The sequence below is a fragment of the Chelonoidis abingdonii genome, chromosome 5 (assembly GCF_003597395.2).
Source record: "Chelonoidis abingdonii isolate Lonesome George chromosome 5, CheloAbing_2.0, whole genome shotgun sequence".
NCBI lineage: Eukaryota > Metazoa > Chordata > Testudines > Testudinidae > Chelonoidis > Chelonoidis abingdonii.
The window spans coordinates 76,248,802-76,392,980 of record NC_133773.1 but is presented as its reverse complement, the minus strand read 5'-3'; positions in this window follow the sequence as shown (position 1 = coordinate 76,392,980).

The following is a 144,179-nucleotide window of genomic DNA, read 5'->3' as shown; positions in this document are numbered from 1 at the left end:
AAAGCTTGAGAAACCTCAATTCTCAGTATTAAACAATCAACCTCTGCTCCATAAAGTGAGACTTGGAGCTTGGTTTTGGCTTTTAAAAACCAAATTCTAGATATAATTTTGTTAAATTTATATTTTATTGATTGCCCCCCCTCCAAAAAAAATAAAAAATAAGGGAACAACAAAAAGGGTGTGTGTGTGAAGGAATGGAAAGGGAGGGAATAGGAGAGCAATGTCCCAGTTTCAATTTGCTAGAATTAACCAGATTTCTAAGTTAGATCAAATCTTTTCAGATTTGTCTGAGGTCCCCCTTCTCTGAATTGTTACATGCTTTTTAGCTGCCAGGACATTCAAGTCACTGTGCCACAACAGAAATATTTTACATTAATGTCCGCATCAGTGTTGGAGAAGATCAAGGCAATAGGTAAGAGCTTACAGTAGAGACAAAGTGCATGCTTAAAAAAAAAAAAAAAATGAATAGGGCTTGCTGGATAGAGAATAAATCTAAGAGGAAGTATAGTACTAGAATACAGAGCAGACATGTTATTCCAATAGCCTGCATACAAATCACTTGCATATTATGGAGTTATATAGTTAATTACATTAGCATTTGCTAGCAGCACTCGAAGCAGTGGCAGCTACAGGGATAAATTACTTCTTAATCCAACTAAGGTAAAATCTAATCAGCTATCTACATGATTGCATGTCATTGCTGAGGTTATGTTAAGGTTAGCTTTATATGTTTTCCAAAGTGTTGGTAGGCAAAATACCAGCTGAAAGGTCAGGATGAGGAATGACATAATAATGTCTTTAAATATTCACGAAAGAACCAAATCCACTACCAGTTCTCACAATGATTTTAATAGCATCCATGCATTCCACATCTGTTACTCTTGTGTTCAGAGAAATTTGGAGGCTGCTTTTTCATCGACTCATGACTGCACTTAAGAAAGGCTCCCCAGCCTTCCATCTATTTTACCGTTGATTAGAATTCTGTCAAGACATCCCTCCATCCATCAGAACTCCTCAGCTCACCACTTCAGATTTAGTATATCACTCCCATACTGGCTTGGTATGGCTGAATAGGACTAGGCATATAAAACAAATGCCCCTGCTGGGATCATTGACAGAGTAATTGCTTCAGATTATGTACTGGATAAGGAGAAACTCTCCTTTGCCCTGAAACATGAACTGCATGCAATAATTTCTTGTAGTGAGCTGAGAAGAACCAAAAGGTAACAATTACTCATTAATAGCAAATGGAGGCTGATTTAGGTAATACTCATTTTTTTGGCCTTACATTTGTTGCTCTGTTAGTATAGACTAGAATTCACACTAAAGAAAACAGAATTTCAGCTTTATTTTTTTTCCAATATCATCTTTAAATGTCATCTTAGCATTTTGTTAATGTATTACTAGAAATTAAAGCATATGCCTGCAACTTAAAATACACATAGTATTTCCTAGTGGTGAGTCCAGAAAAATATATGGGCTATTATCAGGCCCTTATAGACTCATAGACTTTAAGGTCAGAAGGGACAATTATGATCTTCCTGTCTGACCTCCTGCACAATGAAGGCCACAGAATCTCACCCACCGACTCCTGTAAGAAACCCTTGACCTATGTCTGAGCTATTGAAGTCCTCAACTTGTGGTTTAAAGTCTTCAAGGTGCAGAGAATCCTCCAGCAAGTGACCCATGCCCCATACTGCAGAGGAAGGCGAAAACCCCGCAGGGCCTCTGCCAATCTGCCCTGGAGGAAAATTCCTTCCCGACCCCAAATATGGTGATCAGCTAAACCCTGAGTATGTGGGCAAGACTCACCAGCCAGACACCCAGAAAAAATTCTCTGTAGTAACTCAGATCCCACCGTATCTAGTGTCCAATCAGAGACCATTGGGCATATTTACCACTAATAGTCAAAGATCAATTAATTGCCAAAATTAGGCTATCCCATCATACCATCCCTTCCATAAACTTATCAAGCTTAGACTTAAAGCCAGATATGTCTTCTGCCTCCACTGTTTTCCTTGGAAGGCTATTCCAGAACTTCACTCTTCTGATGGTTAGAAACCTTCGTCTTATTTATCCTTACAAAAGAGAAGATGCTAATCCACTGGTAACATGCTCATTTGCCATGAGCAACATGAGGTGAATTCTCAGGACAGGCAGGCTAAGAGTACGTCTACACTTGCTGGTAAATTGGTACTGCTGCAATCGATTTGTGTACTCCACCTCCCCGAGAAGCATAAGGGAAGTTGATGGAAGATGCTCTCTCATCGACCCAGTGCAGTGTGGCCACCATAGTAAGTGGATCCAACAATGTCAAGTTGCATAAGTTAGGTTGATTTACTGCAGTAGTGTAGACCAGCCTTAAGAAAGTCAGTAGTTTCAAACTTGCTTCTCCCCCTCCCCCATCCGCTTGGGTTGTGCCTAACATTCAGCCTCACTGTGATACCTGATGCCCGCTGTATTGGAATACCAAACGTGAGCTGGTTATGTCACAGCGGCCAACTCCCATTGGATCTAAGAACCACCACAAAACTCACCATTTTCCAATCCAAGTGCACTTCTTTAACTTTGCTTTAATTAATAACATACTGTAAGCATACATTACAAAATAAATAGTAATAATCCATACATACACAATTTTCCTCCTGGGGAGGGGAAGAAGTCTAATGTGACAGATTCTCATGATGCTTATTGCACTGTTGGAAGGCACTCAGATATCACAGTGATGGCCAATATATGAGAACCTGAACAGAGCAGAATTCCATGGAACCCTGCACTTGTCTATGTGGGATAGATGGTAAACCAGGGGTCGGCAACCCACGGCACGCATGTCAAACATGGCATGCATGCCGATTTTGAGTGGCTCGCTGCTGCCTGCCATGGTTCCAGCTCCCAGCCCCACTCAGCCCTCTCACCCATCAGTCTCCCTTGCAGGGGCAGGAGGCAGAAGCTTGGTCCTCCAGCAGCCAGGCTTCCCCCCTCCCCTGCTTCTTCCCCCAGCATGCTGTTTTCCTCCTCTCCTTCCCTGCACCGATCAGCTGATGGCCCTTGTGAGGGGGAGGGGGAAGAGTGGTAGCATGCTTGCTGCTCCGTAGAGGAGGCAGAGAAAAGGTAGTGATGGGGACTTGGGGAAGGGGGTGGAACAAGGCATATCCCTTCCAGTCCCCTGCCATGAGCTGCTCAGGGCAGGGGGCTGGCAGCACCCCCCATGAGCTGAGCACCCCAGCCCTCTGCCCTGACCCCTGAACCTCCCCCAAACACCCAGGCTTCTGCCCTGCACCCCCACACACCCTCTGCCCTGAACCCCCTCACACACCCAGCCTTCTGCCCTACCCTCCTCCAGCCCTCTGCCCTGACCCTTGAACCCTCTCATACCCAGCCGTCTGCCCTGCACCCCCACACCCCTCAGCCCTGACCCCTGAACCCCGCCACACCCAGCCTTCTGCCCTGCACCTCCACAGCCCTCTGCCCTGACCCTTGAGCCCCCCCCCCACACCCAGCCTTCTGCCCTGAACCCCCCTCAGACTGTCAGCCCTCTGCCCTGACCCCTGAACCCCGCTAGGTCTGGGGTCCCAGCTGCCAGCCCCTTGCCAGCCGGTGTCCTGGCTGGAGGCCCCGCTCAGCCCACCGTCGGCCTAGGTGAACAGAATTCCAGGCTGGCAGTGAGCTGAGCAGGCTGGTGGCATAAGATCAGCATTTTAATTTAATTTTAAATGAAGCTTCTTAAACATTTTGAAAACCATGTTTACTTTACATACAACAATAGTTTAGTTATATAATATAGACTTATAGAAAAAGACCTAAAAACGTGAAAATGCATTACTGGCATGCAAAACTTTAAATTACAGTGAATAAATGAAGACTTGGCACACCACACCTGAAAGGTTGCCAACCCCTGTGGTAAACTATTAAGAGCTGACTTCATCTTTATGCATAGTATAGCATATTATCTGTGCTAAACAATAGCTTACAAGGTTGGTAACATTTTTAAACTGTATCAGACAAATGCATTAGATCATATCTGAAAGGATTCATTATCTTAAAAAACTTTGCAAAATTATACAATGCACTCGGGTGCTAAAACAACTTTTAGAGTGGGGATTTTGAAGGACATTGAACAAAACTGTAAACTCTGTATATGTTGAAAGCCAGGCTTTTAGTTGCTATTAGTACTTCACTCCAGGGAGTGCTGCTGCACCCCAAAAACCATAGGTCCAGTGCTCCTGAATATATTGTAAAGAAAGTCTCCTAACTGACACCTCCACAGATACACATGCTTCAGTTGGCTTTTGAGATTTATATGACTTAACCAATTAATATGTGCTGTGACATCATACCTCAAAACAAGAGCCAGTGATCTAAGTGGACGTCCGATAGTATGGTGATAATCACCATCACCTGTACAAATCCCTAGGGCCTTGATAATGAAAAACTTGCTAATGTGCTTGATTTTAACTTTTGTGATTACAGGGCATAAAGTTAGGCACACAAGTAAGTCTTTGAAGGATCAAGTCCCAAGGGTTTGTCTACATGAAGAAAAAGTCTGGGATAGCTCATTCAGAATGGTTATTGAGCTTTTGGAAGTGGATTAACCTAAAACTACAAAAAGCTACTCATCACATAGAGTAAGAATGTCCTTATGGGGAGTTAATGTAGAATAGCTATTGAGCTTTAAATTGACAGCCTAGCTATTCTGCACTAATGTTCCTCATGAATTCTTTCTGTAGAGAAGGTGATCAGGAAAGGGAAAAATACATCACCAAATTTTTGTTTTTCTTTTTTATTGAAATGTTTTGACTAGCTCTATGTGGAGGAGCTCCCATCCTTCAGGTTGGCTCTTGTATATATTGATGAAATTTTTATGAATTACACGAACAAACTAAAATAGCTAATCACTACTAACAAATTAAATAGCAACATGAAAACCTACAAATTAAATATCAGCAAGCCATCAAGACCCAGTGGCATTCATCTAAGATTTGTGAAGGAATCGAAGAATGAAGTGACTAGAATGTCAACAAAAATATAACCCCATTAAAATCAGTTACTATAGTAGAAGGCAGCAAATGTCTAACCTATCTCTGTTTTTTATAAAGGCTTGCTAATGGGGGGCTCGGAGATGAGGGGTTTGGAGTGCAGGAGGAGGTTCTGAGCTGGGATGGTGGTTGGGGCACAGGAGGGGTGCAGGCTCAGGAAGGGAGTATGGGTGTAGGAGGGGGCTCTGCATACTGCCTTCACCCACAGGTGTTGTTCCCGCATCTCCCATTGGCCATGGTTCCTGTCCAATGGGAGCTACGCAGCTGGTGCTCAGGGCGGAGGCAGCCCATGGTCCCATGCCATTTCTCCACCTAGGAGCCAAAGGACATGTTGCTGCTTCCAGGGAGCCGCACAGAGCCAGGTAGGGAGCCTGCCAGCCCTACACCAACCAGATTTTTAATGGCCCAATCACTGGTGCTGACCGGAGCCACCAGGATCCCTTTTCAGCCAGGCATTCTGGTTGAAAACTGGACACCTGGCAACCCTAAGCAATACAGAGGCACAACTGCAGTGTTGCAGCTACATAATTGCTACAGCTGTGGAAGGGTTTTTTTCTATCTGAAGTAAATCTATGCCCTGAAGAGGTGATTGCTAGGTTGTTGGAAGAATTCTTCCACTGACCTAGCAGTGTCTATACTAGGGCTTAGGTCAGCTTAACCATGTCTGTCAAGGGTGTGACTTTTTCATGTTCCTGAGTGACTTAGTTAGTTTGACCTATGTTGTAGAGAGAGGCTTAAGTAATCACAATGTGAAAGGTAAAGCAGTGCTATGGTTTCTCTACTGCCCTCACTTTTGGTCAACGCAACCCAGTTGAGCCTTTCCCCTTTTAGAGTAACAGACTTTTAAAAATGTTGAGCCTAAATAGGCTCAGCTGTACCCAATTAGCTTCCAGCTGGGCATACTTCCCTGAACTTCCTCTGAAATTAACCCTGAAATTTTAGGCCATGACCTGACTCAGTGAAGCTTTTTCCTAAGGGAACAACTAGAGTAGGGAGGGGTGCAGTAGGACTTTGGGGTTCCCGTCCAAAGGGTGCAGAAAGACCTGAATGCCCATCATATACATTATCTCCTGCCACTTACAGTTGTGCCCCACTTTTATCATGGGCAATCTGCATTCAGGTGCTGCTTCCCTTAGACAATATAGCTTAGAATATTGCTTCGCAATAAAGACGTGAAAGTTTTGGGACTGCATGGCTCCTGGACCAAGGCTGGACTGGTCTGAAATGTGGAGGTTTAGATATTTAGGCATACTCAAGGTTACATGTTTTACTAAAGCAGCAATTTGAAGGAGACAGAACCCCTATCTTCTTCTGAACAAAACAATAAATGGATATTAAGGCACACAAAGTTGTGTATTGCTATATAATCCTGGTTCTTTTACATTAAAATTTCATTTCTCTTTGTTCATCCTATGTTAGTGATTGATAAGAGCTAATAAACAAATTCACGTTTCTCTGGCCTTCCCAAAAACTCCAAGCTATTGGACTTACTATGTTAGACCTGGGACTTGGGTAAATGAAAACAGCAGAGGAGTTTAATTTTTTTAAATTGTGTGCCACAGAACTCTGGTAAAAACCCTTAGATACCAAAAATGTTCCTTACTGGCCCATTTTTTCCACCATATGGTCTAGACAAACAAATGAGATAACTTCAAGTGACCTCGTTTACGCTCCTAAAATTCAATTTGGATTGAGCTAGGCTTAGACTGTATAGGAACTTCTTCCTTGAGATTGTCTGTCCTCACAGCTCTTTTTAAAGTGCATTGTAAGTTTTTTGTGTTGGGCTAATTTTATCCATGATCCTTTAATTATCCATTTCCGTGTAGCCTTCTGTACCGATGTATGCTTGGGGGTGTGCAGCTGAGCCACTGAGCCTGGTTCATGATTTTTAATTACTGAATTATTTTATCTACAGCCCAAAGGTGCCTTTTTGGAAATGGGGGCTGGGGCTCAGTAAAGTAGGAGACCAAATGAAAGCCATTCGAGCAGAATTGTGAAGATTTGAATGTTCTTTTCTAGTGTATACTTCATTAAATGATGAGAAAGATCAGAACTGACATTTAGATTGTCACAAATGGAACTGGACAGCATAGGAACAGGATATTCCTCTGCTTAGAGCTGCCAGATTGTGATGCTATTTGCAATGGGAAGCGAAAGGGCTACTTCTTCTCTGCTATTCTCCTCTGTGAGGAAATGGCATGGGAGGAGTGTGGGGAGAGACTTGGCTATTTCCTTCCTACTTGCCTGCCAGAGAAGCTATCTGTATGAGTGTACAGGGTGGTGCAAAAAAGGAGTGAAGTAACTTAGCGTATGTCTACACTGGAACAAAAGACCTGCAGCCAGGGCCGGTGCAACCATTTAGGCGAACTAGGAGGTTGCCTAGGGCGCCAAGATTTGGGAGCGCCAAAAAGTGGCGCCCCCAAAATTTTTTTTAAATGGTTGCAGCCACTGCTGCTGAAGGGGCTGAGCTGCTGGCAGCAGCAGCTGCCTGCCGCCGGCAGCCCAAGGTGTCCCCCGAGTCAGGGCGCCGCTGGTCAGCACGCCCCTGAGGTCAGTGCACCGCCGCCGCAGCCCGGCAGCCCAGGGCACCCCCCCCGGGGTCAGGGAGCCGTGAGACCCGCGTGCGGGGCGGCAAAATGTCCCGGCGCCTAGGGCGCCAGAAACCCTAGCACTGATCCTGTCTGCAGCATGGCCATAGTGCGCCCAGGTCAGTTGGCTCAGGCAGCGAGGGCAAAAATTGCTCTGTAGACATTCAGACCTGGGACACTCCCTGCTTGCAGAGTCCCAGAGTTTGAGCTAATGCCTGGGCTAGAACATCTACACAGCAATTTTACAGGCTTGCAGCAGGAGTGCTGGAACAGTGTGTATAGTGAGGTTGCTGCAAGTCATTGAACAAAACTGTAAAACCTGTATATGATGGAAACCACTTCAAGCCATAGGGTGTGGCAGCACCCCAAGTTCCAGCACCTATGCTCTACATCCTGAGCCCCACAAGCACAAGTCAGCTGACCCAGGCCAGCCTCTACAATTGCTGTGTAAAGAAACCCCTATTCCCCACTACAGGAAATAATTTGAAGTACATTTCCAAGGCAATTTGAAAATAACTAGTTCTACTTTTTCTTATTTACACCACTTTATTTTGGTCATTAAATTAATTCCTACCACAATAACTCCCCTAAAACAGATACACTCAGTCTGCCTCCCTTGCAACTGGAAATGCTAACAAACTTCTCTCAGGTATCAAAAAAAGGAGTATGTACTGAAGAAGATGAGAAAGTCTTGCATCTGCAATATTCCAAGTTTCAGGTGATCTAAAGAACCTTGGACAGGCACCTGAATCTTCCAGCACATTCATTCAGCCATTAGTAAAATATGCCAAGACAAAGTGTTCTTGGACAATGGTAGAGGAAGTGGTGTTGATGCTGCTATTGCATGTATCCCAGAGCACTTATTTACGTATTTGGTATTTTACTATATCATTGGTTGCTTTTTCTCCAGATTGGTGTCAGTTTCTGCTTTTCCTCCTAATGACTGAAATATTTCCAGCAGCTGTAATCTGCCCTTCCTCTTATACCTTTACTAAAATAAGAATGAGAAAGGACCAACAGCAATGAATGGGACCTGTTTAAAGTGTTAATCTGTAACTATTTGATTGTGTGGTCAAGCCTTCAGTGTGACATTTGCTGGAAAACTAGGCTATAATAGTTTGAGAAGGAAGAGCTCCAGCACCTGCTTGAAAATGTGATTTTCTTGAAATTAGCATCTTCACAGCCAAGCTCTTTTCACACAGTCAGTCACATCTATGTCATTACTGTGCATTAAAAACACAACAATCCCCCCTCCGCATATATTGAGCCTTATGACTACATCAAAGACATTGATGGGTAATATGGAATTGTAGTAATGTAGGTAGACAATATTATGAATCCATGGTGTGACAATTTGTTGAAGCTATGCACATCTTATGAAATTGTGTTTTGGTGGGGGAGGGAAGAGCTCTTTCTAGGCATCTGTCAGACTGCAGCCTCATGTTGAATATTGTGTTTGCTTGCCTTGTCTGTTGTCCTTTTACCTCCATGTTGGACTGGAATTCCAAGGGGTAGCAGCATAGGGCTAATGATAAAGTGTTGTTAACTTACCTGCTCTCCCACTAATGAAACCATGCTGTACGATAGGCTGGCTCCTACCTAGAAGCAGTAGTCTGTTTATCTGGGCTGGTAACTAAGCAACAGATCACCAGGTAGATGATTTTGATCACCTGATGAGGCTGACCAGGTGGTCACCTGATAAAGGAGGCTGAAGGTTATAAAAGAGCCATCTCTCAGCAGCCATTTTAGAGAGGGAAAGAAAAAACAATTCTATGTTTTGGCTAAGAAGCCATGTGCAGGAGGGCAAGAGGAGAGGAAGGATCCTGGATTTCTCAGATGACTCTGATCTAAGCCTGAGAACTCAAGAGTGGTGAGGAAACTCAGGCAGGGAAAATGTGTATAGGTGTGTTTATTTTGTGTAGATCTGTGTATCACAAGCTAAGTTAAGAGCAATGGGGATTAGAATCCTGTATTGGCTGTCTGTGTGTTTGTTGGTTTTCATTGTCTTGTGCCAGTGAAAAGGTAAAATCTTTGGTGGGATTTTGAAGAATGTGCAAAAGCTGCTGGGGAGGCTTGGGGATGGCCATACTAGTTTCAGGCTCTAGGCAATTGGACCATGTGGGGTCCTTACTGCTGGGAGGTGCCTCAGACCTGAGGTCTACACCTGAAAGGCATGCCTAAAAACCCAAAGCTAGGGGCACTGCATAAACTGCCCAGCCTCAGCAAGGTGAGAGCACATTGGAATCAGCATTTGGATTCTGGGGTGTTCAACAATTACTCCATACTTGAAAGAGTTTCTCTATTCTGTGTCCATTTCTAGCTGTCTGGGCATAAGAGCTTCATAATGCCTTATCCAGACTCTCCATCTGGGAAGCTCAGACTTTAAAGGCACAGTCCCCAATACCACATCTTCCCTTCCAAGCCAAAGCTTAATAAAAACACACCTAAAAAGCTAACGTTAATATGCCACCCAATTACAAAAACTTATAACCAGTCTGACTAAACTTACTATGTTTTTTTAGTCCCTGCAGTGCATTGTGACTTGGAACTGTGTACTCCCTTGGAACCTCAGATCTATTGCTGTGAGGAGATGGTAAGTCCATTTGTTCTGGTTGTTCCAGGTCCTGGGGCTTCATTGTCCGAAGCCTTCTTAAACAGAATAAGAGACTTATCTTCTTCCCCTCTGGGATCTGGAGAAGGTGTTGCCTATTTTTTAGACTGTGTCTCTGGGGTGACTACCTCAAATGATAGGGGCTGCTACTTGTGACTCCGCCACTGTTTGCGACCATGGTTTCACATTCCATAGAGCCACACAGCATCATTTTCATGAAATGGTAGAAGCTCTCGTGGCCCCATATCATACTGAGTCTTTTGTTTTACTATATCTGTTTCTTTAAATAGCTGCAAGTTCTCAGTGACTAACAAATGAGGTGTTCTTGTTTTCTGGTGTGATTGTTTCTCTTGTGATATGAGTTAGAGGCAGACATGAGTAACTCTGGCTGTAGCTTTAGTTTGTTCAGGCTCTCTGAACTAAACCGGAAAGGGCTGCCCTGAGTATTATGGACTAAGAATAAATTTAAATGTGTTTAATAAATCCAGTTACATCTTATCAATAACATATCAATGTAAGGGGCACAGTAACACCATTAAAGCAGCAAATCACCATAGGGGGTGCATTAATGAGCTGTTGGTAACAGAATGCATTCGTTGTAGTGAACAATTGCCATTATAGTACAGCTTCATTATTTATGGGGTCGTTTTTTTTTTAAAACAACAAATACTGCTCTTTTATGACATCAAAAAATTTTGTATGAAAACCATTTTTGCTTACAATTTCCATGCAATCTAAAAGTAATGTTCAGTTAAAGTTTTTATGGAAAATTGTCCACTGGTTCTATATGTAATCTTTTCATTATGAAAAATGCCCCAATGATTTGAGAAAATAGGAGAAAAAAAATTAAATACAGTTTCTCTTTTGTGTTTAGAATTGCTGGAGCGTGGGAGTTCCGAGCTAATTTTTTCATTCTCCTGCTCCACTCCCCTGACATACTCCTTGAACTCCTGGTACCTCTTCTATATGTACCCACCTCCCCATCAGATGGAGCTTTGAGGGTAGGATTGTCTCAGAGAAATTTGGCTAATGCATTTACTATTTTTATTCAAGATAAGTAGCAGCTATGTACATATCAGCTGTGATTGGAAGCCTATTCAAGTTAATGTGAATTTTTTCATTAATGTGGAATGGGCTTTGCATCAGGCCTGTTGTGAGTTAAATGAGGTAAGAACTAGATAAGAACATACCAAGTCTTTTCAGAATTCATGTCTCTATTAGGAATGAACTGTTGTATTAATTTAGATGGAATAAATGGGTCTAGAGGCAAAGGTGTTAACATGATCCTGAACCGGTCCAACATTAAACAGTTTTAAACAAGGTTTGTTATAAAGACCTCAACCTGCTTTGCATCATGGAAAAAACATTAAATCTTTTAACCTTTTATTAAAGATACAGAAAAGAAAAAGCAAAACAGCTAAAGCATTTGATATGTAAAGTATTAAATAAAATAAAAACCTTAACTTTCCTTGTTCCCTTTCTCTTTAGCTGGAGAGAGCTTTTAAGAGGAAACAGCCCCTATTTGACAATCTTTTAGTGGATAGTAAAGATGGTTAACTGTCCTTTTGGGAAAAAGATAAAAAGTTAGTTGAACTGGGCTAGAACTGTTGTTGTTTCTGTTGTTAAAGTGTGATCCCATTTCTGACAAGACAAAATAAAATGAGATGGGAATAAACTCCACCGATAGAAATTTCAGCCTCTCTGGTTTTGACTTTTACTTGCAGTCTCACTAATGGAAAAACACAGGCACAACACGTCTTATATTAGCCACTCTGAGATATGGCAAACTTGTACCAGTATTTAGCTATTAAGGGCATTGCTATTTCCTGCCTCTCTGGTAACAGGCTTACAGCAGTGTTGCAAAATACATAGTCTTGGCTGGCTAAGCCAAACTCCTATTAGACAGAAAGAAAAAAAGAGAAATGGGGAATAAAGGAATGTGTGTGTGGTGGTTGGGACACTTTTGGATTAGAGCAATAACAGCTCAGCAGTATTACAGTGGATCCCAGGAGACCATCGGAATGGCACCTAGGATGGCAAAGTTTGCTTCTTCCCTTTCTTTTAGTCAGTAATTGTTGTGTTCAAGTCCTCTGCCAATTTTTCTCTGTTTTTCTTTTATGGACCCCAAAAGTGAGTGATAGGTGAAATAGTCCATCTCATTATTTTGTTCACCAGTTTTGGTCCATTAATTTCTAGTTCCACACATGTGTCTTGTTTACCAGGCATAATTTTAACACAGTCCTTGACTTACATCAGTAGGCTTGTTTGGACTAATTCAGTTTTTTGTCTCCCTTTTGCACCTTTTCCCATCAATGTTTATTGTCATAGGTGGTTATAACATTTCAGAAACTTCTATCCACTTTCCCACAGTTAGTGGGGTAGGCTTACCTAGCTCCAAATAGCACTACAGAAATCATAGAATTTCAAAGTCTGCTGTGACCATTTCAAGCTGGGACAATACCAACTTGTTAACAAAATGTAGGATTCAGTTCCATGTTGTTGTTAACTTTCACTTAAGTGCAAGCACAAAATATTTTCAGTGTAAAACTCGACCATAATCCTGATCAGAAAATCCCCTCCTCACATCTGTAAAGTAAAAAGAAAATGGATTTTGTTTGATGTTGTAGTGCTATTTCCCCTTTTTTAAAAGTAAGACGCTAGAAAATCTCCTGAGAGTTAATGTTTATTATGAAAGGATGAATCCCATCTAAGATCATGACTCTACATCTGGAAAATAGGCTCCAGGAGCAACATATTGAGTCAATGGCATTGCAAAGAAACGACTGATAGTAGCACATCTGTCATTCACTGAGCATTTAATAGCAGGACTGACTCAGGAGCCATAAGAGTATATTGATCACCATAAAATGCCATCGGCTTTGATTATGCTGGAGGCTCAATGGCTGTATTTATATTTCCATCAGCTGAGACTGAAAGTCTGAGGGGATGTCTCCTAACAATTGACATTTGCCTCAGTATTTTGTCTACTGACTTTTTTCTTTTATATTCTTGCTACTAGTCCTGGGCAAATAACTGATTTGTCACCTGGCTGTAAGTTCCACAAAAATCAGAACAAAAAATTCAGTTTGGGTCAACCTGAAAATTACTTTTTTCTGAATCAAAAAAAGTTTGGGAAAAATTGTTTTAGATTAAACAAAATATTTTCTTCAATCTAAAATGAAATGTCAAAATGCCCAGCAAGTAAACATTTGACAAATCATATGGAAAAATCATTTGTTTTTGCATATTTTCTTCAGCTGCAGTAATTTACATATGTATTATGTGGCATTTGATCAGCTAAATAAAGCAATAAATGCCTTCTTTCCCCTCTGATTTACCTTAATTAGAAGATATGAATTCAAGAATCAGTGATTAGCAAGTAGAGCTGGGTGAAGATTTTTGGATGAACAGTTTATTCCCTCAAAATAGGTTTGGGTTGGGCTTTGTCTTCTTTCTTTAGTAGATAAGGACTATCAATGTTGGATCAAGCTTTGACATGCTTTAGGTTTCTTGAAGAAAGACAGGAATGAGGAATACATGGATGTTGAACCTTGCTGGTTTTGGAGAAGACCAAAATTTTACTACAGCATTGTGTGTAGCCAAAATAAGTGTCAGTATAAAGGAAACAGTTTCATATGAGTGAGATTAAAAACAATCACTGCAACATTTTATATACATAAAGTGTGGAATCATAATGAGGAGCACAAGTTTTTTCTGTAGTGCCAAATTTAGTGCCAAAAATCAATTTCATGATAAAGTAAATGATGCAGAAGGACCAGAACTCCAGATCTGAACCCAGATATCTGGACTTGGGTACATTCCATTCCAGATCCAAACTCTGTATCTGAGGCTTATCTTTGCAGTAGATTGAACCCAGATCTGAACCCCTTGAATGTGGTGACTTGGAGTTCAGTCCATTATTTACTAGAGAAGGCAAAAATATCCTAGGGTCCTCACAGCAATAAATATTGACACAATCCTTGTTCTGAAAGCTCACAAGCAATCAAAACATGGGTAGGTGCTGGGATTGAAGGGTCATAATAAGAATATAGTCAGGAGCAGCCCTACATGTTTTGTAGGCCAGGATGGAAAATGTTTGGTGCTCTGCCCCAACTCCTCCAAACAGCTGAACCCCCTGTGCCACAAAAGAGACCAGCCCAATGGGTAGCAGAGCACACAAAAAATGTGAAGTGGCAAAGCTGTTTGACTCCCCCTGGAAATTGGCACCACTCTCCTCACCCACAGTTAGAACTAGCCCTGAAGATAGTATGGTACTCATGAGTAAAACTATTGTTCATTTTGATTAAAGTATTTTTAAAAATGCAGTCATGCTCATTTGTAGTAAACTTGGGGGCAAGCATAGGTGTGGCTAAATAATGCAGCGAAAAGCACACCATGTCACACCACACAGAACTTAAGCCATCTTGAGAGTCGGCTCTGACAGTCAGTGATTCAGCTAGAAACTATAGGATTATACATTGGGGGAAAATCTCAAGTAGAAGAAGCCAACAAGGCAAGAAGTGCCAACGGGAATGTCCTTGCAAAATGCTAGCTACATGTTAGATCACAGTAATTTTTTGTTCAACTGGCAAGTAACATTTTGGTATCAGTCATGATTAAGGACAAGCACGTAGATTTTCTACCTAGTTTGGTATGTTTGACAATTTTGCAAGTTATAGAATCAAGTGTGGGACGCTTTAAGTGAAGGAGAGGAGAAAACGAATTGAAGGGCAGGGGGAAGGGAATTTGTCAGTTGGGTGGCAGTCTTCAGTCATATCAATCTATCCTCATTGCTGGAACTCCAGAGCCTGCTTGGGGCTCTCATTTTCATTTTGACTTCTGTAACCTGTGCCAGAGTGGGGAGCAGCCAGAGTGAAAATGGGGACCACAAGCTACCACTGGATGCCAAGAATGAGGAAAAAATAGCTGTGATTGAAAGCTGCATATGGCACTAGTCATATAACATGTTTACAAGGAGGGGCTTTTCCTTGGTTCTCTGATCATCCAGTGTCCTCTATAATTTCTCCTCTTCACTGAAGTATGGTACAAATGCCAAATGATGACTCTCAAAGTTTGGCTTTCTTGACTATTCAGCATGATAATTTTTATTAACAAGTTACATTCTACCTATTTGTAAAGTGCTTCATCATCAGGAGATTAAGTTAATCATGACATCTTCCAGGGAATCCATCTAATCCAGTTATAGAAATGCCTGACAAACAAATTATCACCTTTTAAACCTGGATGCTAGCGGGTTATTTAACGGTACTTAGGTCTTCAGCATGTCAGTCTTGGAGCTTGGCTACACTTACAAGTTAGAGTGCATTAAAGCAGCCCACTGTGATCTAACTCACAATGTGTCCACATTGGTAAAGCATGTAGAGAGCCTGTGTTGGCACTCACCAGCTGTAACAATTCCTATAAATAATGGTTTGGTAATTACTGATCAGGGAAAACATTTGTTTTTTCCAGGCCTTAATATTATGACAGGATACCTTAAATTTTAAACAAAGTTCAGAAACATTAATCTTGTCACTGACAGAGCACCTGCATAAAAACAGTGTATATAGACACGATGGCTTCATCCACAATACACAGTGGTGAAAACAGTCTTCCAGCATGGGTAGGAGAAAAAACATGTGCCTACAGTATAAATATTTTTGGGAATCTCATCTTCATGTCTTTCTAGTCATCACATACATAATGTTTTGGTATATTTGGGAGTAGTGCATTTGATCTCCATAATTATTGGAAAAAATAAACAAAATTCAGATATTTATATTTCAACAGCTACACCAAGCAAAACCCCAAGAGCCCATCAGACTATGAAATCATTTCAATCTGTGCATTTTATGAGAATATAGAAAAAGCACTTTGACTGAAAACTGCTTTGGGATCTATGGATGAATGATGCTATATGAATATCAGATACAATAATAATTTTACAACTCATGATCTGGAGCTCCACAATTTAATGAGGCTGGGAGTACACAGGTGTAGAGTTAAATTTGGGTAAGTGCAGGACTAGGGCCTTAAATTACAAGGTTTTGGGGGCAGAGGTTCTGTTTAGTGTGTGTGTCAGGGCTGCCCAGAGGATTCAGGGGGCCTGGGGCAAAGCAATTTTGGGGGCCCCCTTCCATAAAAAAAAATTGCAATACTATATAATACTATATTCTCATGGGGGGGCCCTGCGGGGCCTGGTGCAAATTGCCCCGCTTGCTCTCCCCCCCTGCGGCCCCACGGGCGGCCCTGGGAAAAATAAACCTTCCGCATCTCGGCACAAAGCCTGTTTTGAGAGAACTTCTTTACAAAGTATCACTGGTTCTCAGCATCAGCTAGTGCTAAAAGGCATTAAAGCTCATTAAAAAAGTTGGACAAATATTTTCCATCAAAACTTTTTTGGATCGAAAACTAGGGAAAAAAGTCACGGACAAGGTCTGCTTTCCTTCAAAATTTGTTTTTTTTTTTTTTTTTTTAAATTGAAAAGCTGAAATTAGTCTGCTAAAACCTGAATATGGTTTGGGGTTTCAGAAGTGTGTGGCCAAATATTTGCTGCTTGCTGTGTTTGATTGTTTAAAGAAACAAAAAAAAATTCTGCTTAAAAAAAAATCCAAAACTTTTGAACCAACTCACTTTGTGACCAAACTCCTGAGCCCATCCAGTCAGAGATTTTTTCAGGTTTCTGATACTCTGTTGGCTTCCTTGATTCTTATCTGTCTCCATAACTTTGGTTTCATTTACGTTAGAACATAAGAACAGCCATACTGGGTCAAACCAGAGGTCCATCCAGGCCAGTATCCTGTCTACTGACAATGGCCAATGCCAAGTGCCCCAGAGGGAGTAAACCTAACAGGTAATGACCAAATGATCTCTCTCCTGCCATCCATCTCCACCCTCTGACAAACAGAGGCTAGGGACACAAAATAAAAAAATACAACTCGACTCACACACCAGCCATCTACAGTACTTAACTCCATGCATTTTCTGTTTCTAGAGACTGGCCCATGGGTACCTCACAAACTGGGACGAGTTACTGTGCAGGTTGTCTTTGTTATAGACTATGTACATACTCCATGAACTGAGTTTGAGCTGGTCCCAGAATCTGGGATGAGCCTATTGTTGTGGAAACTGAAATGCTCAAAACAACACATCATGTGGAATGGACCACGGGTGCTAAAATCAAATTAACCACAGTGTTCTCAAATGGGGGGTAGGACCCCTTAAGGGTCACAAGATTACTTACTGGGAGTCATCGACTGTCAGCCTCCACCTCAAACCACTGCTTTGCCTCGCAGCATTTATATAATAAGTGTAAAATATCATTAAGAAGTGTTTAATTTATAAGGCGGGGAGTCACACTAAGCAGGTTTGGTGAACGGAGTCACGAGTAAAAGTTTGAGAAACCACTGAATTAAGCCCTCTGACAGCCTCAGGGAATGCAGGGGTAAGGTGGGGGGTCTCTTTGGTAGATTGGGAACCGGATATGCTCTTCTCATGGTGATCCCTGCCAGTGGCTAATTATTAATTAACTAACCCTCCGCCTATGGCAGCTAAATTTAAATATATGATCAATTTGGTCATTTGAGAAGTGAAAGGGATGGTAGCTCTAATGGAAAGCTAGACAGCTTGGCTCTACTGCACAGCCTCAAACTGCTGAATGAGCTTTAGGGAGGGAAGGTGTGCCTCCAAAGCAGCCTGAACCTTCCCCCTGATCGACCCCCACCACTTCCTCGTCGCTGACGCCCGCTTCCCTCATGAATCCCCAATCATCCTGCTCCTGTCCCGCTCACCATCCCCAGGACCCCCACTCTCCACCACGCACTTCTGCGGACTCCACCCCTGCTCCCTGTCTCCCTGACTGCCCTGATCCTCTGTCACGCCTCCTTGCTGAGTCGCTGACGACCCCCCCGGGAATGCCCACCAATCACCCCCCCCCCCGTTCTCTGTCTCCTGACCATCCCCCAACCTCTGCCCCCTGGACTCCCTGCCTCTTATCCAACCTCCCCAGCCCCGGCACCTTACTCCCAGCTCCCCCCGCACCCGGAGCCTCAGCGCATCCAGGAGCGTCCCTGGATAGCTGCAGCGTGGCTCTGGCAGGGCCTGAGCTTCTCCCTGCTCAGAGCCGTGTGGTATGGGAGCGGGGCTGTGAGCTCCAGTGAGGCCTGAGCTCCCTCTGCTCAGCTTGGAGCTCACAGCCCTGCCCCCTTACCACACAGCTCTGAGCCAGAAGGAGCTCAGGCCCCGCCAGAGCTATGCTGCTGCTGTCCAGGGATGCTCCTGGATGTGCTGAGGCTCCAGGAAAGGGGCGAAGGCGCAGGGTCAAGTCGGGCTGGGGCCGGGGAGGGAGCCTCAGCCATTCTGGTAGGGGCCCCTGCAGAGCCCAGGGCCTGGGACAAATTGCCCCATTTGCCCTCCACTATGGGTGGCCCAGGTGTGTGTAGTGCCTGTCACAAATCTCTAATTTAGATGTTAAGCAGAAGCCACACAGACCTCTTGATGATGTTACTAACGTGAAACTCAGCTCAGTTTTGTCAAAAGGGTTTAAAATGAAAGACTATGAATTTTTAATCACATGTAGTTTGACTTCTGGTATGGCATGGAACCTATGAGAATGTCTTAATGCAAGACCAGGTGAAATTTAGCATACTCCTTTAAAAGATTCTCCAAAAGATCCAAGAAACTGACAATCCTGGTCATTGTTGCCAATTTACTTTTTTTTAAGCAGTAAATTTTCTTAAATAGAAAAATATAATTAAAGCTCTCTAAAATAGAATTACAATGTCACCAGTGCAGAAGGTAAGGTTGGTCTGAAATAAAGCACACTTGCCCATTCAATGAACAAACGCTCATCTCTTCTGTCACTTCAGAAATATGGACCTCTTAATGGGAAATTAAATTTGATTCTTGATTCTTTAGTTGAAACAATATAATGTGCAGAAAATGGGTTATATTTAACACAACAATGCTGTCCACTTTAAAGACTCATTCACTTCAGATTATTCTACTAGGTAAAAGGTTGAAATGAATAACTTCATGGTAAAATGAAATTAATATCATAATTGCTCTGACTTTTTCAAAGTAGAATGTCATTTCTTTTAAAAAATGATTTGGCTTTTAAAGTTTGTTTTCCTTCCTTTGACTTTTCTTTTGAGCACTGTGCTGAATATTAATAATGTCAGACTGAATGCTACACAAAATGGTTACTACAAGGCTGAAGTTAATATATTAATAAAAATATTTTGTGCTCCATGCCAAAGAGAGGTAAGACTTCTTTGACTGATATTATTTTCTTCTTGAAAATTCTTTAATTCCCATGCCGTCCCCCCCCAATCAAGTATTAATCATTCAAAATTGATTTCAAATAACCTTATCATTAAATTGAATAAATATCTTTGCTTCCGTGTTCTTATATCTTGACACAAAATCTCATCTTAAGGTGGCAACTGCAATTAATACAAGTCAATACATTATTACTACATGTTTAATTGGTGTTCTACAAATTTAAGCTGGCCTGAATAACTGAAAGTGCTTTCCTGAAACACACAATCAGATTTTATCCTGTATTGGTAAAGATAAGAAAATAATATTCAGAAATCTTATCTTTCTTTGGTATGTCAACACTGAGGCTTTGAAAGGACTTTTTTGAGGGATGGGGTGGAAATAAGTACATACATACATTCCGCCAAGTAGATCATAGTGGGCACTTCAAGCAAATTTAACAAGTAGAGTAAATATGGTTTCATATCATGAATGTTGTATGAGACTGTGGGGCCTTACATCTTTACTCATAAATGTTTGCAATTTTCCACTCCAGTAATTTAAAAAGAAAAATATTTTACCTTTATGGAAATTTGTTTGAATGCACAAATTCATTCATTGTCTGAATGGAGAAATGTTGTTTGAGACAAGAAATAGTAGGGTTTACTATGTAAAATTCTTCCTGTTCTTACACAATATGCTCCTACTTTAAACACTTTTGAAAATACCACCCTTTGTGCAAGTTGACCACAAAACATTATGGTACTGATCCTGAAAATGCTTTAACTTTAAGAATGTGAATAATCACATCAATATCATGTGTTTAAGATCTTGGCTTTCATTGGCAAGCTACTTTAAATGGGACAGAACTGGCATTTTCCAAAAAGTTTCATTCCACTTCTACATCAAAGTATTGATCCTGCAAACAGTTTGCAATGAGACTGCATAAAGTTAATCATGTGCTTAATTCTTTACAAGACTGGGGCCCAAGGTGCTGGGGGAGGGAGGGTGTACAAATGATGAAGTTGGACGTACCAGGCAGAAGTCTCACTAAGCCTATCTTGCAGAGCTCAATCAGATAAAAAGTAGCTGATAGGAGATGGTAAATTAAAATATCATCCACTCGACCACTTTAGCCATACTCACACCATAGCAGACAACATCGAAGTGGCCAATAGCATATACAGGAGCCACCTAATGTCAAATGGAACTCTGAACTTCTGTTTGTGGGCACAATATAGAAATGATATGAATCAGACCTATATTTTGACAAAAATAGCTGTTTCATACATCTTTTCCTTTTCTTGATAATATCTAATACAAGTATAATACATTAGTATAAATTTTACATTTATTTGTTTATGGGAAATAGATTATACTACAAAATGTTTCAAAAGAAATTACATGCCTCTGATATCTAATACATGTAAGTCTCTTGATGCCATAGTTTCAAGTGGCTCTGAATGTAATATAGAATCTTGATTGCAGTGTAAATAGTTTTTTTTTTCTTTTTACAGTAAATCCATTCTAGAGCCCCCATTTTGCAGATACTATACAGTCGTTTTTTCTGTTTAGATTAAAGCCTCAGGTCAAGCTTGTTACCAATGAAGTCAGAATTGAATAGAAAAAAGTGTCCATTAATTTCAGTAGAAAAGAAAGATCAGACCTCTAGAAATTACTGTCATGGAACAGGTTGTCCAAAAAAATCCACTGGTTTTATTGATGGCTTAAGACATATTGCAAAAGACTGTAGCTCCTTTTGCATGAGAAACAAAAAGCTAAATCATTAGTGCTGCACTTGTACTCTCTCGAGTGTACATGTAATGATCTGAAATGTGAATTTCTTCAGCTTTTCATCATGACGACACAAACAATGGCTTGCTTTCTCTCAGAAGACCAGCATTTGTGTGAAACACATGGAAAATGGTTAGTTTACAGCATAATTAAAATAAAAAGTGAAAGGTGTAGAAAAGAGGGCTGTACGTACACTGCAACAGAATTGAATAAACTTGTCGTCAGGTTAAGGACTGAGAGCTGTACTTGGATGTCTACAATACAAAATAACCAGGTCTTTTTATACATGAAACTGGCTAGGAGGTTCAGAAGCACAGTCCAACAGGTGCATGCTGTTCTAAACTCTACCAGAACCAATCTTAAGATTTTTCCCTTGGTGAATAAGGATATTGCAAATCTTGAAGAAAGTATGCTTGCTTCCCTGTGGAGAAGTCTGGAGTTTCATTGCAGGCCTGTAGATCCAATTTCTTAAAATAAGTTGGGGAAGGGATCAATAGTGAAAATGCACATTTTCTGTAACCATGTTGAGGTGAATATCCACCAGATAAGCATGAAGTTGACACTAGCAAAAGGAGACGTATTTTTCCCCTAAACATCTCCAACAATGGGATTTACACTCTGCAAGTCTCTCAAAGTCATAGATAAGAAAAACTGCCTAAGTTTGTGTCCTTTAGAACAATGAAATATTATACAATACAGGTCCAGTGCTAAATCAAAGGTGTGTCCTAGACTTAGCTGTTTGCTTTAAATATTTTAATTTTGGGATGTTCAGAATAAATGTGGATTATGTTTTGTTGGAATAAAATTGAAAAACCAATACAATGTACTGTAGGTAGCAGACTACCAAGGTTACAACTTGTTAATGAAACACAACACCTCTCCCTCCCTCCTCCCATAGCTGTATTGTCACAAGCTGGCATTTTACCAAAACATTTTCTAAGCACACACTGCAGGAGATCAGTTGTCAGAGAAATACTAACTTAAGGAATCTTTATTTTAATTTCTACTTTTCCCTTGCAATATTGCAAACTGAGAAATGTGGTGATTTTTTTTTGAAAGCCCCAAACTCCTGTCATTCTGGATATTTATCATCTGAAATCTTTTTTTTGCAAGACATGAAATTCCTTAGTAAGTTTTTAAGAAAGATGTCCAAATACTCTTGTAAAAAAAAAAAATCAGTCTTTGCAAAGCATTGGTTTTGTGTGTGTCACATCAAGTTCAAAATGCCCCAGGTTTAATGACCTAGCAGAATAAACTGTTCATGCTGCCAAATATGCACTTAGGATAATCAACCTCACATACCTGTGGTTGCATGCAGAAATAGACCCCAAGAAAGCAGCAGCCAGCCATTTTGTCAGTGATAGGTAAATGCCTGAATAGACTACCAGTGCAACTACTTTTACTTTGAATAAGCTGAAAGTTTGTAAAAAAGATGCAGAAAAGATATGACAAGACAACAAAACCACTAGTTAATGGATAATGTTCTCTATATTTTTCTGGGGGTGATGTAAGAAGGCCTTAGATTACTTACCTATGAGAAAGCTGTGCTGATTTTAGTTAAATTGGTGTATCCCAGAGGTAGGCAACCTATGGCATGTGGTGCTGAAGGCAGCACACGAGCTGATTTTCAGGGGCACTCACACTGCCCGGGTACTGGCCACTGGTCTGAGGGGCTCTGCATTTTAATTTAATTTTAAATGAAGTTTCTTAAATATTTTAAAAACCTTATTTACTTTACATAAAACAATAGTTTAGTTATATATTATAGACTTATAGAAAGAGACCTTCTAAAAAGGTTAAAATGTATTACCGGCACGTGAAACCTTAAATTAAAGTGAATAAATGAAGAGTCGGCACACCATTTCTGAAAGGTTGCCGATGCCTGGTATAAAGGAAACAGTTTCATATTACTGAGATTAAGAACCATCACTGCAACATTTTTATATATATAAAAAGTGTGGAATCATAATTAGGAGCACACATTATTTCTGTAGTGCTAACCGCTGGTGTATCCCTTTTTACAAACACTTTGTTTATGAAGTTAACTTAGCTTAAATAGTTTAAGCTCTTTCCCATTGTTTCCTTAGGTAAATCACTCCCTCAACTGCTAATGTTATTGGTTGTATAACTCACAGACAGTGTAATTTGATTCCCCTCCGCCCCAACATTTAGCATACATATCTCCTTGACAAAACTGGCCTGCAAGGAGGCTCCAAAGACAGCTTTTCCTGCAAAATATGGGGAGCAGTTCCTTCTTTCATCAAAACAGGACGTATGTGATGGGTGGGGAGGGGCAGCTCTTCCTCTACTAAAAGAATATTCCCTATTATGGCAGTTTAGAATGGAGCAGGGCCGTCCAGAGGATTCAGGGGGCCTGGGACAAAGTAGGGGAGCTGCGGCGCTTTTACTCACCCAGCAGCAGTCTGGGTCTTCGGTGGCATTTCAGTGGTGGGGGGTCCTTCAGTCGCTCCGGGTCTTCGGCAGGACTGAAAGCTCCCCACCCCCAAAATGCCGCCAAAGACTCAAACGACTGAAGGGCCCTCTGCCACCAAAATGTTGGACAAAGACCCGGACTGCCGCTGGGCCAGGGCTCGCGGGGCCCCTACAGGGCTGGGGCAAATTGCCCCACTTGCCCCCCCTCTCTCAGCAGCCCTGGGATAGAGACACAGCGTGCTTTATCTAGCTATTTAACACTGGCTGATCAGAGTTACCTGCATTGACAGGAATGGTGTGCATTCAATCAGTGTGGTCATCCTAACCTTCCTGTCTAGTCTGGATACCTAGTGATGCCCCTTAAGCTTGAAACTCCATTTCTGAACTGATCCATAAGGTCATTCCCCTCTTTCTTCAAATCTCTCTTCAGGACTTACCCTTGCTGCAATGTTTATAAAAAGGCTAGTTTAAAAACCCAGGATAAGGATAGTTGGCACATTATTTTTAATATGCTTTGATTTTGCAAGTGTATATAGGAACTATGCATGTTTGATAGTAACTTTCCTTGTGCCCTTCATGCTAACTCATTGGGGCTAGAATCATAGTTTCATATATGTATGTACAGCACTTACAACAATGGGCCCACAATCCTGAATTGGGCTTCTGCCTGCTATTGTAATGGAAATATAAAAGCTACATGCTGCCATCTAAGAATCAATTAATTCTTCATAAACTGAATGTTGCAAAAGGGATTCAGTAACAGCCTGATCTTTTAGTATTACTGGGGTAAATATCAGCCTAAGGAAAGTCATCACACAGGCCATAGTAAAAGTATTTCCAAAAATTTTAGACACACCCAAGCAACAACATGTTATCAAGATACTGTAACTTGTCTGCCAGTTTTGCATTGTTGAGGTACAGTGAAATTTCACTCCACCTGTATCATGCAGTAAAAATATTCACAAATATGCAACTTTCCTAATAATGCTGTTTATAAAATTGAAGATTAAGATAAGGCATCACTACTGAACAAAGACAGCTGTGATTAAAACAACAAAATAACATTAACAAGAGTTTGCACAAAGTAAATGAATGTGCAACATGCACTTGCAACGATAGCCACATTTGCTCAAAGGGTGAACTGCTACCAGCTTTAAATACTAAGACGTTGCACTTAATTGTGTAAAAGATCAAGGCACTTCAAAAAAGAGTAAGAAACTTAAGTTGTCTAGATTTGCACCCATAAAATTCCACCTGCAAATTATAGGCCCCCTTTCTTCTGAAGAAACACACACATTTTATCCTGGGATTAGCAGAAAAGACAGTTCTTATTCTTTAGCAGAAGCTTTCAGAGAGTCCACCTCTTTCAGTAGCTGGTTGTCCTGTACTTAAATACTTGTCAGTGAATCTGACTATCTGTTTGAAGGCACATATTAATCCTATATTGACTACTACTGCAGTCAGTCAATCAACCAATAAAATTGATAGAATAGCAGCTCATCAGAATCTTCATTGGTAATTGCCAAATACTGACCTACCTTTGAATTTTCTTTAGCACTGATCATGCTCCCAATGAAGTCAATGACAAAATAATTAATTTCTATGGGTGCAGAATTGGGCCTTTAAATAAAAATGGGAGTTTGCAGCACACTGAAAATTTAACCCTACTAGATATGTTTAAATACTCCTTTACAACTTACTTTATCATAATAGCTGGAATATTTAGTTTAGCACTTTGAGCACAATTTCAAGGGAAAGAGATAGATAATAAAACAGAATAATGCCTCTATATAAATCCATGGTACTCCCACACCTTGAATACTGTAGCAGTGCTGGTTGCCTTATCTAAAAAGAGAGCAGAAATTGGAAAAAGTGCAGAGAAGGGCAGCGAAAATCATTATAGGTATAGAAGAGCTTCCATATGAAAAGAAATTAAAGAGACACACTAGTCATCTTAAAATAGAAAGAATTAAGGGAGAGAATATAATAGAAGTCTATAAAATCATGAATGGTATGGCAAAAGGGAGTAAGGAAGTAAGTGTTGTTTACCCTTTCATACAACACAAGAGCTAAGGAGAATCCTATTAAATTAATAGGCAGCAGATTTAAAAACAAACAATGTTCTACACACACAGTCAACCTGTGGAGCTCATTGTAGTGGGATATTATGAAAGCCAAACATATGATTGCTTTAAAAAAGAATTAGATAAGTTCATGGAGGATGGGTTCATCAATGGCTATTAGCCAAAAGGGTCAGGGACATAAACCTATGCACCAGGTATCCCTAAGCTTCCAACTGCCAGAAGCTAAGACTGAATGACAGGGGATGGCTCACTAGAAATTGCCCTGTTCATTCCCTCTGATGTTTATGGCATTGGCCACTGTCAGACATAAGATACTAGACTAGATGGATGAGATGAGCCAGTATGGCCGTTCTTATGTTCTGGGAAAAAGTTCCTACAAAAATAATATTTCTTCCCTTTAGTGGGCCTTAGATACCCTATTCTCTAAAAACATAATGCCAATGAATGTGGTATGAAGTGCCAAGTAATCACAATAGTTAGTGTAAGTATGTTTACTGAGGAAAATACAATCTAGTTTTACCTTTGCAGCTGACCTAGATAATTGATAATGGAGGGCTTCATCATAAACAGATTACAGCATCCCTGAAGCATTAAATTTATTTCAGAACTATCTTCCAGGATCCACAGAGAGGTAATTTGTGATTATAAAAAGTTAACTCTGCTGTTTAGTTATTAATGAATACTGAAAAAAAATTATGGTGTATTTCATGTGATTGGTGATTTGATGTGTCACAATATTGACCTTAGATATTTTAAAAGTCAATGGCATGAGCTGTGGGGCATTCTTGCTGAGTTTGAAAGGTAAATTAAGCATCATATTTGCACAGTATTATATCTGTGTTGGTTTCAAAGGTCAAACAACAATGATATTAAAAAAATGTAAAGTAGAGAATATTGTTAGACTTCATTAGACTTCTGTATCCATGGGCTACTTCCTACCTTATCTTCTCTTGCCTTGAGAATGATTGCTGTTTTTCCTCACTCCAGCCACTTTCTGCTCTCAGCTGATGGGCTTTATACAGGTCCCTCCTGTTCCTGTCCAGCTGATCCTCATCTCTAATTAGTCCTTGCTCACTGGCTGCTCCTCCAGGTGCAGTCTAGGCAGTTAATAGGTACCCCTAGCCACCTTAACTCCTCCAGGCCTTGTGTGGAACAGATACCCCATTGTGTGTGTGCGTATGAGAGAGAGAGATCATTATTGCTCTCTCTATTACTACGATCATAAGTGCATGCTAAAGTGCTACAATTTAACTCATGTACTACTAGATGAAATAGTATAGCCAAAATTCTTAAAAAATATTAATTTGATTTAGACATTAAAAGATTTTCAATTATGGCACCAGAGCTGAAAAGTGAGCAGAAGTTAATATTACCAAATGGTATTCCTTGCACATATTTGCTTCTTCATTCATTTAAAAATGTTAAAGAAAGGTGGAAGATGCTACTGGGCCCAGTTAAAATTTAACTATATTTAATATAGCTTGTGACATTAAGGGATCATACTATTAAGCATTCAGAATACAGAAAATGTAACAGTTAAAGTTGCATATAAAACTTACTTTTGTCTTCTTGTGCCCTATGTATTAAAATATACTTTTCAATTATACTATCACTTATTGCTCAAATAATTCAGTATAATGTTTACAAATTTAGTGCAAACCTTATTCACACATCAGTCTTTTATAGAAAAACGCATTGTTACAATAGTACAATGTATTTTTAAAGGTTTAGACACTTTATGTAACATCTCTACTCTCTAAGCCACATACTATACATTTTATTTTTCACTAAACAGCAGGGCATTCCTTTAGACGGAATTTAGGGTTGGGGACAATTAATGACAAAGCTAATTTAGTGGGCCATGATCCTGAAAACCCTTAAAAAGGTGCTTAGTTTTAAACATGTGCATAGCCCCAATGAAATTAAATGGAACTACTCATGTGCCTAAAGACAAGGGTTTGCAGGACCAGGGCCTTATTGTGTAGTGTTGCACAAATGTATACTTTCCATATAAATTACTTTCCTGGACTGTTTGGTGCATAGTGCAGTACACAGTAGTATTGAGATTGAAGGGGAAAACGTATGTAATTTTCACAGAGCTATAGTTGTATTTTCCCTTACGTATCTCACTCAAGACAGTCCCTTCAGCAACACAATGCCTTTTGTTTCCACTCGGAGGCACTGCAACAGTGAAGACTCAGAGAACATTGATACCTGCTTATGATTCACCAGCTTTGGTGGTGTTTAGAGATCTTCCTCTACAGTTATTTGATACAGCCAGGGCCGGCTTTAGGCCGATTCCCCCAATTCCCTGGAATTGGGCCCCCCGCCGAAGAGGGCAACAATCCAGGGCCCTGCGCCTCAGGTGCTTTTTTAATTTTTTTTATTGTTTTTACTCATCCAGCGGCAGTCCACTCTGGGGGTCTTCAGCAGCATTTCGGCAGTGGGCGATCCACTCCAGGGGTCTTCGGTGGCATTTTGGTGGGGGGGGTGCCTTCGGTGCCACGGAAGACTCGGAGCGGATCCCCCACTGCCGAAGTGCCGCCGAAGCCCTGGCCCACCACCAGGTATTCGAATTGGGCTCCACAGTTCATAAAGCTGGCCCTGGATACAGCCTGGTCCTTGGTTTTTACATGAAATTTGACAATAATGTAGCATTTTGTTCATATTGCAGGAAAACACCAGAATAGCTTTCCCAGTCAATAGGTTTGGAACCTGTGACATTAGGCCTCTAGAGAGGATCCCACTTCTTTGGTTCCAAAATTGTTCTCGGGTGATCCTTGAAACTATTAAGGCTTTTTGAGTCAATGCATCAAAAAGTCATTTTATGTTCTCCCCCCCAGTTGAACTCTCCTACATCTCACTGAAATCCCCCAAATGAACTGAAGCTTTGTTTTTCTGTTCAAATAAAATTTAAAGACTATCCCAGAACTGTCAGGCTACAAAGCCATAAAATGCCTTATCTCCACTGGAAATCAATTTGATCAAATGAAGCCTTTATGCCATTTGACAGTTTTGTACAGTAGTTACTGTTCCCTCATAAGTCTTGTTGCTAATTTCACTCTCTCAAGTGCCAAACAGTAGTGATCTCTTGTCCACAGAGCAGCTCACAATTCAGTATAAGGGGATGGATGCAGCCCGTGATTCTGTCACACTTACATGTTAAATAAAAAGATGAGCCACATCAACTACAGGCATAAATTTCAGTGGCGCCAGCACCCACAACTTCCAATGAATTCAACAGAAGCATCCATCTTTTCTGAAAACCAGACCTTGTGGTACCATGATCTGAGGCAGATGGCTGGGAGATGAATATTTTTCCATGAGGGATTGACAAATGTAGCAAGTGGGCTGTCCTGTGCTTATTATTCATAGATGACAAGTGTGTAACAGTTATTACATTTTTTTCTTACAACAGACGTTTCAGATTAACAGCTGTAAACATTTATAAAATCCACTTACCTGACCCAAAAGCTATTTAAGTCAATGAGAGTCCCTCTAGTGAATACAGCAGGCTTTGGCTCCAGCCACTTATGCAAACTATCCTGTCATAAAGAGTAAAGGTATGACAATACCAATTAACTAAATGTAGGCAGTGGTTTTTCTTCTGGAATTGGTGTGATAAGGTGATAGGAGAATGTTACTTTTGGGGGGGGGGGGTTGGATTTTTTATGGACATTTGCTGAGCTTGAATTTTTGTTTTTAATTGTTTTAATGATAGTTTTATTAATGAATGTGATTGAACACAGCCTCTGACATTTAACATATTCAGCAGTACTCTGTGGCCATTCTCTTCTATCAACAAAGCAATGCTCTAATACAGTTTAAAGGAAGAGTTAATGGGAATGAAAATAATTCTAACCAAGTAATTAACATTTAGATCTGTTCATACTGTAACATTTTCTGGGTCACACAGTGACCAGCATTCCCTAGGGGCTATCAGATTTCTTGCTAATGGACCAGAGAACAAAGTTAATTAATCACTTATAGAATTAAGCCAACTCTGGGACTAATGATGGCTTTTCCATATAAATAAATAAATGAATAAATACATTGCCATTAAGCAAACAAATGCAGCATTTTAGAACTTGTTTTACTTCACCCAACCAGAATTACATTCTTCCCAAAGATGACAAACCTCACTTTCTAATTCTTCAAGCCAAATCTTAACATCTCAATTAACAGGCCAGACTGTGTCTTGCAAAAAAACAAACAAACCAAAGAAACCCCCAACCAAACAAACTAAAAAAAACCACACCCTGTCAGGATGGAGAACTTTGTGAGGATCACTAACAGGATGCCCTTCCCCATGCTCTACAGAACAGAACAAGTTCAGACTTCAAATTCAGTGCATCTCTCAGTACTGCTGAAGACAGAGGTGTCTGCATTGAAATCATGCTGGTAACATCTCCAACCTATGGCTGTCCCTGGAACCACACATTTAGGGGGTTCTTATAGCATAGAACTCCAGTGGAAGAGAAACCTTGCAAAGCAAAACCAATGAGGTTTGAATAGTTCCAAGTACATATAAAAGCCATGATTTTTGTCTCAGTTACACCAGTTACATATCAGGACTAAGTCTACAGAAGTCAAGTGGAGAAAAACCAGTGTAAAACTAATGGGAGTGAAAAAATAATCAGGCCCATTGATTCATTCGTAGTTAGAAAAATATAGCTCAGCTTGGGTCACCAATTTTCAAAGTTTAGATCTACAATAACAGTTGTCTCTGGGATGAGATTTAGGTTGAGAAATTATATACCAAGATTTTGTTTTAAATACAGGAAAACATTGAACAAAGGCTTTGGAGAGCACTCGTCGCTATTTCAGGTAAAAAAAAAAGCTGACTTTTAAAACATTAAGTAATTTAAGTAATTGAGAGTCAGGCTAACATGGGACTGCTCTGATTTTATAAAAAAACCCACAAATTAATTATTTGGTCTTAATGAATGACTATTACTATTATTTGTTGTATTGAGGTATTACCTCGTGCACAAATTGAGGGCTGAGGTGCCACTGTGCTAGGCACTGTACAAATACAGTCTTTGCTGCAAAAACCTCATCTAGAGCTAAAAATCTGGAGAGGATTTAAACTTGAACCTACCTGATTGTGCTCAGAAATCAGGCACACATTTGAAGCCAATCATTAATCCCCAAATTCACTGTGTCCTGAATTTTATACCCACAGATAATTGTTAGCTCTTTGGCTAACTTCCACCATAGTTCACTTCTGCTCTTCCTGAAACTGATCTAGCAGCTCTCCTCTGCTCCCTGTCTTCTTCCCCTCACCAGGTCATAGATCCCTTTGCCTCCCTGCTTTTCGCCTCCCCTCATATGGTCACAGGGCTCAACATGCAACAAATGTTTGGGGACAGTCTTTAGACATATGTTAATTCCCTCAAATTAACTGGTAATAAATGAATTTCAGTAAAAACTCTAGTGTAAACAATCCCCATGGCCTTGTCTTCACAAGGATAAAAAGTGCATTTTAAATATGTTTTGAGCAAACCTGTGAAAACTAGCTCATGTTCAAGTCCTACTAAAGATGAGGCTGCTGTAGTTTTAACCCATGTTAGCTATTTGAGGTAAATGCTAGGGGAGAACATGAGCGGTGTCTCATTTTCAGAGCTCATATAGTCAAAGGTTATTTTATGAGTAGAGTTTGGGAGAGTTGCACCACCTTTGCCCCCAGGTCCCCTGTCCCATCTGATAATTGCTTAGAAGGTAGGAAAATGACCTTTGCTTAAAAAACCCACTAGTTTTAATAGCCTTTTCAACCAGTCTTTCAAATCATGTGAAAAATTAAACAGATCTGTTGACACAGGAGGGAACAAAGTCTTCCTCAGTACTGAAGTCCCTCTGGAGAGTTCTGTAGGAGATACACCGGCTACATCAGAAAGATAACTAGCTGGAAGTTCAAACTAACCTTGATGCCTCTGGCTGCCATTGTCTAAGTTCCTGTGGTGGGATGAAAATGTTCTCCCTTCAGCTGAAAGAGAAGGGAGAGAATGAAAAGAATGTCTGAGCTGTAGAATGCTCCCCAAATTCTGCATTACATGCAGGTCTTGCATGGCGTGCAATAAATAAGGCCTGGGAGCCACCCTTTCAAGTCTACTCAGTTTCTATCCGTGCTATGTGAAACATGAGGATAAAAAGTAATATTGAACAGGTGCCTCATTTACTGACCACCCTCCATCCTGTGCACTGATTGAGGCAGGGTACTGTGGAGGAAAACTGTTATCAAGATTATTTGGGACCCTCCTGTATCTCTGACATACTTCATCACAGGGGATGACACAATAAGGCTATGATGTCAGTAGCTTACGTCCAGTTGCTGCTTGGCAGTCCTATAACATTCTCATCTCCAAGAGCAGCATAGGCATGTAAAGCTGTTGAAATTTCATTCAAGAACTGGATCAGGGTCATCAGACAAAGCAAAGTTATGGAAAAAGGAAAGGGACTCAGATGAACAGCAGGGAAAGAAGCATCAAGGGAGAAAAAAAAAGGTAATTGCCACAGAGAATCATGTAGGGGAAAGAGGAACCATGCAGAAGGAACCATGAGAAATTGTGAACTGGAGGATATGAGGGGGACCTGAGGGAATGGGTGCCAGAGCATGAAGATGAGGGACACTGAGGGATCGTGCGCCAGAGCTGGAGGAAGAGGAACTTGGATGAATAGCACGAGAAAGGAGGAGGAAGACAAGACACCAACAGATCGCATGCCAGATCAAGAGGAGTAGGGATCATGATGGATCACATGCTTGTGGAGGATGGAGAGGAGGGACAGTGTGGGATCATGCACCAGAAGGAGAGGGATTCGCACATTAAAGGAGGAGAGTCTGCAAGGGATCATGTGCCAGAAGAGACAGGACCATGAGGAATCACATGCCTGAGGAGGATGTACTGAGCAGGACTGCAAGAGATTGTACACTGAAGAAGGAGGAGGGAACATGAGGGATCGTACGTCAGGACAGGAGGACAAGGAATGACTGTGTAGGATCATGTGCCGCAGGAGGAGGACAGATCATGCACCATAGAGGGAGGACAGATTTCACATCAGGAGGAGGGTCAGCAAAGGACTGTGCTCTAGTGGAGGAAGGACAAATTTCCAGTGCTCTAAAGATGGGGCAGGGAGAGGGAATGAGGTGCTAGTGAAAATTGGATCTTATAATGGGAAGTCTTAGGGAAACTTAGCTACAGGTGTCAATAACAGCTCTGCTTATAGTATATGGAATTAAGAACAGCTGAGATACTAAATGCCACATGTGCCTCAACCTGTGATCAGTCACAGGATCTTAGGGAGTCCTTTCTGGCCAAGAGAGGCTAAAGGATCTCTGAAGAGGAGGAGCATATTGATGGTTGTTCCTCTGTTTTAAAACATTAGCATCTCATGCTTTGGCTTGAAGCAAACTGAAGACTCTATGGATGAGATTTTTTTTTAAAGGAATTCTATTACGATTTAAGTAGAACACTGAGGTTTGGCACTCTTCTAGCCAATCAAATTGGAGGACATACAAGAGGCAATTTTCAATTGAGACACCAGTAATACATCTCCTTCTGGGTTAGCCACAGAGGGTTCCTTTTTTGGGGGGAGGGAGGCATGGCATCATGTAGATTGAGATTCAACTGTGGTTGTGTGCAGCATTTGCACACTGTCACTTGGTTGTTCGCTCTTACATCTGGCTATGAGTGAGCAGACAGAATACAAGATAATCTAATACATTTAGTTTAATTGCCATTTCGTTTACTTCATGTGAAGATAAATATATTGACTGGGGAAAGTATTTGATTGCCACTAAACAAATCTAGAGATGTAATGAAATGATGTAAGATAATCACTCAGGAATTGAGGACACTCAGGTTTTCTTTTAGTCCTAGAGCCCTCTGAGGTACAATTAGTTCATAAAAGCTTTATCCCTGATTACTTAATTAATTCATCCACTCCGCTGTTATTGACCTGAGAGACTGCTGCTTATGCCTTCCCAGAAGGACAGAATGAATTTGCATGGGGAAGATAACCAAACCCTGTTAGTGGATTATTGGTTTTTACACTTGTTGTTAGTAATAGCCTTTTAAAAGAATTTGAAATTAGAAGCAAACATATTTTAAATAGTTTAATTATGCAACTTTTAGTGTATAGAATTTTAGTGGTCTTAATTATTTTTATAAGGCTTCTAAATATGTTTGACATAATATTATAATAGCTATAGTTTTTAACTACTAATACATTAATACTTAAAGAAATTCCATTTCATCAGGAGAAAATACTGAGGCTAAGTTAGCAAGGCTTGAGAATTAACTAGTATGATGCAATACTTCTCTGTATATTTCATACTTGTTTAACTTGAAAAAATAGACTTGGATATGGAGTTATTAAAAACGTGTTTCCATTGAGAACTTTGCTATTGACTTCAGTTGGAGCTGGATCAGGCTCTAGTCTATGAACACATGGTAACTGTTTTATTAACTCAAGATTAAAGGCAAGATTCTGCACTGTAAAGTGGAGAGGCCACACTGTGGCTGAATTCCCTCCCAACTTCTTGGAAGGAATTCAGGTAGTGTCACTCAAAAAACCTTTTGGGGGCTTCCAGATACCTGATGTTTAGGAAGTACAGAATCAAGGCCCTGTTCTCAGCACAACCCTTTTCAGACAGGTAACAACCTTGGGAAGGGTGGAGATGGAGCAGATATTGAGGAATGCAATGTCATTCTACACAGCTTCTTCAAGAGAGCTGTTGGGTGGGAGAAAAGTTCCTTTTGCCCTACTCTTTCTGCCCCCATGCAGTGTCTTCCCAGAATATGGTCCTAAAAGCATATTTTCAGAACAAAGTACCTGCACCATTTGTTTACAGTCTTCAGTAGTTGGTGCAGCATAAAGTGACATTTCACAAGCTTCTTGTTTAACCCAATTGTATTAGATTACTGCACAGACTTCCTGGAGTATTTAACTGTAGTAAGTCCATGTGACAGTTCACATATACATATTAATATATGCATATTATTCATGTACTTTGTGGACACCTTTCAAGCTCCTATTAAAGTGAACAGGAATGTTGTCTGAATAAGAATTGTGTAGTGGGGCCCTGCATTTAAACATAACTTCACCTCAGTGGGCACTTACAAAGCACTCTATCCTTCTTAAGGGTGGTGTGGAAAGATCATTGCTGTGGGTGAGGACCTCTTTGAAGGCAGGAGGCCATAATGATACAGTCCTGTGGCATGGCTGAGGCCACAAAAAGGTTGGGGACCATTGCTAGGTGCTTAGGTGCCTGCACAAAGGTGCTCTAGTCAGCTTTTTGTGGTGGAAGTGAAGGTGAATTTTATCCAACGTATTCAAGCAGTATCTACTACCATTATTTCTCATGAAAATAAATCTTGGTAAGTGGTTACAATATCTGTTGGAGCTAGAGTAAAATTAATTGACCTTTGAAGTTAAAATTAGTTGAAGGAACAAGTGTCTTAAGCAAACTATCATTTTGAAATATAGCACAAGTTTTTTTGATATGAAAATGGCTAGTCCTGTCACTTTCTTTTCATTATGCATGTTGTTCCCTCCCAAAGAAGTGTATTGGAATGTCTGCCAAATATCCTTTCACCAGTTTCTGTATCTTTAGGAAACAAAATGCATCTGTTAAATAATACAGTTCCAAATATTGTAGACTGTGTCTAATTCTGTAATTTTCCCACATGGAGACCTGTTGGTGGGTTTTGAATTAGTCAATGGCTATGAAACATATTGGGAACTATGCTATTGGCCAGATCCTGCCATCCTTACTCATGATGAGTAATGCCTTACTTCACCAGTAATCCCATTGATTTAAATGAGGTACTCATGGAGTAAGGCAATAGGCATCATGAGTAGGCATGGCAGAATCCAGCCTAAAGTAAGGACTTCACTTAAAATAAATTAGGTGGCATATAAGTAATTAAAATCTTTTAAAATTCTCCATTAGCTGATATCAAACATAAGTAGGGGAAGTGACAACTCTTGCTCAAATATGTGGTAGGCCAGTCTTCCCCTTTTTACTTTAGCTACATGCATATATTAGGGCCTCTTTTAAAAAGTCTCACTCCAGCCACCCTAATATCTTGTGTTTTCTGATCTCTTTCCTAAAGTGCAGGGACCTCTCAAAAATTCTGCTAGTATAGGTCCTCCTAAAGGAAAGTGCACTAAAAGCATGGTGCATTAGAGCAGCTACTCTATCTAGGAATTTATATTTCACTCAAAAACATGGTATCTGAATGTTCTGCCTGTATATTTCATATGGAAGATTGATTGCCATGCTAACTGGGTGACAGTGATGAGGTATAGCCTCCCTCAGAGATAGACCAGGAGGGATGGCCATGCATGTCTACAGCATGAAAGCACATTTATTCTAACTTTGATTTCATTTTTTTGAATGAGACCATACTCCAGCACTGTCAGTTGGTGTGCATGTATGTGCTCTCTGTGTGCTGTCCCAGCTCTGCACAGTGAGCTGGCTCAGCAGACTTCGATAGAACTGCCTAGGAAGACCAGACTTAGTTCAGTGGTGAAGGCACTTGGCTGAGTTTATTGGCAACAAAGCATGGTACTAGTGTCCCATAGATTCTGCAGGTATACTAACACATGTACGCCTATTACAATAGACCAGTCAGTCAGCAATGGGATTCTCCACTGCCCCCTAGGCTGGAGAAAGGGTTAAGACAAGGTACTTCAACATTTATAGCAGTGGTCCCCAATCTTTTTGTGACCAGTAGCACATTCATGTTTTCAGAAGAGTGTGGCGGGCGCCAACAATTTTTCCAGGCTTATTTTGTATTTGTATATTAAATAATACAAAAAACATCATATTTAATATAATATATGAATCCACAGAGAAGAGAGAAGCTGGAGAGAAGCTGCGAGGACAGAGAACACCGGCACCTGCAGCCCCAGCGTTCTCTGTCCTCGGCTGGCGCGGGGCTGCAGCTTCTCTCTGGCTTACACCATGGCCCCACACCTGCCAGGGACTGAGAACACCGGCATCCACTGCCTGCAGCCCCGGAGTTCTCTGTCCCTGGCAGGCGCAGCTTGTCTCCTCCCCTGCTGGGCACTAGGCGGGCCCTGCGCCTGCTGGGAACAGAGAACACCATGTTCGCAGCCTGAGTTCTCTGTCCCCATCAGGCGCTGGACCTTGGCTTCTCTCCCCTGCTGGGCACTAGGTGGGCGCACATAAATGCCCCGCGGGGCGCCATGGCGCCCATGGGCACCACATTGGGGACCACTGATTTATAGATTGAGATAAACAACTTACGTACCATCTAATGTGGTTCAGTTATTACATCTGCTTGTTACCTCCCCTTGTACCTTGCTCCCGATCTCTTAGGCAAAACATCCCTATTTATCACTCCTTTCAACCCCTCTTATCTGGTGTTATGTCAGGATGTACCTGGGCTAATCTTCTGGAATGTGTACACACATACCCAATAGCAGTTTCATCTTATGAGTGCCTGTGTTTTAGCAACACTAGCAGTACCTTTGCCAAAGTCATATGTTGGACAGTGAACTTGCAAGCATCTACTCTAATACACGGCCTTCAGGCCTCACATCAGTCTTTGTGCTCCAGGCTCTCTCTCTCTACTATATCCAAGTCCTCCAGTGATAGAGCAACCACCGTCAAACACAGCAACTGAACAAGAAATGTAGGAAATATCCACTCAAAAAGAAGCTGCCAGCCAGATGTGCTTTGGGAGGGGGAGGTGGAAAGAGAGAATCTGAAGTGTAATATGGCATGCAGTTTATGTGCTGCTGTACAACCAGATTTAAGGTTGCCATAGTTACTGGACTGCTGTTACAGCAGCTGCTATGATTCACTAGATTTAATATTGTCACAACTACATTGGGATATGGCAGGCAGGATTTTCTAAGCTACTGTGCCCAGTAACAGCATTTTTTTAGTACAACAAACAAAAGCAGTTCTATGTTAACTCATAGTCTTAGTAGCCAAGCAATCCTATTTCCATAGTACAGGCAAAGACAGATTCATCCATTTTGTTGCCCTCAGCAGAAACTAAAACCATTACCCTTGGCTTTGTATACCTACAAGCAGGCAGCTAGCAGTTCTCCCCTCCCATCTACCCACTCACTTGATTCTGTTGGCTGCTTCTGGTTCTGGCATGAAATTAAACTTAAACTGGAGAAATAGCAATGATCAGAGACATTTGGAACATAACTGATTCCACAAATGAGTCAATTCATTTTGAAAATATAAATATATTTCCTCCACCCCTCACTTACTTTTATTGCATGGCTAGAGCCTGTAGCAGCCGTGAGATACATACAGTTAATCATAGGAGAATTCATTCATTCATTCAAGAGACTCACATTCTTATATTTCATGACTTCACTACGTACATAAATCCAAGTCCTCTGGTATAAAGAGCAAACTACACAGTCGAGTTCACTTTGAGCACTGATGTTTGGGTTTTCCCCACTGACCATTGCTTGCATCACACATCTTACTCTTGGTCAATGATTTCACTGAGTATCCTATCCTTATGCTATCCATTGCTCATGTGAAGCGGGGGAGGGGGCGGAGGGGTTGTTTCAGACAGCCATAGCCCTTCTAAGCAGGAACCAAACCACCTCTTCAGCAGGTCAGCATTGTCTTTCTGCTCCACTGATCCATTGCTTATGAAGTATTCCTTTTAAGCAGTTACCAGAGATCTTTCCAGACTCATTTGTCATCTTGTTCTACAGGTTTTAGGGGTTTAGTGAAAGTTACAATAAAAGTCCAGCTTCGCAAATGGATTTCATAAGGAATTGTGCAAGCGTCAGCTATGAGTGGCTGCCATAGAAGAGCAGGTTATATAAGCAACACATGCTGGATACTGACTTTTGCCCTTGAGATTTCAGATAATGTTTATATTTCCCAACAGTGAGTAATGGTTCTGCAGTGCTGCTTGAATCTGTATTTTTTTTTTTTTTGCAGTCTTTGGCCCCACTATATACAGCATACAGTGTGCAAGCACAGAGTCACAGATGAGTATCAAGTTTGGTAATTTGTAGAGTGTTCATACTTTTTGACTTGACCTATTCATTACTTTTTGAATGTATATTCAATTTACCTTGGTATAGTAATCAGAACTGGAAATCAAAAGAATAGGTTTATTGTTCACATTTCATTGTATGCTATGCCATGATTCTAGCCAGGTCAGAAATGCCAAGAATTGTAGTTCTTTTGCCTCTGGCACTGGCTGAAAGTGTGCAGTGCAGAGAACATTTAAAAAAACAAACAGAAAAGCAAATAAAATAACCACAAAAAATCTTTTCCAAACTAGTTCAAACCAGCCATGGTCAGGTTTCTCTTTTATTTTATCCCAACTCTTCTGCACATTCCTAATCATAATATCAACAATTTTCTAAGCGTAGATTTTACTCCAAAGGGGCTAAATCCTCTCAAGAATATAAGAAAGGCAATAATGGGTGTCATGGGATTTACTCACCACTAGGGGCACCTCCTCCTAGCTGCTCTAGGGATTAGGTCCTTCCGGATCTGGGGATGCCATCTACCACTCATTACCATCCCTGCTGCCACTCTCCTCTCTGTGACTCCAGATGCTCTTTATTCATGACTTAGCCCTGTAGCCAGGTCACTATATGTGTTTTCCAGTTCTGGGGTATCAAAGTCTTTCTTTACTAGCAATCTCTGGCAGTATTCCCATTCACTGCTCCATAGTGCCATTTCCTCAGCAAGTGGCAAGGGAACTTTGGCCCATCCTCTACTCTGGGTTCCAACTCAGGATCCTTCTAATCATCAGCCAAAGATTGTTTCCTCCTGGACCTTACCGCCTATCCATGAGCCCTTTCCTTGTCTTCTGGCTCTCCCACTCTTTGAGTTGGCCAGCCTCAGAACTCCCTCCTCCCTAGTGAGTAACTGTGGGCTATTTGTTTCTGTAGCCCCAAACACTGCTTTCCTACAGCCCTCTCTGCTATGAGCTTACTACCTCTATAAATCCAGCCCAGATCGTTCCCCCTCAGCTGGGCTCCCTCATTCAGTCAGGGGATACCCTAAGCCACCTGATTCCCCTCCGATATGGCCTATCAGATTAATTTGCCCCCTTCTTAGCCTAATTAACCCTTTCAGGATTAGTGTGGGATGAAAACACCCCATCGCATTGCGTCAGACCAATGGTCCATCTAGCCCAGTATCCTGTCTTCTCTCAATAACAGATACTTCAAAGGGAATGAACATTTACCCTCTGTTGTCCAGTCCCAGTATCTGGCAGTCAGGTTTAGGAATACCCAGAGAATGTGGTTGCTTCCTTGACCAACTTGGGTAATAGCCACTGATGGACCTGTCCTCCATATCCTATCCTCTTCATTGGGTAATAAGCTCTTCATAAATGCCTTTCCCAGGAGGGTTAGAAAAAGATTTGTACATGCTAATTAAACCTCATACAGTAAGAATATAATAGTTATGTAAACAAATTGCACTAATAGAATTGCAACTTTGAACTCAATGAGAGTCATCCTGCTAATTGAAGGAACACTTTTCAATTTCCCTTTGCAATTGGCATGGCTAAAGTAATTTCCTATTGTGCTTTATGCTGAATGTTTTATAGCTCAGTTAAACTCTCTCCCAGAAAAATGAACAGCTGAGATATGAATCCAATTGCCAAAGTGGTCTCAAATCATAATAATTTCAATGGGAAAGGTAAAACAAAAACCATTTACAGAAAAATTTCACTATGGCATGTCCACTAAGGTAAGTAACTGCACTCTTGGGAAACATTCTCAATATTACAGTATTATTGTTTGCTATTTTGCAAACCTTGTTTTTAACATAAACAATAGCAAGAGTAAAAAGTGAGGCTGGTGTATATACATTTGATCCTCTTAATTCCTCATAGTAACCCCTTTAAATTGTGTTCATACTGAAAAGTTACTATGAAAATGGCACCTGAGGGCTCCATGTTTTTTGTTTCTGTATGGTTCTCATATCATATTTGCTTAGTTTATGAGTATAACGATAGCTTTCCTAACTATCAACCCTGAAAACTCAGCCTGGGATCTGAAAGTCAACCTACATTTGTTTCTGGCTCCCACATTACCACAAGTAACATTTTTTGCAACTGGAACTTAGTTAAAAATTCCTGGTCAAAACCTTTGTTAAGGTGACACCTAGGTTAAGAGTACATACTGTAACAACAACAAAAATCTAAAGTTCCTTACAAGAAAGCTGTACTGAGTAGTAGTAACAGCCATTAAAAAGCTAAAAAAATTAGTTAGTTTAAGCTGAAATAAACCAAATCATTAGAAAGTATGGACATTCACAGTTAATCCAAATTACCTTAAATTTTCTCCTAGCCCCCATCTTCTTTGTGAGTGACCTATCAAAAACATACCTATGAGAGCATTGGTTACATTCATACTAAGGCTGATGCTTTTCTCACTACTCTAAGCTTTGCTCTTGTCTCATAAAACAGTTATAATTTCATGATCTGGGCTTAGAACATTTGTATGTGGCAGACAAACTACCTCAATGTCTAATTACATGTGGATAACTAGCTGGCCTTTGGAATCTTAGTCCCTGATCCTGAAAGTCACTGAGCTTCTCCAGCATTTCACAAGACTGGGCTATTAGGCTTCTGTCCTGCAAGAAGCTTTTTATGGAGCTGCCATCTTGAGGGCTGCAGGAAGGGTGTATATCCCCTAAGAATCACAGAGAGGGGGCCTCAAGAAGCACAGGAAATGAAATTCCTGTCTGGAGGCAACTTATAAAAATTTCAGAGGGATCATGGGGGTGTGCAGCACATCTTGAGCCTTCCCTCTGCTCCCTTCTGGTGGATCTCCTGAGATTCAAATGAGGAAACCTACTTCCCCAGTTGTCTGGAGATGCACAGAAGCGGGCCTCCCATCAGGGTAACTTAAGTCTCTCAAAGAATAATTGTGGCCATTGGTGGCACCTCCAACTCCCATGGTCATTAGGAGACTGGTTAGTTCTGACATAGCACTCATGCCTTGCAAGCTTTCAAGGTTGGAGGGTCCAATACTCATCCACCAGTGAACCTTAAGATAATCTTCAGGGCCCAACTGAAACACACCACTTCTTTCCCCCTGCAGACCATAGAAAATGTATTTATTATCCACAGCAGGCTAAAACTGGATCATTGGTCACTTAACAAACCTAAACAGGAACATCAGTCTCCTAGTCAGGATCTGCTAAGTGTAGAAAAGCTTCCAGTGAGTGGGGTGATTATAAGGAACTCCAATGAGGCTGTTGGTTTTGTGGACAGTGGGGGTCCTATGGAGCCTAGTGCGGGTTTTCTCAAACAGGGGGCCCGCCAGGGGCTTTCCCTACACAAGCGGTGATCCCTGTTTGAGAAACCCTGGCATAGTGAGGCTTGCATGGGGTAAAGGCAACAAGCATCCAAAGGCTTGTAGTGGAGTATACAATGTTGGGTGACCAGTGAGCCTCTTAAGGTTTGCAGGAGGGGTCGAATGCACCATTTTCCCCCTGACCCCCATATTTCCCTTCTTCAATGCTCCCCATTTTGCTTCCTCTTCTGCAAACTGCAACCCCTCTTTGCCCCAGCTATGGTGGCATCTCCCAAGAGCACTTGCTGCTACCATGCCAAACTCTGTGTTCTTCCCAGTCCAGCTACACCACACCTCCTAACACTCACAACTAGTGAGTTCCACAAGACAGAGGGGTTAAGAGCCTACCAAGTGACTTCAGGGATTAGGACCACATAAATCCTTCTCTTCACCCATCCTCATAGAATATATGAACCTAATAAATATAACTGTGATTGTGTCCCCACTATACTCTTAATTCTCAAGCTAGTGTCTGGCAAAAAAGTTGTAGACAAAAATTGCATTACTGGTGGTCACTTTTTAGACATTTTCAATATAATAATGGTTTATGTGCTTAACTTCAATTTTGGTGGGAAAATCTCCTTTCTCCACTGAGAAGTCTCTCTAGCTATGAGTTGATACTAAGAAGTCTCCCTGTTTGGAAAAGGGCTACAGATTTACAGTTTTTAATGAAAGTTTATGCTTCCATCAACTTTTGGCACTGTGGTGAACTCCTCTTTTTCTATGTAGTTGTAATTCAGGGATCCCTTTGATAAGCCACTTTAGACCTGTAGAAAAATTTGAGTTTGACCCTTGATTTAGAGTATGTCTACACTGCAATTAGACACCTGCAGTTAGCCTGTGCCAGCTGGCTTGGTTTTGTGGGACTCGGGCTAAGGGGCTGTTAAATTATGGTGTAACCATTTGGGCTCAGGCTGCAGCCTCTGTTCTGGGACCCTCTGACCTTGCAGGATGTCTACGCTGCAATTAAACAGCCCCTTAGGCCAAGCCCAACGAGCATGGGGCTGTGATGGATTTTTAATTTCAGTATATACATATTCTTAATGCCAATATTCCTTTATGTAAGACTTTTAGAAAGGGAACCAAAATCAGGCTCAAAATGGAAACTCAGTTGCACCCTTAACAAGGTAGATTCTGATGGTGATACATAAGTGAGAAAAGAACATGGATCCCTCACCATACCTGGTTGGGCTCTGAACTGATGGGTGTAAAAGGTTGTTAAAGCTTATTTTTAAGTAATCAGATATGACTGAGACTATATACAGAGATCATAACTATTGCATGAGAGGATGTTATTTTTACATGGCCATAAACCACACATTAGATAGTTCAAGAAGCTATGACAATACAGGATTGATTGCTTCATTACAAAATTTAAGATGAAAATATCTAGAAACATTTCTAGTCAAATTCTTCTCTTACTGTCTTTGTAGTGTATGGAAGCATCAAAATATATTAAATATTAATGTGTGCATCCAAAGTATTAAATAAAACAAATTACCTGCTTTATTCAATAAAAATCTTTAGCCAGGAGTATTTTATAAAACATGGAATTCACTAATAACACAATAGCACTAAATACAATAATTTTCAAAAGGGATAGATTCATCAAGGAACTTCAGTGTGAGGATGCTGACACTCAGCGCCTGCTTGCTGGATTGGGTGCTGCTAGTGAGTTAGGTGGAGGAATGTCTATCTTCTCCCTGTCTGTGCATCGCTTAGATATCCAGACACTTGAAGTGAGGCTGCAGTGCACATGAGCAAACACAGAAACATAGACACTGAGGGACCTTTTACAGTGAAAATGTAGGCCCTGAGCAAGTTTAGGAGCCTATCGGGTTCAGCAGCAGCTGATCTGGGATTTTGTGAATCCTAGGGGGCTGATTATGGAATTTAGGTGCCAAAAGCGGCAGTTAGTTGCTTAAGTCCTTTTGTGAGTCTAGCCCTTAGTCTTCTGGAAATACACAGGAAAGTTCTCAAGAATCTCCAATGATAAACAGGGTCCTCCAATCATCCTTTGGATCCATGGTATGGTGGTTTTCACAGGTGTCACACAGCTATTGAAGGGAGTTTACCAGATACGACCCTCTTTTGGTGAGCAGGTCTCCCATATAGCAACCACAGATAGGAAGAGAGATGGTTACACAGTAGAAGGAAACGTGATGTGTAGCAACCAATCTGCTCTGCACAACTCCCTCATCCCAGTATCTCCTCTGTGGCACAAGGGCTGTTCTTCTTTCCATGTTATGCAAGTGCATGGAACATATGATTCACACTGTTTCAGACGCCTGTATTTAGTCTGGTTGAAGTGTTAACTTTATTTCAAATATGGTCTTTTTTCTAAGCCAAAAAAACAATTTTAATTTTCCATTTCTGAGATGAAACCAGAAAATGAAAAATTGCGTGTGTCTTCAGTTGTTAGTTTCCTGCTCCCCCTTTCTCACTGGCAAAGTAGAAAAAGGGGGACTAAAGAAAAAAAAGAGGTAAAAAGGGGAAAAGTGTGGGGGGGGGCGGAACATGTAAAAATGAAGACTTTAAACAAAAATTTTCAAATAAAATTTGGAGGGCTGTGAAATGGTTTCTTTTCAGAACCTGTAGAAGGGCATAAAGGAAATTTTCATGATTTCTCCCCAATCCCCCTCCTTTTTTTGACCAGCTCTAGTCATATTACTAACTAAAAATGTTATTGTAGAATAAAATTTCATATTGCAGGAATAGTGTGACTTTTCAAAGCTGAAAATATTGTTCAGGCATATATTTCGAAAAGGATAATTATAACTTCACTGGTTTAGATGATGATGATGTACTTTTATAATAATAGATATTGTAACATTTTAGAAGAAGCATTGTGAAATGAAATGCATGCATGCCATATAATGCAGTCTTGATCAGCATGTATCTTAATGTTCCTCAAAAAATGAGGATTTAAAAGTCAAAATGAAATACCTAAAATTAAATATAGCTAGAGCTTTAAAGAAATTGACTGTGATTTTCAAAAATGAGTTCCTGCAAGGGGATCTTATGGCTATAGTTAGGCATTTAAATAAATAGCCTTATTTTCAAAAGTTCTGGACACTGGACAGTTCCTATTCACTACTGTGAACTGCCAGGGGCTCAGCACTTTTGAAAGTCTGGCCACTTAATTATTAGCCTAAATAAGAATTTAGGAACTGAAGTTTATGCAAACATTTTTGAAAATCTTGGCTATCAACTGAAGGATGTCCAAGTAGCTACAAGATCTTTACATATTTTAATAACTTTAAGCCAGCATGAATATCACAATAGCTCCATGCCACAGACTGACATAAAGGCTCTTTTTAGAGATGTTATTGTGTCAGACTTTCTTGTGGTAGGTCCTTCTAAAAGTATACATTAAACTGATAAAAGTATATTTAAGGAACATTAATATTATGACAAAAGTAAAAAGGTATCATTTTTTTTAAACTGGGATTTGCAACATTAGGGCCAGTCTGTTAAATGTATTTACGTGTCTAACAATGAATATAGGCATCTAATGGGATCTTCAAAAGCACTTAGGCTCCTTTGTAAATCATAGCCTTACTTCTCAAACTGAGCCTCCTCTTCCAAGGAAGTGAGAAGTGTAGATTTGCCCATGCAAAGGTATCTGGTAAGTGCTTAGATGCTACAGTGATGGGCACCACAAAAAGTTGTTAACTAAACAGACAGATTTCCTTACAGGGATTTATGAAAAGATTTCCAGACTTGCAAATAATAAACATGCCGATAAAAGAAATGATTATGCTAGCTGACTCAAACATAATCCATTATGTACTATTCTGAGAGCTACTGTTATAGCCTAAGGTGAAACATACCTGTAGACATTCTTTTTACATGGTTTAGAAAAACTGCCTCTAGCAAGGAATAGAGAAAACAATGGATCAAATTCATCCCTGTTCCAACTCCATTGATGTCAATAGAGTTTGTATAGGAATGAATTTGGCTCAATGTCACAAGTAATTTTAAATTGTTTTGCCTTGCTTTATTCTATTAGTAGTTAAATGTTGTCATACTTATTCCTGTTTGCTCTGTGTATTGTCTGTGAGGAATATGCTTCTTGTAAAATGAGCAGGGATTATTTGCAAATACATATTTCTGAAAATATCTTGGAAATGAATGCTTACAGAAGCACATTTGTAGGAAATTGTAGCTCCAAGTGGACAGGATTATGATCTAAAGGGTGAAAGAAGGAATATTCTCTATCCATCTCAGATGTCATGGTGATTGAAGTTCCCCATGAGAACCAGGGCCTGTGATCTGAAAACTTCTGTTAGTTGTCCGAAGAATGCCTCATCTACCTCATCCTCCTGGTCTGGTAGTCTATAGCAGACGCCCACCATGACCTCACCCTTGTTGCTCTCACCTCTAAACGTAACCCAAAGATTCTCAATAAGCTTTTCTCCAGTTTCATACTGGAGGTCTGAGCAGTCATATTGCTCTCTTACATACAGTGCAACTCCTCCATCTTTTCTTCCCTGCCTGGGCTTGCTGAACAGTTTATACTCATCCATGACAGTGCTCCAGTCATGTGAGTTACCCCACCAAGTCTTTGTTATTTCAATCACATCATAGTTTCTTGACTGTGCCAGGACTTCAAATTCTTCCTGCTTGTTTCCCAGGCTTTTTGCATTCATGTACAGGCACCTAAGATAACTAGCCGATTGCCCTACTTTCTCAGTATGATTCAAGAGACCTCCCATGTTGAACCCTCCTCCTTGTGTTTCCTCCCAGTATCCCACTTCCCTCAGGGCTTAGGTCTCCATCCCCCAGCGAACCTAGTTTAAAGCCCTCCTCACTAGGTTAGAAAGCCTGCCTGAGAAGATGCTTTTCCCTCTCTCTGTTAGGTAGATCCCATCTCTTCGTAGCAATCCTTCTTCCTGGAATAACATCCCATGGTTGAAGAATCTAAAGCTCTCTCTCTGACACCACCTTCACAACCATGCATTTACTTCCACAATGCAATGGTCCTTACCTGGGCCTTTTCCTTCAACAGGGAGGATGGATGAGAGCACGACTTGTGCCTTTTGTATTCTTGGATGGAGATTATCTGGACCTCTCAATTTAGTCCCATTAAGCTGTTTGAGTTTGACTTCCACCTGAGATGTGGTAATTTCTACTTCCATATTGTCATTGTCATACAGTGCCACTACCTTTAAGCTCTTCAGTAGCCATATTAAAAATGGAGGCAAAGTATTTATTTAGATGTTGGGCCATGTCTAGATAATCTTTAATCTCTACCTCATCCTCAGTGGTTAGTTGTCCAACTTCTTGTTTCCTTGTTTTCTTCTTATTTATATGGCTATATAACCTTTTAAGATTGATTTTAATTTACTTTGCAAGGTCCAGCTCTCTTTGGCTTTTGGCAGTTCTCACTTTATCCCTACACTTTCTGATCTCCAAGAAGTAGTTGCTGAACCAACAAGAGGGGATGCCATTTTAGATTTGGTTTTGGTGAGTAGTGAAGACCTCATAGAAGAAATGGTTGTAGGGGACAACCTTGACTCAAGTGATCATGAGCTAATTCAGTTTAAACTAAATGGAAGGATAAACAAAAATAGATCTGTGACTAGGCTTTTTGATTTCAAAAAGGCTAACTTTAAAAAATTAAGGAAATTTAGTTAGGGAAGTGGATTGGACTGAAGAATTTGTGGATGTAAAGGTGGAGGAGGTCTGGCATTACTTCAAGTCAAAGTTGCAGAAACTATCAGAAGCTGCATCCCAAGAAAAGGGAAAAAATTCATAGGCAGGAGTTGTAGACCAAGCTGGATGAGAAAGCATCTCACAGAATGTCAGGGTTGGAAGGGACTTCAGAAGGTCATCTAGTCCAACCCCGCTACTCAAATCAAGACCAATCCCCAGACACATTTCTTCCCCAGATCCCTAAATGGCTCCCTCCAGCATTGAACTTACAACCCTGGGTTTAGCAGGTTAATGCTCAAACCACTGAGCTATCCCTCCCCCAGTGATTAAGAAAAAGCAGAAAGCCTACAAGAAGTGGAAGATGGGGGGGCTCAGCCAGGGCTCAGCTCTGACCTCTATAAGCTACCTTATAGAGGTCAGAACAAGTATGGATAAAGTGAGAAAGGCAAAAAGCCAGGTAGAGTTGGACCTTGCAAAGGGACTTAAAGCAATAGTAAAAGGTTCTATAGCCATATAAATAAGAAAACAAAGAAATAAGTGGGACCGCTAAACACTGAGGATGGAGTGGAGGTTAAGGATAATCTAGGTGCGGCCCAATATCTAAACAAATATGTTGCCTCACTCTTTAATGAGACTAATGAGGAGCTTAGGGATAATAGCAGGATGGCAAATGGGAATGAGAATATGGAGGTAGATATTACCACATTCGAGATAGAAGCCAAACTCAAACAGCTTAATGGGACTAAATAGGAGGGCCCAGATAATCTTCATCCAAGAATATTAAAGGAACTGGTACACAAAATTGCAAGCCCGTTAGCAAGAATTTTGAATGAATCTGTAAACTCAGAGGTTGTACTGTGTGGCTGGAGAATTGCTAAAATAGTTTCTATCTTTAAGAAAGGAAAAAAAGGTGATCCGGGTAAGTACAGGCCTGTTAGTTTGACATCTGTAGTACGCAAGGTCTTAGAAAAATTTTTGAAGGAGAAAGTAGTTAAGGATATTGAGGTCAATGGTAATTGGGACAAAATACAACATGGTTTTACAAAAGGTAGATCATGCCAAACCAACTTGATCTCCTTTTTTGAGAAGGTAACAGATTTTTTAGACAAAGGAAATGTAATGGATCTAATTTACTTCGATTTCAGTAAGGCATTTGATACAGTTCCACGTGGGCAATTATTAGTTAAATTGGAAAAGATGGAGATCAATATGAAAACTGAAAGGTGGATAAGAAACTGGTTAAAGGAGATACTACAGTGGGTCATACTGAAAGGTGAACTGCCAGAGTGGAGGCAGGTTACTAGTGGAGTTTTCCTCAGGGATTAGTTTTGGGACCAAAAACTTATTTAATTGTTTTATTACTGACCTTGGCACAAAAAGTCAGAGTGTGCTAATTAAGTTTGTGGATGATATGAAGGTGGGAGGTATTGCCAATACAGAGAAGGACTGGGATATCCTACAGGAAGATCTGGATGACCTTATAATCTGGAGTAATAGTAATAGGATGAAATTTAGTAGTGAAAAGTGCAAGGTCATGCATTTAGGGATTAATAACAAGAATTTTTGTTACAACTGGGGATGCATCAGTTGGAAGTAACAGAGGAGAAGAAGGACCTCAGAGTATTGGTTGATCACAGGATGACTATGAGCTGTCAATGTGATATGGCTGTGAAAAAAGCTAATGCGGTCTTGGGGATGCATCAGACGAGGTATTTCCAGTAAAGATAAGGAGGTGTTAGTACCATTATATAAGGCACTGGTGAGACCTCATCTGGAATACTCTGTGCAGTTCTGGTCGCCTATGTTTAAGAAGGATGAACTCAAACTGGAATAGGTTCAGAGAAGGGCTACCAGGATGATCTGAGGAATGGAAAGACCCAAAATATATGGTGGGTTATTATTGCACTGTGAATGACCCCATTTTGGGTGATTCCAAAATGATACCGCATCTGCCAAGAGTGAAGGGTAGCCTCTTATGAATGCCAATGTTAGGGCTGAAATATGTTGTTGTTTGAGGACAGATGGGGGTTATTCAGACAAGTAGTGCTGAGTTCCTCTCTTTGTCATAAGGTTTCATTCAGTTTAAACTACTTATGATTTTTTAGATAGAAGTTGAAGGACACTTTTTGCAGAGGGATAAGTTTTTTTCCTTAATATGGAGTGCATTTTCTCCACTAGCAGCAGACAATAATGCTATTCTTTCTATTTAAATGACCACTTTAGGCATGATTAATTGATGTTATGCACCATCTAAAGATTTTCTAAAGAATTATACTACTGACATTTATGCACAATGACAAAGACAGATTTATGTGCAGGCCCTGTGCTGTTCTATAAAACAAGAATGACTCATAAATAAAATCCAGCTAAAAGCAGATCAAGAGTTTAGAAAATTAAATCTATTTAAAATGGTACTATGATAGACCCAGGCCAGTTGGGAACAGCAAAGTAGTAGAAGGGAGATATACTGGCCACTGGATAAGTAGTTTTCTGTTTCCTGAGTGACCAGAGCAGGGGCTGCTCCAGACTAATGAGAACACCTGACTCCAATTAACCTGCTAAGAATCAGGTGAGGCTGTTAAGCATCTGACTCTAATTAAGGCCCCTCTGATGCTATAAAAGGGCTCACTCCAGTCAGGCCAAAAGGAGCCAGGGGAGAGGAAGTGCATGCCAGGAACTGGGAGCAAGAAACGTACAAGAAGCTGAGAGTGAGTAGGCATAGTGCTGGAGGACTGAGAAGTACAAGCATTTCAGACATCATGAGGAAGGTCCCATGGTGAGGACAAAGAAGGTATTAGGAGGAGGCCATGGGGAGGTAGCCCAGGGAGTTGTAGCTGTTGCAGAACTGTACCAGGAGGCACCCTAGACAGCTGCAGTCCACAGGGCCCTGGGCTGAAACCTCGAGGAGAGGGTGTGCCGGGATTCTCCCCAAACCTCCCAACTCCTGATCAAACACAGGAGGAATTGACTTGGACTGTGGCTTCTACCAGAGGAGAAGGTCTCTGGACTGTTTCCTGACCCACAGGGTGAATCTTTGAGGTGAGTAAATCCACCAATAAGGCCAGGACCCACCAAGGTAGAGGAGGAATTTTGTCCCAGTACTTAGAATTATGAAGCCAATTCCCAGGAAGGCACTGAAAAGGCTCAGCATTTTAAATACCTGCAAAACACCCAATGCCCATGCATATGCCAGATTTGCCCATCTGCAAAAAGTATAGTCGTGTTCTGATTGCTAAATATTTTAACCCAAATTCAGATCTTAGAGTTGCTTTTTTCAAATAAACAAAAAAACAGAACATAGTTAAAATCTGTTTGGAAAAGCTGTGGAAACTAAATACATTTAGAATCTAATCTTTACATCACTAGAGACAAATAATTAAATGGACACCATTTTACACAACTTACATACAGTGTCTTCCCTACCCCATTATCAATGGCTTTCCAGCTTCTTTTGCTGGTTCTCAAAAGAAAGAAGTTTAGCTGTGTGAATAAGGCTGGGTACAGGCTGATACTCTTGAATAAAAATAGCCATCTTCTTTTGAGTTCTATACAAAACACAAACAAAAATGAAAATCACTTATCAAATGGAGAGTGTCAAAAATCAATAGGGGAGAGAATATTTTCTAGCCCCTTATAAAAATCAAATGAAGAAAAATGGAGTAATCTGTCAGAACATGTTTGGAGAAGGATGAAACACAAGTCACAAAGATGCAACCACAGTCTTTTTGCAGGTACTTAGAAGTGACACAATAAAAACAGATGTTGATTTTTATATCTAAAAGAGCTTAATGTAAACTATGATGCTAGAAAGTCATTTTATCTGGAGGCTTTAATGAGCTAAAATTCTTTTGGCTCAAGCCTACTCCCATTATCCACAATTTCTCATTGGCAAACAAATAATTTTAGCACAGTGTTATACTGTACTTTAAGTACAGGAGGATCATGGAATTGCTATGGTGTTGGCATATGTCTAATTAAAATCATAACAGTTCTGCTTTTGTGTTGTGCTGTACTAATGAAAGGTTAGTAACCTCTTTATAGTAAGAGTGCAATTATAAATAGTTAATGGTAATTACCAACCGATTAACTGATTTACCATTTATTAAGACATCTATAATTACAGATTGTTATAGTGTTCAGCAGGTAAATATGTAGCTTATTGCCATGTTTTATAACCATTTATCACATGTTTTATGGATGTGCATAACAGTGGGTGAGTGCTATCCTTGAGAAGTGCCAGAAGACAGCATTCTGGCCCCTAAAAAAGGTGCCAGAAAGGCATCCTGGAGTATTGCAGTGGAAATCAAGCACCGGTGCTCATAACCATTTATCTCACATACTACTCACATCTTTATAACATCCATTAATCATTAACCCTTAATAAGCCATTTGCAAATATACTCAATGTAGAATATGAAGAGGAAATAGTTCCTTCAGGGAATAGTTGAATATGGTGGAATTCAATATAGCATATATTACATCTTTCTGAATTATTCATACTATTCTGTCAGAATGACCTTTATTTTAGATACAGAGAACAAGAAAAGTAAATGCTCCAAGACAGTAACTTCTGACAGCACTAAATTGAATTAAAAATAGTTGCCTCTCTCTACAATCATGAGAATCCTTAGAGATTTAAAAAAGCGGTGTGGAGAAAACAAAGGCATAGCAGTTACACAGCTAAATATATCCTTTTGGATGTTGCCTACTGAAAGATATGTGTGGTATAAGACCCTCTCCCCTAGCTCTGGAGTACCCTTTATCCCAGCAGATCTACAATAAGAATTTTTAATTTTCTCAGGAGAAGGTAAGCAAATAGGCTTTAATCATGGGCAAATAATATGTATGTTCTAGGCATTGTTGGTTCACCCTTGTCATCTGGGAAATGTTAGGAAAAAATCATTTAGTCTGGAGCATTACAGCTGGATAAATGTGCTCAGCTGATGGAGCTTTTGAAACCCGAAAACAGCAAAAAACAGTACTACTCATTGATTATTATTGATTTGTATTGGGATAATACCTAGGATCTCCAGTCACAACCTATGATCCCATTGTACTAGGCACTGTGCAGACATAGAACAAAAGAGACAATCCTATCATCCAGATCAAAAGAATAATGATGCCTAAATATTTCAGTTAAATGTGATCATATTTAAGAACTTCTAAAGTAATTTAATAAATACATTTGTATCTGCCTATAACACTGAAATGTTTCTTTCTTTCCTATTTATCTGGGATTATTTTAACTTTATCTATTTATACAAAATGGCAGTGCATGACAGTAGTTGGAGATGTGAAGGATTCTACTCTATATTACAATAAAATTAAAGAGAAAATCAAAATACTTTTAGAAGCTATTGTTAAATTTCAAAAATAAATGTGATACATTTGTAAGTACAAAAAAAATCATGCAAGACACTGAAGTAAAAATTCACCATAATCTATTCCCTTTATTTTCTGTAGTTTTTATAGATATTTGTTTGATCCTGCAAACACACATGAATGTGAGTAACTTATTTCACTTGTATAGTCCCGCTGAACACAGTGGAACTACTAGCATGAGTGAGTTATTTAATACAATTTTCACTGGGATTTTGCATGTGTTTCAGAGATGAGGTCCCTGCTGCCTGCTACTAGGAACTGGTTCACGGCTGTAATCTGTAAACTGTAATCAGCAAGGGCAAAGCCCAACCAACCAACCAGAATATGGCTTTGAGCAAATCAGAAATTAACCAGATCTTAAAATATCTTTTCCATCTTTATCTTACTAGAACGGTGGGTTTGTTACATCATATTCTTGAGTAGTTTGGCCAATCTAATTTTAAATGCTGCAGTATTTAGAAGTAGTTAAATTTCTCACCTTGATTAGTCAATCTCTAGTGTTTGGCATGATGCCAAATTTAACATTGTTAGGTCGCTCTCTCATTTTTTGTTTTAACATGGAAACATTTTAGAAGTTATAGGGATCAGTGTAGCAGCTGGCAATTGTTATGCTTTTAAAATCATGAACATAATTTATTTGGTGACCTGCCTGTGATGGAAGCAATAGTGTTGCAAAACACCATCTGCAGGGCTTCTACTGGAAGGCAAGAATGTTGGAATTTCCACCAACAGCAGCATGTAGCATCTCACACAATGGGATTTTTGACTGTAGACCAAAGCACCCTAAACTGATGATATGGAAAGTATTTGAGAACAGTTAGTTACATTTTAAAATTATGAATTTGTTTGGAATTTTTGTAATTTTCAGTAAAAAAAAAAAATCCATGTAGTGTTGTGATTATGTCTAGTTATGTTGCAAATGTGGTGTAACCATGGTAACAGTATTTTGTTCAAAAACCCTGTAAAGTAGCTAAATAAAAGAAACTTACTCAAATCAGCTGCTGAAGAATAGACATTCATTTCTGAACAAAAAAAATGTACAAAAAGACAACAGCTGATCAAAAAGAATACTGTAGTTTACAAATTTTAAATGATAAAAATATAAACCATAGATGCTTATATGAGGAACACTGTAACCCATTCAAAATAATGAATAGCTTCCTCATTTACTGCACACCTGTCCAAAATTGCACCCTGAACGAAGCAGAAATTATAAACAAAAAATGTCATAATGTAATCAAAGATTGTATTACAATGTATATGTACAGAGGACAGAGTGAAGGTAACCTTAACTTTAGCATTTCCAGACTTTTTAGTATTTCATTGAACAAATTTGGCAATCTAACATCACTTTGTATGAAATATCTTCTGTTTTATTATTTTCTCTGTATAGCCCTGATTCAGCAAGTTTCCTAGCATACGTCTAACTAATCATGAGTAGTTCCCTTGACCTCCACAAGATTACTCATGGGCCTAATGCAAAGCCCATTTAATTTAATGGAATCTTTCAACTCATTCAGCTGGCTTTGGATGAGGCCATTAAATACCGTACTTTGCTATTTCTGTAAAATTGCCAGTAAAATTTTCTTTTGATTAAGACTACCTGAACTGGAAACAGTCAGCTTCAGCCGTTACTGATGGGACAGCTGAGACAGAGAGAACAACTTCTGACATGAAGAGATGCAGAGTTAGAAATAGATAATAGATTGAGTACAAGGACTCAGATGTAGATTGCTTTGGTCTTCTTCATTTTGTTCTATTACATCTGAAAAGGGCTATTCTGGCCCTGAGAAGAGTCATATCTTCTAAAAGGTACAAGCAGGGCTTATATTCTACTGGTACATGGAGGTATGGTGTAACAGCACCTCTTTCACACCAGCTTCTTGTTCTCTAGAAAATAAGCTTTCGTTAAAATGGTAACTCCCTAGTAGTTATAGTTGCTGAGAGAGCCTTGAAGACAAGAACTGAATGTAACTATTATAGTAATGCCTGCTGGAATTTGCAGAATCTTAAACAATAGTTCTGAAAGGTCTGAGAAGACCCATTTAGTTCAGTGAAGGCTAATTCGGATACTCTATGCTAATATTTCAAATGACAAAATTATTAACAATTTCATTGCCCTTGAAAGTACAGCTGAAAGGAGAGAGAAGATCAAATTATAAAGATCTGCACAATCTACTGTGAACAAAAGCTCATTTTGACACGAATGATGGGATTTAGGAGAGTACTGTCACTTTATCCTCCCCAATCAAGGAGCCGACCACCAGGAATTTAGGAGAGCTGAGTGGGGAATTTGAGCCCTTCTGCACCAAGGAGGAGCTAAGTTCAAGAAGCCCAGCGGGGCATGCAAGCCTCATTAGGTGAAACCAAGCACACAGAACCCAGCACAGCCTGAGAGTGTATTTGGATTCTATTGAATTGGAGCTGAAACTGTGGAGGCTAGAGAGCATGTGTGATCCTATTATGAAATATCTGCAGAAACTATGGAAAGTGGCATCTCATATGAGCAGTGTGACCCAAGAATCTCTTACTGCCGACTGGCAAAGGGGTTACAGGAATATTCTGATTCTGATGAGTACATTCTAGCTTGCCAAAGAATGTTATGTAAGGTGTCTAATGAAAGCCAGTGCCACACTGGTCCTTAATAACATTGTGAAATGTGTGTACAGGTATTGGTAAAGAATTTGGTAGTTATACATAAAGTATATTTTTTAAAGTCTGTATCAAGGCAGAGGTAAATGGGCTTTCCTCCAGACAGGATGTAAGAAATGTCTCTCTCTCTGGCAGAATGTAAATTAAGCATTGTAAGCTAACATGATAGAATCTCATTTACCTACAAAGTCAAATGTTAATGAAGAGATGTGAAGTCAACAGGGAAATGGCACACAGGAAAAACAATCCATTTGTGGTTACCCTGTCTGAGTATGACAAATTTGGGAGGTATATGTAGCAGCAAAGATGCCTTAATTGTTCATCTGTGATGTAAATGGACAGCATGTTTATACTCACGAAAATGGGATCTCAGTAAGCGTTGGTTGAAAATCCTGAAAACAATTTTGGGTGAGATAAACTTCAAACAGGAGTTTAGCCTGACAGTTAAGTTTAGTCTCTAGAAAGTGTGTTATGATTTTGTTTGATATGTTTGTTTCCAGTTATAAAAGGTTCAAGTGACCGTGAATATAAGAATACAATTATTCTTGTTTTCTCTGTAAATATAGCTCAGTGCTGTAGTTTGAAGCAAAGTGCTGTCCCTGAGTTGAATCTTACACTGTTCCTTTGGGGACAGCAGACCTGGTATTTCTATGAGTAGCCAGTTTCAGGGGCTGGATGTCACTGAGCAACACTTCAATGGGACTCAGGGACTGGGGTGCAGCTATTGTCAACCTGCACGGCAAAGATAGAGCTAGCATAGCCCAGAGAAGAGTGCCTGAGATAGCTGAGAGTCTGGGGGTGCTAGGGAGTTGACACTAAGCTTAAGCACAAGTAAGACTCCCTCACGCTGGTGGTGAGGGTAACAAGGTGACTCTCAGCTCCAGATACACAAAGAACCATTAGAGGCAGAACTTATATTTTTGGATGGAAGTAGAAAAAATATCACTACTCCCTATCCCCCCCAAATACACATACCTATCTAACCCCTGGGTACATGGAATGGTTTCAAAAGCCTCAAGTTTTGTGTACCACTCCATTTATTTCTGTGATATAGCCATCCCTGTTTCAAATGATGGGCATTACCAGGAACCGAACAAATAATTTCCAATGAGCGGTTCATTTAATAAATGTCACTTTTGTTTGTTTCATTTCCAGAGTGAAGGCAGAGATTGTAAACTTTCAAATGCCTTCCCTGTTCAAAGATATTCATTAATTTCTTCAAGTACTTCTTGCCCTGTAAATCGTTGGAATTATCAAAAGTAAATGTATAATTTGCATTTAACGATGTAACTTGCGTTAGCCACCTAGACAACTTAGGTTACAAATATTAGTCAGGTACGCAATTTGCAGTGCATTTGTTTTAAATTTAAATTGGTATTCAAGGATTTTTCCCACTGTTATTCACTCAGCTCTAAGTGTTTTCTTAATCCTGTCAATGAGTCAATTGAAGAGAAATCTTTTGTGTCCAGTACAGTTCTTCCTGTGAATTGAGGTCTTATGGGATGACAGACAGAAGTTAACCTACACCAGGACCCTCTTGTGAGTCCCAATCCTGGAAAGATATCATGAGAGTGTCTCTTTGTTAGACTCATGAGGCTCTTAGGAAGGGCTACAGAGCACCAATGAGAAGTTTTCAATAGACAATCAAGACTATGGCATGTGTATTAGTGATGCCAAGTTACAGAAAACAATTAGCAGGTAAAGAAATTAGTTTTATTTGTTCTACTTTGGATTATAATGAAAGTCAAGAATTTTTAGGTCTGTGGGGAGCACAAGCTTAGTAGCACAGTCTCTTCTGGCCTTAATATCTAGGAATCTGAAGGTAGAAGGTGCTGCAGTTGTTATTTAAGTTTAGGAGACTTTTGTGGCTAACAATGGCTGACCTGTCAATTTCTTGCCTCATGTTAGCATAGACCTGAACCTTGATTACTCCCTTTTATCAGCCCATTTTACAAAATCATATATATGGCATGGATAGTGTCACTGTATTAAAAATGGTGATGTTTCTCTTAGGGTTTGGCAAACAATTTCCTTGTCATCATTCCTATATGTTGGAAGTCTATCGCAAAGTATTCCAAGGAAGAGAGAAGCTTTTAGAATAGAGTAGTCTTCATGGCTGCACAGAGTAACTTTTTGCTAAGCAGATCCCTAGGTCTAAAAGACAGGTTTCTTCTTTCCCACATAAATCATCATTTAGAAAATTACTTTTGACTGAAAGTTTTCTTTAGCATAACTAGACCTTAGAGTTAAAAAAAAAATTGCTAATGTTCCTACTCTAAGCAAAAAATTGCTAATGTTCCTACTGTAAGCAAAACACAGTCATTATGGTAGCACCCAGGGACAGATTGAGAATGGCATTCTATAAATACGGAGTATTCATAATCATAGAATTGTAAAAATATACTACTGGAAGGGACCTTGGAAGGTCATATAGGCCATTCCCCAGACACTGAGGCATAACTAAGTAAATGTAAACAATCCCTGACTGGTGTTTATCTAATCTGTTCTTAGAAACCTCCAATGACAGGGATTCCACAACCTCCTTTGGTAATCTCTTCCAGTATTTAACTATCCTTACAGTTAGAAAATGTTTCCTAATATCTAATTTAATCTCCTTTCCTGCAGATTAAGCCAATTACTAAAGTTCTACCTTCCCTGGACATAGACAACAATTGATCACTGTCCTCTTTATAATAGCCCTTAGCATATTTGCATGCAGTTATCAGGCCACTCCCCCCCCTCAATCTTTTTTTCCTTGGGACAAAACTTGTCCAGCTTTTTTTAAGCTTTCCTCATAGGTCAGGTTTTCTATACCTTTTATCATTTTTGTTGCTCTTCCCTAAAAACTCTTTAGTATGTCAACATCTTTCTTGAAGTGTGGTGTCCAAAACTGGACCATTGTGCATTTGATTTTTTCTTCTTCCTCAGTGAAATATTTTGCACTCGTGTTTATTGAATTTCATCTTGTTGATTTCAAAGAAATTCCCCAGTTTATCAGGATATTTTGAATTCTAATCATGTCCTCCAAAGTGCTTGCAACCCCTCCCACCTCAGTGTCATCTGCAAATTTTATAAGCATACTCTTCACTCCATTAGCCAAGTCATTAATAAAAATACTGAATAGTACGGGATCTAAGACTGAACCTTGTGGGACCCTATGAGATGCACCCTCCTAGTTTGAGAGCAAACTACTAACATATTACTACCATTATGATTATTTGTATTGACACAGTGACTAGGAGCCCTAGTAATGGACACCATTGTGCTAAGCTCTGTACAGACGCTGGAACAAAGAAAGTCTCTGCCCTAAACAGTTTACAATTTAAACAGATGAGACAGACACAGGGTAGGTGAAAGGCCTATAACAATGACAAAGAGAACAGAATGATAGTTTGAAAATGTCATAAGTGCCATGATACTTTTCTTTAGAAAAATAGCTGAATGGGGTTTTGTTAGGAGAAAAGGGGAATGGGGAACAGAAGTGAGATGGGGAGAGGTTGTATGTTTACTTTTTTGTCATGCTACATTAAAATTCACTGTAGACACAAAGCAAAACATGAAGAGCGGTATATTCCTCATCCCCTGCCACTCCCTTGTACTTTGTCTAAAATAGGAAAATATTCATTGCTTTGTTCTTTCTATCACCAAAGTCTCATGCTGGTAACATTCTATACCTGTGTGTGATCTCTCAGGAAATCCAACTGATCATCAATTCAAGATTACAAAAAGCTGCTTGTTTTTAGCAATTATTCCATCACTATTTCTTTTGTAAGGTGTGTGTATATATATCTGGTGCATATACCTGTTAGCTGTCTGCTTAAGCTGCCTCTGGGTAGCTCAGCACATTTTATCTGGCAGTGATTCTTGAAGAACCACAAAATCATTTCATACCTTGTCTACTGCATGATATCATTCTCTCTCTCATCTCAAAATAGAATGATCAAATATACCCTCTGTGATCTATGCTATATGATATGTCACACATTTTCTTTGCTCCCAGTTTTAGATTGTTAAATGACTCTGGCACCAAAGCAATCCTTTACTGAGGAGGAAAAAAAATCCCTTTTTGACACTTTTTGAACTTCATTTTTCTAGCTTGTCCAATGTGAAGTTTAAATAATATGCCCGTCCTTAAGAGCCTTTGTTCATTATCAAAAGCATATAACACTTCCCTGAATTCTCCGCACTTTCAATGGGGAAACTATATTCTTCTCTTTCTGGCCTAAACAACTGTGTAGCATTTAATAATGAGCAAACTATGTGTAGCAAAACATTTATTCCATGAACTCAGCCCCTTTTTTTGAATGTGAATTAGCTGTGAACAATCATCAGTTTTTACAAGTATGTAATTCTAATTTATCTGATACATGTGCGCAAATTATCAGACTATAGGTTGCTCACACACTATTAGTTGTGACTACTGATTCGATTAGTCTCCATTTGTAATTTTTTCAATTGTTCGCCTAAATTACATAGCATTGTTTCTGTCCCCTGACTGGCTGACTCCCAAGTTGACAAAGATTTCAGGATAGCCACACGATCACTTCTGCAAATAAACATTCACATGAGTATCCATGTGGAAATATTTACACAAATATTGTTTCTTCCCAGAAATATTTTTGCAAACAATTTTCATGGAAAGCAAATGTGTTTTATATCTGAAGGCATACCTGAATATTGAAATATTCACCTAGCTCTAGTAGAACTTTGCTAATTTTCACTAGTTCAATCAACACAAGACATTTCTCCTCCCCGTGTATTTTTAATAGTATAAATATATCAAATTGCAAATTATCCATACATAGAATCACCAGAAAAGCTCAGCTTTGAAAGGCATTTCTATGTGAACAGAACTGTAGTTTGATAGGTAACTTAGTCCTTTTATTAAAACCAGTTATGAATTCTGAATATTTAGAAAGATATATTTGGCTATGGTGTACAGTACATTTCTAGAATTTAGGGAAGGTGATGATTCATAGTCAACTTTATTCATAGTTACTTAATTGTAAATTAAAGAACCATCTTGCTCTATTCAAAACAAATATGGTATTAGAGTCTTTCCATCAGACAGCAAGTAACATTTTAGAGCAACAATTAAATATAAACACTCTTTCAGGAATTAATGGGAAAAAGGAAAAACTTGTGATGTAATTTAGTTTTTAAGATGAAAACTATATATATATATATATAAAATCACACATACACACTGTATCTGTATTTGAAATGATATCGTGCCACATAGAATTTACCTTTGTGAAATCAAGCACTTTACTAAGTTAGATCTTGATCCAATCATACATAACTATCAATTAATTTGCCACTGTTGCTCCTTATTGTATTTTAGCAATAGGCCAGGGGTTCTCAAACTGAGGGTCGGGACCCCTCAAGGGGTCGCGAGGTTATTACATGGGAGGTCGTGAGCTGTCAACCTCCACCCTAAACCCCACTTTGTCTCCAGCTTTATAATGGTGTTAAATATATGTGTTTTTAATTTATAAGAGGGGGTCACACTCAGAGGCTTGCTATGCGAAAGGGGTCACCAGTACAGAAGTTTGAGAACCACTGCAATAGGTGGACATTAATATGCACATTATCCATGTAGCCACAAACCTGCTGCGCTTTGATTTAATTGCTTGGGTTATAGTCTGCAGGAAGTGGTATCTCTAGCTATAACACCACACTATTTCCTCTTCAGTTAGCACTCCAGTACGCATTCTGGAAGAGGATAGTCTAAGAACAGCTTAAAGCAGATGGAGTGAGACTTTATGAATAAAATTGTTGTGAGCTGGTATCCAAATATCTGAAACACGAGTGCTCTTCATGCCTTTGTGTAAGTATCTGTGGCATCTTTCCTTTCTGGTTTTATCCCACATTAAATATATTCCCCCAGTAGTGGTTTGGCTGTTTATATTTTTTATGTCCATTCTAGTCCTTAGAGATTACTGACATTTTAAAGACTGCCAGCCAAATGAATGCTTAGAAGGATATGTATTGGGGGGGAGGACGGATGGGTGACTTCTGTTTCTGAAAATCTGCATCCACACAGATTAAATTCAAGATCAAGTTAATGGGGCCATGCTTCTATGTTTAAGGTTAATAAATCATTCATTAGCATCTTAGATTCTCTAAGATATGTGCATGTGTATAAAAGGGGCATGTATTACTGAATTCATTTATCTTGGAAATATTTCTCTGTCATTACTGGAAACCTTGCAAATATTCTTACTGAAGTTTTATGTTAACATGTCCCAAGCAAAGTGTGGCTAATTTTCTTATAATCTCTAATCCTGTTTATCTGCTACCTCTCTATAAACTTATCAATAGCTACATCTGAACTGGTAAAAATCAGATCCATAAGTTCTCCACTGCAGAAAGATGTAATATCATGTTATCTAACTCTACTCTATGTAGAATTAATCAACAATACTGGCAAAAGTACCTGATCACTGACTACCCTTGTGTTTTCAGGTTGTTCCTGCCAGTACTGAATGAGGTCTAGTTTTTCCTAGAATAGACAAGGCCTCTTCAGTCCAAAACCACAAAGAAACTTGTTGAGTATTGTGATGCCTAACTTTTAGGTGCCTAGGAAATCAATGAAATGACACTGGGATCCTCAAAACCCAAATTAGTCACCTGGGCTCCATATACAAATAATGGGGAGAGACAGGCACCTAAGAATGGAGTCCACAAAAGCTAGCACACTAGGCGGGGAGCTGCCCAGTCTAGCCAATAGGAAACAGTGATGAGAGGTGTCTTTTTCAACCCCCATTCCTCTCACAGAGTTAAGTGCCAAGTCTGGGCTGGATAGGGAGAAGCCTATCTCTACTTGCAATCCACAGTAGAGAACGCCTCTCCCAGAGTTGGAAAGCTTAGGCATCTAAGTTATTTTTTATGAGGTATGTGGTTAGAGCACTACCTGGCATGGGGGAGACAAAGGTTCAATTCCCCCCCTCTGTCTGTGGATAAATAAAGGAGATTGGGTCAGAGTGAGAATGACTCCATATCCTGTTGCTCAATACTCTCCCCTCTGTACTAGTCAATAATCCTGACTATGTTATTTATCAATTTATAAAACCCAAACTATCCTCTGATATTACAGATTACATTCAATTTACTAAAGTACACAGATTAAAATCCTATATGCTCAGGGTGCCATTCACTTCAAAATGAATATATTCTTCTGTCCCCATCTCTTGCTTTCCACAGTTAAACAGGAAGATCCTTTTCTCTTAACTTGCATACACGGTATGTCATTTCATTAACATGCATTTGTGCATAAAGCCATTAGAGTACATGGTGCTTTACAGCCATTCATGAAGGCAGTTAATGCATTTGTTGCCACTCTTCTATGCATTTCTGATCCTGTCACAAGTTGGGAAAGAAATTCAAACTACTGACATAGGACTGCAATTGAATTGCTTTTGACAGACTTAATCCTCGCCCTCTTTCAAAGCAGAATCAGTTTTCTGATCACATGCTTATTATGAGCTATTTTCACTTGTAGTGTTATTTATTCCAGGTGGCAACTTTACGCAGAGGATCCTAGTAGATACATTTCTTAGCATGTGCTTCTTTTGCTAGTGTACTGTGCTGCTGGGCTTTCACTATGTGTTAACCTCCCCCCTCTCTCACTCTCTAACTTGTATGACATGCAGAATATAGCTTAACATACCTGGAGAGGTTAAAAAAACCCTGCTGCAGTAGACTACCATGGCAGATTTCAGTCTCGTTGTACACAGTGACCAGAATGGTCGACTGGATTTTCCTGTTTCCTATTTATCTGTATGTGATTCCATCCACTTATTTGCTGGTTTGTTTCTTCTCTTGGTTTCTGTATCTGATCATTTTCTCAAAGCCAGAGACAATACTACAATGTATAGGCTGTAACTAGAAATTTCCCACCTCCATTCCAAGCCCCCAAATCCCTTTAATTTATCTGAGGCACTCTGTAAACATACATGCTTTTACAGAGAACTCCAGGGATGCTCAAATTCTTAAATAAAATCAGAGTTGGTAAAATGGATAGAATGAACAATAAGCTGGAAAGACAGTAGTATAATTATGAATTAGCTTATTTAAAGAGGAAATTGTGAAATTAATATAATTAAATTAATTCAAATACATTTTATTAAAGAGTAATACATTAATGTAATCAAAATCTAATTGCTAATATTATACAATTAAGACATGACATTCAGGGCACTATTTGTTTCTTAGCTACCTTTAGGGGGAAAAAAAAGCTTCACAAAACCTGTCATTTACTTTCTAGCATTGGGCAACATTTCTTAAAACCATTAACTTCTCAATCTGCTAGTCATTGCTACAAGCTTCTCTTAGTCTTCATTATTCGTAATGTTTCCAAGACCACACACTGTCTCTCAGGACTGCTGCTCAAACCTCATTGTTAATCCTATCTTTATAACCTAGATAGGTCCATCATGCAGGATGTGATCATTGGTCAAATGAGTCAAATATACTACCCTCAGTATTGGCTATTGCCAAATGTTACAGAAGAAGGTGCAAGAAACTGCATAAATAATTATTTACCCAAACCTATTTGTATGTAGGATCTAGCTACCTTTTCACACTTCTACCTTTTTATGTAATCTAGCACTGAAATTAAGGCCTGTGTATGTATATGTGTGTGTGTGTATACACATGTATATAAAGCCAGCTTTTGTCAACAAAATAATGGAGGTGGACACATTGCTGCTCCTCCACCGATTTAACTGTCCTGCTATGCAAACATAATAAAAGCACCTGGACAAGAGGCATGGAGTTTTTTGCGAAATCGGGGATAGGCTGTGGGTTGAAGAAACTCCCAGGCTATAGAAGACCTTTACTGGCTGCTATAAAAAAAATCAAATAAACTTACTGAAAAATAAATATTATCCAATAACATTCCCACCAGAGAACACTACACCCACATTGCCAGTGACACACAGCCGAAGGCAGCTCAGTGGTACGCTATTACTAACAACAACATATTAGAGCTCACAGTGCTAATATTGCACATGCACATTTGTTAAGATTCCTAAGGAGAAATAATACCAGTCTCAAAATCATGAACAATGGGAAATTAAAAATTAATCCCACAGAAACACTGGCATCAAAACAGTGGTTGGAGGTAAGATTGTCAGAGCAATGACTGTGGTTGAATAGGGCCGGTTTACTAGGGGAATGGATGGTGTGCATTTTTTGAGAGTATCAGTTGTGCTTGCATGAGAAAGTGATGATGTAGGTATATGGCTTTATTCTGCTGTTTCCGGTTTAAATATGGCATGATTTTCCATTAGCAACTGCTTTTTACATTGTTGTTTTATACTTGTATACAGGCCTACCGACTGCAACTGCAGGCCCCAGGGCAGAATAGTCAATGTGCCCCCATGCACGCACAATCCGCCCCTGCGCAGACACGGTCCGCCTGACATTTGGGCGGTGGTGGACCTGCACTGGCTGGTGCTCAGCGAGCTGCCGGCTGCGCTGCTGGGTGCACTCTTGTGACATGGCCAGGGCTTCCACATACCTACCTGGCAGGGTTGCCAACTAACTGGGCAAACCCAAAGACTCTTACCCTGTCCCTTCCCTGAGGCAATGCCCCATCCCGCCCCTTCTCCAAGGCCCCGTCCCCTGCTCACTTCATCCCCCTTCCCTCTGTCACTTGCTCTCCCCCACCCTCACTCACTTTCGCCAGATGGGGGCAGGGGGTTGGGGTGCATGAGAGAGAGCAGGGGTGTAGGCTCTGGGAGGGAGTTTGGGAGCGGGAGGGGTTGCCGGCTCTGGGACGGAGTTTGGGTGCAGGTGCGGGCTCTAGCTAGAGCAGGGGGTTGTGGTGCAGGGAGGGAGCCAGGGGGTCAATACTTATCTTGGACGGCTCCTGAAAGCGACTAGCACACCCTTCTGGCAGTGGCAGGGGACCCAAGGGGGGGGTCTCTGTGTGTCGCTGCCTGCAGGCACCACCCTCCACAACTCCCATTGGCCTCAGTTCCCGGCCAATAGGAGCTGTGGAATTGGTGCTCAGGACAGGGCAGTGTCCAGAGACCCCTGTCTTGTCCTCTCCAGGGGCCGTAGGGCCATTCTGACTGCTTCTGGGAGTGGTGCAGAGTGAGGGCGGCCAGGAAGCAATTGCCCAGGGGCCCCAGGCCCTTTTAAATCATTCAGGCCACTGGGCAATTGCCCCTCACCCCATCAGCAGGCCTGCTTGTATATACACCTCTACCCTGATATAACGCCACCTGATATAACACAAATTCGGATATAACGTGGTAAAGCAGCGTTCTGAGGGGGGCGGGGCTGCGCACTCCGGTGGAACAAATGAAGTTCGATATAACGCGGTTGCACCTATAATGCAGTTTTTGGCTCCCGAGGACAGCGTTATATTGAGGTAGAGATGTATTTATCATCTACAAAAGATATATACTTATGAAGCTATACACCCTACACACTTAAAGCACATCTTTCTACAGATTAAGAAAGAACCTGACAGGCTGTAAAAGATGGGTTCATTTTTCAAAAGTTAACTGTGTTAAACAGAATATCACAGTATATTTTCCCACCAACATCTTGCAATACATCAAGAAAGAAATTAAACAGAAGACTCACACACATAATTCTCCACAATAGCCCACTTGAGAGTACAGTTACTTCACAGAGGACCATGCATTCTGACCAAGATAATATTATCAGCATATCACCATAGGGTAACAGAAAAGAAACATGAAGAAGGAAAGGAAAAAAAACAAAAAACACTGAATGGCCAACTTTTCTAAGTATATTGAAGTTTCCTTTGAAATATGTTACCAAGTGAAGACCTACAGTAGCCCTCATGCTTTTTATCAAGGTATTTGGTTTGCAGAAGACATTCTTGATGAGGCACCCAATTACTGGCAACAGTTTTGCTGTGCAGACCTCAAGTTCTTTCTTGATGTTACCCAGGTTATCAACAACAGAGTGAAGGTAAGTGAAATCAATGACAGTCTTGACTGGATGGGTGCCCAGTAAGATGCTAGAGCCTGCAGCATGTACTAAGTCACCAACTGGGAGAATTTTGTTGTACCCCAACTAGTCTTCAGGCTCACTTTTGCCTCTGAGATTTTCAGGGTTTCAAATGCTACAACTGGCTTGTCCATTGATTCAACAGCTAATTCTAGGTCATCAGCAGACATTGGTGACATTATCCTCAATGTATATGCCTAAAATGCATTTACTTAATGTCTGGTGAAGCACTAGGTTTATGTTCGCATTGAAAAATTCTGGAGTGGCAACACAACCTTATCAAACCCCAACTGAATTCAGACGATGACTCTCCCTCCCCCTCCCAATTTACAAGAATACAGCTTGAGGAGTCATCACATGGAAGACTTTGTCATGGAGCTTGTCAGGGAGATCTGTGAGTTTTAAGATCAGCCAAAGTGATTGCCTGTCAAGAGAGTCAAACGCAGCCTTGATATTAACAAATGGAATGATAACAGGCCTTCTGAATTTTTGCGCCTTCTTGATAAGCTCAATGACTGGAAGCTTGACGCTAGATCAATTCAGACTGAAAATAAAGTGCAAATTTTTAAGTGAGGGTATTATGGCACTACTCTATCAGTCCACGGGAAAGTTTTTGGTTGTGTTTTGTTAGTCCCAGCTGCTGCTATCTTAACCTAGCTTGTTGTGGCTTCTCTTGCTCCTTAACTTCTGGCAGTTCCATGACAGAGAAGATCTTCAGAGTGTGAGAGCTTAATCGAACAACAAAAGGTGGGGTAAGAAGAGGGAAAATATGAGCATTCAATGAGCTCAATCAAGATGTTGAGACCAAAATTAATCAAGGAACGAAGGGATGTGAAGAGAAAAGCTTTAAATCGCCTTTGCACCAATGCTAGGAGCCTGGGTAACACACACAAAGTATTTGAATTGCTCATTTATTAGCATTATTTTGATCTGGTTGCTATTACTGAAATGCAGTGGGATAACTTATGTATTTGGAATGTTTAACCAATGGTTATAACTTATTTAGGAACGATAATAGGAAAAATCCATTTTATTATCCTATCTTAATATTTATGCTATTTAACCTTTTTATTAATGACCTGGAAAAAAAACAAAATCATCATTGACAAAGTTTGCAGATGACACACAAGATTGAGGCACTCATAAATAACAGAGGATAGGTCATACAGAATGGATTGCTTGGTAAGGTGAGCTCAAATAAACAGTAGGGATTTAATATGTCTAAATGTGAATGTGTACATTTAAGAACAAAGAACGTAGGCCAGACTTACATGATGGGGAATTGTATTCTGGGATACAGTGAAAGAGATTTGGGGGTCATGGTGGATAATCAGCTGAACATGAGCTTTCAGTGCAATGCTGTGGAAAAAATGGTTATGCAATCCTTGGCTGCCTAAACAGGGAAATTTTGAATAGGAGTTAAGAGGTTATTATACTTCTGTATTTGGCACTGGTGTGACTGCTGCTGGAATATAATGTCCAGTCAAGTCTGGTGTCCACAATTTAAGAAGGATTTTGATTACATTGGAGAGAGTTCAGAGAAGTACCAAGAAAATTGTTAAATGATTAGAAAACATGCCTTAAAATGATAAACTGAGCTCCTTGAGTCCATTTAGTTTAACAATAAGAATGTTAAGGGTAACTTTATTACAGTCTATGGGTACCTGCATAGAGAAATAATATTTAATAACCGACTCTTTAATCTACCAGAAAAAGATATAACACAATCTGATGGCTGGAAGTTGAATCTAGACAAATTCAGACTAGAAATAAGGTGTAAATTTTTTAACAGTGAGTATAATTAGCTATTGGAACAACTTGCCAATGGTCATGGTGCATTCTCTGTCACTGACCATTTTGAAATCAAGATTGGACTTTTTTCTAAGAGACGTTCTAGGAATTATTTTGGGCAAATTCTGTGGCCTGTGTTAGACAGGTCAAATCAGATGATCTCAACGGTTCCTTCTGACCTTGTCATCTATAACTCTGATTCTATGAATATATTAATTAAAATGTCTGAGCTCAGAACTGGTGAAGCATAAGCACTCTCTCCATTAAAATAAATCGGTGCTGATTTATGTAGCTCATTCCAAATGGGATAGAGGATTTGAAACTGATGTTGCATCTTAGTGCAGTTTTCAGAAAAGATTCTACTTTTCTTTATCATATAAGGTTTGACAATGAACTGCCAAAAGAGTGACCGTACTGTACCTTAAGCAGGAGGCGCATTGTCCGGGCTTGCTGGAGGAAGGTAGCAGTGATTTATGGGTAGGTGGAAGGAGGAGGTCAGAAGCTGCTGCAAAAAGGTGGGAGAGGTTAGTGTGGCAGTGGTGTCATCCCCTAAAAACATAGGTGCAGAAGGCTTTAAAAGGGGCATGCCTGGGTGTTAGAAGCCCTTTCTTCATGCAGCAGGCAAAGCAGCACCCATCATTCCTCCTCTTGAGGTGTTGAATACTAGGTTTGGTTAGGACTTGCTGTGGGCATTTTGCTAGTCACTCCTTTCTAGGGGGGCTGGGAAGGAATATTTCCCTCACCACCACATTGGCTTAGGAAGTGAAATGGGATTTTTTCACCTTCCCCACAGCGGGTTTCAGAGAGGACTTATTAGTGTGTGGAGGAAAGGGGTTAGTCTATAGGTCGCAACTTATTTTGTAAGTGTGGAGGCAGATATCCAGTGCAGGTACTCCATAGGGAAGGGCTACAGTGACTGTGTAAATGGCTTGGTAAAGGACTTAAAAGGAGATGCTGGTTAAAGGAACAGAACGGGAGTGAGAGTGGGGGCTCCTATGATTGGTACAGCAGGGAGCGCCCTTTCTTATAGCACACCTTAATCCTTCTACAAGTGTGGGTGGATGCTAAGGTTACAACCATGGGTTGGTCGGGGGACCTGGATGGAAAATGAAGGGGACTGGAGGAAGCACTCTCACAGTTTTTGAATGAACATGGAGTTGCCTACACTGTATACTTTTATCTGCCAGTCAGTCCTAGACATCTAATAATAAAGTTGCGGCCTGATAAAATCAATATCAGGTGTCTCCTGTCCTTCTTTTAGTATAGCCAGACTACTAGCAATCTGTCGCCCACACAAGGGTTACTAGCCTTTGTCTTTTCTTTTCAATTTTTGTTTTATATCAGAAAAAATATTCTAAAATTACATACTTTGACCAACAGAGAAGTCTTAAGGAACCCATGTGTAGGATGACATAAGCAGCATACGGTGGGAACATTCATTACATGAGATTAATGTTTTAAAAGAAAGATATTGTTGCAAAGAAAAGGGAACTTTGTCAATATAAGAAAAAAATTGATGGATTTTCATGAACGTTACAAAAATTCATGAAAATTCAATATAAACATTGTCTCCTTTTTCTTTTCTCTTTTTTTTATTTTATTTTTTTTTACTACTGATGGTCTATAGCACATTGTTCATGACAATTCAGTTGACTAATTGACACGCACTTTGGGTGGGAAAATTACGGTCTATGCCCTCCACCATTTCCATCATCAGACGTCAATAACAGAAGATCTAATTATACTTTATTATAATTTTTGCTAAGGCAATTTTGACATGCCTTATCTTGTAAGTCATAAATAATTACTCAGCTAGCAAGAGAAATTACTTGTCCAGATAATAGTGCTGGCACTTGAAAGCCTAAGCATTTATCATGACTATCCTAAAGAATTCCCAGAAAACTTTGCAAAAAGCAACATTAAAAGGATGATATAGAATTACTAGCAAATAAGAGCTAAACTGCTTATTAGGTGTTTAAGTGTTAAAGAGCACTTAACATTATACGTTAAAGAGGACAACCTTTTGTAATAGCTTCATAAGATGGTTTTTAATTGCATATGTGATTGCTAGGTAAAATATGATTGGCTAAGCAACTTAAAGTCAGCGTTTAAAGCCAGAAAGAATCACCTAGTCTGACCTTCTCTATATACATGTGCCACCAACACTATCCATCTCCCACACGCTATGCCAAACAATTAAATTAGATGAAGTATTATAGCCCTCAGGAGAGTAAATTATGCACCAAACACAGAAAATAGGAGGGACCAGGTCCACCCTTGCCCAAGGCTCCTGCAAAGGCAGGGAAACGATCAAGTGAGATATACTCAGATCACCCACATGCTGCAGAGCAAGATGAAAATCCCCCCCCAATCTGATCTGAGGGAAATTTCTTCTCGACTCTATACATGGTGATGAGATAGACCCTGAGAATGTGAGAAAGAATCAGCCAAACACCTGAAAATTATTGGTGCCACCTCAGAGCCCCGATTATAGATTGTAATGGAAACCACAAGAAAGGATAAGTAGATAAAAACCATTATAAAAAGGAAAACAACAATGAAAAAGGCAGTTTGTAGAATATAACATACATTAAAGCAGGTCAAAACTGTTGACCTTTTTTATGCTGGAAATTTAGAGTGTATTATGGCATAATGAAAATGTAACTGCCTACATACGAACATAAGAATGGTCCTACTGGATCAGACCAAAGGTCCACCTAGCCCAGTATCCTGTCTTCCAGCAGTGCCCAGTGCCAGGTGCCCCAGAGGGTGTGAACAAGACAGGTAATCATCAAGTTGATCCATCCCCTGTTGCTCTTTTCAGGCTTCTGGCAAACAGGCTAGGGACACCATTGCCTGCCCATCCTGAGTAATAGCCATTGGTGGAACTTAGTCTCCCATAATTTAGCTAGTTCTTTTTTGAACCATGTTAATGGTCTTGACCTGTCACAAGATCCTCTGGCAGGGAAGTTTGCTACAGGTTGGCTGTGCATTTCTGTGAAGAAATACTTCACTTTATTTGTTTAAAAACTGGTGCCTATTAATTCATTTGGTGACCCCTAGTTTCCTGTTTTAGGAGAAGGTGTAAAAAACCACCTTCCTTTCCTACTTTCTCTACATCAGTCATGATTATAGACCTCAATCATACTGCCCTTAGTCATCCTTTTTGAGCTAAAAGCCCCAGTCTTACTAATCTTTCTCATACGGAAGCTGCTCCATACCACCTAATATTTTTGGTTGCCGCCTTTTCTGAACCTTTTCCAATTCCAGTAATATTTGAGATGTGGCGACCACATTGCACACAGTATCAAGATGTGACATACCTTGGATGTTACAGCAGGCAACATGATAGTTTCTCCCTATTAGCTACCCTTCTTAATTATTCCCAGCATTCCTGTTGCTTTTTGACTGTCACCCGCACATTGATGGAATGTTTCAGAGACTATACAAATGGCTGCATGAATCTCTTTCTTGAGGTGGTAAGCAGCTATTTGGAACCATCATTTAAATACGTATAAGTTGGGATGAGGTTTCCAATGTGCAATTACTTTGCATTTACAACATTAAATGTCACTGCCATTTTGTTGCCCAGTCACTCAGTTTTGAGAGATCCTTTTGGACGCTCTTCACAAAGGTGTCTGGGCTTAACTATCTTAGTAATTTGTATCATCTGCAAATATATTCCATCACACTGTTTATCCCTTTTTTCCAAGACATTATGAATATGTTGAAATAGGACTGGTTCCGAAAAAGACCCTGGGGGACACACACTATTTACTTCTCTCCATTCTGAAAACTGTCCATTATACCTACTCTTGTGGCCTATCTTTTAAACCAGTTACCAATCCATGAGAGAACACTTCCCTCTTATTCTATGGTAAGCTTACTTGCCTAAGAGCCTTTGGTGAGGTCCTTGTCAAAGGCCTTCTGAAAATCTAAGTACACTATAGTCATAGATCCATTGATGACATGCGTGTGACCCCTCAAAGAATTCCTAGTAGATGGTGAGGCATGAAATTTCCCTTTACTAAAACCATGTAGACTTTTTCGTTCACAAATTATGTTCATCTATATATTCTGACAACATTGTCCTTTATTATAGTTTCAAACCAGTTTGCCCGGTACTGGAAATCAGGTTACGGCCGTAATTGCCAGAAATACCTCTGAGCCCTTTTTAAAATGGCATTCAAATTAGCTATCCTCCAGTCCATCGGTACAGAAGCTATTTAAATGATAGGTTACAGACTACAGTTGAGTAGTTCTGCAATTTCACCATTTGAGTTCCCCACAACTCTTGGGTGAATTACCATCTGGTCCTGGTGACGTATTGCTGTTTAGTTTATCAGTTTGTTCCAAAACCTTCTCTAATGACACCTCAATCTGGGACAGTTCCTCAGATCTGTCATCTAAAAAGAATGGCTCATGTTTGGGAATCTCCCTCACATCCTCAGCTGTGAAGACCGATGCAAAGAATTCATTTAGTTTCTCTTCAATGGCCTTATCGTCCTTGAGTGCTCCTTTAGCACCTTGATCGTCCAGTGGCCCCACTGGTTGTTTAGCACGCTTTCTCCTTCTGATATACTTAGCTAAAATTGCTATTACTTTTTAACTGTTCCTCAGATTCTTTTTTGCCCTTCCTGATTGTAGTTTGCAGCTAATTGTCTAGGCATTGAGCTGCAAGGTAGATATGTTATGGTGATTGGACTAACTGAAAAATTGGAATATAGGTTTGAGACAGAGCTTGGCTACCCAGGACTGAGAGTTACATTGCCATGCCACCAGTGAGAGGTAGATTTGCTTCTGCTCATCTGAGCTAGCATATTTCAATATATTAGTAGGCAGCATGCATAACAGTGACAGTGGTACTGGCAAGCCACTCTGAGTACATACCTATGGGATTCAAGAAGGGGTGCTGGAACAATTTTTATAATGGGGACTGAGAGCCATTGAACTGAACTCTAAAGCCTCTATATAATGGGAATGACTTCAAGTCAGGGGTGCGGCATTACTCCCCAAATCCTTAGTTCCAGCAACTATGAGGTCAGGCAGGTTTGTACTTAGGGTTGCTATCCTGTGCTGCCTGTGCCTGTGCTGCTTCAGTTACACTACTATTTTTATTGTGTGAATTCACATGAGGGCTAGTATGAATATGTGCACGTGAGCTGGGAATCCCACTCATAGCTCAAAGTGTAGACATAGCCAAAGGCTCAAACATTAACATCCTTGAAAGAGCAGAAACAACTGTCATTGGCAGAGTATATTGCAGAGAGATTATACATTAATTTTTCTTTAGTAATAGAACGACTCTAGTGTAGTGTTTGGGAGGTAATGAGGAAATATTTTTTTTGCCCCTGAAACAGGAGAAACTGAGGGAACACACACACGTATGTTTGTTCCTAATGTGTTCATCAGGAAACACTATCATCCATACTGATAAGGAGGAAAAGGAAAAAAAGAAACAAGAAAGATCTTTTCAATTTGACGGCTTTGAGCCATCCAGCAAAGGATTTAAAAATGTGCATAACCTTAAGCATGACTGGTCCTATTACTCCATGGGGACTAGTCATATGCTTAAAAGTTAAGCACACAAAGTTAAGTGCTTTTTTGCATCAGGACCATGATTATGGATTCCATGACTTTCAGAGATCTGTGACATTTTCAGCTTCAGCCAAGTTCCCTGCAGCTGTTAGCCAGTCCGGGCAGCAGGTGCTGGAGGCCCCCATCTCTCACAGTGGAGTTCTGGCTCTCATCCCCCTGCCAACTCCCCACCCCCATTATTTTTAGTGAAAGTCACAGACAGGTTGTGGCTTCCGTGAAGTCTTGTTCATTGCCTGTGACATATCCATGACTTTTACTAAAAATAACTATGACAAATTCTTAACCTCAGCCATAACGAATGAGATAAGCAAGAATGATGCCATAGTTGTCCCAAAGCCTAAGACTGTAGCATACACTTGTAGATGTGAACAAATTATCCCATGATTCTACAATCTGATACTTACAAGATTTCCAGGAGTGATTGGTATCTCAGTTTTGGGGTGCCCAATTTAAGACATGTTATAGAGGCATTATTTACAGAAAAGGATGAACAAAGCAGCTTTAATGGCACTGATGGTTGATCTCCTTTTGCCATGGAACGGGAGGTGAAGAGGACATTTATTCTTATTCTCCTGGATTTCTCTGCAGCACTTGACATTGTCAACCATGAGATACTGCTGTCCCACTTGAGAAAATGGTGGAAGTTCAGGGGCATACAATAAAATGTTTTAAGTCCCTCTTGGAGGCACATACCCAGAATAGTGACAGGAGAGTGCACCTATGTCACTAGGTCCCTCACTGTGGAGTCCCACAAAGATCAATTATCTGTCCAGTCCTATTCAACACCTATGTGATAGCAGTGTGTGATCTGGTAAAACAACATAAACTTAAGTGGTAGCTCTAAGATGATGACACACACCTCTACTTATCTTTCATCACATATGACCACACTACTAACATCAGGATATCCCAGTGTTTGGACAAGATCAGCTTATGGTTGAAGCACAGCTGACTGAAGTTGAACCAGACAGAGATTATACTAGTAGGCAAAAAAGAGTTTGCAGCTAAGTAGTCTCCTTTGGTTGAAGGTACACACCCACAATTGATCAGTTCAATCCATAGTTTAGCAGTGTTTCTGGACAGGGCTGGCCTTATGGGTGGGTGACGTGGGTGATCACCCTGGGTGCCATGGTCAGGGAGATACTGTGTTCAAGAGGCAAGGAGAAGCCTGGAGTGCAAGGCTGAGGAAAGGAGCTCGGGGCAATGAGGGGAGACAACGGCCAGGGGATCAAAATACAAGTTTGTCAAGGGTGCCATTTTCCTTAAGGCCAGCCCTCTTTCTGGATTCCTCACTGATGCTACTATGTAAGCTTTTACATAGTAGCATCCACATCCTACCATTTCCACCTGGCTAGGAGACTTCCTGCTAGGAGACTCCATCCCATCTTGGCAGATGATGACCTGGCCTCAGTTATACATGCCTTTGTTGCCTCTTATGTGGGCTACAGCAGTGCAATATACCTCAGCATGAAGCCATCAGGCCTTAAGAGACTCCAACTAGTACAGAATGCTGCAGCATATCTTCCCATAACATGGGCCATCACAAGCTCATCATACCTGGTCTACCCTTTCTATATCTGGTTCCTATAGACTATTGAGTCAAGTTCAAAATCTCAGTCCTTAACTTCAAGATAGTCAATGGCCTGGATCCAGGATATCTAAAAGATTTCCTAAAACTCTGGGATGAAGACTGTGGTCAATAACTCTGCTCTTCATGTGCAATGATACTTTCTACTATAAGAATAAAACTTGGCTGTGCAGGAGATAGAGCTTCCTCAAGGATCAGTCAAAGACTATGGAACAAAATCCCAGAGGAACCAAGGACCATCACAAACTTCACCACTTTCTGCTCCAAGATGCATTTCTTCAACCTTGCCTTTTCAAATATAAACAGAGAGCAGTGTATACATTTAACTCTCCCCTTTTCCCCCCAAACACCCTACACTGGACTTCTGGGAAGAGGATGAGAGAAACAACAAACTTCTCATGACATATTTTGTCACTACCGGAAGGCACTCAGCTACTACAGTGTTGATGGCAGTACAAGAACCTCACTAGACCCTGTCTTGGAAAATGAGCTGCCCCCGCCCCACTTCACATCTCAAGTGGGACACCCAAAATCAGTCATTTCAGAGAATCTTGGCTATGACGATTACGTTACATTACATTGCTCCAGTGGGCTCACAATTCAAAGATGGACAGATAGAGGTTAGGGAAAGGGAGAACCCGGCAGTTTATATACAGGTCTGTTCAATAGTAAAAGCAAACTAGTTTTGCTTTGTCCTGTACTGATACAACATTAAGATTTTTTTTTGGTTGTATTTACAACACTGTTGATTTTTTGTTTTATTTGTTTAATTCAGTCATGGCTAGACATTATGTTTCATTGCTGAGAGAACAAAAAGTGACATTAGTAATATTAGCTAAAGACTTATGTAATGGCTGACAGGTTTTGTGCAAGCTTCCTCATGTTGATTTGCCAACATTGTTTAATCTTTGCATGTATTTATCCAATGCTTTTGAATTCCTCAAAAGATGGGAGTCATCTAACATGTGGTCTACTATGTGGGTATGCTCAAACTTTTTAACTCATAAGTGATGGAAAAAGAGCTTGCCACAGAGAGCCTGGAAATAGATCCCAAAACATGAGATTAGAGAACAGAATGTGAAGAGCAGAGATTAGTTCAAACAGAACTTCAGATCTGAATGCCCACTGAACTGAGGGAAAAGTTCAGAAAGGACTTTGTGTCTCTGGTCCACCATTAGTAAAGAATCAGTCTCAGGGGATACAAATAAAGGGAAGCATAAGAAGCTCTGCTAAAGCCCCTCCCCTATCTCTCCCTCACTTAGGGGATGGGGTTGGCCTTCTACTTGGCTGATGAGATGAGGAGGCACCAGACAAGATAATTTTATGTGAGAAAGGCCAAGGAGCTGGTGCTTGTTTCTAGAATTCCCAGCTTCCCTGTTAGTAGATGGAACAGCAGCACCAACTGAGAGGAAGAGTGCACTAGCTGGGAGCCCCCTACCCATCTTCTCTCCTCAAAATTAAGGTCTGGCTCCCCATTCCCCCTTGCTCATTGGAGAAGGAAGAGACATGCTGCTGGGGCATGGGGGAAAGGAGGAAATAGAATGAATATACAAAATAGATGAAATATACTGGCAGATAGATTTTACATAATCTCTTTTTGAAACATCTTATTTCATTTCTTTTCAGGATTGAGCCTCAATGAGTCTCTCATTGGTGTATGTTTTACATGTGACATCACTTTTTTGTCAAGACCTGCATTAATTGTCATCAAATTGGCAAGCTGACCCTTCTCTTCTGAAATGCACCTCTACTCCAATATAATGTGTCCCGATATAACATGGGTTCGCATATAACACGGTAAAGCTCTGACACGCTGCTCTGATAAGGGGCAGAGGGTCTGGGGGCACAGGAGCTGTGGGAGGGCACTTTTGGGGACCCCACAGTCCCAGAGTGGCCTGGGGGATTACTGGGGGGCCAGGAGCAGTCCGCTCTGCTTCCCTCGCCCCAGTCCCAGCTGTGTTGCTCAGGGGAGCAGGCTTGGGGAAAGGGATCCCCCGACACTCACCAGCAGCAGTGGAAGCAGAGCAGCTCGGCCCCAGCCTGCTCCACTCCACCAGCTCCCAGCCGCAGCGCCCCACTTCCCACCACAGGTGAGTACTGAGGTGCATCCTTTCCCCAATCTACCTGCACTCACCGGCAGCGGGAAGCTGAGCGCTGCAGCTGGCAGAGTGTAGCAGGCTGGGGCCGCCTTGCTCCGCTTCCCACCGCTGGTGAGTGTGGGGGAGGGGAGGCATCCTTTCCCCAACTTCCCCGCCGTCACTGACAGCGGGAAGTGGAGCGCCACGGCTGGGAGCTGGCAGAATGGAGTGGACTGGGGCCGGGCTGCTCTGCTTCCCGCCATTGCCGGTGAGTGCCTGTCAGGGGCAGTGGATAGCGGTCAGAGGCGTCTGGGTAGGGGGTGACTAGGGATGGGGGTTTCTGGAGGGGGCAGTTAGGGAACAAGGAACAGGGTGGAGGAAAGCAAGTTTGATATAACGTGGTCTCACCTATAACCCAATGAGATTTTTTGTCTCCCAAGGACCGTGTTATATTGGGGTAGAGGTGTACTTTCAGTGCTACGTGTGCTGTATATTGGAAAGGAACTCCAGTAACAGTGTACACTGGGATAAATGAGATACAAAACATTGTAAAGGTTCATTGGGCTGTTTCCGTTATTTAGAAGGCAAATGATTTGTGCTGTTTTCATGAAATGCAGCCCAAAGTTAAACAAAAAAACAAACAAAAAAAACCACTGGGACTTACGAAGTGGTAAGGTTTGCTCTTGAATTTAAGAGGGTGGACCTACGTTAGACAGTGTAAGCAAACAGAAGCTATCTTTTGGATAATAAATACAACCAGGTGGAAAGAAAATCCTGTATATAATTCCTGCATTCTCATACATACACAGGAGATATCTTACTTCTTTCAAAGTTGGCTTCACTGTTTCTAAAAGACTCCACAGAGGGGCAATAGAAAACTTCATAGTCCATGTCTCTCTCTACTCCTCTACCTGCTGCTTGTTTGGCTAGAACTGGCTTCCTCTCCTTCCCTTCAGTCTTAGCCCAATTCGTGAAGAGGTCTTATATCCAGCTGCTTTTGACATCTGGAAAAGCCTCTCTCTTTCTATTTTCCTACTGAGCTCTGCCTATACTTTCATATCTCAGTAGGAAGTAGAGAGGCTCTTTTCTGCCTTGCCTACGCTAGGACAGGGCTTAACACTAAAAATACCAGCGAGCATGAGCAATTAACACTGTAAATGTATAATTTAGTTCTAGAATATTTTGGGAAATTGTATGAAAAATGTTATCCAAAATAAAAAGTTTTGCTGGGGAACAGTTTGGATGCTTGTCCAAGGTGATTCTTTGATTCATCTCTTGATTGATGATCTGATTCTAGTACAATTCAGCCTTCTTCCTCCCATAAACATATCAGCATGGCCCCTTGGTTCTCCCTCTGCAACACAAGGTATTGCACCCTCAATATAATTTCTTCCTTTAAGAATCAGAAGAACTCAGTGTGCTAACAGCTTCACTTTCAAACTTCATTATGTTCTAGTACAATGTGTGAGCCTCTCCCCACCACCACGCCCCCTATGACAGAGCCTGCGGAGAGGGAATGAGGGAGACAGCTATAGGAGCCAGCTAATCTGGCTCTGACAGTTGGGACTCCTTTACATCCAGGAAATCCTTCTCCTTTGCACCATCCAAGTGGGACAAACATTCTGTGGGGAGAGTACCTGGCTCTGAATCCTTTAAGAAAGTAGCAGTATGTTTCTGTGAGATAGTCAAGTCTATCGAGAATATTCTCGGTTGCTCCTTAATCTATAAAAGTTTTTAAAAACCTAATTCTACTAGGTTGCTTTATTAACCCATACTACTGTAGAAACATATATACTGCTTATGCTGGCAACAGTTTATTCTACAATATCAATGCTAATGACTGTTACATCAGGATGCACATATTGCAAAGGAGCATTTCCTGAGTAACTTTGACTTTTAAGCATATGAACTAGAGGCCAAATGACCAAACAGGTACAGAGTTGTAACCCAATAACATAGAGGAAAGGGTTTGTGGGAAGCCAAAACTCAAGGATCAGATTTTGAAAGAGCCATGGAGATAGATGCACAATAGTTCTTATACAGAAATGTAATACTAGAAAGGGATGTTGATATGGATTGTTCATTAAAAAGAAGGCATGCATACTGAGGCAAGCACAAACACTGGTTTAAAAGGGATGCACATGAGTTATTACACACCATTTTTGTGTGAGACAATTTTGAGATCTGCCTCGGTTAAAACAAAAACAAACTGTGCATGTACTCTGCACACTCACGCTTGCAGCAGCATCTCTCTAGCCCATCAAACACTGCAGTAGGATTAGGGAAAGAAGTCAAGTTTGACTACACTATAAAACTGACTGCTGAGATGCCAGCTTGTCCCATGGGAGAAAAAACTATTTCCATCAAGATGACCAAATAGATGTAGATATATAGTTCCTCAGAATTAAAATGACTAAAATAATACTTTTAGTTAGTAAAGTTTGGAGATGAGACTCCAAATACACACATGGAGCTGTTTCTTTGATTGACAAGGTGTCACTTACACATGGTCATTTTTCTGGACAATAGCCACTGTTTAAAAACATAGATAAAAGCGCAGCATTCAACTTAAACATACCCAGAAAAGTTTGAATAACTGAGCACCTGTTTGTGCTGTCATTATGCAACTGTGTACAATTCCAGAACTTAGCCTGAAGCTTAGTGTTTATATACACACACGCACACAGCATAGTTCCAACCATCACAAATACAGTACGTAAAGATTATTGCATAACATGAAAGTGCCTAAAATGCCTGAACAATAGTATTTTAATAGTGGTCCATCCAGTCATGATCCAAAAACAATGTGGAGGTACACCTGTTAAACTGTAGGAGGACTGTATCTAATCTAGAATTGGATGCCTCCAGGTTTGCCCAATCATTATTATTTTTGTTTATTACATATCACTGCCCTTGTTGATGTTTCTTCAAGGTGACAAGGTTCAGTGTTACTTCAGGTCATTATAGATTGGATTTTGCAAAACTGAGTCTCAACCAAGCCAAAAACTTTGATGTGTTCATCCCTAATGAAAATCAAAGCTGAGCTGACCTGCTATGGACTGACTCTAAATGTAGCAGAAGTATAAAGTTTGGAGCCAGATATGATTTGTCAGACCTTTATCAACCAATCCCACTTGTAATCCTAGTCTTACATTATTTTTATTGCAAAAATAATATTTTAGTTGAAAATTACAGCAATGTTAATAATGTGGTGAACACAATAGCAAGAAATTAAATATTGGGCTTTATAAATTGATGAAGTGTGATTAAAAAACCTTCAAGCGTGAGTGAAATTGACAGCTATTTTAAAACATGCATTAAAGTCACATGTATTCCAAAGAATCTCTTTATAAACATTAACTTAAACAAATAGCCTTCCTAATTTAAAAATGAGACTGTCACGGTATAGAAGATATTGATCCTGTTCTCATTTTCCAGCAACTAATCTGAATGTGTAATCCTTTAACATAGGCAGTAAGAATAAAGAAGGTGCCTGCTGTAACCTTGGGGAAAAGAAATCCACGTATGAATGCCAACAAGATGCTAAAAAGCCTTTTAGTTAGTATTACACATTCAATAATTCATTGTATTTCTATACTTGTGTTTGTGTCTAGACGTGGAATACTTTTACCAAAAGGGGGTAGGGGTGTGTGTGTGTGTGTGTATATATATATAGAGAGAGAGAGAGAGAGAGAGAGATACGAATGAAGATTGTGATGCAAGATTTATTTGAATGAATTATAATATAGTTTAATAGATTATAAATTCCCAAGTCAAACTGTCCCAGGTCATTTGTAAGTACCTTGTTTATATAATCTTCAGATTTTGTATATCTTTTTTCATAAGAAATGTCCATCCAAAATTTTCAAGATTGAGTCTCAATCCCTGAAGTCAGTCCGCTAAATGAAACTGGCATACACACAGAAAGTCAGATAAAAACAAACTCTTTGCTGAAAGGTTTGCAACATAAACCTACATTATTTCTGAGAATTCAAACAACAACACATAAGAACACAAACACAGAGACAAAACAAGCAGGCTGGTCCCTCACCCAACCTTGCTGTAGGCAGGCTGTCTGCCAACTACTGCAGTGCTAGGCCAAGATTGCACACTTACCTACAGATCCTCCTAGACTTCAAGAAGGAACAGGAAAATCCTCTGAAATTTAATGTGACAACCTACAATTTTAACAGAGTTTTTAATACAACACAGAGACCTGCCTTTGAATCACTAAAAGTTAGAACCAGAGATGTTCATGTGAAACATTTCAGGTTCTCTGAAAGGGCATTTAAAATGTCTGACTAGCTCTATTGTACAGTTGGTGGTGAGACAGCTAGCTTGAAGGCCTGTGTGGTGGAACCCAGTTGGACTCTGTTCTTTGAAAGGTGCTCTATGGAGTTGTAACATACTGACTCCTGGGTATACCCCATCTTACTGTGAGCCAGCAGAGAAAGGGTACTGTGGCAGTGACAGTATGTTCTGTGTTCTAAAGTTTTAAATACCTAAGGTCTCTGCACACAGGCAGAGGTATCAGTCTTAACATAGGAGATGCACACAGTGCACCCTCTTGCAGAGACTTTGCTTTTGTTCTTTGTCTTCCTTAATCCAAAATAAAAATCGTCCGGATACAGCCATCATGTTTTCAGTATGTATGGAGAATGACCTAGAGTTGTGATGGGAATGAAACTATGACATCAATTTCTTCAAGGAACTGCTTCTTTCAGCTAATGGCACTTCTGCCTTGAGATCTGACTGAAAACTGAAAAGAAAAGGAATCTTTCCTCTATAGATGTATTTTAACCATTTTAATTGGTGGCCTAACATCTACTAAAATGACTACAACATGAACTTAAGCATCTTCCCCTTATTTATTTAATTGTCGGGAGGGACTTAAGCAAGTTTTTCTGGCTACCTATACTTGTCCCATTTAGCAGCTGACGCTGCCATTGAACACTACTTATTGAACTTGATCTCCAGTTATGTAAAGCTCAGGATGATGTACAACTGTAATTTAGCGATTATCAGAATAATATGTATTATAGGCATCCAAGACCTCAGGGATATTATTTTTGGTTGTGAGATGCAGGTTGGACTTGCACAGATTTTCGGTCTGTGCCTTATTCCATATAACATAATGCCATATAATTCCTTACAATGAGCACACACCACTCAGTCATCAATCCTTTTTATGAGCTCAAATATAATATTGTCAGGAAAGTATAGTTCCTAATCTGAGTGTCTCATAGCTTCCGCTTATGGTTACATAAATGATATGTTTATACTGATGCATATGTTTGCCTCAGTCCTGGGAAAATCAAGATAGCTTTTGATGCCTTGGCTCAGAACATCTCGTTATAGTATGTTTAGTAAATCTCTTGTTTAGTTTAATAATATATTTTCCTTTTATTTATTCTACCTGAAGCTATGACTGTTTCTGAGGTTTTGCATAAGAGACCACAACCTGCTTTAGTACTATGGCAAACACCATTAGAAATCTTTCTAACCTGTTATTAAAGATATAAAGGAAAAACAGTAAAGCCATTTGAAATGTAAGGCTTTCATTTTACCAACATTTCTTGTTCCCTTTAGCTGAAGACCATTTTTAGAAGGAAAACACACTTGCTTGGCAATCTTAGAGGGTATCGAAGATGGGTATAACCATCCTTTTGGGTAAAAAAAGAAGATGTTAGTTGAAATTGGCTGGAGCTGCTGCTGCTGCACTCCAATTCCCATTTTATCACAGCTGGATAGGGGTGGTGATGTCGTCCAGAGAGAGGGATCCGGATGAGTCTGGTCATGAAATCTCAGGATCAGGATGACAAAGACTCAGGGTCCCAAGGGGTGGTAGCCATGCTGGTGAAACTTGTTTCAGCAGCCTTTGTCTGTTTTTCCTTATTTTCCCCAAAGTCTCTTTTTTTTTTTTTTTTTTTTTTAAGGACCCAAAAAGGTCCCCTCATTATTTTGTCCCTCTAATTAGGCCTAAAATCAGACATCAATTTTGTTATTAATGTCTGGTTACACATATTCTGTTCCCCCGGGGCATAATTTCAATATAGTCCTTAAATCATATTGAAGTGGCCTTTTTTGTTTGTACTAATTTAGTCTGTCTGGTTTTCTTGCACCCTTTTATATCATTCATTACTGAAAATGCCTTACTGTCTATTGACAATTGACAAAGTTTTGTAACATCATATGAACTTTCATATACTTTTTACAATTCAGCTCACAAATAGAGTAAATTTGTAGGCCCAGTTATCACAACAGTTCTGGAGGGGTAATGCCTAACAGATTTAGTGCATCTGAGGATTGGGAGCAATGGTTGGTTCACAAACAAAAAGCTAAAATTACACACACACCTTGGCCTGCACTACAGCCCATTTATGCTTTTACCACCACCTGCAGAGGTTAATTAAGTAAAGAAATATTCCATTTCAAAAGTCAATCGATGGAACATTTTGCTAACATGAGAGAGAGGGACAGAGCGAGAGCAAGCTTGAGTGTGTCACAGGACACACCACTCACCTCTGGACTGGCACTCCTTCCTGGTTCTCTGGGGACTAGCTCAAGCCTGACACCCTCCCTGTGGGCAATTTGCACACCATCACTCTGTCTCTACTCTCCACGCACAGTCCCAGGAACCACTGTGGCCTCTTTGTGGCTCAGCACACCATCCGTGTCGCTGCCCATGTTCCCCCCTTCTGGGGGAGGTTTAGCTCTTCAATAGTCCTACTCAGTTTTCCTGTTCACTGTCTCTGTGCCACTCACCTAGTGAGTGTTAGGAAAACCTGGGCCCACCCTTATCTCCAGATTCTAGCACAGGCTCCCTTAGCTCGGAAATTTGGGCCTTCTCTCTCTGGCCTCAGTGCTCTATCCCTGGGCTGTTTCCTACTACTGATTCCCCTTTTCTTCCTAGGCCTACAAGTTTTCAAAAGCCTTCTCCCTCCTCCCAGAGAGAGGTTATAGTCTCCATTCATGCTTCTCTCTTTCCTGGGAGTATCTGCCTTTCCCCAGCAGCCTCTTCTGCTTTCAGTTCCTGGGCTTTATAGGCCTTGCCTATTCCTGCCCAGCTGAGCCTTCTTAATCAGCTACCTAATGGGTTAATTGGCCCATCTGTCCTGCATTAAACATTGCAGGGTGAGTGTGGGGTAGTCACCCAAGCAGAGTGTGTAATCCATAGTGTTTAGGAATATAAGAATTGCTGTATTGCAGCAAAAGAGGTGTTCCATATAGTTCAGAATCGTGTCCCTGATGAAGTCTAGTACAAGGTGCTGGAAGGTGTAAGAAACTCTGTAGTAGACTGCTGTCAATTAACCAACTTTTAGGGGAAATTTCAGCCAGATGGTCTGTATAGAATACCTGCTCTCAAAGAGCATTCCAAAGAAAGCCATTTTCTCCAAATATGAAGAGTAAATGAAATGATAACTATATAGGACATATGGAGACAGATGTTAATTTTTGCAAAGTTCACTTCTGACATGGAAATAAAAAAAACGAATGACTATATAGTAATAACCTTTGCTTATTTCACCTTCTTTCAAAGACTGCCTATATGAATTATTATTGATTTCACCAAAATTGAATGAGATTCTTTACAATTTTTATAAAGACATATTTATTGCATAGGTTTCAAAAAGTAAAGCAATACTAGAGTTCATTTATCACTCAATGTAGCCCTCACTTTGTTTTTGTAATATTTCTATTCTGAGAAATTTTTTTTCATAGTTTGATATTCCCCAAGCTATCTAGCTAAAAGAATTTGTATTTTTTTTAATAAAAAGTATTTATTGTTTTTCAGCTTTTAATTACCAACTCATAAATAAGGAGTTTACTTTATTCAGAACTGGATCCATGTGCAAAATAAATGCCGTTGTTTAAAGAGCTTTCGCTCCAGGAGATAAGTATATATATATTTTAGCTGATTGGTCTTTCTTTCTTTCTGTTAAAACTAAAAAAGGGAAGCCTCAAGCCAGCAAAAAAGACATTTAAATATATGCTGAAAGTTAAATATTGCATTGACTGTTGAACTTAATGGAAGGGCCCCACTGAATCAAGTCCTTTCACTGCAGTCAGCCTACACAGATGCTTAAAGTTAAATCATAACCTGGGTAATGCTTTCTGGGTTAGGGCCCAAGCCTGCATTGTTTTCTTGGAGTCTCTGATCACAATAACCCAACCTTTAACTATAAAGATTTAGGGTCATGTGATAGAAGTCAGCATAGTTCCTTGTAGCTCTTCAGTTCAAATGTTCCCCTCATTTGTGAGGCTCCATGAATGTGGTATGCTATGGAGAAATGAAGGCCAAAAAAAAAAAAAAAAAAAAGGAAAAGAACAGTAGAACCAGGGAAGAGACTATTCCCTATGCAAACGATCTCCTGAACAGAGCTGGTTAGAAATTTTTTGACAAAACATTTTTTTGTCGGAAAATGCCAATTTGTTAAAAACAAAGCTTTCTGCAGGAATGTGTCAGTTTTCACTAAACTTTTGTTGGCAAAGGTTCAGGATGGACTTTTGGACAGAGGGGCCAGAGAGAGAGAGAGAGTCAGTTCAGTGATTAAAGTACTTATCTGGGATGTGACAGACCCAGCTTCAAGACCCTGCTTTGTCCGAATCAAAGAATAAGGTAAATATCTTAACAATGAAGATATTGGCTATTCTGGAGCAGGTCTCTCTCAATCTCTCTTGTTGGAGCCATTCTATTTGGTATAAATAATTAAATATACATTAGGGCAGAGAGAGAATGACTCTATAGCTTGGTTGTTTGGGTACTCACCTGGGATGGAGGAGACCCAGATTTGACACTCTGTGCTGAATCAGGCAGAGCTGGCTTCAGTGCGTATCTTACACATCCCAGGTGAATATCCTATGGTGGGGGACAGCTATCTCATTTTTGTGAAAAATTGCAAAAGATCTCCAGGTTGGCCAAATAAGAAATATTATGAAATCTTAAGTTTTCACAGCATGGGAAAACTGGTTCCCACTCAGCTCAATCCCTGAAATCTTGGTAGGTTCTGAGACAGAAATCCAGATGGGAATGCTGAAATGAACAACACTAATTAACTCCCCCTACAATAGCATTGTTCCCTCTCAGAGAAGAGTGCATAGTCAAAGGGCAGGGGAACCAAAAGCAACATCTTAATCCCTGCCTTTGATCTCATAACATAATATATTCAGATTAATTCTTACATTTTCCCACAGACACATAAAAGAAACAGCTCTTGAGCATAATGTGCAAGTTTTTTGCAAGTTTGTACCTCAATCCTTCAGAAAAAACATCGTTGTTATTCTCCATTTCATAACAATGAGTCACGTCTTTCTGCTTTTCAAAGCCTTCATTTTCAGCTTTCTAGCTCTCTCAACAATGAGTTCTCTAGTGTATTTCAGAAGGCTATTAAACACAGCTTCTGCTTTCTTAAAGTGCTATATTACACTTGGGGGTATCGGTATCTTGATAGTCTTGCATCATTAGACATGCCTAATGGATTTTTTCCTACCAAAATAATTGCTATGTATAAAACTTTCCAGCAAAACACACTGTGACCAGAGTTGTGAAAAGGGAATGTTTTATTTTGTTAAGGGGTTGCTATTAAATTATGTGAAAAAGTTTGTCTTGAGATTTAACAGAAAAACAGCTATAAAACATTTTAATGTCACAAATAGGCAACTCAAGATATGTTTAGATAGCCGCTAAAAACTTTCAGCTCTCTTTAACTGCACGTGTAATTCTCACAGCTCAAGCTATGCATGTATAAAAACATACATATTCAGCTGTTCTGTCTATGTAACTCACATGTTTGCACTGCAGAATTTGGTGGTGTAAATAAAGGAAAGCAACAGAGAGGAGCATACAAAGTTTCTTTTCTTTGGTTGGAGACTCTGTACCTATATGTTTTCCAGAGCCAGATGGGGTGACTTTGCTGGATGGACCTGCCAGGAACTGGGCATGGGAAGTACTAGGCATACTCATTAGTTGTTCAAAACTACTTGTATCTGCAGACATGCAGCCTGGCATGACACATCCAGGGCCACTCTCTGAGAGTGGAACCAATAGGGTCTTCTGTAAGGATTGGTTTCAGGGACTTCACCATTTTTTGCTGGATTATAGACTATAGGCTCTCTCATCCCAGTGGGAAGACGACGACGACTATAATTTGCTGCAGGCTGTTGTTGCAAAGAGTCAAGTGGAGTTTGAAGGAGACTGTGGAACTTGTTTCTCAGCTTTAAGGAGCTGGCATGCCCTACAGAGAGTTTGAACACCATTCCACAGAGACTAAGAAGAGACCCAGAGAAGAACCATAGGAGAGTGTATGTGAGCATGTGTTTAACCCATGCCTACTGGGTGTGGTGCTCTGTCCCCCTTCTAGATCTAGACCATCTAGAGATGAATGAGTCTGCCACTGCCTTAGCTAAGAGCTGCATGACTTTTAGATCACACACTAACATATGAAGAGTCTAATACACACACATATTAGAAAGAATGCATCAGTTTTCAGATCTGATCCAATAACGTTTATTTGAACAAAATTGCTCAAAATTTTGCTTGAGTAGGAACTATATCACCGACCCCTGTTTTCAGACTATAGGAGCTTGTGCCTAGCGAATCTGTCATAACTGAAGATACATTGGAGCCATAATCTCAGAGCTTTAGAGTTGAAACAGTGACGTAGCAGAGGAAAACTTTCTTCTAGTATTTCATCTGCAGATCATAAGGAATACTGTGCAATTTATAACAGCGTCAGAACAAACTGAATAAGGCACAAATGAACATTTTCTGAGACACATCTTCCAAAATGGAACTATTTGTTCTGATGGAAGCTCTGTAATGAGCGGCAGTCTGCATGAATGGGACTCTTTTCAATGGCAGTGTATCACAAACTGAGATATTTTATGGAGAGATTTGTCCCTGCGGCTAAACAGAAAGAAACATTCCTAAAGATAATAGATTATAGAGATGGAAGAAAAAGAGCTTAGAAGAGCAATGAAATACATAGGAACATATTTTCTGAACTAGTTCACATCATTGTTCTATGAAGATGTTTATCCCGCTTTCTCAGTGGTCTACAAATATTGCTTCAGAAGAAGTTGGAAAAACCCATAATGCACTTAGCCGATTGTATAGTGCTCTACCTCATGTAATAAATGTGGCTGTATTACAGACTGCCAGGGATGGATTTTCTATTCCTCAATGCTGCATTACTCAGTCTAAGTGAAGTGGCCACTGTCAAAGATACCCCAGAAAGATGAGAAAAGTGCCATCGTGGAGAACTCCTGCATAGTTTGCTTTTGCCTTTGTCTGTTTCTGGGGGGAAAAGACATAGCAGCTGGCTTGTCTTTTAAATGGTGCATTACATCTTTATTGGAAAGAGTTGAAGTAACTGAACATTCTTGACCTATTTTAAATTTGGATTTCAGATTACACTGATGAGAACTAGATTTTTAATTTCTTTATTACAAAGCAGAGTTAATCATCTGTGCAAGAAATACTCCTGGGAGAGCTCTGGCACTGAGCTTCCCTCTCTGCAGTACTTTAAAACAGCAGACACTGTAGAATGTAGGGAATTATTTTCTGAAATTCCTAGGGATGCAATATTATGTTAAGTGTTAAAACATTAACATAGTACTATAACACGTTGTAATTCCAAGCTGACCCTTCCTTCTCTGTTTGATCACTAGAAAAAAGCAAGAAAGTATTGTCTTGCAACAATTTTTCCTTTACAATGCATCCTTGAGAGCTACAATATTTATTGATGCAGTGCACAGTTCTGTTTCATTTTCAATAATACATTTGTCCCTTTGCCTTTTGGAATCCTGGTGTTTTTTTGTACAAGAATACACAGGGACTCAATTTTTGTAATCATATACAGTGATATTTAGCATTTACACAGTGCTTTTCATTCATATATCTCTAAGTGAAGTAAATATCACTATTCCTACTTCACAAAGGGAGAAAGTAAGGCAGAGAGGTGAACTGATTGGCCCAAGGTCAAAGAGCTAGTAAACAACAGATGTGGAAATAGAATCCTGCAGCCAGGGGGTGGAGATGGCAGAGGTTATGATATAGACTTTTCCCCCTGGACTCCAACAACAAAAGAGAAGGAATGGATGTGTAGGTATGTTCTAACTGAGTAGGTTTCTTGCCATCAAGCATAAAGAGTATGGACATATTTGGAATACAGATGAGATCTATAGTATATATACACTAATGCATATTAAAAGCTGTTCTTGCTGTTGAATTGTGGGCACTGATTATGCTGAAGACCTCCAACACCACACAAATCAGAAATTGTAGGTGTGATATTCACATTAATATGAATCCCAGTGAGGAGTCAGAATGTTATCCTTAGGAACTATGTTTCAACCTTTCCATCTCTCACTGTTTCATTTGGAAAGACTTTTAATGATCTAATTAAGCATACACTCTGCAGGTTGGAACAGCTTTGGTACATGGAGTTTTAGATTTGAAGACAACCAATGTTATTTGCAATAAGACAACTGCCATTAAAAATAGAGTCGTCAAAACTAAATGGCATCTCTTTCCACAGAAAAATATGTAGTAGTATAATACAATAAAATAAACAAGAAGGGATAGAAGTGGAGCTATATCAAGTAAAATGGTAATAATTTGTGTGCATGTAACAGTGATTGTTAGCTATTTACAGGAAAGGCAGAGGCTGCCTTGTCGTTATATACTATCCTCTTGGCTTCCCTTTTGGTTTTTAACACAAGACTTTTTTTAAAGACATGAAGTGAGTTTAATTGCTCATTTTATAAGCTATTTGTTGAGTGTTGGGGAAAGGAGGAAAATGTTTCTGAACAGCTGAGCTATGTTAGATTTGTTTTAGTTGTCATATTTATATTTCCTAATTTGTTTTATTTTCTTAAAATATATCTAGTGTACTAGACACATGTAAAATTTTATTATTGTTATTGTGAAGTTTTAAAAATTAGGAACAACTGCCAACTCCTCTACCCCACTACTCATCCCCTTTTTTCCAGGAGCAACTTTGGAGAATAGATAGGTCTTGCAGCATAACCTGAAAGTCAACAAAGTCAAGCTCTGATGAACCCATTTCAGCGTCTAAGATGTCTTCACTGAAAATGTCCTTGCCTCCAGACCCCTCTGATTAAATTAGAGGTATTAGCTCAAGTGCCATAGCTGATCTGAAATACTGTAATATCACACAAGAAAACAGGATATCTGCAGTAACCATGGTATGTGCCTAGGTCCAGGAACTCCTGTGTTTTATTTCTGACCCAAATGCTTATATGACCTTGAGCAAGTCACTTAATGTTTTTTTCCAGTTTTGACATCTGTAAAAAGAAATCTCATATCAATTCTAGTTGAGCATTATATTCATTAATATAATGAATATAATATAAATTATATTCAGTAAAGCATTGCTCATTCCTCTTCTTTAAAGTTCTCCCTTGCTTGTAGGAAGGGATTATCTTTTGTAAAAACTCAATATAATTAATTCAGTAAATTTCATCCTACCAGGAAGGCAGAATTTTGAAACAAGAACTGTCTGAGAGAGCACTCTTCTCTCCTGTTGTATCTTTGCTTTTACACACTACACCTCTCAAGTCTTCAGGCACCACCATCTCTCCGTTTTTCCTCATTATGTGCTCTAGAAACACTTAGGCCTCACCACAAAGTATTAAATCAAATCCTTACAGGGGGGAATGTAATTGATTCAGCGTAAAATTAAGGAAACAGTTCACTTGGCTCACCCATTTCACAATCCATTCCCGCCTTAGTTAACAGGGTTTCATAAATCAGTCCACCTGCCCTTTTATCAGAGTCCCATTTATTGGAAGAACAGCTAACAGCACAGGCAGGGGCCACATGGGCTTCCTCACATAATCCAGTCTGTGTTCCTCAACATTAGAGCTGAACGAATAATTGATTTTTTGGATCAAGGCCAAACTGGAAAAAAATATTAATTTCAAACCCACAAGGGAGTCTTACCCTGGTGGGCCGCACGTCAAAGGTTGCTGATCCCCGATCTAATACTTTGTAGTTTGTTTACCTGGAGTGTCTACAGGCATGGAGCCCCTCAGCTCCCTGTGGCCATGGTTTGCCGTTCCCAGCCAGTGGAAACCATGGGAAGTGGCGCGCCACTTCCTGCAGCTCCCATTGGCTGGGAACGGTGAACCACAGCCACAGGGAGCTAAGGGGCTCCATGCCTACAGATGCTCTAAGTAAACAAAAAGTCCCGAACTGTCAGTGGCTTCCTCTGACAAGGCAAAAGCCAAAGTTTTCCAACCCCTGAAATATAGAGTCGGCTTATGAAAGGGTCATACAGTTTTTGCTATTTTTACCTATCCATTTTGGAGGGTCAGCTTATAAATGAACGGGCTAATGAACGAGTATATATGGTATATTGCCTGTGGCCTCTAGAGCTCCTCTAATACAAATAATAAATAATCCATCTGTACTATGGTGCTAAGTGTCACTGGGATGTACACAAAATTAAAAAGAAGCAACACTGAGCCCCATTCAGTTCTTGGTAAATCAGAAATCCATAGAGGTTTTTAGTTTTATTGTGCTCTATTGAAAAGGGAATTAAGGGGAAGATTAGTAAGTGAGATTTCTGATGATGAAATCTTTAGAAATGTTACTTAGAATAGACTGTGAAATGGCTTTCACATTGCAACATTCTAATCTTCAGGAGAGGAAGCTTCCCTTGAAACAGTAGGGTTAGTGTATACAAATATTTGAATATATCACAATGTACTGTCCTCTTCTATGCATTCTCATAAAATGCACTAATGTAGACCTAGTGGATCTGGCTGGACAGAGACAATAACACAGTATACGCAGTCTGTTAGTGGCAAAGTGTGTTTAGATGTTCACATAACTGCTTTATCACCTCTCTGTGCTGCATGAAAAAAATCCTTTGTATTGCATTGCCATTATTAAACACTAACGCCCACACCGAAATAAGAATTCTGTGAGACTCAATACCTACCGGTGCCCTGTAAAATGTAGCTACAACTGTGTTTAATTGCATTTCAAATATATTGTGGGTTCCAGACAATCTAATAAAAAGTTAACCTTCCTTTAGCATCTGCTCTAGTTCAGGTATCCACAAAAATAAGTATAATAATTTTTTTGATTTCAAACCAACATCAGTACTTTCTTGCTTACAGCTGCAAGAAAGCTGACAAATTTCCATTTATTTTTTAGGTTCTCAAGGTTAATTATTGCCATATTTATACTATACAATGGGCTTGACTCTATGGCTCTTATGGTCCTTGTCTTGGCTTTTTTGTTCTGTGCAGTGCAGAGCTAGCTGGAGCTCTGTGCCCTGACATGACCCCGCTCCAGTCCCTTGGAGATGAAGTCGGGAAGGCTTTCTCCACTCACAGTGACCTTCTGGTTCCATGAAGAGAGGAGGGAGTCTCCACAGCTCATCAACAGTAGGATACAATGGAGTCTCATGTTCATGCTGACATATGAGGATTCAGCAAACACTATAAATAAACATATATATGCGAGATCAGACTAATGCAAGTATTGCAAACACAGTTATATATGGGACACAAAGTTGTCCATGAACAATGCAGGCTGCTGTGTCCTTGCTTTGCACTATTCATGTTTTTCACATAAGGTGCTGTTCCTTGCTTCAGAGTGGTTGAGGACAACATAACAAATCTGCCAACACCTTGCTCCGTCATGGGCTGTTGCTTCCCAGTTGCTGGGGTCAACTGACATGCTTTCAAGTTTGACTTCAGTGTGTCTTTATACCAATGGTCCTCAAACTTTTTACCTCATGACCCCTCTTACCCTTGTCTCTACCCCGCACCCCCGGAGCTGGGGCTGGAAGTGGAGCCATGACTCCAGGGAAGGTGCATTGACAGGGGTATGGGGCTGAGGCTGGGGGCACAACGGGGAGTGAGCAGGGGGCAGACAGAGGAATGCAGGTTCGGCAGCTGGGACCCATGGCTGGGAGTGGGGCCCCGGGCATGGGGCCTGCAGGGTGGTGGCCTTTCTCGCCCTCCTTGTCACACGGGGACTGGCCAGGTCCCCAGCCGCACACCCCAAATGTTCCTTTGCATGCCCCCACAGGAGTGCGCCCCACAGTTTGGGATCCTCTGCTGTATTCTGTTTGTACTGGCAAACATGCAAACAGGTGCCTTGTGTATTCTTGATTAAGCCATGTGAATGAGATGCCCAGACAAATGACCTGAGCTTTTAGGAGCATGCTTTGAATACCAGACATCTGACAAACATTGAGGATTTTGATACTGACAATTTTGTACCATGATTTAATAGACTGAAGACAACATTTAGGGAACTGATCAAGTTTCCAAATGGGGCAGTGATATGTTGTTCATATCTCACAACCATACAGAAGCATTATGAACAGAAAGGGAAAAAAAGTGATCCGGGTAACTATAGGCCTGTTAGCTTGACGTCTGTAGTATGTAAGGTCTTGGAAAAAATTTTAAGGGAGAAAGTAGTTAAGGACATTGAGGTCAATGGTAATTGGGACGAATTGCAACATGGATTTTCACTAAAGTGATCATGCCACCAACCTGATCTTCCTTTTGAGAAGGTGACGGATTACTTAGACAAAGGAAATGCGGTAGATCTAATTTACCTCGATTTCAGTAAGTGGTTGACACGGTTCCGCATGGGGAATGTTTAGTTTAAGTTGGAAAAGATGGGTTGAATATGAAAGTTGTAAGGTGGGATAAGGAACTGGTTAAAGGAGAGACTCCAGCGGGTCGTTGAAGGGTGAACTGTCAGGCTGGAAGGAGGTTACTAGTGGAGTCCCTCAAGGATCGTTTTGGGACCGATCTTATTAACCTTTTATACTGACCTTGGCCACAAAAGAGCGGAATGTGCTAATAAAGTTGCGATGACACAAAGCTGGGGATATGTGCTTACACGGAAAGGACCGGGATACATCAGGAAGATCTGGACACCTTGTAAAACTGGAGTAATAGTAATAGGATGAGAATATAATAGTGAAAGTGCAAGTCACGCACTTTAGGGAATTAATAATAAGATTTTTAGATATACGTTGGGGACGCATCAGTTGCGAACGACGAGGAGGAGAAGGACCTTGGGTATGGTTGATAGCAGGATGATTATGACGCCATGTGATATGGTGTTAAAAAGCAAATGCAGTTTGGATGCATCAGAGCGAGGGTTCCGCAAGGATAAGGAAGTGTTACGTCTTATATAAGCGTGGTGACGACCCAACCTGGAATATTGTGTTGCGTTCTGGGTCCCATGTTTAAGAAGGATGAATTCAAACTGGACAGTTCAAGACGGGCTATAGGAAGATCCAGGAATGAAAACCTGCCTTATGAAAGGAGAACCAAAGAGCTTGGCTTGTTTAGCCTGGCCAAAAGAGCTCGGGGGAGGAATGCTGCTCTATTATAATATAGCAGGGGGATTAACATTAGGCCAAGGACGCGAAATTATTTAAGGTTTATTATAATGTAGCACAAGGACAAATGGTACAAACTGATATTAGGAAGTTTAGACTTGAAATTAGACGAAGGTTTCTACCATTAGGGGGTGAGTTCCTGGAACAGCCTTCCGAGGAGTAGTGGGAAAAGACTTATCTGTTTAAACAAAGCTTGATAAGTATATGGAGGGGATGATATGAGTGGGAATCATATATCTTAGAGAGAATGAGGATGCGTTGATCCACAGCTACGAGATGAACAGCAGGTTTCCGCGATCAGATCATGCACGGACCAGATAGCAACGCTTCGCTCAATAGTCGAGCACGTCTTGTTGGGTGGAATCCTCGTGGTACATTAACTTTGTTGACTATGAGAAAGCGTTCGATAGCGTGGATCGAGAGACCTCTGGAGCTCCTTCAGCACTATGGCATTCCAACAAAGGTGGTCAACCTGACAAGACTCATATGATGGTATAACACTGTAGAGTGATCCATGGAGGGCAGCTCACTAACAGCTTCCAGGTGCGAACTGGATAGTCAGACAAGGATGCTTGTTGTCACCACTTCTCTTTCTCCTTGTCATTGATTGGATTATGAAGACATCACTACGAGCGTAGGAATGGAATCCAGTGACGTTGTTCTGCCCAGCTTGATGACCTGGACTTTGCAGACGATCTTGCACTCCTTTCGCACAGTTAAAGCGATGCAGAGAAGAACAACACTGTGCAGGCCACCTCATCACAGGTTGCCTCAACATTCACAAGGACAAGACCAAAGATCCTTAGGATTAATTCCATCAGCAATGACCCAGTCACACTGAATGGAAGCCCCTTGAAGAAGTGCAGTCCTTCGCCTACCTAGTAGCATCATCGACCGCAGGTGGCACAATGCAGACATCAAGTAAGGATTGGCTAAGGCAAGAGCAGCTTCTACAACTCAAGACATCTGGAGCTCCAGAAGCTGTCTTGGCAATAAAAATTTGACTGTTCAACTCCAATGTGAAATCAGTCCTACTGTATGGAGCTGAAACCTGGAACCAAAACCAACCACGAAAGATCCAGACCGATTATTAGCTGCTCAGAAGGATTCTCCAGATCCACTGGCCAGACACCATCAGTAAATCCACCTCTTGAAGAGACCAGTCAAGTCCAGCAGAGAAGAAATCAGAAGGAGAAGTGGGTTGGATAGGACATACACTACGCAAGCAGCCACTAACATCCAGACAGGCACTGCGGTGGAACCCCCAAGGCAAGCGAAAAGAGGCCGGTCCAGAAACCTGGCGACGCGACCTTTCAGGCTGATAGCAAAAAAATGGGCTATACCTGGAACCAGCTAGAGCGAATGCTGGCCAGGATAGAGGATCTGAGATCTGTGGTTGCGGCCATACCCCGATGGGGTGACGGCATGAGTGATGAGTGAGTGATATGATGGATAGTTAATTGGCAATTGATCTTGATTATCAGCAGATAAGTCTGCTCAATGGTCTGTGAGGGATGTTGGATGGGATGGGAACTTAGTTACTGCAGAGAATTCTTCCTGTGCTGGCTGGTGAGTCTTGCCCACATGCTCAGGTTAGCTGATCGCCATATTTGGAGTCGGGAGGAATTTTCTCCAGGGAGAATTGCAGACCTCAGGTGTTTTCGGTATCCTCTGCAGCGTGTCATGATCGCTTGCTGTGAGCGGTTCTCTGGCGCTTGAGGTCTTCAAACCACAATTTTGAGGACTTCAATAACTCAGTCATGGGTTAGGGGTTGTTATAAAAGTGGATGGGTAGGGTTCTGTGGCCTGCCTTGTGCAGGAAGTCAAACTAGATGATCATATTGGTCCCTTCTGACCTATGAGTCTATGAGGACAACCTGATAGATATTTAGGTTAGTACTTATTTTGATATCCCTATCATTCCATAGGTGGTGTGGCAGCATTCCAAATGCAGAGCTGGCCTTGGTTATGCCACAGCTTATCTCAATCAATTACGGCATTCTGTGACAGCATACTCCCTAAGTAGCAAAATTGCTCCACAGACCTGAGAAGAGCATTGCTGATCTTACTAACTGGGTAGACACATGCATCCTCGGCATAGATTGATACAGTAGTTCACTTTTCATTAGACTGATTGTGAAACCAAAGCAAATGACTTCATGAGTGAAACGATCAGTTATATATTGAATGTCATCAACTGAGCAACCGGTGCACAGTCATTAGCAAATAAAAGTTCCTTATTGAGTTAAAATGCCACTTTCAAGAACAGAAGCACTGCAATTGTACGACTTCCCATCATGCAAAACTCGATAGATACCCCTCTGTCAACATACAGAAATGCATCCATAAGCACAGTCGAAGAAAAGGATGGACAAGAGTGTGGGAACCTGCACACAACCTTGACTGGTGCCACTGGTGACCTGAAAGGGGTCCAGTATCTCACCATTTTCCACCATTCTGGCCATTACCCCATCATAGAAGGACTGAGTGACAGAAATCAGCTTTGCTGGGCATCCAAAAAATGAAGAAAAGTTTCATGCACTTTTACTGAAGCTAGTAGGCTGTGAAGATCACGTCTATACTGCCAGGTCCAGACCAAAATCCCCACTGAGACTAGGGGAGGATGATTTCCACAGATAGATGTTAAATCTATTCATTATGACCTGTGCAAGAATTTTCCCACCAACAGAGAAGGGAAGTGCCATACTGATTATCACAGTTTGCCCTATCACCTTTATGTTTATAGAGATGCGCAAAGCTGACATTCTTGAAATCTTGCTCCCATATAATATGGAAGAGCCATGTGAGGTGACTTGCAATGTGGTAGCCACCCTGTTTATAGAGCTTATAGCTGACCAACAGTGGGATCTAGAAGATGCCACAGGGCCACATGGCTTGAAGAGTAATAGCAAGGGCATGTTCTACATTCCCCTCTAACTCCTACTATATCGAAACTTCCTCCCTCTACTGAGTCCAGTGCCTCACTGTGCTGACCCCCATTTGAACTCCTCTTGGTAGGAGTTCAAATGGGGGTCCCTACCTAGCAGCTGTTCCTCCCCTACCTAGCAGCTGTTCCTCACACCAGGTTACAGAGGATGAGAGAGAATTGGGCAGGGGGGAAGATCACAGAGGGTAAGAGACAGATGGTATCAAGACAATTTTGTACCCCAGAAACTGAGAGTAACCTTTAAGTAAGAGAGGGAGGGAAGGGCAAGTTGCACAGGGATGCTGAAAAATAGAGGGAAAGAGAACCAGTGGGACCTAGAGAAGGATAACAGAATTTGAGAGGCACGAACAAAGAAAGGTGAGACAGTATAAAAGAATGTGTTTGTGCGTTGTGTTAACACAAAAGAGAAAGAAAACATAAGAAAAGGAAATGACACAAGACAGGGTAAACTAGAGTGTGCACCCGCCATTTTGCCTGCTCACCTCCCAAAGAGGAAAAGCTGTAAGACAAATAACTAAATTCTACATGTTTTAGGCCAGAGGCATTTCAAGCCTCCTTGTCACAGCAGGGCTGGCAAGTTAGGGATGTGTGATAGGGTAAAAGAGCAGAGATGTATGCAGGGGTGGCATTGTGCAGGGCCTTCAAAGAGAAAATTAATTTAGAATGAAACAGCAATCTAGTGGGGGACATGTATGTGTGTGTTAGAAATGGGAAAACCAGCAAAGATGATGGGTTTAGCTGCAACTTGATGAATGCATTGGACCAGAGAGCAAGAGATGCAATACAGGGAGAGGAGAAGGCAATATTTACATTGGAGGTGGTCTCAGAGCCATCCTACATTTTACCATTGCCTCCGTTCCCACCTTCACTCTGTACCGCAAGTTTATTTGAAGACTGAACCCCCGATCTTTAAAATCTGTCTTTGGCTTATGTGCCTGAACTCAAATCCTGAATACAAATTCTCCCAGATTTCAGGAAATGTTTTATTCAGATTAGAATCCAAATTTAATCATTGCAGCTCAAACCCATTCTAGAAAAGGTGGTGAATTATACAGACTGGAATCCATTAAAATCTGTGCAAGTTTGCCTTCACACGTAACTAAAATTTGATATGGCATTGGTTGTCTGATTGCGCAGAAAAAACTAAAGATTTTAAATGGTGACAACTGCAAAAAGGGACCATATTTTGGGGTCTGATCTGACAAGTGCCTCCTGCGAGGTGCTAAATACTCTCAACCATGGGTGACTTTCAGTGGGAATTTAAGCTGTTATGTTTCTTGAGGATCCAGCCCTACCTACATTCTCAAGAAAGGGTAGCATTAACATTCGTAATTGATTACAATATGTTTAAATCTGAGAGCCTGCAAAGCCATGCAGTCTGATTCTGAAATAGACTGTGAACCATTCCGAATCAACAGACATAGGAAAGTTTTACTCAGGGATTAAAAAACATGCAATGTATCTTGCAACCTTTGCAAGAGCATCCATGATTTATTTCAGAAGCCAGAACATTTTTTCCCTAAATTCTGTCAATGTAACATTATCACTGTAAGTAACTCAGATTATTGCATTAAGAATGAACTGAAACTGCAGACTCTTGAACTTTAAACTATGCCGTCTTTACAGATTACTCTGCTCCCACTGCTGAAATGTACATTTTATTGCCACTAGCTGTCAGATACCAAGCAACAGGTGGGTTAAAAATATCTACATTGCAGATAAGCCCTATTTGTAGCCTCTCTCCTCCAGCAATGCTGAATGCACACTGTGGAAAGCAAAGCTTGGTGTTTGTCTCTAGTCATGTGTCATAGAGGCCATCACTGTTATAATTTGATGACTTTAATACCATCAGTTACTGCATGAAAGCATTTCTGTCATTCAGTCTTGTTAATTTCCTCTCAGCTCATGTCCAACAGTTTTTATACATGTATTTTAGGAGCATCCAACCTTTGCCTATGGACCTGTCTTGGGGACTGGATTTCAACAGGATAAAAGAAAAGAAAAGGTTGGATAGTATTATAATGCTCCTCTTGACATCCCACCACATATTGCTTTCATATGAGCAGCTTTAATAGTTCAAAGTCTCTTTCTTCTGGAACAAAGTAACTATTTGCCCTTGTCTGGTAACCAGAGGTGTGCTAACCTCTTCCAAGTTTAACAGGAAATGAATTCCAAAATATTATGTAATTTGTGTGTGTTAGAGCTATTTTCTACAGTCAGCTCACACTGTGAACCCACAAGCGAGGTTTAGTTCACACAAGTTCACTGGGATTATCAGAACTCCAAATGGGACTAGGCTTCAGATATAAGCAGAGAATTTTGAGTTCTAGGAAATATATTTTTCCTTTGTAAAACTGACATATGGACACATTACCCAAAATTCAGTAAATAACTGGGGTTTCAATTCTGTTTTTAGGTATTCCATAGGAAGGAATGTAAGTTTATGAACCTATACTCCCCCAAATCTACAACAGGTAGTCAGGGCTGGCACAACCCATTAGGTGGCCTAGATGGTTGCCTAGGGCGCTAACTTTTGGGGGGCGGCGACTGCGGCGGCCAGATCTTTGGCTGCCCCGATCATCAGGAGTATTTCAGGGGCGGCACCTTCCACCGCCTCTGTCGGGGGCACCATTTTGGGGGTGGGACCTTCTGCCTCCTAGGGCACCAAAAAAGCTGGCAGTGCTCCTGCAGGTAGTGATCAGTGACTCCATGTCTAGTTGGCAGCTGGTATCAAGCTGAGTGCCCCAAGGGTCGGTTCAATATCTTCATTAATGATCTGGAGGATGGTGTGGATTGCACCCTCAGCAACTATGCAGATGACACTAAACTGGGAAGAGTGGTAGATACGCTGGAAGGCAGGGATAGGATATAGAGGAACCTAGACAAATTAGAGGATTGGGCCGAAAGAAATCTGATGAGGTTGACAGAGTCCTGCCCTTAGGACAGAAGAATTCCATGCACTGCTACAGACTAAGGACCGAGTGGCGAGGCAGCAGTTCTGCAGAAAAGGACTTAGGGGTTACAGTGGACGAGAAGCTGGATATGAGTCACCAGGATGTCCTTGTTGCCAAGAAGGCTAACGGCATTTTGGGCTGTATCAGTACGAGCATTGCCAGCAGATTGAGGGACGTGATCATTCCGCTCTATTTGGCATTGGTGGGCCTCATCTGGAATACTGTGTCCAGTTTCGGGCCCCACACTACAAGAAGGATGTGAAAAAATTGGATAGAGTCCAGCACAGGGCAGCAAAAATGATTAGGTGGCTGGAGCACGTGATTTATGGAGAGAGACTGAGGGAACTGGGATTATTTAGTCTGCGGAAGAGAAGAATGAGGGTGGATTTGATAGCTGCTTTCAACTACCTGAAAGGGGGTTCCGAAGAGGATGGATCTAGACTGTTCTCAGTGGTACCAGATGACAGAAGGAGTACTAGTGGTCTCAAATTGCAGTGGGGGAGATTTAGATTGGATATTAGGAAAAACTTTTTCACTAAGAGGGTGGTGAAGCACTGGAATGGGTTACCTAGGGAGGTGGTGGAATCTCCTTCCTCAGAGGTTTTTAAGGTCAAGCTTGACAAAGCCCTGGTTGAGATGATTTAGCTGGGGACTGGTCCTGCTTTGAGCAGGGGGTTAGACTAGACCTCCTGAGCAGGGCTTTGGAGCTGTGCTCCGGCTCCGCTCCAGTTTCAGGCAAAAACCTGCAGCTCCACTGCTCTGGAGCTGCTCCGTTCTCCAGCTCCAGGCCCTGCTCCAAAGCCCTGCTCCTGAGGTCCCTTCAAACCCTGATATTCTATGCTTCTATGAACAGAACCTCCCTATTTAGATCAGTAGGTTATTTACAAAAAGAACAAAGATTGACTCTAACTTCCTAATAGTAATTTAGGGTTATATTTTCTTCACCTGTAGGTGTCCCTAATTCCAATATTCTGATACACATAAATATGCAATTTCAGATGTGCATTTGAGAAATAATTATGGATTTGTCCCATGTGGTCTGTCTTAAATCCAGATCTAATGTGAAATGCATGGTGGACAGCAGTCTCAAAAAATACATGGGTACTCAGAAGGAAAAAAAATCTCCCCTCCAAAATCTCCATCCCTCTGCATAGTTTATAAAATGTAAGTTCTAACAAACCACTGCTGCCACTAATGCAGCTGGAATGCAAACAAATGCTAGTTTTACAGTTCACGTCAAACATTTTGTACAGCCAACTTAGTAACCTACAAAGTACAGCATCTTTGTTATAAAGTATATTTTCCTAAGTTTTTGCTAAAGATCACATCCACTGGACAGCTCATACAATAGATTTGTTTTTATAAGTTAATTTAGGTAAACATAAGTTATCCTGTAACTTATTCTTTGCAGTGTAATGAAATCCTCTGAAATATGCATGGTACTATAAAAAAGTTAAAAAAAAAAAAATTTCCAGAGCACTTGCTTGTGTTCTGTATAAAGTATGATGACTAAGAAGAAGAAAGCAACACTCATGCCTCACTCTGTCAAGGCTGCTCTCATTATGCCACCTTGCTCAAACTCAAATCTATATTGCTAGTTTCACCCTAGTACTGTATCTCATTATCTCTTCAGTGGGTTGCATCTTCACAAGCACTCAGCATTGGCCTTACTCTTCTCCCACTAATGTCAACAGGAATTTTAACTAATTTATTATTTGTGTTGTGGTAGCATCTGAAGGCCTCTTATAGATCAGAGGCCCATTGCTCTGAACACTGTATGAAAACATATGTTGTAAATGGGGACTGTGTTAGACCAACAGCACTTCTGAAAATCCCACTCAATAATTTCTCTCTTCCCTTCTTGTTTGTTTGTTGATCTGTGGTCTCACTCCACATCCTCAAACTTTTCTCAAGAGACAGCTTTTTAAAATAAAGGATGTAGGAGAAAACATTGATTTCTGAGCTAGAACAAAATGTTATTAGAAAAATTACTTTTTTTCATCCCAAAAGTTAGATCTAGATGTTTGTTAAAAAAAGAATTTCTTCTGAGTAACTCCCAGGTCTGTTATCTAGAAACTGTAGATACTGTGAGGGTCCTAAAACCTTTTATGCTAATATGCAAAGTTGATATATCACAAATAGCAAATCCCAGATGAAACATGAACACAACTTCTGACAAGAGGGAGAGCACTTTATTTTACTTTTGTTGGTTTCTTAAAGGAAGTTCCAGTTGTCTGCAAACTGAACAGAAAATCTGGGAAGGAACTGTTATTTGTAAACATTTTCTTGGATGAATATTGACCCACTTCTGCCTGTACATTGCTTGCAGACAGACTGATTAGACTATTATTCATAAATTCTTAATATTTTTTAACATATGGGTTGTTTGCAGAATGTTCATAGTGTGTATTTGGTACAGTAGCACCTCAGAGTTATGAACACCAGAGTTACGAACTGAGATGAAGTCAACCACACCCCTCATTTGGAACCAGAAGCATGCAATCAGGCAGCAGACATCTTTTAAAAAAATAATAAAAGATAAAAGAAGCAAACACTGTGCAGTACTGTTAAATGTAAACAACAAAAAATAAAGGGAATGTTTAAAAAACATTTGACAAGGTAAGGAAACTGTTTCTGTGCTTGTTTTATTTAAATTAATATGGTTAAAAGTAGCATTTTTCTTCTGCGTAGTAAAGTTTCAAAGATGTATTAAGTCAAAGTTCAGTTGTAAACTTTTAAAAGAACAATCATAATGTTCTGTTCAGAGTTACAAACATTTCAAAGTACAAACAGCCTCCACTCCTGAGGTGTTAATAACTTTGAGGTCCTACTGCGTTAGGTCTTCAATACTTCCCCTGTGTAACTGGTTATGTTAGTTGTTTCTGTTGCACAACTGAATGAATTTATTGTACAAAAATGGGTCATGATCACTTAATTGGGTCATTTGAGTCTCACAGTTAGAGTGTAGGAGCAGTTTGTGGAGCTAGGAGGAGGTAGGTCAGCAAAATTAGAGAATATTTAGGACATTAACCTTTTTCTTTCTGGGCCACTGAAGTCAGGACGTTACATTGTCATTAGGAAAATTAGGCTAGTATAATGCCATAGGTTAGGGTCAGATTTCACCTCAGTGTCGTCTCTTTATCTTCACAGAAAGTAATTTCATGTGGTATGAGCAGTCCCAGCTTTAAAAGGATATGTCCAAATCTTCGTCTTCTTTAATTAATTACTTCTGAATCAGGGCTTTTACACAGTCCTATCTGTGAAGGCCCAGTGGTGGACATAGAGTATTTCTACACTGCAATAAAATACCAACCAGCAGATCCGCAGCAGCTGACTTGGCCTCACAGGGCCAGGGCTGCAGGGTTATAGAATTGCACTGGAGACATTCGGGCTTGGGCATCCTGGGGTCCTAGAGCCCAGTTTCTAGCCTGAGCCTGAATGACTATACTGCAACTTTATAGCCCCACAGCCCAAGCCTGTGAGCCCAAGTCAACTGACATGGGCCAGCCACAAGTGTTTTATTGCTGTGTAGACATACCCTTAAGGATCTAGCTAGAGATCCATCTGGATGGTGCATGATCTGCAAGGAGGCTGTGTCCCTTTGAGATTTGCCGTGATGATGAGTTGTGAAGGGTGCAGTCATCTAACTTTCTCTCTCTTGTTTAAATACATTAGTGCTCTGGCCTGGATCTTTGGAAACAGACCCTATTGTGTTAAGTTCTTAAGTATTTGTCCCACCTTATACACAGCAATATTTCATATATCTACCAAGCTGTCATGGTGGAGGTGGGCATGTGGAGAAGAGCAAGCATACTAGAATATTTGGGAAAGAAATAAATATTTAGAGGTATCTGCAGAGCAAAATATGAGCATTTGGTATATGATAGATTAGATGATGAGTGGAACTGGACTGAGTGAATTTGAAGGGGATAGGATTGATATTAGGAACAGATCCAGAGAAGAATCTGTGTTGGCAGTAAGTGAACAAGAAGAGATTTAAAAACTAGAAACAGGAATGATACTGGTAAAGTTAAAAGTTCTTGACTAATGTTGAGAGCAAATGTTCAGACTTTAGGTAAAGAGTCCTCGTCTGCTGATGTTTTGTGAATTTAAATGAGATCTTGATTTTCAAACGTATCCAGCTTTAGAGTATTTTTCAAATGAACACAAGTTAATTTGAAGCTCTCATTAAAAGTACAATAAGTATTGTGCTGTAATAAAGATTACCAAGAAGGGTTATTCAGATGTATCATTTTTATGAAAGTCATTATTGTGGTAGACATTCAGAACTGGTGCTGTATTCAAATCAGCATTCAATGTATTCAATTAAGTATTTGATTTGAATATAAAACTTGTTAGCAAACTCATTCTAAACTGTTTACAGCCTACAACTTACATGAAAGCACCAGTAGAAATGACCTGTTCTGTTTTTTATTAGAATACTGTGAAATTGATCTGTTGCAGCTTAATGAAAATCTCTGAAATTAAGATACCTTAAATACTTACTTGGAGCATGCATCTGCATGTGATCTTCCCAGTGTCCAAATATTTATTGTCAGTGTATTAAATGTTGGCTGTTTTATTTTAAAATACTGTGGTATATATGTTGTGAATGTAATAGAGTGAAAAAAAATGAAAAATACTTGTTTGCCCATATATCTGTGTTTGCAGTATAGTTTAAACGGGGAATAATCAAATATGAACAACAAAAAAGTACACAGGGTAAATACAGGCACCTGATTAGAACACCTGAATTCTGCCTTTTAGCAGTCACAGAAAATAAAAACAAATTCCAGTTTTACAAGCCTTAGTACAGATTTAAACCCTCAAACACAGGATTTTAACAACCTAATCAGATTCCCACATTTAAAAATGGAACGACTAATACATACATTCTTTTCATGGAAATTCTTAGAGCTGCAATCTTCTGGAGAAGTGAGAAGGTAAAATCCTTTTTGTTTGCCTCAAAATTCCTTTATAGCTTATTCAGAATTTTAGAGTACAAAAAAGCATTTAATTTTGTTTTGTCGCTTAAATCTAGGGCAAAGAGCTATGCTAATGTTTTCCTACTGGTTCAGTTGCTAAGACAACATGGTCAATAGCATCAACATCGAATGACTAAAGATAGGCACTTAGTAAGAGGAGTTGATGGATTTTCAGAGGTGCTGAGCAAATATTCGTAGTAGATTCATTAATTCATTTAACAAAGGTACAGTAAGTGATCTGTCAACCTTACCTCCTATGGCAGCATGTGAATAAGAAAGATACAATTGGGAGATTACAGCACACACTGTCTTTAAAATTTAAAGTTGATCTGTGGGGTGATATATACTTCAATGGAAAAGTACCAGCTACTTTTTTATAGTTTGGTGAATGAAGTTACCTATATTACTTGGTCCCTGCTCTATTTGGGGAATACATATATGGCTTTTAGTAATTTTCTCCTAAGCTTCTCAGAGAATTTAAAGCACTGGAAGTCTACACTGGTGCAACTCTCACATGAAAAGGAGGGAAGGGGCATAATAGCAGGAAAAGTCATTAACAGGCAGATGTAAGAAATTGAGTTAAAGTAATACTCCCGCCATCTCACTATTTACAGCTCAGTGTGTGAATTACACCAGTTTAGCCTCCGCTGTTCCTATTTACTTATCTGTAATTTATGCCACTGCATATATCACCTGTGAGAATAGTCCTAACAATTTTGAAAAAAGTGCCACTATTATTTGTCTTTCCTATATACTTCTCTCAGCTTGTCATTTCCATTGAAATGAGCACTGCATAATATATTTTCCTAAAATTCTTGGCAAAATTGCTTATTTTTCCTCATGCGAGCACAATACTTATTAGCTGCATAGATGGTTGAAGTTTAAATCATCATGATTGTGCTGAGCTTTTCAGCTCTCAATGTGACAAAATCTAGATACATGGTAAAAAAAAAAAATACATCCTCTCTTCTCCTCCAAATCCCTACTTAACCCTCTTTGTCACAGGGGAAAAAAGATCTAGTCCCTCTAATTTTTACGATTGTGTAAAAAACTACTTTTTGCAGTTAGCTTTTCATCTTTAATCTCCATTCTGGCATTCATCTGCTCCCATTCTTGTGCCTGATCATAAGTCAGTTAAAATTTAAAAAGTTTGGAATTGAAACAGTTTTTAGTGATCTGCATCTTGGAAATAACTATCCAAAGAGACGATTTCCCTTTCCCTTGTGGTGTGATCCCTTCTCTCCCAGTTCCTTTGTGGTCCATTGATTTGCGTTTGCCATTTAATTTAGATAAGGGCCTGATTCTCTGGGTGCCTGGCAATAGGTGTGGTCATATACATTTGTGAAAAGTAAGTGTGGCATTCTACTAAATTAGAATGGTAGAATTTTACATATAAAAGACTACACAAGATGCAAGGGAATGAGGAATCAGGCCCTAAATTCTTCTGGTTAGCAGGGGTCTTCTTACATATCTTAAAGTGCCAAGCATAGCTATGACATGATATACATAATAAAAAATTACTTTGAGTATACTTTCCAGCCAGCTGTGAAACACAACAGCTACCTCTAGTTTACATAACAGAGAACTTGTTAAATTTGAGGCTGCAAAATCCTACGCTAACACACACATAGGCTCTGAGGAGACTTGTGTTTGATCAGTTTCCATTAATTTTCTTAAGACTTTCTGGTCACTGCATTCTCATTATTTTGACAAAGTGATGATGCATGAATTAAATTTAGATAATATAGCAGTGATATATAGCATCATCACACCATGCTATTACAAGGAAATCTATTTGTTGAAGCCATACTATAGAAGGTTTCCATTTGCAAGTCCAAAGTCAGCTACATAATACTCTTTCAATAATGTCATGAATTGTCTTCCATTCCTTTGGGAGAATCCTTCAGAAAAGAAGTACCTCATTTGCATTTCCTAATTGAATTGTTACAAGATTTCCCACAGGACTTCAAGAACTGAGTTTCACCAATAACCTCAGTATAAGATAATGTTTGAGCAAAGCAAACATTTTCTAATAGATTTCTCCTTTGTCTCTATTATGTATCTTTGAAGTGGTCTTGAAGATAAAGAGATCAATAGTCAAAAAAGAATGCATTCATGTTTATATAACATCTGTAAGAAACAAAAAGGTTTCCTTAAAAAGTAATGCCAGCAAGCGGACTCACAGTGTCTTGCCTTTTCCCTTAAAGGTCATCTGCAAATTACAGTAAGGAAATCCCATCTTCAGAATTATATGCAGAATGTCCCCAGATGAAGTGGATTTAGAGCAGAGTGTAGGGTGGAATTTGCTTACAGTGAGTTGGTTATAATGAAAGTCAAATTATACAGTTCTAGTAATAGTTAACCACTTACAGAGCCAAGTTATACCCTTATTTAATTGTGCAACATAGACAGGAATACATCAAATGTAGGTCCATATTCTGCTCTAACTGTATTCCCACACAGAACCCCCTGTGCAGATAACTGCTATTAAAAATTCGTAGTAGAAGCACTAACCCTATTATTGAGGTGTATGGGGGATATTAGGGAGAGTTAGTACCTCTGTTGCAGGAACACGTTCTATTCCTTAGGGAGTAGTTCATCCGCTTTGGTCCCCACCTGCACCCAGCTCTCACCTGTGGTTCCAAGTAGCTGTTTGCATGATACAGTGGCCACACCCCAGGAAACCTCTTCAATGAGTGGGCTAAACCAGGTGAGGGTAACCAGTGGTCACCTACTGCAGCTAAGGAAGTCTCCAGTTTTTATGATTCTTTGTGCCACTGGAATCTGGCTTCAACAGCCGAGAGAGTGGAACTGCCCCTGTGCAACTGCTGTCTCACTCAAAAATTTCCCACATTGGTTTTATTGCAACACTAATGTCATTAACACTATTGTCATAATCGTCAGCAATGGACTACCAACAATGTATTGCAGAAATACCCACGACATGGCTAGGAGTTGGTCTTCCAAATGTGGAAGATGACCTATTCCTGCCCAGAGAGAATACAGTTTAAAGACAAAGGCAGATGAAGGGCAGGAGGAAAGGGATAAAACATAAAAGCATAGTGATCAGGTTAGTGATACATACAGTTCTTGCTAATTCTACAGTTTTCTGGAGTGTGTTTTTTTAAGTTGCATATATAAAATCATTTTTCCTCTAACCTTCCTGCACATTTCAAAGTCAATAAAGTTATATTGGTATGAGATGATAATGTGGTAAGTTTTTCATCCTAGTGATCAATACACAGTTTCAAGGCTAGTTTATCAATAAGCCTGGAGAATGGGGACTAGAAACGTTTTTCTTTGTAAAACTGAATATAAAATCAGCATGCTGTGCATTATTTGCAGGAGGGGGGCTGAAAGTAATGTCACAACATTAAAGGAAATCAAACCTTTGTGGACCAGAAGCCCAGGATTCATAGGCACCAAAGGGTGGTCCTGTTTCATCCAGCAGCAAGCCCACTGTATTCTTTGGACAAGCATGGGACAGCAAATCGGATTTAAATTCCTATCATTAGATTCTAAGGCCTGGTCTACACTATGCATTTAAACCAATTTTAGCAGCGTTAAACTGATTTAACGCTGTACCCCTCCACACTACGAGGCCCTTTATATCGATATAAAGGGCTCTTTAAATCAGTTTCTGTACTCCTCCCCAACAAGAGGAGTAGCGCTAAAATCAGTATTGCCATATCGGATGAGGGTTAGTGTGGCCGCAAATCGACAGTATTGGCCTCCAGGCTGTATCCCACAATGCACCATTGTGACCACTCTGGACAGCAATCTGAACTCAGATGCAGTGGCCAGGTAAACAGGAAAAGCCCCGCGAAGTTTTGAATTGCATTTCCTGTTTGCCCAGCGTGGAGCTCTGTCAGCACAGGTGGCGATGCAGTCCACAATCCAAAAAGAGTCCAGCATGGACCGTACAGGAGATACTGGATCTGATCACTGTATGGGGAGACAAATTTGTTCTATCAGAGCTCCGTTACAGAAGACGAAATGCCAAAGCATTTGAAAAATCTCCAGGCTACACAGTGCTGCGTGACAAGCGTAACAGAAGCCAAGAATCAATGGATGCTCATGAGGGAGGGTGGGAGGGGGGTACTGAGGACTCCAGCTATCCAAGCCCACAGCAGTCTCTCTGAAATATTTACATTCTTGCTGAATCCCATGCCTATAGGTTCAAACACTTGTCTGCGTGGTTCAGAGGTATAGCTCGACAATTTACTCCTCCCCCACGTGAAAGAAAAGGGAAAGAAATCGTTTCTTGACTTCTTTCAATGTCTCTATGTCTACTGATCTGCTGGTAGATGCGATGCTGCGCAGTGAAGAGCAGTATCCGCTCCGCTCCTCTCCCTGGTGGCGATAGTGCAATAGGACTGCTAGCTGTCCTTGTCATCAGCCGTGAGTGCTCGTGGCTGGCCTGAGGTGAGGCTGGCCAGGGGACCTGGGTAAAATAGGAATGATTCCTGGTCATTCCAGTAGATGGTACAGAACGGTGGTAACCGTCCTCATCATAGCAACTGGGGCTGAGCTCCATCACCCCTCCCTTCCCATGTAAAGAAAGATCTATACTGCCTGGACTATATAGCAAATGGGAGACTGCTTCCCCCTCTTTATCCACTAACAAGTCACTGTTTCTTATCCTTGCTTCTTTATAATTCATGACACAAATGGGGGGGTCCCTGCCACGGTTAGCCCAGGAAGCTGTGGGAGGAGGAAGCAACGATGGGTTGTTGCAGGGGCACCCCTGGTGAATGGTATGCAGCCATCATTTCTGTGGATTGACACGGAGCAGCTGTGCCTCTGATACATGGTTCTCTGTACACTTGCCATATTCTAGCAGGACTGACTCATTTTAGAACTATAAAGGAGGGATTAACTCGGGGAGTCTTCCCAGTTTGCTTTGCGCCCGTGGCCGACCTCACAGGGGCACCATGAGCAGCAGATAGTACAGAACGACAGATACCGTCTCTGTATCATGCAAAAACAATGAATGCTGCTGTGTAGCGCTGCAATAACACCTCTGTTACGCATCCAGTACACATACGCGACAGTAAAAAAAAAAAAGCTGAACAGCTCCATGGTTGCCGTGCTATGGCATCTGCCAGGGCAATCTAGGGAAAAAAGGCGCGAAATGATTGTCTGCCGTTGTTTTCCTGGAGGAAGGAATGAGTGATGACATTTACCCAGAACCACCCGCACAATGATTTTTGCTCCATCAGGCACTCGGATCTCAACCCAGAATTCTAAGGGGTGGGGGAGACTGTGGGAACTATGGGATAGCTACAGGACAGCTACCCACAGTGCAACGCTCCGGAAATCGATGCTAGCCTCGGACCATGGACGCACACCGCTGAATTAATGTGCCTAGTGTGGCTGTGTGCACTCGACTTTATACAATCTGTTTTACAAAACCGGTTTATGTAAAATCGGAATAATCCCGTAGTGTAGACGTACCCTAACTCTGAGTCAGCAGCTTTGATGTCAGCTGCACCACTCTTGGCTTCTGATAAGCTAAACTCTGAGGGGTTCATGACAAGGTGATTCATTTCATTACCTGACTGCATTGCAACACATACAGTACTAAATGCTACTGATGATAATAGACTAGTTTGTTTCCCTTAAATCAAGGCTGCTAAGTCATTTCTGCCAAAGAAGGTGTGTTTCAGCTTCTCCCCATTGTCTAATTTTCAAGGTGACCTTTCCCTCCCACCAACCTTCAGGAGATAAATATATTTCAGTGGCAAGCTGAAATCTTGGAAGTCTTGTTATAGTTTATTTTTATACCACTGTTAAGCTTGAATTGTTTTCAGCAAGTTTAATGTTTTTCGTTTTAATTTATTTTGCACAGAAACTATTATATGCAGGAAGCAGTAAATTCCAGCAGACTGGGCTGCTCTAGCTTGGTTATTTTAGACAGAGAAAGTAAAAATTTTAAGGATAATATTATCTAATGCTGAAGTTTATGCATCATCTTTGTATGCTGTTGGCTGTAATTCAGAAGAGGGAAGAAAGGAGAGAGGTTTTGGAAGATGTCACACCATCCTATCCAAAGTCCTGACATCACAGAAGCTATTTCAGAATTATAAGAAGTGAACTATTTAATCATATATTCTGGGATCTATCACAAATCATCAAGTGGAGGCTCAGAGGGATTCTACTGGGTTTACTTCTCCCTGGCTTTTACTCCTTCCCCCCTCCCCCATCACCTATTCACAGCTATGATCAAATCTCAGGCTAACTTGCCCTTGCTTAGAACTGATTCACGGACAACACTTCATAAGCCTTTCCTTGCAGAGATAACTTCATAGAGAGGCAGGGTAATGATGGAGGGGACAGATAAAACTATGCAACTGTCCCTTCTAGTGGGGTCACATTTTATTTTTACTCTTTGTCCAGATTATTTTCTCACTGATATTGCCTCATACAATGCTGCTGCATGGACAACAGCAAAGTTGTAAGCAAAGTTTTCTCTCATGGTGAAAGGAGCATTTTGGTGGATAGAAGGGTGACTTGTTACTTAGTTACCTGCAGTGGTGAGGTGATGGGGCACATAACATTTTATGCTGCAAAGGTAAACAGTAGGAATTTAATTCTTACAAAACAAATAATCTGTCATAATATTATTTCAAATTAATAGGATAATTGTGATGCTGTACCCCATAATGCCTTATGGGAATATGACATAACTGGAATATGATCTACTGAATCTATCTATCTATGCTACATATCTATATACTGGTTATGATCTACTGAATCTATTAATCCTATCTGCATACATGTATCATTTTTGTATTCAAAGTTATGAATATTGGCTGTATACTGGCTTGATTGCTAAATAACCTTAGTAGAGCATTTGGTCAGTTCTCAGAGAAAGGAATGTTGAAATTAAGCACTTAATCAAGAAACACTTAAAGGACTATGAATCTTGGAATGCTCCAATCCACATAAGAAGTCTATTTGAGGACGTTCAAGGTAGCATGTGACCCATGGCTGCTACCTGGTAAGAAACTGTGAGTCATGCATGGAGATGTGACTTGCCCAGGTGACTCCAGACCTCCATCTTGGAGATGGACTTTGCATAGGAGAGAGGAGGGGGTCTCCACCCACAGGAGAAAGTCTATTTAAGCCCATGGAAGACCCCTCCATTCTGGTCTTCAACTGGCTAAAGAGAGAGCCTCTCAACCCCCAGGATACTTGAAAGAAACTGGAACAAAGGACAGTGTGCAAGGGGTGTCACAGTATTACAGTATCCTGTCAACTACACCACTGTCCCTGCTGCTCCAGGTTACAAAGTATTTATCATTCTGATATTTATTAGTACTCGTCTTACACTCAAACAGCACAGTATTCTTAATCTACAGAATAGATCCTTGAGTATGATCTCCACTCATTAATTCAGTTCATTTTAAGACTACTTAAATGCCCCCCACAGGAAGGCATTTAAACTGAGCTGAATCTGTGGGAGGCCCTGCCAAGACTTTAGGTTTGCTTATCACTGAAAAACCATCTCTCTAGTCAACCTAGTGAGATATGAGTTAGGCATAAAAGGGATTATGGGTGTGGAATGGGATATTTGACTTTGAGGTTTTGGAGGAAGAGGCCAGTATCCTTCCTGCGTCATAGTTCTTTTAGTTTCTGTCCCTAACTGGAGATTCCTCAGAATCCCTAGGGGACAGTTCGGGCTTCCCAGCCTGGAGGCTTCCTTGGGGACACATCTCCTTTTCTGGCCATTGCTATTGCCCTCCCCAGGAGGCATCCTCTGACTCCCTCTCACCTGGGTGCTCCAGCCAACCTACCCCTATCCTACATGTGCCAACTTGTCCTGTCCCCCCTTTTCCAATCTCTCAGTCAATCTGTCCTAATTCACTGATGTGTGCATTTTACAATAGAATTAAATCATATGATTTCTATTATAAACAAAGAGGAGGGGGAAATTTTGTTGAGGAAAAACAGATAATGTAGTCACAGAGTCACAGAATATGATAGCACTACTACCATTCCACTAGTATCTCAGGAGGATGTTAAACAGCAGCTACTGAAGTTGGACATTTTTATACCAGCAGGTCCAGATAACTTGCATTTGATAATTTTAAAAGAGCTGCTGAAGTGCTCAGTGTACAGCTAATATTTATTTACAGTAAGACTGGAGAAGTTCCAGAAGACTGGAAGAAAGTTGATATTGTACCAATATTTAAAAAGGGTAAATGGATGACTTGGGCAAGATAATGAGAAATAAAGAATTAAAAGAGGACAATATAATTAATCTCAGTCAACATGTGTATATGGAAAATAGGGCCTGTCAAACAAACTTGATAGCTTGTTTTGATGAGATTACAAGTTTGGTTGATAATGGTAATAATGTTAATGTAATGTACTCTGAAAGGGGTTTGACTTGGTACCTCACAGCATTTTGATTAATGAACTGGAATGATATAAAATTAACATTGAACACATTCAATTAATTAAAAACTGATAAGTCTCAAAATAGAATTCCAAAGGGGAAATCATCATTGAGAGAAATTATTTTTTTTCCTCAGTGAAATTACTTTGCACTTATCAATGTTGAATTTCATCTGCTATTTTGTTGCTCAGTCACCCAGTTTGGTAAGATCCCTTTGTAACTCTTCACAGTCAGCTTTGGACTTTATCTTGAGTAATTTAGTATCATCTGCAAATTTTGCTACTTAACTGTTCACTCCCTTTTCCAAATCATTAGTGACTATGTTGAACAGCACAGGTCCAGTACAGATCTTTGATGACCTCACTGTTTACCTCTCTCCATTGTGAAAACTGACCATTTGTCCCTACATTTTGTTTCATATCTTTTGAACTATCTTAGTTACTGATCCATGTGAGAACCTTCCCTATTATCCCATGACTATTTAGTTTCCTTAAGAGTCTTTAGTGAGGAGCTTTCCAAAGGCTTTCTGAAAATCCAAGTACACTGTATCAACTGGATCACCCTTGTCCACATGCTTGTTGACACCTTCAAAGAATTCTAATAGATTGATGAGGCATGACTTCCCTTTACAACAGCTATGTTGACTCTTCCCTCAACAAATCATGTTTATCTAGAAGTCTAATAATTCTGTTCATTACTGTAGTTTCTATCAATTTGCCTGGTACTGAAGTTAGGCTCACTGGCCCATAATTGCCAGGATTGCTAGTGGAGTCTTTTATAAATTGGCATTACATTAGCTACCCTCCAGTCAGCTGGCACAGAGGCATGTTTCAGTAATAGGTTACCTTGTACAGTTAATAGTTCTGCAAATTCACAAATTGATTTTTACATTTTCCTTGACAGGGGCCAATGGGCAAGAATGAGCCTTTACCAGTTCACTGATTTTTGAAACGATGTTGTTCAGCCTGGTCAACTTATCTGCTTCTGTGGGAGCAGAGCCATATATCAAGGGACATAATAGTTCTTTTCTTGATTTTTGTCCTGCATTACTCATGTAACATAACGCTTTTTATCATAACTTGTGCTTTAGGCTCATATGTCCATCAAGTTAGCGATGGCCATTAGGAAAATACTGCATCCATTATTCATGGATATTGTCAGTACTTCCAGTGTGAAGAACAAGATGCTGATGGCTTTGGTGGAAACTTGTGTGCAACCTTTGCTGAAGAAACTATTGCTTAATGTCAGCAATCTGACCAAATGTTGATCTCTTTAAATCTTTCCTATTTTGCAAGGTTAAATGCCATATTTTTCCTTGAGTCTTGTCATCCTGTTAGAGACCTGAATATGCTGTAGAAACTGCACTTGTGCCATAGGAGATCTCCCCTTAATGTTTAGGTGCTCATGCTGGTATTAATTAGGTCAGCTTCCTTGGATACTCTTGTTGCTGAAAGTGCTGTTGAGTTGCCTGAATTATATGAAGGAGTGAATGCTTGCTCTTTAGTGTCTCTATTCCTACCTGGCTGAGAAATCCAAGAGGGCTGTATTAGGAACTTGCTGATAGACCCTGAGGGCTCTCTTGTGTGTGATGTGGCAAGCTTATTACCCCCACTGATGAATGCATATATAGAACCGTTAGGGGGATCAGAGTGGATGGATGGGCTATGGCTTTCAATATGCTGATGACACTCAGATCTATGTCTACATCTTGACTGATGCAGCAAGTTAGGGATGAGTTTCTTAGACACAGGGTGATCAGAGAGCAAATGAGAAATATCGGGACGGGAGCGTGGGATAATAGGAGTCTATATAAGAAAAAGACCCCAAAATTGGGACATCTGGTCACCTTACTTAGACATTGTTTGATGGTAGTTGGGGCATGGCTGAGAAGAAACTAGACAGAGTTCAATCCAGGTAAAACAGAACTGATAGTGGTAGATTTTACACTACTGGAAGTTATATCTGCTCTCTTGTTTTAGGTTGTGTACCTACCATTTGTTACATACTTACATAAAACTGTGAGAAAGCCTGGTTATCTAAAAGCACCTGTTCATCCAATACCATCTGTGGCTAAGATGGCCTTTTAAAAAAATCTGTATTTGACCAGGAGGGTCATCCATATGACAGATTTTTCTTTCAAATCCTCATCTTTGGTACTGTCAACCATGTCTTAATGCGCTCTACATGGAGCTATATCTTCAATTTATTCCAAAGCTGAAATGGATGCAGAATGTAGCTGCCTACCTGGTGAGTGAGGTACTTTGCTTGAAGCACATGACAATAGTGCTTCGTGATCCACACTGGTTACTGGTTGGCTTCCATGTAGAAATTAAAGGTATTGATTTTTTACTTAAAAAGCTCTGTTAAGCAGGGAATTTGCCTATTTGAAAGGCATCCTGTCTCTTCTAGACTTGGTTTCAACAAAGCAGTTGGAGCTGGAGTCTCTTGGGATAAATATACAGGAGGGAGTGATCAGCAGAGTGTTCTCTAGGAGGGAAATTCACATCCAAACTCTTAAGGCAGGAAGTGAAAGGCATTCAGATGTAAACAGCAGTCTTGATAATGTTGTCATTGTTACAAAAGCAGTATCTTTTTTATAATTTTACATGCATATGTTCTGGTTCAGCAGAGGGAAAGAGGATAATCATGTTGTAAATAAACCTTTCTACAGATACAACAAGTGAACAGTAAAAGGATGCATATTGTGTGTATTCTGCAACAAGAAGGATTAGCTTTTATATGCAAATTAGGGATTCTGGAGGAGAACCGCTTTGCAACCTTATGAGAAAATCTGTTGTCAAAGAACAAACATTTTACACTGAGAGTTGATTAACTAAACTTAGTGAAGTTTTTGTTTCTCAAGGGGCCTCTGTTGCCTAGTTTACAAAATATATTTTACTTTTTGGACATTTAAGACTCAATTCATTAGCCACATAAAGAGTTACAGACAAAATAGTCACTTGGTGTGAAAATGTGATAGGAGATTAAAATCTCACAAATTTGTGGATAAAGTTGCATACCTATTATTGTTACAGGCAACACCTAAAATTACTAATATTGAAAGATTAGAAACTAATAGTGACCTTCCTTTATTTTTTCAGCCTGTTTACTTTGTGCACTTGGCAGTACTTTGAATAGCCAGGTAATAATAAAGCCTATTCCCTATATAACACTTGTCATCAATAGATCTCAAAGTGCTCCCCAATCTTTTTAATGGATTTATCCTCATAACAGCCCTGTGAGGAAGGGATGCATTATTATCCTAACTTTACAAATGGGAAACTCAGGCACAGAAGTATGTCTACACTGAATATGGGAAGACTTACTCTAGCCAAAGCTAGCACACAAGGGTATGTCTACGCTACGGGATTATTCTGATTTTACATAAACTGGTTTTGTAAAACAGATTGTATAAAGTTGAGTGCATGCGGCCGCACTAAGCATATTGATTCGGCAGTGTGCGTCCATGTACTGAGGCTAGCGTCGATTTCCGGAGCGTTGCACTGTGGGTAGCTATCCCGTAGCTATCCCATAGTTCCCGCAGTCTCCCCCACCCATTAGAATTCTGGGTTGAGATCACAATGCAAAAACTGTCGCGGGTGATTCTGGGTAAATGTCATCACTCAATCCTTCCTCTGTGAAAGCAATGGCAGACAATCATTTTGCGCTCTTTTTCCCTGGATTGCCCTGGCAGACGCCATAGCATGGCAACCATGGAACCCGTTTTGCCTTTTGTCACTGTCACCGTATGTGTACTGGATGCTGCTGACAGACGCGGTACTGCAGTGCTACACAGCAGCATTCATTTGCCTTTGCAAGGTAGCAGAGACAGTTACCATCCCTATTGCACCGTCTGTCTGCCATGCCATTGTAAATTGGCGATGAGATGATGGTTATCAGTCATTCTGTACTGTCTGCTGCTGTCATGGGTGCTCCTGGCTGGCCTCGCTGAGGTCGGCCGGGGCGCATGGACAAAAATGGGAATGACTCCCCGGGTCATTCCCTTCTTTATGTTTTGTCTAAAATAGAGTCAGTCCTGCTAGAATATGGGCAAGTGTACTAGAGAACCAGAGAGCACAGCCGCTCTGTGTCAGAGCCCCAGAGATCCCGCAGAAATGATGAGCTGCATGCCATTCTAGGGGGTGCCCCTGCAACAACCCACCCGTTGCTTCCCTCCTCCCCAACCCTCCTGGGCTACCGTGGCAGTGTCCCCCATTTGTGTGATGAAGTAATAAAGAATGCAGGAATAAGAAACACTTTTTAGTTTGAGGGGGAGGAAGCCTCCAGTGATGATAGTCCAGGCAATTAAAGGGGGGGGGGGAGAGGAGCCTCCCAGCTGCTATGATAGTCCAGGCAGTACAGAATCTTTTCTTTAGACATGAAAGGGGGGGGGGGCTGATGGAGCTCAGCCTCCAGTTGCTATGATGAGGACGGTTACCAGCCGTTCTGTACCATCTGCCTGGGAATGACCGGAAGTCATTCCCATTTTTACCAGGCGCCCCCGGCCGACCTCACCGAGGCCAGCCAGGAGCACTCACGGGCTGATGATGACGATGGATAGCATCATATTGTACTGTCTGCCACCGGAAGGGGATGCTGGTGTTCAGCGCTGCAGCACCCGTCTACCAGCAGCATGCAGTAGACATAGGGTGACATTGAAAAAAGGCGAGAAACGTTTTTTTTTCCTTTTCTTTCGGGGGGGGGAGGAGGGTGTAAATTGATGACATATACCCTGAAACACCCGGGGAAAATGTTTTTGACCCTTCAGGCATTGGGAGCTCAGCCAAGAATGCAAATGCTTTTCGGAGACTGCGGGGACTGTGGGATAGCTGGAGTCCTCAGTACCTCCTCCCTCCTCCATGAGCGTTCATTTGATTCTTTGGCTTTCCGTTATGCTTGTCACACAGCACTGTGCTGTGGCCTCTGTCTATCATAGCCTGGGAGATTTTTTCAAATGCTTTGTCATTTCGTCTTCTGTAATGGAGCTCTGATAGAACAGATTTGTCTCCCATACAGCGATCAGATCCAGTATCTCCCATACGGTCCATGCTGGAGCTCTTTTTGGATTTAATCTGACATAGCAATACCGATTTCAGCGCTACTCCTCTCGTCAGGGAGGAGTACAGAAATTGGTTTAAAGAGCCATTTATATCGATATAAAGGGCCTCGTTGTGTGGATGGGCGCAGGGTTAAATCGGTTTAATGCTGCTAAATTTGGTTTAAACACATAGTGTAGACCAGGCCTAAATATAGCAGCAGAGACATTGCAGCGCTGGCTCAGGCTAGCTCCCAGTGTCAAAGTCAACATGACCTCCTGGGTCTGAGTATATGCAGCAAGTTAGCTCAAGTCTGCCTACCCATGCTGGGAATCACACTACCTAGCTGCAGTGTCAACATACCCAGAGAGACTAAGTGGCACACCTAAGATCACCCAGGAAGTAGAGGTCTGAACCCCATTCTCCCACATGCTAGGTCAGTGCCACTCTTTCCCCTTCGATAGTCAGTCCTATTTGTGGGGGTCTTTCATACAGGAGACAAAACATTTAAAAATATAGGAAATGTGACTATAAAAGAACAACACTTGGCAAGGCGTCCCAGAAGCAAGTGGAGTACCTGAAATGATTTAATTCACTATTTGGGGCGGGGGAGAGACTAGAATTCACATTGACTGTCTCCATTTAGTATGCATGAGAGTTCAGTTCTGTAGTATAAATCCCCTTCCCTGTTTGGGAGGAGAGGAGGAAGGCCTGGTCAGTGTTTAGGCAGAAGAGTATACTTTATGCAAATTGAAGTTTGTGTATGGACTTTTAACCAATATTGCACCCACATCATAATAATTATTCTAGACTCTATTTCCCTAGTTTTTTTATGAGAATGTCCTGTGGGACTGGCCAAAAGCCTTACTAAAAACACAATATATCATATCTACAACTTTCTCCCTAACTACTAGGTCACTAAACCTGTCACAGAAGGAATGATGGCTGGTTTGGCATGATTTGTTCTTGACAAATCCATGCTAGCTATTATTTATAAACTTATCCTCTAGGCACTTGCAAACAGATTAGTAATTTGTTCCAGTATCTTTCCAGGTATTGAAGTTAGGATGACTCGTCTATAATTTCTAGGGTCCTCTTGTTCCCCTTTTCAAAGATAGGTATTATGTTTGGCCTTCTCCAGTCATCTGGGACCTCACCCATTCCCCAAGAGTTCTCCAAGATAATTGCTAACAGTTCCAAGATTGCTTCAGCTAGTTCCTTAAGTACCCTAGGATGAATTTCTTCAGGCCCTGCTCATTTGAATACATCTAGTTTATCTAAATATTCTTTAAGCTTTCCTTCCCCTATTTTGGCTTGTGTTCCTTCCCTCTTGTTGTTAATATTAATTGTGTTAAGTAGCTGGTCACAAGCTACCTTTTTAGTGAAGGCTGAAGCAATATAGGCATTAAACACGTCAGCCTTCTTGATGTTGTCCATTATTAGCTCTTCTTCTCTACTAAGTAGTGGACCTACATTTTCTTTTGTCTTTCTCTTGGTTCCAATGTACTTATGGAACCTCTTCTTATTACCTATTATGTCCCTTCTTAGCTGTAACTCATTTTGTGTCTTAGCATTTCTGTGTCCCTCTGTGCTTGTGCTTTTCTTTTGTACTCATCCTTAGCAATTTATACGTTTCCACTTTTTGTAAGATTTCTTCTTGATTTTCAGGTCCTTAAATGAGCTTCTGATGGAGAAGCTTTGGCCTCTTACTGTCCTTCATGTCTTTCCTTCACATAGGGATTAGTTTGCTGTTTAATCTTTAATATTGTCTCTTTGAGAAACTGCCAGTTCTCCTGAACTCCTTTTCCCTTACATTTTCTTCCCATAAGACCTTAGCTACCAGTTTTCTGAATTGGTTAATTTCATTTTTTTTTGAAGTCCATTGTCCTTATTCTTCAGCTCTCACTTCTCCCTTTCCTTAGAATCATGAAACCTATCATTTCATGATCACTTTTACCCAAATTGCCTTCACCTTCAGATTTGCAACCAAATCCTCCCTGTTAATCAGAATCAAGTCTAAAATGGCTGTCCCCCTGGTTACTTCCTCCACCTTCTGAAACAAAAAGTTATCCCCAATGCATTCCAAGAACTTATTGGAGATTGTGTGTTTTGCTCTATTACTTTTCCAACAAATATGTGGATAGTTAAAGTCCCCATTATTACCAGGTCCTGCATTTTGGACATTTGTTTTTTGTTCTAGAAATGCCCCATCCATCTCCTCCTGATTTGGTGTTCTATAGTAGACCTCTACCATGACATGACCCTTATTTTCCCCTTTTTCTTCACCCAGAGACTTTCAGCAGATCTACCTCTTATCTCCTTCTGTACCTCAGAACAAGTGTATATATTTTTGATGTATAATGAAACACCTCCTCCCCTTTTTTCCCCTGCCTGTCCTTCCTCAATAAGTTAGAGTACATACAAAATCATTTACTACACAAGGGGAGAGAGTGTTGTTTAGAATGATTTTGTATACCATTAATGCTCATATACCAAGTATCCTATGCATATTCATTTTCTAACAATATTAAATATCAAATCCATGTGCCATGTCACTACTTAGAAAATCATCTTTTCCAGACACTCTTTACCTCCATATTTTGTATTTGTTAATTCAGTGCTACAGAGCTTTTCTAATCCTTCCCCTCTGAGCACCTTAGGACCTGAAATAGGAGAGTACAAGTTTTTAAAAATCACACTGTCTTCACTGTGAACTATCACAATGGCATTCTGTGTAATCTCAGCTCTAGTTATAATTCAGTTTATGGGTAATCATAAAATACAGGCTTGCAGTAAACTTGAAAAAAAAACTACTTTATCTCCCCTACAGCCCAACAGATTACGAAAGAACCTGATTAGCTAGACACTTCTCCTCTAACAAAAAATGATAAAGTAAATTACATGTGGAATTGGTTTTTAATCTAATATTAAACTTCAGCATAGTACACTTGAAGTGATAATACCAATTTAGGCACTGGCAGGAACAACTAATTTTGAGAGTTTGAGTAAACAGAAAAAAATACAACAGATTTTTTAGTGAGTTACTCCTGGGTAGTCTTTGTTGTTTCTATATTTGAATTGCTTCCACCATTTTTCACTAAGTAGTTAGGAATAAGAGCATTTGTTCTCTCTCATGAAGCACAAATTATAACTTTGCTTTGTCTGATATAAATTTGCCACATCCATATAATTAGTTATTAGCACATCTCTCAGTGTCACCCAAACTGGCCTGTCTTACTCCACCAGTTAATGGTGTGCCTTCTGCTGGCTGTATCTGCAGCAATAGATTAGAAAATATTGCAGCATTATGAATAAACTATGGCTATTTAAAACAATATTATTCAACAGCAGTACATTGCATTTTACTTTTGAAAAGGTATTAAAAATCCAGGTTATAGCAATACTAGTGTTAAATAAACTTTTGACCCACAGGATATAAGAATCTTTAAGATGCCTGAATGTTTTCATACTTTTAAGAGAATATTTTCTCCAAAATTAAGTTTGTTTCAGTGTACTGAAGTGCCGGGAAAATGTTGAAAGGCATCAAGAACATGAACTACATGTGAAGAGACAGTTCAATATGAATGTGCTTAAAAGTGCTTAACAGTGAATTGCAGGCAATGAAACAGAACAGAAATAAAGCCAAATTTGTTGGATCTATGTATCGTAACAATTAAGAAAAAGTTTGGAGTAGAGAATATAACATTTCAAAGTTCACTTTGTGCTTTATGAATTTATGAGCTTGTAACTGAGTCAAAATACATTTCATATGATAAATTATAGGTACATTGCATTAAAAACAACAGCTGTCTCAAAGGAACAAAAGCCAAAAAACAACAGCAGGAAATAACTATTACATTTTGAAACTTGTCAATCTGCCTTTTATTGCTAGGGTCTCTCAAGAGTGAGTGATTTTATTTAACCGGTTTGCCACAATTATTGGGCACAAAAGATAAAGGATGAACTTCATTTCTGCATATAACTGTTTTGAAGATTGTAGTATAGTACTTAGCCTTTTTAGTGGTGTAGTTATTGGAATGACGGGTTTCAGAGTAGCAGCTGTGTTAGTCTGTATCCGCAAAAAACAGGAGTGCTTGTGGTACCTTAGAAACTAACAAATTTATTTCAGCATAAGCTTTCATGGGCTACAGCTCACTTCTTCAGATGCATACTCCTGTTTTTTTATTGGAATGGGAGCCCATAACTACAGTGGGCAATTATGGAATAATATGCTCACAGAGGAAGGTTCTTCGTAACTTCTTACAGTATAGTTTGGCTTGTGATCCCTTGTGTTGTTGTGAGATATCCCTTCTAATTTGTTTTTAATTCTCTCTAGTATAACTGTGGATCTTATGATTATCTAGGTAAATATCTAATCCATTTTTAACCCCACCATGCTCTTGGGCTGAGCAAGACCTGTTGGAAATGAGTTCCACAGGCTACTTGTGCACCGTGTATAACACTATTTCCTTCTATTGATTTTAAAATTTCCATATGAAAGAGTGATACCTGGAAAGGAAATTCGTTGCATTACCACAGGAAACAAATATGAAAGGAAAGGAGTACAACACAGAAGACCTTTTAAACTCAGAGCTTCAAGTTTTACAGGAAGGATATAAAGGACACAAGCTCTTTTCCCCCTAAACAGATGTTGAATCCTACATCTTCTGACATTAAATTTTCCACTGGTTGTCAGTAGGCCTTTGAGTTACTTCTGCTTGGTTTTAGTGTCACTGTGCTTTTTTCTTCAGACTCTGTCCTGCCATAACTGTTTCTCTGTGCGTGCACATGTTTCTGTGCTCCTGCCTCCAGCCTTGATTTCTGATTCATACATGGGCTTTCATTTGTCTCTGAAGGTGTCAGACTTTCTTTAGAACAATATTATTTCTAACTATCAAAAATTCAGAAAGTGACTTACAATCTGACATCACAGGTTCTTGGGATATAAGAGTACAGTATTAATATTTCTAGGTTTAGTTTAGTGATTGTTAAATATCTCAGGTTCAGAGTTGGTTCATACATATTTGGATGTTTACCTGAAGATTATTTAAAATTACCATTTCCTTTATTAGCAACTGACCACCTAATGGCAGGTCTTTTCAGCGTTGAACTGTGTCCTTTTTCTACTTCTGGCATCTGGTTGTCTCTTCAAGGCAAACAAATGACAATTCCCTCAGTGGCTTATATTTTTCTTATTATTTAAAGGGGAGGCAGCTGGGAGTTGCACTTCAGGGCATACTAAATAACACAGTGCTTGTAAAATTTAGGCCAAAGTAATAAGATCATCAGAGGAGTTTCTGAACCCAACTGCTCTAGAACAGGGTAAGAAGCAGGCAATCACCTCTAGAAGATAGCAGCAGAAGGAATTTGGAAGAGGAATAATTGCACTAGGACTCTGTTTCTCACTAAAGAAGCTGGAGGTAAGATCAGGGCAGCTTTACCTAGAACATGAAGTGGGCTTATCAGCTGGCCTTCCAAGAACACCAGGGTAGGAAATGGATCAGCAGGTCATCCTTAGGAGAGGAATTGGAGGGGCATGGGTGTGCCAGCTAATACCTAAAGACACAGAAGAAAGGCAGTCTAGTAGCCTGACCTCCCATTCCCCAGACAACCTGCCACAGCAGATAAAACTGTGCAGGGAATAGGAAAGGATAAGGGTTTCTTATTGAAGGAGAAATGGGGATTCCTTTTCCAGGTATTTTCAAACCTTAAATATTTGATTCAGTGCCTCAAAAGCAAAAAAAAACACTAATGCAGATAGCAATGAAATTGCCCAATTTTGGTAATATTAAAGAAATGATAGGACTCATTTACATACTGAATAGGGAGGAGAGTAAGAGAAAAAGAGTGGAAATTTGAAGGCAAGCATGGGAACTGACAATAGTGCTAGAGAAGGAAGACAGACCACAGCAAATCAGAAGAAAGATAAGTTTCATTATGGAAAGACTGAGTTTTGGATGACAACAGGACATGCAAGAGATGCATGACGTCAGACTGCATAGAGGACAAGAGTTCAGGAGAGGATATGGGAATCAAGCTCATAGAATTTCTGCTTGAAGACACAGGATATAGGTGTGGGAGAGAATGTCATGAAAGCTGGTGACCAAGGACAGCACCTTGAATGAGAGCAACAGAGAAGGGAAGAAGGGAGTATGAGAAGCCACCAAAGGAGACATTGGTAGAAGGATGAAAAAACCAGGGGTCATATAGGCCAAGAGAGGAGAAAAATCCAAGGAATAAGGAAAGATCAACTCTGTCAGAGTGAGAAGACCGGCCAAGAATGGGGAACTTTTTAGATTTAACCAAGTTAGATACTATCTAAAACTAGAAGTGAACAAAAATGCAAATTTTGATTCCAGTGATAAAACAAGTAAAAAAAAAACCTTTGAGATTGTTTGCTATATATTCCAACATAGAAATCTAAGTGGTGGATGAGAGCTACTTCCATTTTAAAAACAAATCATTAGCCCTTTTAATTTATAGTACCTACTGCCCTTCCTCCCACTCACAGAAAGTTTCCTTTGAAAAACTGGTGTATGACATGTTTTCTGTGCCAAAAGATCATAATCAAGGACAGAATGGCCATATGGCAGATCATATGAGCAGTCAAATTAAAACCTATCCAAGTTGCATACAACTTCACATGACAGTAGCTCCCAGCATAAGACATCTGTAATGCTCTCAAAGCTAAATTCCAAATATTCAGCTCTGACTTATTTTGTCTCTAATATAGTATCAATATTTATTCGGCCAGTTGCAATAATTAGAACAACAGTGCATGAATACAAAATGCTTTCCAAATCTCAACAACATTGTACAAAATGAGGGCCAGATTCTGGCTCTCATTCACTCCCATGGAATGCTGACATCACTTTTACATCAATAGGACCATACTGGAGTTTCATGGTGTGACAGAAGGCATAATTTGTCATTATATGCACAGGCATCATATTGTTCACAAATGAAGAGCAGCATCCCTGGGGTGTAACATCTGGTGTTTTGAACAGCATGCTGTTGCATTACACAAGAGGTTAGAAATCAAACCAAAGAATGTATGTGGAATTGCAGGGGGCTTCAGCTAAACAAGATGTAATTATTAAAAAAATATTTCTACTGATTTGCTGACCTCTAACAAAGCTGTATTGTAGTTGCCGTTAAAAAGCGAGCTTTTATTGACAATTACCTGACAGCAGCATTTGAGATAAAACAATTGTCCTGGTTTAAGCACAAAGAAAATACTGTGTTATCATAGCTAACACTATATAGCAGGGGTCTCAAACTCAAATCACCATGAAGGCCACATGAGGACTAGTACATTGGCCTGAGGGCCACATCACTGAAACCTTTTCATACAACGATAGACAAAAATGAAGAGTCATATAATATGCTATTAAAAGTCAACGTTTTAACTTTTTTAAAACTGTAATGTGAAAAGTCAGTGCTAATTTTGACAGTCATTTCATTTTTGGCCACTTATCTGGCAGTGTTTTGCATTAACCAGGGCATCAATATTAGGTTTGATATCCTGAGATGAAACCAATCTCAGTGTTGCTTGCAAATGTTCATCAGTGAGCCTTAACCTTAACACAGATTTGTTAATCTTCATGGAAGAGGAAAACTGTTCACATATATATGTGCTTCCAAACATTACCATTACCCTTGTGGAAGCAGAGAATAACATGGGAAATCTTTCTTGTGAAAGAAACCGGTAGAATATTGGAATTTCAACATCTGTATACTTTTGCTACAAAATGGTATCACGGTGAAGCTCCACTAACTCCATCTACATTTCCTCTGCAACAGTGTCAATTTCCACTACATGCATCTGACGAAGTGGGTATTCATCCACGAAAGCTCATGCTCCAATACGTCTGTTAGTCTATAAGGTGCCACAGGATTCTTTGCTGCTTTTATAGATCCAGACTAACATGGCTACCCCTCTGATACATAAATTTTAAGAGCCATCATGCGCCGCATTTCTCCATTGTATATCAGCTGCTTTAACAGAGGTCATATCTATCAGAAGAAAGGTCTCTTCAGAAGTAATGAAGTTTTCTATACCTCTCTCTTATCTCCCCTGAACTGATGAGAAACATCAGTTCCAACTGAACTTACTATGGATTGGGACATTCAACATCTCAGAGGATCAGGCTCTTAGGGTGCTCACCACTGAAACATAGATAAAGATGCACATTGCCAACTACTGCATTCTTTATTGTTTTTCCAGAGTGTAGCATTGATCTAATTCAAAGACATCTTTCTGTAACCTCTTCCCAGCCACTATAATGCTCCAGTAAAAGGGGCTACCTTCCTGGGCTCAAATTAAATTATCTGGTACTATATTTTAAAGGCTAGAGCAAATTTAATTTACAGTAATCTTTTAAAATCCTTTCTGTTCTTCCCACTGGTTCTCTATAGTAGAGAAGAATGCTTGATAATGGGTCTTAAGGGAAGCATACCTAGTGTATGGTTTTCTTCTATATACATATTATGCAACACTGATCACATGGATATGTACCTCTTGATAAAAAAATAAATACTTGATCCTGCAAGGTGCTAAGTGTCCTTAATTTCCATTGAAACCAATGGGAACTGAGGGCACTCAGCATCTAGAACTAGGTGTTCAGCACTGGATTTGCTATGGCCATTGATTTCATTTGGAAGGTGCTTAGATACTACGGTGATGGGTGGCAATATAGAACCCTAAGAGAGCTTAGATAAGCATAATGTAAAAGTCTAACAACCCCCCCAAAAAGGAAGGTAAAGTGCTGAAATACCACCCTTTAGGTGCCCAGCTGTGCCTAAGTAAAAATACAACGTACAAATAGAAAGTGGCCACACTAATTTTTTAAACAAAGAAATTATAAAAGAGTGACTCTCCTCTACAGCCTCCTTAGGTGACACAGGAGCTCCTGTGTACTAACTCTGAGCTAGTTCCTGCAAGATCCAAAGCACCCTTACTTCCCACTGAAGTGCCCCAGGAGGTGCTCAGTATTATAGCTGGATGAAACTTGAGGATTTCAGTTTCTCAGATGTTTTAGGGTTGTTTTTTTAAATTTGCTTTCGTTCCAGTTCAGAACAAAACCAAATTCACAGCAATGTTCCAGCAAATTGAAGAACCTCCAAAATTTCATTTCAGAAACTTCAGAATGTGGTGTTCTTGAAACCAAATTGACATTCTTGTCCATTTCATCGCTTCTCTTCAAGCTGGGACTTGGGACATGGGGATTAGCAAGCTCCTTGGCACAGAGCACACAGCCTACCAGTCCCCAGGGACCTGGCTCCAGTTGAGGCTTGTGGGGCTAGCAGGCTCCCTGCCATGGAACCTAACAGCCCTGAGAGATCCGACTCCAGGTGGCAAGCTCCCTATTGCAAAGTGGGGAAGCAGAATGTTTTGCCTCTCCATCCTTCCAACCGGGAGTCGGGGGAAAGATATGAGGGGAGACAGAACACTCCAGTACTTTCCTATGGATTCCCAGGAGCTGCGAGGGAGAGAGAGGCAAAGTATGCCTTTTCAGGAGAACATTTTGTTCTCCTGAATTGGCATTTGCCAGTGAAACAAAGTTTCATCCAAAAATTTCCAATTAGTTCTACAGTCAGCACCTCATGAGAGCAGGCCTGCTGTCTCCTACTTTCAAATACATAATGGCATGCATGAGCAGCACATATAAAACAGGCAGAAGAAACTGATGATGTTTTCATAAAGTTGAATGCAATTGTGATGGGGTAATAGTGCCTAGGGGTCAGTTCATCCCCATCAGGTATTGTGGCCCTTTAAGATTTTGAAAGGTCTGAGGTATTGACAAGGACGTAGGAGATATTGACAGAGAGGAAGCAGTCCTGGAAATAAGTGGTGTTTGGATGCAAATCCCATCATTGTTTCTTTCTGGGCACCAGGGCCAGGAGCCTTGCAGAGATGGTGGGGCAAGGCTCCCCTCTCACCCAGACAACTGGGGAGGAGATGGGGCCAGGAGACTAGCATATATGCTGCTTCCTTTGTCATAGCAGGGCAGACACCAGCAGGAGGAGGCTACCTGCTGGATCCTCCAAGCCTGAGGACTAACTGGAGGAAAGGGTCCAGTTAAGGGAGATGGGGGCAAAGGACCACCAGTTGGCTAAATTACAACTCAGCTCCAAAGAGGAGAACTGAGCCTCCTGTTTTGAGAGAAAGTCTGTTAAAGTACAAGCCCAGCCCCACGAAGGGGGTTGGGGATTAGGGGGCTTCTGAATGAGGGAAAGAAAACCTACCAGGGCCCAGAGTGGACATGAATTTGAGCAGCTAAAGGACAGTCTGTAGAATGTAGAACACTTTGTAGAATGAATTAGTAAACCAGATACACATGAAGATGGTAAATGCATTGAACTAATGTGTTCTCAGTAATTGACAAAGAACACAGAGGGCATGGAAGGAAGTACAATTGCAGGACCAGGAAACAAACTTTTTTTGGCCAGTTCACTTTATGTGGTACTTGGGATCTGCAGATTTAGATTTTTGCAAAATTTTGAGGGCACATTTTAAGGGATGGATCAGTTTGCAAAGTTCACTTCCAGTTTGCAATTGCATGCTTTGCAAGGTGTGTATATTCACCCTTGCACACAGAAGTACCATGACAACTACATGTGGCCGGGCCCAGATGAAAACTGTCTGCTGTTGTGTTGGAGCTGCTCTCAGTAGTGGAAGACTGAGGGTACGTCTACACTGCACGATTATTTCGAATTAGCTTAAACCGATATTACAAAACAGATCTAATAAAATCGGTTTAGCGTGTCCACAGTGGGATCCCGAAATCGATTGTTTGCGTCCATGGTCCAAAGCCACCATCGATTTCAGGAGCGGTGCACTGTGGGTAGCTGTTCCTCAGCTATCCCATAGTTCCCACTTCCGTGTTGAGAGCACAGTGCCTGATGGGGCAGAAAACACTGCCCCGGGTGGTGCTGGGTACAGCCTCACCCCTCCCTTTGTGAAGGCAGCAGACAACCCTTTGGCGCCTTTTTCGCGGAGTGCATTGAGCAAACGCCATAGCACAGCAATCATGCCCTTTTTTTTTTCACGTGGTGGTGGGGGGAAATAAACTGAGGAGCTGTTCCCTGAACCACGCCAGACACTGTGTTTGAACCTACAGACATTGGGAGCTCAGCCAAGAATGCAAATAATTTTCAGAGACTGCTGTGGACTGTGGGATAGCTGGAGTCCTCAGTACCCCCTCCCTCCCTTCATGAGCGTCCATTTGAGTCTCTGGCTTCCCGTTACGCTTGTCACGCAGCGCTGTGTATCCTGGAGTGTTTTATTCAAATGCTTTGGCATTTCGTGTTCTGTAACGGAGCTGGATACAACAGATTTGTCTCCCCATACAGCGATCAGACCTAGTATCTCCCGTACGGTCTATGCTGGAGCTCTTTTTCGATTTCAGACTGCATCGCCAGCCGTGCTGATCAGAGCTCCACGCTGGGCAAGCAGGAAATGTAATTCAAAAGTTCGCGGGGCTTTTCCTGTTTACCTGCCCGCTGCATCCGAGTTCAGATTGCTGTCCAGAGCGGTCAGTGCTGCACTCTGGGATGCCGCCCGGAGGCCAATAACGTCGATTTCCGTCCACATGAACCCTAATCCGAGTTATCACTATCGAATTTAGCGCTACTCCTCTCGTTTGGGAGGAGTTCCGAAATCGATTTAAGGAGCCGTTTAACTCGATATTAATGACGACGTCGTGTGAACGGATACAGCGTTAAATTGGTATATCGGCCATTAAACCGATTTAAAGTCGCAGTGTAGACCTGGCCTGAGTTGGCGCTGGATGTCCAGGAGTTGTGGCTGCTTTGTGGGAGACACACTTAACCCAGCACCGTACACCCACAAATTGACAGCCTCCAGCTGGTGATACAGGTTACTGGGAAGCCCATGGGGTATATCATGCCCACAGGATGCTTCAAAAAAAAGTTTTACAATGGCCACAAAGCTTCAAACATAAGTGTTAAGTATGCTAGTGGAAATTAACCTGCCACTGATTTTCACAGATCAATCTCATGTCTGAAACAGCAAAATAACTTTTGTCATAAACAGCTGCTATATTTGGGTGAGTAGGAAGTGCCTCATTTTAATTTTTTCTGATCATGATCATTTATTGGACTGCACACATCTGTGGCTTACAACCCCAGGCTCATCTTTAATGTAGCCAATGGATTTTGCCATTCCCTGTATCCTCAGATTATCTTAACAGTAATTAAAACATCACATTGTACTATTGCCTTTTTACTTGATTACTTTTAGGGATTTGATGCTATTTTTATAAATATGGTGTTATGAATAAATAAAGTTGGACGGACTAAAAAAAAACCATGAATACAAATGTCTGGTTTGCCTACAGCCTACACCTATCCCTAGTCTTTTTCACTAAGACAGGCATTTCATCCTTTTCTCTAAGTCTCCTTAAAGTTTGGGGTTTCATTTTCATTCAGATTTTTTTTTTTTTTTACAGCTTTTAAAAAAAATCTTAAAAAACTAAACACATTTTTGAGATCAACATGAGTGGAAACGGGAAAAAAAATCTTCCACTGGCTGGCTACTTTGGAGACAACAGAAACTTGATGCAAATAAATGCATAAATCGTAAGGATGCTTCAGTTAATATAACAGAGTTTCATTTGGCTCAGAGGAACCTATACAGCCTTAAATGACTTGATTATGATTTTGCACCAGCATAAATCATGATTAACTTGAGTGGAGTCATTTTAGCGTGAAACTGGGAAAATGAGAACAGAATTGGGCCTGAAGTCTATCACACTAATGTTCTCTTAGTTTAACTGGCACACAATGTTTTTAATAGTGTATATTTGAGATTATAGTTTATCATATTAAGAGTTATGTAACATACCCCGAGATAAGGGAGAGGGAGAGTTAAAGTTGCATTTCCTGAGTTCTTAAAAGTGCAATCTTACCATAGACTTCTTAACATAGACTTTTTGATGGAATGTTACACAAAGATGGAGCAATACTGCCAAAAAAACATTGCATGTAGAGATGGGCCTGAATCAAGCCTCTGGCTGTGAAGAACAGCTCAGAAACATTGATAGGGAGGTTGAGATCAGAGTTCAGTTTCTGATATTTGTTTACCTCTATACACTCTGACACCCTAAATCCTAAAAACCCAGTATTAAGAGTTTCCAGATCCAGCTCTAAGTTGTGGGCTTGTCTTTATTTGCACATATTGCCATTCTTCTGACACCTTCACATTCCCTTTTCTACAAGAACACATCTTTATAAACAGCCAACCATAAAAATATGCTGTTTTCAGTCATTCAGTGGAGATGAAGTTCACACTATAGGCATGCTCACTCTGAGGGGTAAAGCTTTCTTCCAAGTGGAAAGTAATCTGCTTCGAACTGAGATAAGATTCCTGAGTTTTCATCCTATACTTGTTTTGTTTATACTGATTTATTTCACTTGAACCACCTTAGCTAGTGCATCACTATCAAATAGATAAGTTAATTCTACAACCACTTAGTGCAACTTGTAGATGGTAAATGTTATTGATTGAATGAAATAGACCAAAGTTGCACTTGAAACTACAATAGGCAATCAGGTTTGATTCTAGCATAGAAAGGCAGAATCTTATTGTGGAGAAAACATTTTTTAAAAAAGAAACCCTCTGATATCTGCATTTAATTTTTAGGATCAGGCATTTTTGTAAGTCTCTTCTATCTTAATCACCATGGGTCCCACACTGATATGTTACCATGTGATCCTAGAGCTTGGGGTCTTAGGTATAGACGTACAGCTAGTTGAGGCACTCAGGATTTCACAGTCTGGGCTTTTGTTATGGTTACCTTTTTTGGTGTTTGGTACCATGTGATGAGTGGTGGAAGGGAATGGAGATTTTAAAATTGAATACAAACTACACTGTCCATATTATTGATGACACACTGACTACTATGTCATTTACCCATTATCACAAAGCACAACAAACCAGGTTTCCCCTACATTGAAAGTAGGGGCAATTTGTGGCTTACCATAGGCTCTCACTAACATTTTATCTTAACTGACTTGATTGATAGTTTGGGACATACTATGCTAATTATATAAAAAGTTTTAAAGAACGAGCTGTTTGAAAAATCTCACAGGATGATGGGATCTATAACTGCAGGGGAATAAAAAACCCAGGATGGAAGCTTTCAAAAGATTAGAGATTTCTACACTAAAGCTACCCTTGCAGTAGAATATTTGTTCTAACCATCACAGAATAAAAGAATAAAGCTAAAAGGCAACTGCACTTAAAAAGGACAATGAAATTGATTTGAGAACTAAAACAGCATAAGCCTAAAACAACCTGAAAAAACCCAACCCAACCTTAATCTCTCTATTTCAGAGGAAAATGAATGGGAGGATTTACTGGAGAATATCCAAGTGTCAGGGAGTTGCATATAGTTAATATCAATCCAAGAATCTGCTTTCAGCCAACTATGCTTTCCCCAGAGAAAAGGAATACAACTAGCATTTTTAAAAACACCACTCTATACATTAATAAGTTTAGCATCTCTATATTAGTCTATGGAGAAACCAGAGATGTTTCAGTTCTGATTGAAGTTCTGCTATTTTGAGAAAAATCCAGACCACGAAAAAAAAACAAACACCCTTTTGAAAATTGGTAGAAATCCATGTTTAATAGCACTAAAATAATGGAGAATGATCAAATGAAGGGGAGGAAGGGAGATACATTTCTGTATCTGTCATGGCAGATGGTACTCTCAGCATTATGATTTTACATTTCATTCCATAGTACAGTATCTTTTTTAAAAACACACAAACATTTGTATTATAGTATTTGCCCACTCCTACAATACCAGTAAGTATTACAAAGGCACGTTACACCTAGTAGCATTAACTCAACAACCATGGGGAGATCTATATTCCTAAAATGCTTCCTGGTGACCTCTTGGAACCATCACAGAGCTGCCTCCTTCACCATATGACCAACCCTCTGCTCCTACCTGCTCTCCACATAGGAGCTTGCTGAAAATAACCTTTTAGCAGCCACTGCCTGCAACTGTCCCTCTACTTCCCATTTGTATTTCAAAGATGGCATCCAGTTCTGTCATTGTGCCTGGCTGAATGAATGTGACTGAACAGCTCTGTGGAATTGCTTCACTCTGTGGAGGGAGAGCAGGTTTGGCATTTAGTGGATGAGTGCCAAGTTATTTGATATTGAGGCAAACTAGTGAAACTGCAAATGGATCTAGGGATCTTGTCATTAAGGATGGGGTATCCCAGTGGCTAGTTCCGTTGCAGTGTGTTTTGGCTTGTCAATGGAGGGAGCTGGTTAATTGGCATTTGAGAGGGAATATTGAGACTCATTGGAGTGAGGGGAGGAGAAAAGGTTTGAGACAGTCATCCAGGTGAGGAATGAGAGTATTTTCTGGCATAACTACTACCTTATGCAGCCAGCCTTCTCCAGCAGCATATTCAAGATGCCACGTTTCATAGAAGCTTGAACTATTATCAGCACAAGAGGCAGTCTTTAGACAAATCACAATAAATAAATAGCATGACTGAGCATATAAAGTTCTGTCATACTGTTAAACCACAGAACCAAGAGGAGGATTTTACACTTGAAATAGTCTCAAGAGGAGAACTCAAGTGTTTGTTTTGTTTTGGCATTAGGTGCTTACAAAACCCTTGAAGTGCTATGTTTCTCTCAAAGCTACTTTAGGAAACTGCTTGAGAAAACTGCTTGGTTTTTCCTTCATGTTCACAGTACGTAAGTGACATTTAGATGCACTGTGCTATGTCAAACTTTGTGCTAAGACAGTCACTTTGCATTACACAACTGTGGGCTTAAGAATATGTTTCCTCAGTACTTATCTCTTTATTTCTCCATAAATATTGGTTTGGTACTTAAGAAAACTACTCAAGATATTGAAACTGCATAACACACTGTGGCATGTTGAAAACTTACAAATGTATAGGTTAAAATGTGCTAGAGCAGGTGTTAGTGTCGTGGAATAATTCAGGAGAACTGGGTCAGAAGGCTAAATTTTCTAAAACCATGTGCCTCAGTTGTGTATGTAAAATATGAGTTTGCATTCTCAGAACAGATAGTTGATGCTATGAGTTTCATATTCTGGCCAGATTTTCAGCTGGAGTAAATCAGCATAGCTTCTTGGACTTCAGTGTTTATTTACTCTAGCTGAGTATCTGAACTTCTGCAATTTATCATTCAGCTGTCTCTAGGACAGAGCCTTTCACCTCTCACATGTCAAATCCAACCCAGGCTGGTAGTGACAGAAAAGTGTTTCCACCTGATGGCTGGTTGATGGTCTCAGACCACTGCCCAAGGATAGAACACCCTGCCCCACACCTTCCAAATTAATTAAGAAGCCAAGCACAGAATAGGCATAAAGAGTGAAATAAATATCCTCTATTCCCTAGAGCTGGTTCTTCCAGGAGAGAGTAAAGATGGATTGGTTGAGCAGCATGTGGAAGCATGCACTGCCATTGCCCATACTGTTCCTTTTCTGTGGATAAGGCTCAGTCTCCAAGAATATCAGTTTGGCTCCCCGCCTGAGTATTACAGTCACCTGATACAACTGTAAAAGACTTAATATTGCATACACAGCTATCCATGTTCACTGCAAAACAGAATGAAAGGAAAATCTCTACAGGCATAGCTCCACTGACTTCAGTGGAATTATGCCAGCATAGAATTTGCCCCCATATTTATTGGGCAACAAATTTAGATGCATAAATTGGAAAGGTTAGTCCTGAATCTTTTGTATATTAGTGAAAAAATACAGAGTAAGAAATAAAGGGCAGACAGGTTGCTTAGGGGAAGGTGGTAGGATAGGGGAGACAGAGCACATAGCACTTTATAGGACTCTCTAAATAATTTGAGCTGTACTCTTTCAGCAACTGCATATGTCTGTGGAGTTAGAAACAATGATTGAACTCAACAGGAACTCAATTTACTTCAATGAGGCCAGATTTTCCATGGGGCCAGAATTTCATCCCATGTTTCTGTTTACTTCTTCTAATATAGATATAAAAACAGAATTATGGTTTTAAAATGGCTTTAAATAATTTTCAAAGATTATTTTAACTTGAAAGAGGGTTTGGCATCTAAAAAGCATAATTTGACAGTTAAAAATGATGGTCTCTTCTTCTTCTGGCATATCTTTGGTTACTTTCCAGATTTTTGAATTTCCTACTGGAATTATAATGAGTAAGTCTTCTCTTATCTATACACAGATGGAAGTACTCCACGCTGAATAATATGGCTATGGCAACTACAATATTATTGCAAACTGAAGCTTCAAAAATCTTGTTTGATTAACTATGCATGTAGGCCTTGCCTTTCAATGCATGTTATGCATTTGATTATAGCATTTTCTCTGGTTCTTTTGTATTTTGCAAATAAATAAGATTACAAAGTAAAATAGACCAATCACAACAATAATTAAAGCACTATATTGGGAATAAAAGTAGTAAATATGCTAATCATTTAGTCACTTGAGTGAATGTGAACTGCAATTAAATCTTTTACCAGTGCATCAATGGATAGACTTCAATCCCTTGCAAGATTAAAATGAAAGTTTAAAATGAAAATTTGCAGATATGATACACAATTTGGATTATGAAACATCTTCCTTTGGGAACCATTCATGGGTAAATGTTTCCTGCTTGTTATAAATATTGCTTACTAATGATCCTTAAAGATTTCTCATCAGATGGTTGTTAACTAAAATATTCTTGTATTTATCTACTGCAGCAATATGTTCCTAAGGCTGCTGTCAACTAGACTGGAACTCATTGGAAATCTATACCTGAAACACTACACACTGTAGGATTTTAAAACCATCCCTCTTAATTATTATGGAATGCAAACAGAATTATGGAGAAAAAGGGAAAGAGTGTTGCAATTTGAACACACACAATATAGTTCTTTTAACCCTCGGTATGGTACATAAAGTAAGCTGGTGTTGTGACAGATAATGACACACATCTGCTTACTTATCTTTACATAGTCCATGTGACTTTAGCAACTGTAATGCTCATGCTGACATTAATGGAGGAGCCAGAATGAGCTGATTAAAAGAAAAATAAATTCTTCTAGTGAATTTTGCTACAGTATTGTTTTGCATTTCAGTTTAACATTAGCAAGGTGAAGTGAATGGGGAATCCATTTCTGAACCCTCTTAAGTGTTTTGTAGTGATAATGATCTAAGGGAGGCATAACTAAATATGTTGCAGTCACAGCTTCAGGTTACCTGAGTATTATTTTGCATTGGCCTGCTAAGCCCAGCATTGTGAGTTCAATCCTTAAGGGGACCATTTAGGGATCTGGGGCAAAAAATCTGTCTAGGGATTGGTCCTGCTTTGAGTAGGGAGTTGGACTAGATGACCTCCTGAGGTCCCTTCCAACCCTGATATTCTATGATCTGATAAATAAAGACCAGTTATGAAGGTGTCATGCTTGACATAAGATCAGTTTTTGTTAGTTGAGCTCAGGCATCTTCCACAATTTCTGCTGAGGTTGAAGGTCTCACAGTCTATTAACTCAGTGCCACTAGACTGTTGATGTTGATTTTACCATGGCATCTACATGCCTTCTCATGAAACAACTGATACAAACAGTAAGGGGCAGAATTAATAGTGCCACGGTGCTCATCCTAGAGATTAGCAGAGCAGCAAATCCTACAGAAGCCCAGAATACTGAAATCTTCTGTTTGACATCTTGTAGAACATTTTCTTTATAGGGACAGGGAAGTTAAATTGATCAACTGGGATTCTCAGCTGGCAGTTGCTATACATGTTCAAAGTATTCTTTTTAGTTAGTTGTTTGAAATGTACAACCTATATGGATCTAACACAATGAACGTATCTGAGTACACAACTCTTTTGCACTATTTTTCTGACAGCCATTCAGCTCTTATTTCTTGGTGCAGATCAATATTTAGAGGTCTCAACTTGACTGATTTGCTTGGCAGAGGCTTCGAGGTTTATGCCACTGACTCTGCCTTACACAGTGGGGGTTAGGTATTTTAATTCTCAAACTCACTGTGTAATATGATGTTAGGTATGTCAGATATAATAACTGTATGCTATTTTCTGAGTATTTGGTACAATTTCTGCTTGTATTAAAAATCAGCCTGGGGAAGATTTTATAGTACCCTTTAAATATTGGCTCATCAGCACAGAATTACCCTCACTGTTCCACCCTTGACATGCCCCCTTTTATTTATATCATGCCCTCTTGTTACCTTCTACTCCATGCTTTTACCATACCTAGCATGATTCTGGCTCCATTAATTTATGACAGCTGTTAATTCCATGCAGACATTTTACACCTCTACCCCACCAACATGGTGAATTGTATCACCATTTACACTAACTCTGAATGTAGCCTTTAACATCAAGGCACGAGCCAATGATTTAAGTCTTCCTTCCCACAGTATTCCATTCCACCTCCCCACAACATTCCATAGAAAACGCCCTATGATGTAGAACATAAAACACAAAGCTGTTGATAAAAGTTAAGTCTACATCTTTAGAGTGAATAATCTCTCCTCCCGCCCCAGGGTTAAAACAGATATTTTACTTATCCTGGTGGCCTAAGTCATTGATTTGTTTCATCCTACTATTCATGAATGACACTGCAATCTTTATTTGGGCAAAACCCTCGCTGATCTTAGATTGAACTCCCGCTTGAATAATGAATGTATGCACTGCAGGACAGAGCCTTCTGTTATTGCTCACTGAGCTTTCTGAATCACTGGGGAATTGTACTGTCATTCTCTGCATAAAATTCTCTTTTTCCTTCTGTGAGTTACACAAATATGAATTTTCTATTGTCAAAACAATTCTAGAGTTAAGTATGTAAATAAAAAAAAATAAAAAACACCAAAGCAACTTTGGGCCTGATTCTGCATGCTGAAAAGATTCTCTTGCACAACAGTGCCTTGGTCCTGATTGAAACTTTTGGTTGCTACCAGAATAGTACTACGGATAACAGGAAGTTGAGGACCCAACTGCATACAGGATTGAGTCCTTTGTAAATATCACACGCTAGAAAGTTGAACAGGCATGAATAAATCGAGTTTTGTACATTCACTTGCAGTACAATAGATTACATACAGTAACTAGAGTTCAATTTTTTTAAATGCAGGTTTCACAGATAAAGATCCAGACCTTGGGCCAGATTTCAAGTGTGTGGGTGTGCTGAGAAGGTGAGAGAAGTGGAGGTATTCTTTCAAGCTACACTTACAGCCCAAGATATATCCCCTCCTGACACTACATAGAATTCCTCTCTAAATGAAAAATGCTCATGGCTACCATAATTGCTGGCTATGTTTGGAGCAGTCACAGCTAGCAGATATTAAATTAGAATATTTAAAAATTAATAAAATGTATTAATGTGCATATTTCAATTGTATCTCTCTCCCCCACTCTTCTTATGCTGCTTATTGGATTGCGTTCTTCCTTGCTTATTTTAATCAGCATATTAATAATCATTGGGCTAGAAAGTGGCAGTTTGTACCTGTCAGAGCTATTGTGCCATGCTGCCTGAATCTTCAGGCAGACATCACTGCATTGACTTTACTTTCAGTTCACATTTCTAAAGATTATTTTCCAAATTATAAGGGTTAGTAACCTAATCTAACCCCCCCACCTTGCACATGCCCTTCCCCCCCAGTTAAAAAAAGCATAGAAGCTAAAGCAGACAAAGGCAGCCATCAGGAAATGTACTAGCTCAACAAACCATGACAATCCAGTCCATACCACTATCTGCTCTATTCTAAGCATTGTGAGGAATGGGACTAAGCGTACTTCAGTAAACAATATCATGCAACCCGAGTTGCAAGGTGCCACTGAGTGTTGTGATTCATCAGAAGGGATGAATATTGGATAGAGTGCTCTATATGCCACAAGCTTGAAAGGAACCACTCTAGGCATTTGGCTCAACAGGCTGTAGCTGTAGTTAGTTTTTTTAAAAAAATATATGGAGCTATACCTATCTCATAGAACTGGGTCATTGAGTCCAGCCCCCTGCCTTCACTAGCAGGACCAAGTACTGATTTTTTTGCCCCAGATCCCTAAGTGGCCCCTTAAGGATTGAATTCACAACCCTGGGTTTGGCAGGCCAATGCTCAAACCACTGAGATCTCTCTCCCCCCCCCCGCAGACACTCACAGATTTTGAGTATTCCTTTAGTAGAGCTTGCAGAACATAAAACGGTGCAAATTCCTTTGGAATAATTACTTTTAATGGTTACAATAGATCAAAGTAAAAGTTCCTAAACCAGCCAGTAGGAGCAGTTATGTGCAGTGTATAAGTGATGTACATTCTGCCTATCTACAGCCCACTGCAGTTCTACTGCAGTTGATATGCTGAGTGCCAGCTCTCATGCAGCCTGATGCTGTGCCTTGCCCCTGCGGCCAGCTCTCCAGTGGTGGTTTTTGGCCTACTGTTCCTAATGTCACACAGACTATTGCCCTCCTGAGCCTGGTCCCCTTCCACCTGAGATGGTACTTCCAGTTCCTATCATTTAGGAATTATGGAATCCTCTACTGGCTGGACAGGCTGTAACAATGCTTAGTAATAAGCCAGGAGGTTTGTTACAATAACTTTAATGGAACCCTGAAAATACATACGTGACATGTCTCAGAGGCTAGCCCATGTTAATCGATTCTTCCTCACCCCATCATCCCAATTTGGTTGTTATTTTCACTTCTTGCATCACAATTGAAATTATAGTCTAAACTCTTCAATGCACTTTCCATTTACTCTAAAGCTCACAGTACACTTTTGGGCATTGTAAATAAAATACAACCACACATGTATTGGGGAAAAGCACTAGAATTATTGTGATGCTTTGTTTTGAGACAGGGGCATCTGGTCATTAGGAGTAAATGACGCTAAGTCCCACCAATAATGTCACAAATACATAGTGTAGCTAATATTGTGGTACAAACACCACCACCAAAATAACTATATCAACACAGACCAAGTATTAGTGATATCAAGACAAAATCTATCATGTAAATGAACAACCAAATTAATGAGTATTGCCTAGTGTCTGAAACTTGACAAATGTAGACTTGAGCAGACCACCCAACGGATGGAAATCCAATTGTTTCTACCATTGTCATGGAAACTGTTCTTAGGTCTTACACTAATTATAAGCCTTGGTAAACCAGTTTGATTAATTATTGCACACTCTTATTGACTTCAGTGGGCCCAGGATATCAGCCTCTGCCTCAAGAAAGTAGGTGACAGCAAATATGTATAGCTTTAGAAACAGATTGTTAAAGGTATTTCAGTACCTAAAGATGCAGATAGATATGCTTAGTGGGATTTTCGAAAGTGCCTAAGTCCCATTGATTTCAGTAGGAGTTAGGCACTTTAAGACTAGATCTACAAAGAGGACTTAAAGGTTCAATGCCTAACTTTAGATACCCTGTTGCCTAGTGGAACCCACAGGCCTGAGTTAGGCACCCAGGCTCCCTATACAATGCCTGGGGATTATTTGATGCCTAAGAACATAATTCACAAAATTCAGCTGATAGGAAATGCTAGTGAGAGGAGTGTGGTCTATGCACCACTATCAAAGGTTCTTGGGATACATAGCTGTGAACCTTCTCTTACACTTAGGTCCCTAAGACAGTTCAGGCCTCTCTCACAAAGAGCAGTGATGGTTGTGCCATTCCACATTTTATCCTATAGTTTCATGATTAGAACACTCATTCAGGCTGGCAGACACCTACATTCACATCCCTACTGTATGTGAGAGGGGCAGGGACTTGAAACCAGGTCACCTCATTTCACTGTGAGTGTCAAACAGTGGGTTAAAGAGGTATTTTAGGCTATACCTACACCTCTTTTGTTGAAACTGTTCCACTTTGTATAAAACACTTACATAACCTACAGTTTAGTGGTTTAACTACTTACCTGGGATGTGGGAGACTCATGTTCAAGTCCCTCCTCCATGTATTATTTAAGTATTTTACACAAAGTGGAACAGCTTCAACATGAGAGATTGAGAATGACCCATCCTAGAATACTTTATATAGCTGGTGACTAGAACACTTAGCTGGGAAAAGGAATACCTGAGTTCAAGATCTTACACTTCTCAAATGGAGTGGGATTCAAATGCAGCTCTCCAATATTCTGAGTGTGTGCTTTAACCCCTGCACAATAAGGTATAATGGGTTTAACAGCACCACCATTTTGTGCAGAGCCTTATTTGGTATATGTGCTCTAAGAATGCTGTCCAGATGAGATAAGTGAGGAATGTCTGGTTTGAGGATCAAAGTGGGGTTTAAGCATGAACTGGGCCTTAGGCTTGAAGTGGCTTTCATCGTGCCCACCACCAGAAACTTAGATGCCTAGGGAATTTCAGCACCTGCCGGATTAGTTGGCAACTAATCAGTGAGAATCTCAGTTTTGGATTTAGGTGTCTAAAGTGGCAGCTTGATTCATAAAAATCCTACTAGGCACCTATCTGCATCTTTAGGTGTCTAAATACCTTTAAAAAGCTGGCCCTTGGTCACTCATTGTTGAACACCCTTGAAACACACAGGAACAAGACAGGAAAACTAGTTGCACCCTAAGTCATTTTGCAGTAATATAAAGTTAAATCTTCAAATCATCCAGTTCATACACCGTCTTAAAGGTGTCTTTGCATTATGAGTTTCCTACATGTGTACATTAAGGAAAATCTTAATTTGGCATTGGAAGTTATTTTTTGTTACCAGTATTAGACGCTGAATATTTTCCTCTTCTTGTCAGCGGTTGCTAGAGGATTTTATGTCAGGCTGATAATAATACAGACTTAGAATAATGATAAAGAGAAGATTAACCTAACAAATGAAAACAGAATATATGCTACTTGAAATGAAATTAAAATTACAATAAAGCAGTTAAATTAAAATTTAAAGTCAAATACAAATTCAGCAATAGTCGTGTCTTCCACCTAGGAAATAAGAGAAAGCATCTCCTATAATTAATTCAGCTGCTCCACAGTATTAGACTAAACATCTGATTTAATCTGCTCCTATAATTATTTTAAGTGATTTTAATTAGTACCAACTGTAAAGCAATTTGCAAACAAGTTACTTCTGTAAATATGCACATATGTTATCATCCCCATTTTATCTAATATCTAAGTAGTTCTGAATTTAACTTTATGAACTTAAATCTCAAGAGTCATAAATAAGAGGATTTTTTACTCCAAGTTATACTAATCAAACTAAATGTATGAAAAATGGAAAGGATGGATTTTCCAATCATCATGTTTAGTATATATGATGATTTCTCAAATAATTTCCTTTAATAGTAATAAAAAACAGGATGCTGACCCACCTTCTTAAAGGTAAAGTAGCATTGTACTAATTGAAGGGAAGTCTACTGATTGAGCACAAAACAGAGAAACATGAATTCTTGAGATCTAATCCTGGTTCTGACATTCCTTTTATGGCTTTGGGCAAACTATATAACTTTCAATGTGTGGAAAACAGATGCCCATAATGGCAAATGTGAGTAGACCAAACATGCATTATACAAGTATCATAAATGGAA